General features: G+C 38.2%; 3 protein-coding genes across 3 annotated transcripts; 1 reads left to right on the top strand and 2 right to left on the bottom strand.

Moving 5' to 3' along the window:
* Window positions 1-18,793: 18,793 nt before the first annotated feature.
* Window positions 18,794-23,528, bottom strand: LOC115926452 (gastrin/cholecystokinin type B receptor-like). Its single transcript, XM_030991173.1, has 3 exons — window positions 22,238-23,528; window positions 20,277-20,403; window positions 18,794-19,637 (listed from the first exon to the last, which is right to left on the bottom strand). The coding sequence occupies exons 1-3, from the start codon at window positions 22,859-22,861 to the stop codon at window positions 19,222-19,224; spliced, it is 1,167 nt and encodes a 388-aa protein (XP_030847033.1). The 5' UTR covers window positions 22,862-23,528; the 3' UTR covers window positions 18,794-19,221.
* A 15,017-nt stretch (window positions 23,529-38,545) lies between these two features.
* Window positions 38,546-111,276, bottom strand: LOC590587 (dynein heavy chain 10, axonemal). The gene is made up of 72 exons (XM_030992114.1): window positions 110,926-111,276; window positions 108,886-109,011; window positions 107,766-107,920; window positions 106,643-106,867; window positions 105,225-106,066; window positions 104,522-104,720; window positions 103,671-103,787; window positions 102,635-102,883; window positions 101,840-102,016; window positions 100,398-100,602; window positions 99,575-99,702; window positions 98,998-99,084; window positions 98,418-98,531; window positions 97,749-97,892; window positions 96,571-96,759; window positions 95,833-95,993; window positions 94,972-95,166; window positions 94,396-94,401; window positions 94,065-94,191; window positions 93,109-93,273; window positions 91,778-92,053; window positions 91,149-91,251; window positions 88,843-89,021; window positions 87,615-87,826; window positions 86,794-86,950; window positions 85,879-86,112; window positions 84,817-85,173; window positions 84,024-84,247; window positions 82,997-83,165; window positions 82,293-82,393; window positions 80,965-81,148; window positions 79,830-79,964; window positions 78,536-78,688; window positions 77,535-77,723; window positions 75,852-75,998; window positions 74,822-75,013; window positions 74,208-74,326; window positions 73,693-73,987; window positions 72,484-72,741; window positions 70,874-71,140; window positions 69,833-70,048; window positions 67,131-67,418; window positions 66,411-66,602; window positions 65,868-66,074; window positions 64,792-64,956; window positions 64,265-64,394; window positions 63,093-63,284; window positions 62,149-62,237; window positions 60,842-61,084; window positions 59,656-59,853; window positions 58,884-59,117; window positions 58,169-58,266; window positions 57,497-57,662; window positions 56,555-56,707; window positions 55,918-56,135; window positions 54,797-55,018; window positions 53,811-53,958; window positions 53,212-53,347; window positions 51,964-52,118; window positions 51,230-51,448; window positions 50,725-50,998; window positions 49,345-49,601; window positions 48,461-48,799; window positions 47,962-48,162; window positions 47,128-47,433; window positions 45,992-46,163; window positions 44,776-44,907; window positions 44,156-44,367; window positions 43,575-43,742; window positions 42,532-42,712; window positions 41,090-41,235; window positions 38,546-39,762 (listed from the first exon to the last, which is right to left on the bottom strand). Exons 1-72 carry the CDS (start codon window positions 111,140-111,142, stop codon window positions 39,616-39,618), a joined length of 13,983 nt encoding a protein of 4,660 aa, XP_030847974.1. The 5' UTR covers window positions 111,143-111,276; the 3' UTR covers window positions 38,546-39,615.
* Window positions 111,277-131,406: 20,130 nt separating this feature from the next.
* LOC100889097 (allatostatin-A receptor-like) lies at window positions 131,407-134,454 on the top strand. The gene is made up of 3 exons (XM_011680144.2): window positions 131,407-132,131; window positions 132,649-132,787; window positions 133,816-134,454. The coding sequence occupies exons 1-3, from the start codon at window positions 131,523-131,525 to the stop codon at window positions 134,268-134,270; spliced, it is 1,203 nt and encodes a 400-aa protein (XP_011678446.1). The 5' UTR covers window positions 131,407-131,522; the 3' UTR covers window positions 134,271-134,454.
* The last annotated feature ends 9,725 nt before the right edge of the window (window positions 134,455-144,179 follow it).

Raw genomic sequence — 144,179 nt, 5'->3', positions numbered from 1 at the left:
AACCCCTCAATCCCCCCTCCCCCTATCTAGATTATCATACAGTGTAACAGAAATTTGAAGAATGCTATTTTCATTTCATTTCTCCCACTTCTCTTCCTCCTCACTCTCTCTCTCTCTCTCTCTCTCTCTCTCTCTCTCTCTATCTCTCTATATCCCCCTCCTTCCATCTCTTTTTTTTCTCCCTCTCTCAATAACTTATCACACATTATAAATATCCTGTGAGAACTTCATCGGTGGGATTTTCCTTGATGCTACAAGCTACACGGAAACTATGTGTACATGCTCTTGTTTGCAGCATAATTGAGATAAATGACGACATAATACCATTCTAGTCATGTGTTGGACAAAACTTACCAGTATACACAGAGAATTACGGTACATGTTATACAACACATCTACATGTACTTCATTATGCATGTACCACAAAGCCATTCATTAGGCCAAACTGACAAGCAATTCTTGAAAAACAAAAAAATATCCTGATTGTTGTGTACTACAACACTGTACATCCTGATCTGGGCCTCCTCTTCATGCAAATTTACTGATCCATGGATATGTGCTGCAATTATAAGCACCTCATATCAAGGGGGAAAAATATTTTTATAAAATGTATATCTTACTATGAACATGTATTGGAGATGCCGCAGACCTGGAAAATGTGGAAATTTGCATTTCTAACCTGGGAGATGATACTAAAGTAAAACTGTCACACAAGTAATAGCGACCTGCGTACAAATGTGACACAAAAAGTAGAGGATTTTGATTGAAAGTCTATTCTCTTCAACTATGAAAAAAATAACACAGGAGCCTTAGAAAATAGTAAAAGAGCTCTGGTAAAAATTTAAAAAACATAATTTGAAAGAAATGCTTAAATAAATTTCTGAACCAAGATATCTCTTTTGTACTCCAAATCCAAAATGAGAACTGTGAAAAAAAGTAACGATAACATAAACACTGCTATTCGAATATAAAAATACAAAAACACTATAAACCTAAAGATTTTATTACTGATATAAGGTAAAAGTTCAGTTTTGAGCTCCCCTATAAAAGAAAATACTCTTCCATCTTATTTTTTCTTTATGGTATTATTTACAATACAGATGAAGTTATCTCTACCTCTCTCTCTTTGTCTCTCTCCAGCACAATTGTCCACTCTCCAGAACAATTTTCTATGTAATGATACTCCCTTACAAAAGAACTCTCTCTCTCTCTCTCTCTCTCTCTCTCTCTCTCTCTCTCTAAATGTAACTGTTGATGCCTGCCTCTCTGTCCCTCTTTCTTTCCTCTGGAGAGCCGTACGATTCTCCTCCGTTTCTGCTCAATTCCCTGACTTACGTCACAGCTTCGCTAACAAGGCCGTACCCAGAACCTCCCCCATCACCAATGACGACAAGAGCTCCCGGCCATCAGCGTGTCAATGTTTGGATACGCACAGGCTATATGCAACTTTCGTTTTCATGTTTTCATTTCATCTCTCATGTGCATGTATCCTCTCTCTAGAGCCAAAAGGGCATTACAGTGACTCCATAGGCCTGTCTTCATCAGCTCGAGTTTGCCAAATAACCCGCTATTTTCCGACTTGGGATATTATCCCGAAGCTGGAAATTGCGTCCTCACTAGACTGATATGCTCATCACAAACTAGCACGGACGGGCACAAATTAGCCGCTATTTCCCAAATAGCAGGGTATCTTGGAAACAAGACAAAGATTTCTCGGGATATTTTCTGGACCAAATATCCTGCTAATTGCAACTGTGGGCTGATGAAGACGAAAATTAACTGGTTAATTTGCAATCGGGATAGTTAAAATAGCGGGTTATCTGGCAAACTCGAGCTGACGAAAACAGGCCTCAAGTAACATATACATACTGTACATGTACAAGTCAACGCCCATCTGGCTCTCAGCGGACAGAACATACAGACATGTTGAGTTCCTGTTTGATCTCAACATCCACTCAAGATTCTAACCACGCTGCTAGCATCCGCCGGCGACGACGGCGCTCGGGCTATGGCATCAGTCTGGAGATGCTTTTGACAGACTCTAGAAAAACAAACATTCTTTTTCATTTTACTTTGAATCTCTTGCTCTCATGATGCTCTCCATACCCCGATGTTTATTAAACCAAATTTCAAATGTAGAATATACGATACATGTAGCTCAATACAGTATACATGAACTTGAGCCCTTTGAGGTACAAGTAAGGGAAATTGTAAAAGGTAATGGCAAGATATCTTCTTAGATCTTGTTCTGTTAAGTATTTGTCTGCATATTATCACGAGTCCCAATGACTAAGTAACAAATTTAAATGAATTAAAAATAAAAGCTATCACATATGTATTTGATTCTGAAAACAGTAATAACCATGCCAACTTTTGAGGCATCATTACCTATTATTAGCAAGCTTAAACCCTCATCTGTTAACATTAAACAGGATGTGAACTGTATGACAGTAGACTACTCCCTGTAAATAGGCAATGTGCTGTTTAGCTGACTCCTCCTACAATCAAGAGACTGACACAGTTAGGCTACATGTATGCTAAACGCTTCATACCATCTTAGTGGCCACCTCTCTAATAAAGGCCACCTGTCTACAGCGGCCACTATTTTCAGTTCCCCTTGAGTGGCCTTTATAGACAGGTTTGAGGGTACATAAGATCTTCAATCAGAGTCTGTGCCTGTCAGGCCCTGCATCCTACATGTGTATAATTGTGAGGGTACACCTTTTAAGATGTTGAGCCTGACAGTCTGGGAAAGAGACAAACATCTTTTCAACTCTTGGGACACCTTACGCTACCTTGCCTGCAGGAGAAGTATCAACGGTGTTTATCACCTCTTTGTGAGTCGGCTCCAAACCTTACTAATATATGGGGACTTTCACACTATAGGAATTGGTTATACACATACATTTACATTTTGTACTTGTAGGTTGTATTTAAGATCATGTACAGTGTTCACTATCCATATAGTCCATGGCCGTCCACATGACCATGATTAGTATGGCCATAACTGGTTGCCGGCCCGTCAAAGAATCTCATTCAAAATATTGTTAATCTATAATAATAATACGCTAAGGCTACGCGGGGGGCGCGACGTCTCCGCCGGCCTTTGTATTCTATTGTTTTTTAATGAGATCGCCGACCGAAGTTGGTGCGGCTATCTCCTCCTGAACCCTCCCCTCGGGGTACCCGTGCTTGGTGCCATCGTCCGCGGGAGAGTCTACTCTAGCGAATTGGCTATAGTCCGCCCGAGGTCCTCCTCCGTGTCGACGTCCAGGGCGAAAACAGACGCGACATGCATAATGCAGGATATGCGTGACGACAGAGATACCTCATGGATATTCAACATTGCATCCGTAGACACACGACCGATGACTATCCACTCACATTAAGTTGCGTATTAAATGCTCTATGCAAAGGGCGGGATTACCGAGAGTAAAGCATCTTTCTATAGGATGTGCTTTGTTGTAGCTAGGATGTGCTTTGCATGGATTTGCATGTAGTAGCTGCACAAGAGATACACGGGGCTTCCCGTCGACGTCCAAACTTAGAGACCTATTTCCATCATGATTGCCGCGATTTTTATATAGTTTTCGTGAATGGAGGTATGAAATCAAAGCTTATTTTGTGATTATTACGGCCATGTGTACTCAATTTTGATTATCATTTTCTAAAGGGAAAGTTTTGACAAGAAAACCATTGGACTGACAATTCAGTCGCAAGCTAACTTCAGTCACCACACATCACAGTGCAGTAACTCGAGGAATCTCCAACACCGGCACCGGGCACCGCAGGCGTCCGAGGCCTGCGGCGCCTGTGTTTGAGCTTCGTGGAGTTACGCTGGAGTGTTATGTGTGTGAGTAGAGCTGAGCTGAGCTCGAGTCGAAGAGATTTGACACTTTGAAATTGTTATCTGTTGGTTTGCATCATTATTGCCGCGATTTCAATATAGTTTCGTGAATAGATTTACGAAACCTGAGCTTAGAATTAGTAAAAGTATTACTAATGTCTACGTTTTTAAACGACTGTCTGATTTTCTTGTGAAAATTTTACTTTGAAAAATAATTATCGAAATTTATGGTCAGAAATAATCACAATCTAGGGTCTATTATGTTACAGTTCTTGCATCAAATCAATGCATGAAAACTTAGTTATTGAACTAGAAAAATGTTTTTTTTTTTAAATAGGCAATTATGAAGAAGGAAACCTGAAACCCTGAGTTGAGTGTATATTTGTTTCAAGGGGCCATAAACCCCCAAAAGCTCGGGGGTTACGTTCTTCAAAGTTGAGAGATCAGATCGCAGCGAGTTGAGTGTATATACAATATAGGCGTGGGGTCCACGGGTTTCAAGGGGCCATAAACCCCCGAAAGCTCGGGGGTTTTAGGCGTTTAATTAGGGTCAGATGAGCATATTTTTAATACTTTATTTGTGACACTTGCGGGTCACTAATTGGCGTGGGGTCAATACGTAGAGTTGCGTAGTGTTGCTACCAACTACGCTGGCCTACGTTACTATATGCTGAGGGACAGAAAGGGGTACGCAAGATGAACGAAAACAAGTCAACATGTTTAATTTTTTTCGCGTACTTTCAGCGTAGAAACTTGACGCAGAAAGTACGCCTTTTTACGCAACACTATGCTACCCTACGCCAGATCGTCAAAGCAGTAAAAGCTTTCCACACAGTAAGCAACCATATAAGCAAACCTGTACGCCAGCCTACGCATAACCTACGCAGGGACTTTTTTCCCATTAATACGCAGCCTAATTTCTGCGTAGTCGGTACGCCACACTACGGAACTCTACGCAGTTCCAGTGGCTTAAAGAATAACTACCGGTACAGTTGGATCGTTTTTTTTAAATTTTTTTATATAAGGCCAAATTTAAAAAAACACATGTTTAGCGTCCTGTTTTTTCTGAAAAATGGGAAGGAGGATCGAGGCCCTTTTTTTTTTTTTTTTTTTTTTCTTTCAAATGGCTGCTCCGTACATTTTCCCTGACATTCAGGCTATTTTTCAAGAAGGCAGCCGACAATTTTTTTCTTTTCTTTTTTAAGATCAGAAATACATTTTAGCAGTGCTTTTCATGTTTTTTTTTCTTAAAAAAAAAAAAAAAAAAAAAAAAAAATCAAAAAAAAAAATTCAAAAAAAAAAAAAAAATAGGAGAGGCGGCCCCCAGAAAGGAAGCGGGTGGGGACGCTGTTTTTTTTTTCTATAAAAAAATTTTAAAAAATAAAAAAAATTCAAAAAAATTTCAAAAAAAAAAAAATAGGAGGCGGCCCCCAAAAAGGAAACGGGCGGGGAAGCTGTTTAAAAAAAAAAAAATATAGGAGGTGGCCCCCAAAAAGGAAGCGGGCGGGGACGCTAAACATGTATATTTTTTTAATGGCCTGAATGGCAAATAAAGTTCTTGGTGGTTTTAATTTAGACAGTCTCTATATATCTATTTACACCCCCGCCCCCCTCTAGAATCCCGCGGATTTCCGCGGGTCCTGCTAGTTGTTAATTATAAATCGTTTAGTGGTCAAGCTTACATAAGTTACATAACAGAATTACTTCAACTCAAATACTCTTTTCACACTGGTTTTGCTTAACCCGGTACTTTGCTTAGCCCCGTACTATCCTTAACCCCAGACTTTTTTTTTGGCTTTTCACACACGCTCTTTTTAGTCCCGTATTAGCGCCTATTCCGGAATAAGAATATCCCCGCTGTTCTCACTGCATTTTGTTAACCCCGGATATCGTGTATGTTATGATTGGACATACTTCGCATCTGGCCAATTGCGATACGCTCCATTGCGTAGTACCGGACTATTTTTTGTTTCTGTTCTCATTCATTTGCTTAGCACCGCAATTGCGGGGTTAGCAGGCGTTAGCACCACAATTGCGGAGTTAGCCCTGCTATTTTGCAGGGTTAGTTAACCCCGTATTATAGGTGGGGTTAGCCAACTTTAGCCCACTTTGGTCAAAACCAGTCTGAACAGAAAGTGGAATAGGCTTAACCCCGTACTATAGGTGGGGCGAAGACCCCCCCCCCCCCTTAACCCCACCTATAGTACGGGGTTAAGCAAAATATTGCCAGTGTGAAAACAGTAAAAGTCTAGTCACACAGTCGTAGCCTGCGCAGTTCCACAGATAAATTATTGTTTCAGATTCCCCATGGCAAAACTAAAGTAACTCTCGGGGACCGTGCTTTTGCTATTGCTGCCCCCAAACTATGGAATAGCTTGCTAATAGAAGTACGAAGCACTCCATCTCTCAATGTTTCAAATCCAATTTAAAAACTTATTTGTTCAATTAAGAGATCTTATTTTGTAGAATTTAGTAAAAAGGAGCTCTTAACCAGCGCAGCTGAATATATTTTGTATAAAAGCTGCGGCGCGTTATATTATTATTATTATTATTAACTACAGTTTTTGTAAATGGGAAGCTTTTATAATTAATAGATCAGTGTTATCTCATAGGCCTCGAGTGCTGAGATCAGCACAGTTTTCTGCAGTGAAGTAAACAAATCACCCTTTGGTTGAGTTACACTGTACAACTCAATTCGAGCCAGTTTAGGTGGCACAAAGTTCTTCTAAGCTGCCACAGTATGCACTATGCCATCACAACTATTCATTGCCCTAAGCAACTGGCCCTGAGTGATGGTTGTACACAATGACCATGCATCTAGGGATCTAGAACTTTATGCTCAAGCAGTTGGTTAGGAATTGGCCAGCTCCAACTCACTTCCAAAGTCCAAATTTAGGAACAATGTTTTTCGAAGAAAAGAATTTCTATGACAGTGAATGGACCAGTTTTGGAATCTGCACGCTTTGATTGTTGTGTTATTTACTTTTAAAATGTGTTTGGTAACAATAACAACCTATTCAATGACTATCATTATTCATATGTTGGCAATTAAACTAATGTACACTGTATAGTATACACTATATGATGGATCATGAAATATTAACTTTTATACCTGCCTAAAGAGCTACATGTACATATCATGTACAGTGAACTGTACAGTATCCATCAAAATAAACTACCGGTATACGATAGTAACGCAATAGTGCACCTCGAGTGCCCTTGATGGGCTGAGATAAAGTGCACCTAGTGCACCTATACTGCACTAACTTTTGTAGTGCACTCAAGGTGCACTATTGCGTTACTATTGTATACCGGTAGTTTATTTTGATGGATATTGTAAGTACCTTAGTAGTCCAAGTCATCTTTATTTATCAAAAACATAGATCTCCATGAGACTGTTTGCTGACGACAGTGTCATCTACCGTACAATCTGTGGCCCTGATGACCAGGAAAGACTCCAAGAAGACCTTCAGAAGGTGTTTCAGTGGCCTTTAACATCTCTAAATGTGCTCACCTCTCCATCACCTTGAAGCGCCGGCCATACCTGTTCAACTACTCAGTGAATGAGCAAGTACTCCCACAGAAGAAGACATACAAGTACCTTGGTGTAACAGTTCGAGATGATCTACGCTGGAACACCCACGTCGAAGCACTCCGCTCTAAGGCATCCAGAACCATGGGCATCTTGAGGAGAAATCTCGGCTCCTGCAGCAAGAAAGTGAGGGAAACCGCCTACAAGACCCTAGTTCGGCCTCAACTTGAATACTCCTCATGTGCATGGAATCCACATAAACGGCGTAATACCAACTTGCTGGAAGGAATCCAGAGGCAAGCTGCACGTTTTGTCACCCAAGACTTTAGAAGGACATCGAGCGTCTCAGACATGATTTCTCTACTGGCCTGGAATACTCTTGAACAACGAAGAATCTTTGCCCAGTGTGGAATGTTCTTCAAAATCCACAAGAACATGGTGAACATCCCACTTACACCTGGTATTCACCCAGTCTTGCACCAGAGAGAGCTACGTGGACACACCACACACCCATTTATTTTTCACCAGCTTCCCAGCAGAGTGGACTGCTATAAGTACAGTTTTTTCCCCCGAGTTATTCCCATATGGAACAGACTCCCAGCAGTAGCTGTAACATCTAGCTCGATTGCTGGTTTTCAGACCTCCGCAGTCCCGTCCATCATAGCCATGATGGGCATGCCCACCAGGGCCCTGTAGGGAGGGAAGCCATGAAGCCGACATTAATGTTCTCACCAGATGCACCCTACTTCTTCGTACTCTCCAGTTTACATGTCTTCTTCTGCACAATGTCTGGCTTCTTTTACTTGCACGCATCACGCACTCACACACTACCACTATTACTCCACCCTGGACAGCTGTCAACGTAGCTTTTTGGGTGCAACAAATTCAAGATTCAAGATCTATAGATGTTGTAAATGTAATACAAAATATTTATTTCCAAACTTCAAAACTTCCTTCAGGACTAATAGTTCATTATACAATAACAGGGCTTAAATTAATCCAAGGCCACCAAGGCCATGGATGCCCTCTTGATTGGCCTCAATGCCCCTTTCATTGGCCTTGCAGATTTTTTGTGCCCTTTCCAATTCTTCCTATTTGTGCTGTAATATAGGAATGTGCCCTACAGAAAAGTGGCCTTGCCCTAAAAATATTGAAATTTAAGGCCTACAATAATACGGTATTCCTTTTTGAGTAATTATATTTTATTTTGAAATATTTGCATACAGGTAAGACCTTTTTATGGACAGTTAAGTTTCAATCTAATGTTGAAGAGGATGAATGAAATTAACTATAGATTGTTATGATTTGTCAAACCAAGGATATCATTTATTATGCACAGGAAGTACATTGCCCTTAATTTAGCCATTAGCAGCCCTTGTATTATAACAAATTTTGCAGAGTTCATTGTCTTTTGTTCCTTTTAGGCCATTGGCCTTGACTCCTTCAGGAATGACACCGAAGAGGTAAACAGTTTTGTATGTTATGCATAAATTATTTGTTCAAAACTTCTAATCCCCACTTGTTGGTCATTGTACGTGCTGCAATGCATAGAGAATGGGAAGTTGCTATAAATAGGAATAAAAGAGATCTACAGTACAACTACAAGCAATGACTGGATCCAGGCTCAGTTTAGGGCCATCTTGGTCTCAGACTCGGCAAAAACCGTGGCTTAGTTATTCACGAGAGCTCAATTGATCTCAAATCAAGTGCCTCTTTAAGATCTACCAAATTCAAGTTTATCTGACTGATGGGAATATTTAAAGAATGTATGAAAGAGGTAAATTTGAACTGGAGAAATTCTCTATAGGGTAGCGCGCCCAGTATTCGGTCGATTCCCAGTATTCGGTCAGACAGCCGTTTCAACAGCTGTAACAATTAAAAAAAATAACTTATGAGCCACGAAACTTGCACAAATCAGGCAGCTGAACAACTTTTCTTAACTCTCAAAATTAAATCAGATTTAGGGCCCCGGAAAGATCTCCAACTTAGCTCGAAATTGGTCAGTGTCGCACAACTTTCCGCACTTTCGCGTTCTCTTAGCACATGCGCTAACATGCATAGCCATATGTAGAAGTCCATTGCGAAACAACTACGTGTGCTGTCGCAATGAATTTAGTATGTGTGTGAAGAGAATCACTTCCGTGTTCGCTCCATCGCAGCGAATTTGCAAATGACGCACTTGCCGATGTGCAAGAGGTATTTATACGATACCCTTGCCATGCGGTATCGCTCAGCCAGTATTCGGTCAACGCATTGACATTCAGTGCTTTATCGCGCAATTGTGTGAAAATAGTGCGCAAATACGCTACGCTCCTTTGCAACGGAGATACCACGCACAAATCGCGTGACCGAATTCTAGTCGGCGCGACCGAATTCTGGGCAGAAAAATGCTCCGTCTTCTTTCGGAAGTCTTTTGCTTATCGTTATTCTATATTTTCAGTGACTATAAAATCCTGTTAGAGGAATAAATTTCTTTTCTTTTGATGGGTAGATTGCCCAATGAAAGAGGTAAGAATTCAAAATATTAGTGATTTCCCCTTAAGTGACCGAATACTGGGTACTCTACTATATATGAAATTAATGAATAGCAGTGGTCTGACCTCATGCCTCATGCATAGCGATTAGTATAATATTGCACGCACTTGGAGTGTCGCTATTAGCACTGGCTATTAGTATTAACTCAGCAAACTACCTTTAGTACACCGAGTACACTAAACTTATTACTTTCGTTATTAACCAATTGCCGACGCAAAATCAGCAAATTTTGACAAGACCTATTTGCCTTTCCGGCGGAATTAAAATTGCTAGGCCTAGACCCTTCTAACTCTCATGAACCTGGTGAAACTAAGGTCAGTGTTTTTTGTTTTTGTGAAGTAAATTGCATGTTTGCTAATCTGCTAATGTAATGAATTATTATCAAGAACACATCAACGGTAAGCAAAGCTCAATCATTATGGTAGCACAAATTTTCAGATTATTAATTTCTAGAATCTATCACCAATCCCTTCACTTCAGTTTTACTTTTACTTTTATTAGGGCCTATTGAGTATTGTTTTAACGGTTGTAATTGTATCATTATCATCGAACAGTAACACTAAAGTTTACAACAGTCAACAGTAACACGTAACAATTGACAATCAATTGACTAACATAATAAAGGTTTGTCTGTTATAAACACACTTCGAGGTTGTAGAAAATTGAACAAAGACATCACAAAACCCAGGTACGCACTCATATTTTCATATGACCTAAAATAAACACTAACCTGAACAAGAACAACAAACTCAAAGAAAACAAAAGAAAGAAATGGTTCACTAACCCGAAGTCGTCCGGTACTGTTGCATGGCTGTAAAATCTATTTCATACGACGACAACGCCGGGTCAACGTTCCCCAGTGCTAGTGTTGCCTGTCTGCCGTGTGCTGCTTCTAATTCGACCACCACGGAAGGTTCATAAGCTCGCCATCGTCCGTGGTCGGAGAACCATTCCCACACGACGACATCGTCCTCATCCATCTTGTTTTGATCCTCATTCATTGGGGAGCAATTCGCCGTTCCGCTGGCTGAGCAGTCTGTGAGCGAGGGGCTCCCGCTGCTCTGCGCGCAAGCCGTCATTGCCTGGCTGGTTTGTTTGAACAGCTGGGAGCAAGTCGAGACGGGCTTTGAAAAATAGGTTCAGCGAAATGAATCATCGCGTAAACAAAATAAAACGTAGATGGCGACTTTACAAAAATGATCATGGTACGTGTTGATGAAATTTCTCGGATAAGGAGCAAGTTAGCGACCACATCTACATTGACGTGTATTTCTTCATTTTTTTTAGATGGGGGTGATGGGGGGGGGGGCGTTATGATTCTATCACAACCATGATCAACCTGTTATTTTTCTAAGCTTTTAACTGCATGTTTACATTGTTGTTCTTTATTTTTATTTAGTTACAACTTTAAAGTTATAAAAATGTATTTTTTTAAACGAGCAACAATTTCTACCTAATTGTAGGCCTCCAAAATATATGAAAAATAAAGTAAATGACTTGGGGGTATACACATGATACAATTCTATATTAATTTCCTAACAACACAGATAACCTTCTCAAATTGGAAACATATGAGGGATGGCAAAATGAACGAAACTTAATTCTATGCATTTGAAAGATTAAAGGCCATAAATAAATACGATGAACTGTCATTATTTTTCTTTCTGGCATCAATGCGACGACTTAAAAAAACGCTTGTCACCTGCCTTATTATATTGTGTGACTTGGGATCTTTGTCGGGAATGCCGCAGCTTGTACTATTTTTCCCCCAACAAAAATCAATCCCAATAAATTATGTTAGGCCTCATTATGTAGGCCTATTACCTTTTTCTGCATTGTTCGCCCCAATCATACACCTAGCAGTAAACGGTCTGGGGGCTTGGGGGCGCTAGTGACTCCCCATGCCCCCCCCCCCCCCCCAATAATGTAGTTGTTGACGGTCGAAGTCGAGTGGTTTAAGCACTTGACTGGAAATGCAAAGGTCGTGGGTTTGATCCCAGACACTGCACAAACCATAATCTAGCTGCCACTCCATACCCACTAAATTGGGATCTGATAGGACCAACGAAAGCTCTCTAGAAAAAAACCAATAGTATGTCGCTTGGTGTGATATGATTTAAACACAAATATATTTATCTATATTATTTTCAGTTTTAGGTGCAACTGTGATGGCGACTGAACTGAGTCTAAGAATTCACAAGATGAATTATATCCGCTTCCCTATTTGGGGGAACAACATTTAATAATAGGACCTAAAATTCAAGGTTTTCGCTCAAAGATAATTCTTGACAAAAATCTTGGCTTGCTATGGAAAGAAGAAGAAGAAGAAGAATAGAAAAAAACTTTCATAATGCTGTACAATGAACTGGGTCAATCTTGATTGCATTTTTATTTCATTGATAAGAAATTACCGTGTTTGATCGACTGACCATTTAAACATGCATCTCTTTGTATTTGAAGGTTGGGCAGAAAGCGGATGGACCTACATTTACATCTGCACTTCCAAAATGATGTTGACGCGAACAGTTGAGGGCATCTAAAAGCTTTTCTTTTGAATGTCTATTGTGTGTACGAGCATGGAGTTGTGGTACGAGTGACTGTTAGTGACCTACGTCGATGTAATTATTATTCAGATGGAAAAAAAGGTTCTTCTTTTTGTCACTCTGCTGCACGCTTGTACGTAAGATTTTGACATATCCCTTGCTGTGATATACTATGATATAATTTCGAGTATACTTAATGTATCCACAGTATGCCCAAAGGCAACACGGTATCTGCAGGGCAATAATTGATTAGTTACCTACCTCCATGTAGGACTAATACCGTCGCCTTTGGAGAACGGATTATTTTGTCGCCAGAATGAGCAATTCGCCATATTTGTAATATCTGAAGTTATCATGTTTTTGGTCACAGAAATAAAACCAGAAAAACAAATCGATGCATTCTTAACGTAATTGTCAACAGCTTGGTAGTATATTGCACTATATTCAACAAGGAATATCATGATTTCTCGTAGCCACATTTAACACATTTAATAATATTATGTGCCCCTGAATTAAAGCGACGGTGAGCTATTTTTTCTTCAATTTCCCCCAAACTCGCTCTCTTGCATTTATAGTCTCTCATTAAGCAACATATCAACTTAATGTCCTATTCATTCTCTCATTGTGAGATCGTGCTTAATCAGTTGCAATGCTTCCTCACAAATCCTAAAATGTTCAATCTTACCCAATCACACTCCAGTGCATCGGAAAGTATGGTGCTATAAAGCATGCAGTGTCTTGGATCACCTAAAGAATTCAAGTTCAAGTTCAATTTATTTCTCCACAAATGCAAAACATAGGGAGCTACATAGAATAAAATACATACATACAATACAATAATAGAACATGTACAATATATATAGAACGACTCCAGTTGGAGCAATGTATGTTTTAAAAAGAAACAAATCAGCAAATGTGGAAGGGGTAGTCAAAAATCAAAAATGATTTGTCGAGGACTACCCCCAATAAGAGAAAATGTTGAAGATCATCACCTAATTAATTACAATGTAGGGGTATTTACCAATGCCTATTCTTTTTTCGCTTTGATGTTATACTTTGTAGGTGCCCCTTCCCTCCAGCAAGTGCCCTTTTTTGTTGGTACACCCCCACCTTGAAAGACGCTCCGCCGCCCCTGTTCTTGTATTGTATAGTGCGTTGTCAAGGATTGTAAATCAAATTAAACCAGACGTAACAACGCATGGACTGATTTTATGGGTTCTTGATTAGTGCATTACACGGCGCTCTCGATTGAAACTTTCTTGTAATCATTTCTGTATAACGCACTCGTCACTATGAAATTGTGAGTGGTGAATAAGGTGTGAACTCGACTAATCAAATTATTTTCCTACTCGTTTTTCGTTTTGATTCATAATTATGCTGATTCTTCTACCAATTATGCCGACTTTTACATCAGGAAACACCACTCGCCATCTCATATTTCGTGTATTCCTTATATCGCCATAGTTCATGTATTACCTTTATATTCATATTTTATTGTTTTGTCACGTGAGGGGAGACCAACGTATAATTATGTTAAGCTCTCGGAAAAAGGAATATTAAATCCCTTTTGAATTTCACTTATTTACTTTCTATCGTCATTTCATCTTTATCTATGTACTTCTAAACGTATCTTATAACGAGCAATACCTCGTATTCTCCTTGCTTATGCACAGACAATCTCCTTCTGCAATAAATATATACAGGGTGTATCAATATACAGATTACCCAACTTTGGTAGCTCCTAATTTAAAACTCATAACTAAATTGCTTTCATGGTGAAGAGTAATTTATTTTCTGTCTAATGAAGGCGGAATGATTATTGTAATCATCGTAACGAAGAGAACATCATAAATTTTGCTTGTAACAATCATTTCTTTAAAGGGGCACGTTCCCGCCAGTGTAGTTATCGGAACATGCCATCTGCGTAAGAGCCGTATTCTGTTGGTGTCAATAGGCAGCTATAGCGCCGTCCGCCAGCGCGTACGTATTTTGAGCGCCCTCTGGAATACGGGGAACATGCCCCTTTAAGTTTGAGTTTGAGTTTTCTTCTGCCTATTAGTTAATGTAAATAAAGGAGCAATAATATTTTTTTGGAATGAGATAAAACAGACACAATGGCTTTTGACCTACATTGATGCTTCAACCCAAACTTGGTACAAGAGGATTTTGACAATACTATTTTGAAAAGCCTGTTGTTCAGTCATCCTTGGCAGCACATTATGAAAATGGTATAATTAGACAGGGTATTAGGTCTTCTTTACAATACAATATGCTTCAAGGTCACACAGGTTATAACTTTTTAATTAGAAGCTACCAAAGTTGCGTAAAACTTTTTTTTGAACGCACTGTGAATCATTAAATTAATGATTCACAGTGCGTTCAAAAAAATATATATAATACTATATTTTACATACTATATATGTATATTAAATATACATATATAGTATGTAAAATATAGTATTATATATATTTTTTAATTATCATGATTATGTTGTAATTAATGTATAACTTTTAGAAAAGACCTTGAAGAAAAGGAAAAAAATTAAAAAAACCAAGCCGATACAAGTATTTAACAAATTTATACACAAAAAGCCCAACTGTTTAGTTTTCGAATAACTGCATGTTATTCATTTAGCAAATGGATTGTACGATATCTTGTTGCATTTTTTGTAAAGCGCTCTTGGGTATTATACTTTTAATTTGGTAAAAGATACTCAGTATCATCATGATGAGATATATTTTGTAATGGCCTCTAGTTTGTTTTCTCTCTCCCTGTATCCCCATTTTCTCCCCGTCCTTTTCTGTCTCCGTCTGTAATGCCTGTCTGTCGGCCCCTCTCTTTGTGTATGTATGTCAGTCTCTCTGAGGTCCCTCTCCCCTTCTTGTTTCCCCTCCCCTCACCCCTTCTCTTTCCTCCCTATGCATTCTCTCCCCTCCTCCGCCTCCCCCTTCTCTCTCCCCCTCTCTTCCCTTTTCTCCCCTTTTCACACAGTAAACAAAATATTTCTCTTAACTCGGGAGCATTATTTTCGTTCCATACTGTATGGTATCAGCCAGTGGGAAGAAATAAACACTGGAATAAAAAGAGTTCTAAATTTCTCGTAACTTTCCTTTTCTGCCGTTGACTTGCTACTCCCCTTGGATATACAAAGTAACAATCTTCATGCATTATAGTTACAGCCACTTCCGTTTACATTATCAATCGTTAATGTTTGCTGCGTAAAAATCGTGATAATTGCTTGAGAAAGTATTTAATTATTCATATAATTGACTTGCTCCTGCTCCAGTTGTTACAGTAATTTGCTCATAACGCACGTCACCTGACACTATGTTAGACTCAGCACAATGTAAAATTTAAAGAAAAATTCCTTGCATCATTGCATGACGGAGACGTCATTAAATCATGACTTGAAAGGACCTTTGTTTTCTTTAGAGAAAATGAAATAAAAACAGTCTCTTATTATAAAAGAAGAAAATAAAAAAAATAAAAAAAATAGACATGGCATGCAAGGTAGAGTTTAATAATGCGACCTACGACATTTTCAGGGGCTTATTAAAGGATTTTGTAAAAGGGAAGGGGTTACAATTCCGACAAATTTATGACTAGAACAAAACAATAGTAATCATGTTTTGGGGTGTTAATTTACTGAATTTTAATTACTTAAATTAGAAGCCTCAAATGAGAAGGGGATACAACCACATTTCAACGGTTTTAACGGCACGTTTTCTTCTGTTTAAGAAAGAAGCTCTGGCCAAGAGTGCACCCCACCCCCTGCCAGCGCCAATTCTACCTCTGATGTCTCCTGCCCCGAATACGAATTTGTCAGTTTCTCGACTTAGCGAGCGACAATTTTGACAACTTATAAGAGTGACAATGATTTTGTTGTCATCACAATGTTATAAAACAAGATCCCCACCCTACCCGAATAACTTGTAGTCTGCAAGCACAGACCCTAATTTGACACTTTATCACAAATCATAGGCCTTGAGAGAAGCCTAGACCAACTACCTACTAGTTGTGTCAGGAGCAGCTATAGTACATGGCCTATGGTAGTCTTATAGTGCAGACTTTCTTTTACGGCTGACCAGGGTTTGTGCTTGCAGAATAAATAACTTGGGTAGTAGCTGCCCGATTATGAGGTGGCGGTTGCCCGATTGTTGATAATCTGAACCCCTCAGCCCCATCCTCAATCCTGCGCGTCCCCTTCGTCTATAACCCTAGGGTGATAGATTTGGTGATGGAGTGAACCACGACCTACGTTTCTACGTCCTTCGAATTTTTCTAGAATCATTATCAGATGATACGAGAAGGCCTTCAAGAAAAGATCCAATCGATAAATCGACGACGGAGCTCGAGCCTGGAGATCAAAGAAGACACTGTTCATCCATTATCATCATCTTCACTCCACCGCGCTTTCTTGAAACCCCGCATCAGCATGATCAATGAGAGAGAGAGAGGGAGAGAGAGAGAGAGAGAGAGAGAGAGGTGTATGTGTGTGTGGGAAAGAGAGAGAGAGATAGATAGAAAGAGAGATAGAGGCGAGTTGAGAGAGTTGAGAGAGGAAGAGAGTGTGAGATGGAAAGATATAGAGAGGAGAGTTGAGAGAGAGAGAGAGAGTGTGTGAAGAGGTGACACACACAGAGAGAAAGAGAGATAGAGAGAAGAAGAGGTATGTGTGTGTGTGTGTGTGTGTAAGAGAGAGAGAGAGGAGAGTTGACAGAGAGAAGAGGTGACAGAGGCACAGAGAGAGAGAGAGAGAGAGAGAGAGAAAAAGAGAGAGAGAGAGAGAGAGAGAGAGAGAGAGAGATATTGTGCATCATTCACATATTAGTGGTACACGGGAACAAGCGGCGGAATACAAAAATATTTCACCAGGTCTTTTGATTTGCAACAAATAATGAAAGAATATAACGACAAAGAGAAAATTAGACACGTAAAGTTTCTAAGCAATCGAGAGAAAAAAAATCAATACAAATATAACGTGTCAGGATTGTGGCTTTTAATATTATGATATACGTAGTCACGCACACTCTTATTTCATATTTGTTGTTGCTTGACCATTTCCTTTTCAAAGTTCATTTTATGCAATGAATCTTTATCATGAAGGCCATTAACGAAGACAAGAAAACACATCTTTAAAAAAAAAATTACTTTTGTTGGCGGTGGTTTGACTGTCGTTTTGTGTTGCCAAGATCAGATTTGATTGCTGGAGGCTTGTCATCACGTTCGTGAAGTTTAAAATGATAAAAGTTGTTTTTACCTAGATTCAGCTGAGCACATGTTTAATATGAAGAACATTTTATTCAAGCAAATTCTGGCAAAAGTAGCTTAATGTCCTGCTGATTGCCGTTTTACATTACCGGGAGATGGGTTTGAACCAGTACTACTGTTACTCAGTTAAAGGGCAAGTCCACTCCCAAAATAACTTATTTTCAATAGAAGCAGAAAAATCAGACAAACCAAGCAAAAAAGGTTTGAGCAAAGTCGGATAACTGATAAGAAAGTGATGACTTTTTGAAAAAGTATGTAAAATTATGGAACAATGGAAATCACTACACAAAATTGCCAATTTGGTTATCAGTTTGTGACGTCATTGCCTCACTATTTATCAATTGCTTTGTATATTTTATCCCATTAATTTCCCTTTCTATCCTCAAAAACTTGATTTCCCCAAGCCTTAGCCCAGGTCACATGATTTGTATCATATTGAGTGCATGCCATTTCACAAAATTCTGGATGAACTTTGAAGAACTATACTTTTTTTTCTAAATATTGTATATTTTCCATGATTTAGCTGAAAAAAATACTCATAAGTTTCAATATAATTTCGATGCTGGTGTGAGGAAATAAGATTTCTTGGGGGAAATTGGACATTTATATTATCAATATATATTATTGAAAAATAGACCAGTTCACGGTTAGCACATGGCTGTAATGACCCCGAATATCCACAGATCTTTAAAAACATAAAGAGGTCCCACTTTGTACATTTTGAAGGAATCACTCCTACAGTGATGGAGGTGTTACATTAATAGTCTTTGTTTCCCCCTTTTCAAAGAATACTTCCACCTGTGTATCATGGAGTGCACTGCTTGTGCATGAATGAATAATGATTACATTACTTTCATGAGCACGTATCCAGTATTTCGTCTCCGTGTATTTCACAATTTGTTCTGCTATGACCTCTATCTGCTAATGCTCAGACTGCAACCGTGAACTGGCTTGATAGTAGGGCAATGACGTCACAGTGATTTTCAAGGTTTTTCTTATTAGTTATCCGATTTTACTCAATTTTTTTTTATAGATTGGTTTGTTCGATTTTTCTGCTTCTTTTGAAAGTAAATCATTTTTGGAGTGGACTTGTCCTTTAAAATGATAAAGGTTGTTTTTACCTAGATTCAGCTGAGCACATGTTTATTATCAAGAACATTTATTCTAGCATATTCTGGCAAAACTGATGGCCGTTTCACAATGCCGGGAGACGGGTTTGAACCCGTACTACTATTACTCAGTTAAAATGTTTAGTCTACATTATACAGTACATTTTAACAATATACATTGTTGTTTGAAAAGCTTCTACATGGAATTTTGAAAAAAGAGACAATGTCTCTTGAGCATAATTGTATAGCCCTATTCTTCGTGATAATAATTTCTCATCCATACGGTTATGGACCTTCAAGTTGTTACTTCATAAATTAATATCAATGTCTGGTAATTAAATGAAAATCAGTACAATATTAATCAAATGATTTGGTGTTTCTGTTCAGTTGTCAAATGCTACTCGAGTGCTCCCCATAGTCCCCGTTGTAGGATTGTCCGTGCCTTCTGCAGCTGTACCGGACTCCACTCCTGGATCCACCGCTCGGACACGGTTGGCAAATCGACGAATCGCTCTGTCGCAACCGATTGCCTTCGCGACACCGTGCCTGAAATCTCGGTTCCTGAACACGTAAATGAATGGATTGACGCACGAGTTGCAGACGGCTAGGATCACGGAGAAGTGGTAGTACCAGGAGGTAAAGTCGACGTTGGCACCGAGGTTGAAGGCCAAGAAGATGAACTGGTTTGGAGCCCAGCAGATCATGAACGTGATGACGACGACGAGAAGCATCCGCTGGACGTCCTGAACGATCTTGAGCTGCCAAGCTTCCTTCTGCTTTTTGCGATTGCCTTCGTTACCTATATTATATAATATAAGAAATAATGATGATGATGGTGATAATGATGAAGATGGTAGACGTAATGGTGATGGTGATAATGATGATGGTGACGATAATGATGACGATAATGATTACTATGATAAAAATGATGACGATGATAGTAGTGGTGGTGATTGATTTTTGTGTTAGAGAGAGTTGTCGGCAATGCATATCGATAAAAAAGGCAGTGAGTAATTGAAATTATCACCCAGAATTTTTATCTTTTGACGAAATCTACTTTTACAATCATCTTCTAACTTATAAACCAATTTGTCAATATTTCATTACTTTAGTGTGTGAAGAAAAACAGAATCAAAATCATTTGAACACGATTGCAGAGACTTTTAACAAATCAACTGAAGGCAGTTTCAACAAAGCCTCGTCGTTTCTCTTTTGAAATCTGAGAACACCAACATGATAATACATGCAAAAAGCAATTCACACAAGTCATGACCACTATGGGGTTTACATGATTATAGGTCGTTTACATAGATTAGAAAGAGAAAAGGTCCAAACACTGTGCCTTGGGGAACGCCCGACATTCAAATTGAAATTGTCCTTGAGTGGATTTCTTGGAAGTCTTTGCGATCGTGTTTTGGGGAATCTTCATTTCAAATACCTTGAAACCTATTTCCCTCGAGGAGCTTTGCTTGCTTTTTCAGGGTTTGCACCATCCGGGCGTGGCATACGAGGTTCAATGTGATGGGAATGAAGTAGATCAACGAGAAGATATACACCCCTATCACCTGCGATAGAGAAAAGAGAAAAGAAAGAGAGAGAGAGAGAGAGAGAGAGATGGGTAGAGGTAAAGAGAGATAGAGAGGGGGAGAGGGATCGAAGGGTGTGGGTTTGAGAGAGGGGAGGAGAGAGAGAAAGATGGGAGAGAGGTAGGTAGATAGAGAGAGATGGAATGTAAAGGAGAGATTGGAAGGAGAGAGAAAAATAGTTATATTAGGGGAGGAGAGAGAGAGAGAGAGAGATAGGGAAATAGAGAGAGAGAGAGAGAGATAGGGACATAGAGAGAGAGAGAGAGAGAGAGAGAAGAAGATGAATACAAACAAATACATTATTAATTATACATGTTATAGCTATTGAATAGATCTCTAAAATATCAACAACTTTCTCAATCTAAATTTGATGTAACAGGCGTATTTCGAATCGCATATAGTGCATTGATTTTATAAGTAAAATTATCGGAATAACCGATTTCTGATTGGAGTTTAAATTATTAATAAATAATCTCGTCAATAACTTCGTATTCTCAGACGATTCATTTGAAATATTTGGGTATTGCGTCGCCTCTCAAAATTGAAAGAATAAGTTTTAAATTTTATATTTCGAATTAATCAATTTTGATTCCCGAAATTATATTCACGAGGCGGAGAATAATTTTTGTAGATTCTTTCCTGACATCTCCCATCCCCCAAAAGAAATGGGAAGAAAACTAAAACTCACAAACCCCACAGTATTTTTAAACTTCAGTGCAATTGAGAATCGATGAAGACAAGTGTAATTATTTTTAGTGAGCTTAATATGTATATAGTTGATGATTACTAATCAAAGAATAGATTGATTTCGTTATCTATATAATGACTAATAAATGAGAGTTAATAGGAGAAAGTGTAACTAGATCGCATTGGAAATAAGTCTAATTATTTCAAACTCGTGTGAAGATACTGAATGTACTTGACAGGGAGTCATAACAAGCAATAAAATTGTTTTGCAAGCATTTCTGATACGATTTATTTCAAGTTAATAATAATACCTCAGAGCCTTAGATAGAAATTGATTTTCAGGATAAAAAAAAAATTCTTCAGTGGAATGCAGACAAAATTGAATTCTGCGAAACAAATATCGAGGTATTCGGTCGCTCGAAATTAGTTCAGAAATATATTTACTTCCATTATTCATATCACGGACGAATATAAGGAATATGAGAAATTTCATGGGTCTCAAATATCGTTTCATAACCATATGTGGTCATATGGAGTTATAATTGAATAATGCACTTGGCGAATAATGTTTCTTACCGAGAATTGTTACCCTGTACACCTCTGGTATAATTAGCTGCATACCTGTTACAGTACGATTGTTATATTTCTTGCGAATGTAGAAAGAGCATTGAGAATGCCATTAGTGAATGAAGAGTAACACAATAGTGGAATATAATTATTCCATAAATTCAATTAAGTAGTCGGTCCAGTGTTTCAGTGTTTCGTGACCTGATATTGAAGCGGACTTGGAACCATTCCATAAATAGAAATCGAATTGCAAACAATGTCATTTGAGAGAAAAGAAGAGTTGAGGAGGGGGGGGGGGGGGACAGGAGAGAGGTGATAGTGTGCGTGTGAGAGAGATATAAATAAAGAATAATGGAGTGAAAAAATTAGAAAGTGTAATATAATGTGAGAAGGTGACAGTTTGTGTGCCTGTTGAGTGGGCGGGTGTGTGTATGTTAGCGTGTGTGTGTATGTGGTGTGTGTGTGTGTGTGAGAGAGAGAGAGAGAGAGAGAAAAAAGAGCGAGAGAGAGAGAGAGAGAGAAAGAGAGAGCATTGGCATTATGGTAATATCTAACAAACCTTTTGAAGATACAATGTTGGGTAAGGCAGGAACAGGCATGTCCCATCCTCGTAGTCGTAGACGTAGAAGAAAAACGAGTTCGAGATCGCCCCTACCAGCCAGCATCCGATCATGATGACGATGGAATACTTGAGGGAGAACGTCGTCTTGTACTTGATCGGGTGCACGATGGCGAAGTAGCGCTCGAGAGTAATGGAAACGAGACTGTAGACGGAGGCGAAAATGGAGACCCACATTAAGTACTTGGAGACGTAGAACCGGCACATGAGCTCGCCAGCGAACCCCCGAGGGATAGGCGGCGTGAACGGGAACAGGTGGAATGGTATCACCCAAAATGACGTAATGAAATCGGTCACGGCAAGGTGGATGATGAATTGGCTAGTGCGCGTGCGCAATGACGGGACGCGCAAGAGGACGAAGCAGACAAGCGCGTTGCCGCTCATTCCTATCAGGGCGATAAGGCCGTAGATGGTTCGTGCCAGCGAGCTGTTCTCAATGCGACTCACCGACCACCCTAGGCCATCCACATTCGCGGCAGTGCTTTCTCCATCAGGAGACAGCGTTGTAGTCATGCCGACGGTCTCGTTTTGAAGATGTGACTCCATGAAGTGCGACGCGGCCATTTTCCAACATGCGCGTCCACATTCGATTAAGCAGAGTCGTATGCAATTGTATCGTAGGAAATGTTACATTAATAGTGTTTGGTTTCTACTTCTCCGCAAGTATTCCCATGTCAGTTTTCATTGGGCGTGAAATATCATTAATGCATTCTTTTCTATCTAAAAAAAAACACCGAAAACTATGTTACTGCACCAAACTGTCGAATGCTGCTCCTCGATTTTAATGGAATATGAGAAAACAGGAAATTACCAGTGATAGCCTAATTGCACACGCATAATGTCAAAATGTTCGTTCAAATTCTCGAATGCGAGACACCGAAGTGCATTGTCGAACCAATTTGATTCAGTCTGCAATACCGTCGCACCACTTAAATGAGCTATATTTTTAGATGTTGAGTCCACTTTCTCCTACTTGTTGAAAATAAAATGTGATTCGTTTGAGAGCAATTACCCAACCCGCTATGTACGACAAAGCTCCTTCCAGTTATATGTCTGCACGAAATTGAAAAGGCAAGAAAAAAAAAACGGTGCACGAATCAGTTTTTGTGACGTCTAGCCTTGACGGTGATTCTCTAATGAGACTCCGTTCACGGAAACGGTAGAGTATGATGACTCTCTTTCTTCTGAAGACAATACCTTAGAGATGCGATATGGATCGAAAGTGGCTAACATTTACTGGTTGACCTGCAGAAGTTTAATAAAATATAAGAAAGAGAACGAAAGATTAGCAACATGTTCATACTGTACAGAGAAACGTCGTATAAAGAATCATAGTACATAACAAGACATCGTAAAAGGAATGGAGAAACGTCGTATAAAGAATCATAGTACATTACAAGAAATCGTAAAAGGAATGGAGAAACGTCGTATAAAGAATTATAGTACATTACAAGAAATCGTAAAAGGAATAGAGAAACGTCGTATAAAGAATCATAGTACATTAAAAGACATCGTAAAAGGAATGGAGAAACGTCGTATAAAGAATCATAGTACATTACAAGACATCGTAAAAGGAATGGAGAAACGTCGTATAAAGAACTGATTTTGGAGAGGTCAATTGAGATGACAGCTGGCCAATCACCAGTATGCGCTCACAATAAGCCCCGCCCAGTTATACGATTTTCGTACCAAGTGGGTTCTTGTAGAGCGCTCATGTCTGTCAGATTTGACACTCATCATGATCACCCTGGCTTTAGCATGCATGGCTGCCATTATGCCATTATGGCATTTCAAGGAATTAATTATTGCCAGGTACCCATTTACCTCACTTGGGTGGAGCGTGGCAACTGTAGATTAATGTATTGCCAAAGGAAATCAGTACCGCGGCGGGACTCGAGCCGCGAACCGTGCGATCTACTAGACCACGACACCTCCACATAATAGGTTCAGACTATATAGCGGGAACTTGTTTCTTTATCGAGTTTTTGTTCGAAACGATGCTCAAACAGCAGACGTTTCCTATACGACGTTCCGTTAATACGACGTTTCTTTACACGACGCTTCTTTATACGGCGTTCAGACTAGGAAACATTTTTTTTTTTAAATATATCGTATAGCTGTACGAGACTAGTATATAGCTATAACATGAAATCTTGTAGTCTGAACGAAGGGGTAGAGCGTGTACAGATGGATCAGTAGGTGTTCTTGACCTTCTCGTGGGGTTGATGTTATCAGTGATATTATTGTGATGTTATCTGGGCATGCAGGTTTTCTTTGGGGGCAAATTATGCACAGATATATTATTAGTCAGGATTTGGCCTTCCATTGCAATAAACAGGATCCACGGGAGGATTCTAAAACAGAGAAGGCCAATGATGGAACGTCAATGTACTTTGAAGAATGATAATACGGTGAATCAGAAAGAGAAAGTGAGAGAGAGAGAGAGAGAGAGAGAGGTGTTACAAGAGGGAGAGAGGGGAGAAAGAAGATTAGATGAGAAGGGTGAGAGGGGAAGGAAAGATAGGGAGGGAGTGCGAGAGAGAGAGAGCGAAAGTCTGAGAGAGAGAGAGAGAGAGAGCGCGCGAGAAGGAGAGATAGAGAGAGAGGGAGAGAGAGGGAGAGACAGCGAAAGTCTGAGAGAGAAAGAGAGAGAGAGAGAGAGAGAGAGAGAGAGAGAGATACGTAGAAAGGAAAAAACAGAATGAGAGGGGGAAAGAGAGAGAGAGAGAGAGAGATCTCCCAGGGCCTGAGGAAGAAAGGGAGAGGGAAATGGAATAGGAGAGGAAGATAAATTTCCCTCAACCATGGGAGGAGGGGGAAGGGGGGGGGGGGGTGGTTACCGGTCGGTCTATGCTTTCAATCTAGTTGTTTTGTAGCACCACCTTACGTCACTGATTACAGGCATACACATGTTAATAATATTGTTCGAAGCAATTCAAATGATCTGATTTCGCAAAAATTACCAACATAAATAAAAAGGTAACCAGTCGCACGAACATTTGAAATTGAACATCTGCTAAATTTAGACCGCAATCTTATTACATCTTACACATAAAAGACAACACGAATATGGACGAGAAAATGTTCAGATATTTCTGATATGGAACAGAAATAATATGATTGAAACTAAATTATGAGTGACCTCATTAAATTGATAAATAAATGAATAAATAAATAAATCAGTAGATTAGTAAAGACTAAAGAAAGTGTGTCAGATGAGATACAAGTAATGACAACTATAGCAATGGGTATCTGCCGCCGGTGATTTACTTATTGATTCATTCGAAATATTACAAAACATATCATTAAAGATAAACTTTAGTACTGGTAATGCGATTGCATTGTGAAAGAAAAGGTGTGGAAAGGATCAGAAACAGTTGATAATGTAGCATGTAAGTATTGGTGAGCACTGCAAGGTTCTGGAGTCATCAAAATCATAATAAATTTGACCGAGTCTTGGTAAAGTAACAAGCACTCACATAGAAAGCTATATATGGGACAACACACATGGTGTCGAGGCTAGTACTACCTTGATTTCCTTGTCTTTCTATGCTCATTACTCAGCCAGTATACATTTTCTTCCAAAACTGTTTGGCACATGTCATTTATTTGTAATCTTGAACATTCAGTGTAAGTTTCGTTTGATTCTGTGAGAATTAATTTTTATTTTTTTACCAGTACTGGAGTTTATCTTTAACATACAAAATAACATAAGCCTATTTCCCCGAAATAAACTAGGACTTGTAAATATTAATGTGCCATAGCGAGCTTCATTTTTCATTCTAGAAAACGCTCCGGTGGTCTAGATAATGATTGCATTCTCCGTTGCTATGGTAATCACTTGTACCTCATGAAATGTAAACAATTTAAAATAAAATGAATGGTGTTTATGAAAAGTAATTATTTTTACAGAATGGCATATGTCCTCAAAATTTTCAATTAATTCAATATTATTGCTGCACAGTGCACACACATGGGAAGCTTTTAATTTACAAGAAACGACCTCGTTCGAAGGTTTGCTTCTTAGAAAGATGCACGTAATCCCCCCCCCCCACCTTTTTAAAACTATTTTTAAACATAATTAGGCCTACCTAATTACTCACGAGTTAATATCCCCTCCTCTCTTTTTTTTTTAGATAAACAGGAACTTGCTGAATATCCACCTTTCTATATATAGAGTTACATTCAACATTACCCCTATAATGCAACCCCAAAAAGGAAACAATTATGAACCTCTATGTATAAAATATAAAAACAAACAAAACAAAGCAAAACGAATCAAAACAGACAAACAAAGAGCAAAATACAAGGAAAGGGACTATAGTAAATTCTCCTCATTTAAGCAATTTCAAGAAACCACTTTCAAAGTAGACTTATTTAGGCCTTTTAAGGAGGTGTTTGAACGATGGTGAAATACGTTCATTCCATTTAAAACCGGGAAGAAGAAGAAGAAAATAAGAGGAGGAAGAAGAAGAAGGAGAACAAGGAAAAAGAAGGAGGAGGAAGAAAAAAAGAAGGTGAAGATGAAGAAGAAGAAAATAAAAAAGATGAAAAAGATGATGATGGTGATGAAGAAAAGTCGTTATTCGGAGTCATGTGTACTTATTTTGATAACACATTGGGAGACTGAATAGGATATATATATTTTCTTCATCGATGAGGTTTCGCTACAGAGCGGCATATCTGATATCGATCAGACTGTTATGAAAGTTTGAGTGTATTAACAAAGACTTTCATATTACTCAGAAGATGCGCTACATGCAGGGGCGTACGCAGGGGGGGGGGGGGGGGGGGGTTGGTGGGGGGGTTAAACCCCCCTTTTGGTATTTTTATGTGTGTAAACCCCCCTAAAAAAACCTAACCTCCCCCCTTTGGTTTTTTTCTTTTCGGGAGCAATATATTTTGGGCCCGATTTTAACCCCCCCCCCCCCTTGAAAAAATCCTGCGTACGCCTCTGGTTACATGCATTGTATTCATGTCAGTATTCTTTAATAAAAATGGCGTGGATTTGATTTCAAGTGGAATGAGAAAACTGTGCAAAAAATATAGGCTTTCTATTGTGGTAGCGCCGAGGTAAAGGGAAGGGGGGGGGGAGGGTTTTTTTTAATCTGAAAGTCATATTACCAATATTCAAAACGAAGACTGTGGTATTATTTTAGATTCACGCTTCATTTCAGTATTCTATACAAATTCTTTGGATACGCGGGTATCAAATTTCATGAGACGAGAAATATTCTCTGCTAAATCACAAAATCGATTAGGCCTACCTTCATTTGACAACGTTTTATCAGCTCTTAAAATAATGTTCATATGAAATGAAAACTTGCATAATATCAAACAAAACTTAAAGAGAAATGGTTCCATATAAGAAAAAGTTTTGAGAGTTTTGACAGCGTGACAACATGGAAAGATCACACATTTCATTGTGTATTTTCTAACATGCTATGTTACTATATTGAAATATCCATTCTTTCATTTTTGTTATCTCTCTGCCACGTAATTTTAGGTCTTGATGGTTATGATAATTGTTTAGCCTTACACACTCAATTACGAAAGCTTCCCTAAATGAACAAAATTGAAGTGGCAGCACCAAGGGGACGGCAAGGGGACATTGGCCCTATCGAGCCCTCAACATGCCCCCTCCCCATTTTCAGAATTATGTTTTTTTAGTCGAATGGCAGATCTGCAAAATGTCTTAAAGTTTATCTGTACTAGTTTACAGGAGGGATTAGACTGCCCTGCAATGTCACTTGACCGGTGGTTATCTCATCAACTCAGCTCTCAGTTAACATAAGAAAAAGAGGATCATGGGGGATCAATGGTCACCGATTAGGCATTGTTTGTTATATAGAGGGCGCAAGTAGCTACAGGTAGGACAGTGGGGCTTTAACTAAGCAAACACCGTAGACGAGTTATTGCGCAGTCTTTATATGGAAAACAGAAGATCTCAAATACGTACCGGAAAATATACGTTGAAAACGAAATTTTCAAAAAAATCTGTTATTCCAAAACTAGTAAAGTTTGTTTAATCATAATCTTGTCGATGTTTTTTTGTTTTAATTGATGTGTAAAAAAATATGTTATGGTAGTGAGCACATTTTTTTTTTTTGATCCTCAAAAAAATTTCAATTTGCACCCCCCCCCCTTGAGCGCCAGGGGGGGGGGGGGGCCCAACCCCCCAAAAAGGTAAAAATCACGTGATTTTACATGATTTTTTTCTCAAGGGGGGGGGGGGCCCGGGCCCCCGGGCCCCCCCCCTGGATCCGCCACTGGGGGAAGGGGCTTTGTACACACCCACATCCGCCCATGCATCAATGTCTCTATGTACACGGGATTAACGAAAGCTTGTTATGTTGGGATTATACTGACGTTATATTTTATTCATGTAGTCATATTTTCTCACGAGATAAGAAAAGGCATTTTGTCACGTTTATGAACATGAGATCATTCCTAAGACGATATTCCTTTTTTGATATGATCCAACTCCAATAATTCAAGCAAGATGCAGTAACTTCAAGACAATGACATTTAACGATCTCTTTCGTTAAATATGTAACACCAAATCAAGGTATTGCATGAATATTACAGTTTGATAACATAATATTTGGTATAATGACGTGCATCCCCGGCCCCCCCACTCAGAGGTCGGAATGACCGCATGCGTGTTGCCAAAATGTCCGGTAAAGGGGTACTTTTCGTGCGACAAAGTCCGGCCCGAGATTTGTAAAAAAGGGGTGTATTTGACTTTTCACCCGGAGATTTCTTTAAAAAGGGGGTGTTTTTCTTTTTTTCTCTCATCTCTTTGGACTCCTGAGAAATTATTCCGAATTTAGGAGGGTACATTGAGCATTTTTCCTGATTTAGGGGGGTCTCCAAGGCAGGAAAAGCCCGCAAAAAGCCCGCGAAAGGGGGATTCGGAAATCTTGGCAGTCCTCAGATAGGGGGTGCTTTCAAAAAGAGGGTACGAGTATATGCGTACCCTAAATAACACTGAGTGGGGGGGGGGGGGGGGGATCGGGCGTGCATCTAAAGGAAATTTCCAACCCTAATGACAATTTTTTTTTGAAGAAAATAAAAAGATCGGAGAAGCACATTGGGTAAAGTTGAACGAACTAAAAACTATAAGATATTTAGACACTTTTGAAAGCTGTAATATCTATTCATTTGGGGGGGGGGGGGGTCAAATTGGCCGGATCGATAATGCAAATGAAGTAGCGGACAGCTCTTCCATTTTCATATTCTGACACACACTAATCACTAAGAGGATAATTGTGTTTAGTCGTGGTCTTTTTGTATTAGGAGGATCTATTACAGCATGTTATCCATCAGGACAATATTTCTTTCTTATTACTGTCCCGAGGCAAAGGGCGATAAAGGATGGGGGATGTAAATTATGATGTAGTGCATATGAGTTGGGGTCTTTTGATCTGATAATTTTCTCAAATCCTTTTTTAATTTGCTTCAGAATGATAATAATAATGATTGTAACAGTATGGATTTATATAGCGTTTAATACGGAATACCCTCTCTAATCGCTTTAATAATATATTATGAATATTCCAAGACGGATTATACCCTTTGGCTTTGCAAAGACTTTAGCATCATATCACTGAGAAAAGAAACGTAACAATTGCGAAACACCTCGCGAAAGATCTGATATTGACAAAAACAAAAACACAACAAAACATCATTATCACGGTTGAGCTTGCTGAAAAACAAAAACATAAAAATTATTTATGCACATTTAAAACACATTAATCTTCGAAAGTTACCCTCGCAGCAAAACAAAAATGAGTTCATGATTTTAATTGGACACCATCCTGATAAACAAATAATCTTGGAATCTGATGGACAGAAAAGCAATAAAGATAAATTTCAAGGGACTGGTGCTCCATTAATTTACATTATTTTGTTGAAAAGCCGCTGTCATTTCCATGGTTTAAGTGCCCACGCTTTGCTTGATAAGCCCTGCAGGCAAGATATTATAATGTTAACAAAATAATTCACTTTTGGAAATGTGTGTCGCCTTTGTGTTGCCAGCTTTGTTTGAGCAGTGGTGGTAATGGAATGGAAGCGATTTACGTAATGGCAATGTTGATGATGATGTTGGTAATGATGATAATAATGATGATAATATGAAACCAACACTTCTACTACTTCTACTACTACTATAGTACTACTACTAATACTACTACTGCTACTACTACTACTACTACTACTACTACTACTACTACTACTACTACTACTCATACTAATAATAATGATAATAATACTAACAATAATTTTAATAATAATGCTATGATGGTGATGATGATGATTATACTTGTATAGTATAAATCATCATCATCATCATCGTCGTCGTCATCATTAGTGTATTCTAACAATGACTATAATCCTAACCACTGATAATGACTATTTTAGTACTACTACTACTAGCGGCAGTGCTTGTCAGTTTGCAAGCGCATATAGCATATATTATATACCTCATTTAAGAAATCCAGCCATCTGATTGGTCGAAATTGCATTCATAAACTTTAACTATTCCTGTAAAATTCCCGGTAAAATTCCAAACCCATGTAATAGTTCTAAAATAATAGTTATAAAATTCCAGTTACCATGGTTACCGGGAAAATAGTTCAGTCTTGCTCAAATACCCATAGGTTCACATGTGAAAAACTGGTTTGAGCGATCGAGAATACCGTACGTGTGCGAAGAATTGGTCGGTAATTTCAAACCGAAGGCAAAAATGGCTGAAAAAACTCTCCCAAGATTTCAACTTCTTGATGATGATCAAATGCAAGACTTGCTCCTTGCTTTCATCCCCTTTTTTTCTTTTGTTTCTCATTTTCCTTCTTTTTTCCTTTTCTTTCTTTTCTTTCTTTTCCTTTCTTTCCTCTCCTCCCTCTTTTCCTTTTTTTCTTTCTTTCTTCTCTTTTCTTTCCTTTCTTTTCCTTTCTTTCATTTCTTTCTTTTCCTTTTCTTTTTTCTTTTCTTTCCCTTTCCCTCTCTTTTTCCCTCCCCCTTTTCTCTCTTTTCCCGACAGCAGCGCAATTTTACCGACAATATCCTGACTGGTCGGGGGGGGGGGGTGTCGAACCCCCACCCTCCTTTGGAGACGCCCCTGCCTGTGTGCACCATCTCCACTCTCCCAGGAGTGCATGCACCACAATTTGCACAAATTGCACCATTTATATGCATGCATGCAGGGTAATATAGCAACGACAACCACAATTTGGCTTGCAGCAGTCTCACATGCATAGCCATGATTCTCTCCGCTCTCTGACATCCATTATTCAGGAAGAGATGTTATCTCTATTTTGTTTTGCGGAATATCAAAAATTAATAATTCATGGTACAAGAGATGTTCACTATTTGCATTTTAATACGTTTTTGAGAACATGGCATTTCTTTTTCCTTTACTATCTAAAAAAAGCAGACGAATCAATCAAGTTCTCACCGTATCATGACAAATAGATCTTTGGACAAAGGGGCACAGCTCTTACAAAATTACATCTTTGCTGCGCGCAGTTTCCATTAATTTACCCCCCCCCCCCCCAAAAAAAAAAAAGAAATAAGAAGGCGGCTTTTTTCCCGGCGGTTTACTGCGTCAAATGAACAAGCCTTAATCCAACCCCCTGATCCAACGCAATGCTTTGCACTGTTCATTTGCATTCACTTTTTGTACGATGTCATTCTAATAAGGTGCGTCAAAGACCACTGTCACTGATGCACTTCTACGCCAGACAAAATGACGCGTCCTGTATTAATGGCATTATAAACACGCAATAAACTTTCATTCCGTTTAGCGCAGAAAGTATAGGCATCTGTTCAGATTTGTTTGGCGTAATAAGCCACTTCGGGGATACAAAATGATCCCGAACCCCGGCCTCCCCCCCCCCCCCAAAACCCCCCCCCCGGAAAATGTGAAAAGGTGCAAAAAAATATATAGCATATATACTGACTAAAGAGTGCAGAACACTTTTAGGCTCTGGAGGGCCCGAGAGTGCAGCGTTTTAGACCAATGCAAATGCAAAAATGTTATCGCTCGTTCGCTACGCTCCCTCGCATAATATCCTCCAAATTGTACAGGTCAATATTGTAGAAAATCTGTATCCGTTGTTTACAAGATTAAGAGTTACAGTGGCGTAATGAGCGAAAAGGTTTGGGGGAGCTGACAAAAATAAATCCGCATCAACTCCACTCTAACATGCAGGCCCCGCTGAACGTTTTTCAAAGTGGGGTGTAGGGGCAAAACCCCAGCGCGGGACAAGGAGGCGGGGCCCCAAACAGGCGCACATCCAGGATTTCTTGGGGGGGGGGGGGGCAAATTTGAAGTTGTGCGAGCCAAATATTGGTACGTATTGGTTACCTCTAAAGCAGTGGCGTAATGAGCAAAATCGTTTTTTTTTTTTTTTTTTTTTTTTTTTTGGGGGGGGGGGGGCAGATACAAAATCTGCATCACCACCACTCTTACATGGAGGCCCTGCTGAACGTTTTTCAAAGTGGTTGGGGGAGGCTAAAGTATCAGGTAAATCGTAGCGTGAATTGGCTTGGGGTCTAGGGGAAAGCCCCGGCGGGGTTCAAGGGGCGGAGCCCCTCAAGCTCAGGGCGTATGGGCATTTAATTACGGTCTGATGAGCATACTTTTAGTATACAGTATTTGTGACACTGGCAGGTCACTAATTGGCGTGGGGTCCAGGGGGCGGCTCCCCCAGAAGCTCAGGAGTTTTAGGCATTAAATTACCCGTCAGATGAGCATCCAGGGGCCCGCCTAAGGGCCCTAGGTGGGGTCTAGGGGGCAGAGCCCCCGGAAGCTCAGGGGCTTTAGGCATTTAATTACTGTCAGATGAGCATATTTTAATACCTTATTTGTGACACGGGCAGGTCACTAATTGGCGTGGGGTCAAGGGAGCGGAGCCCCCTGAAGCTCAGGAGTTTTAGGCAATAAATAACGGTCAGATGAGCATCCAGGGGCCCGCCTTAGAGCCCTAGGTGGGGTTCAGGTGGCAGAGCCCCGGGAAGCTCAGGGTTTTTAGGCATTTAATTACGGTCAGAGCCACCAAATTTAACCCTTTAAACCCGGGGCTAGGAACTATGATATTTTTCAGTCTCCCCTCTCCCGCGCGAAGCGCGGGGGCTTTCACACTTCATTAAATTATTCGAGAAAGAAGACGATCCGTTGTACCGTTCGTGACTCTTATTCTTGTTTCGCCCCTCCCGCGCGAAGCGCGGAAGCTACGATGTTTCATTTAATTATTAGAGAAAGAAGACGATTCGTTGTACCGATCTCGACACATAATCCTAGTCTGAATTCAGTTTACCCCCTCCCCCTCCCGCGCGAAGCGCGGAAGCTTTGCCGTGTCATTAGATTATTAAAGTGTTATTGTAAGTGGCCACTATACGGCCCTTTAGTGACTTTAAAAACATATGCTCTTCCTGGCTATTTGAGAATGTGTCAGTTTGCAACAGAAACGGAGAAACGCGCATCTTGTTGAAAATCATGTGATATCAAGAACATTTATACATCACTTGTATGGAATTGAAAAAAAGTCATGGTTCAATTTTATTTGGGGGGCTAGCGCCCCCAAGCCCCCCCACCAGTACGCCAGTGAAGAGTTATAAAAATAAATCAGTGCTACAAAAATGAATATTCCGCTTGCTCTTTTGGGGAGTCTCTTCATGCCTGATTATAAACATATTGTCGCCTAAGAGGAAATGGTGTACATCTTTCTAAATACATTAAGTCAAGGTCCTTCATTTCATGACTAATTAAAATTTACTAAAATGTATCTACTAAATATTTACAACCCTTGGACTGCACATTAATTATCGGCTGAAGTGAAGTGTGAAAAAAAGTATATTGCTTGTTTTTATACTATATAGCTAAGGAGTGTATTTCTTTAATGCAACATAAAGACTTCAAAAACATGTGAGGGGGTAGTCACTTCCGCCCCCTTCGCCACTCTTAATATGCACCCTCGTCCCTCGCATTTCGTCTCCGCCCCCAGTCATGCAAATCGCCACCCCTTAATATGGATGATTTCTACTTCTGCATTTGTTTAGAGTAATCACTGCCATAGCCATGGAGATCGTGCTTCACAATGTAACAGAATCAGGGTAACTATTTTAGTTGATATTCTGGTTGCTAGCTAGCTGACGATGCAAGCAGTAATAGCCAAAAGTTCCAGTTATTTCCCAATCAAAACCGGCATTAACATACTCTTACAAGTGGATCAACATCACTCATTAGCACACTTGTATAACAAAAGAAAATCCTTTGACCCAATATTTGAATCAAGTTCATCTGCATCTGAATTCAGAACGAAATTGAATTAGGTCGGATTGATACAAAAGTATAAAATTCGGAAAAAGAAAATTGATTTGAAAATATCATTTTGGGAAAAGAACTTGAGAATTTATGGAAACATCTGAAAAAGGAAATTCGAAAAAAGGCAAAATATCAGATGAACCGATCTTTGTACAACTCAGGTTGTATTCAAAGATTATGCGATAACAAAAAGGTCAAAGCAACGACAACATCATCAAGAACAGCCCCAACAAAACAAAACAGACCAAAAAAAAGCACCAACCATCTATAAAAAAATAAAAAAAATATGAACAAAAGTCAAAACAAAAACAAAGAAACATGTCCTCACCCTACCTTCCAACTACTCCGACTGAGAACTAATGATGAGACGAATAAAAAGGATATCAACAATCAGATCATACAAGACGCGAAAAGGACAACTACTGATGCAGACGCTTTCCCGATAGAGTGAATGCGACTATGCGAGTGTTGAGAGTGATTGGGGGTAGAGGAAGACAGTCTTTGGTAGAATGCTTAAAAACTGACACCCATATACCTGGTATTTGCGCGTCGCTACTTTGTCGTTCGGTAAAACGGACGCGCGCACCTGCCAAATCGCCCTTTTTTAACGTATGTAATTGGCGCCTGGCTTTTATTAGGTGACATTCACGAGATAGAAGACGACACAAAATGGTGCTATTCAGTGGGGTAACATTTAATGTAAGTGGTTTCAAAAATGCCCTCAAGCACTTTTTGTTGCAAACGTATCAAAATAAGAAGTCCCCGTTTTTCCCCGTATTTGGCAAAACTGGCCATTTTTTTTACATCGAAACTGTGACTTGTAGACCTGTATGATTTGTATCCGTATAATACTAATTCAAATTTATTCCTCTATGCATGGCCACCATTTCTGTCTTTCTCCCTCTCTGTCTCTTTCTCTGTCTCTCTCCGTCTATCTGTCTTCTTCTTCTCTATCTGCTGTTTTCCCTTTTCTGTTTGTCACTTTCTCGTTCTTATTTTCTTTACGTATCATCCTCATCTTGTCATTCTGCTACTGTTTCTGATTTGTTTTTTTGTCTCGTTAATCGTTTGTTTGTATTGTCTGTCATGTTTTTAGAATATAAATGTATAAAGTTTAATTATTATTGTGCGGACCTACACCTAACAAGCATTGATTTCAAGTAGATTCGTTTTTTTCATTTCCTGTAACCAACTCATTTTGCATTACAATGACTACAAAACAATGTCAAAGATTTAGCGGCTCATTCCTGTTATATCATTACGTTTATTATTGTCTGTCATTGTTTATATTATGTGAAAAGAAATGAAAAATAAATTCGCTCTGTATAGAGCGACCACTACTACTAACAACATAATAGTAATAGTTGGCAGCAATTCATTGCTACCTTAACGCACTTTTCATGGGTGAACAAATGGAAATAAACCATAGGAAAAACTAGCCCCAAAACCCCCCAAAACAAAACTCATAACCAAACAAATAAACAAACAACCTTTCTCCATCAAAATAATCTGACAATTAATGCTCACACAAAAACATATCTAATCAAAAGCAGATATTTCAAATTAGTTCACAATTTATTGCAATTCACTTCAACATTAAAACATATTTCAAAGATTAACCTTAAATCGAGATCAAGGAGTATAATTCATTTGGAAATATCTCTCCAATAACAAGCACTTTGGTGTAAAATAGGAACATTTATACATTTTATAAAATATTTGATAAATATACAGTATTCATTTTATTTTGAATACATAGAAATTCTGAAAGAACTGTGAAGGAAGATAAATGTATCAGCTCTGGAGTAAAGGCACAACATTCTCATGATATAAAGCACATCAATACTACTGATATCATTAAAGGGGAAGTCCATCCTGATATTAAGTTGCTTTTAATAAAAAGCAGAAAAATTAGAGGAATAGGCGAGTGAAAGTTTGAGCAAATTCTGATGAAAAATGAGAAATTTTTGAAGTTGCGATTAATCAAACATAAATTGGCAACTCAGTGACGAATTTTGCGAGTTCCCCTTGTTATTTTGTTATTTTCCCTTGAGAATATTGTCAAAACCTTTCCAAAGCAAAAGACCTTAACTTTACTTCAATACTCTGTTATGCATAACTTAATCATGCTTGTTACATATTAAATTCTCATAACACACATCAAACATTTGTCCTTAAAAAATATCAGTCTTTATGTCTGTTTTAGCCATAATGACCATGGCAAAACCAAATTAGTCTGATGGAAAAAAGAGGTAATGTCTGCTTTAATTATTGTAATTATACATAACAAGCAACAAATAAAATGAGTATCAAAGTGCCACCTCAGTGATGAACAAATTCAATGCTAAACCATTCTATAGTACGGCATCATGATGCTTGTATGATTTCCGGTGTGATAAATGTGCAAATGCAGTATTAAATGTCATGCAACGACCAAAGAATACTGGTCATTAAAAAGGACCTCATTTACCCACTACAGACGCATGTAGGAGTATAGCATGTCATTGCTTATGAAATAATGATTTGGACGATTCTGCAATATTCTATGTCAGTATTTCCTGACTTCCCGACACAGGATTACATGGAAATGTACTCCAACTCCTCAAGGAGTGTGTTAAGTGTTATTACCACCTGATAATTACCAGTAACAAAAGCTTACTACCGCCATTTTTATGGCTGTTTTTCCGCCTACTTATAACATCTTAGAAAAACTCATACCCGGTATATCTTTTCTTCTTTAGTTTAAGTAGTCGGTGTATTTCTCCTTTCACAAAGACAGCTAATGCAGAACCGTCCAAACCATTATGTCACCATGAATAATTAATGGGTACGCAAGATGGATGCAGTCATTAAATGGATGGTGCATGTATGCATTTTTATCCTTATTCTATACATTGCCTGCAGAGAGCCAGAAGGGCACTGACCCCTGTCTTTCAACACACAATTAATGTCCTTTTAACACTCAATATATATGTTGTATATCCAGTACTGAAACATTCATATCTAAACTCAAAACTCAATCTTTTCATATCAATAGTAGTAAAGGACAAGTAATGCTGTAAATTTTTTCTTTGTAAGAACTTCATTGTTTTCTATATATGCTTCTGTTCTCTATATATCGTCGCTGTTTTCACGAAGTGACGGTAGTGAAAAAAAATTGCATTCATTTTGCGTTACAATTTTCCTCACTACCGTCACTTCGTGAAAACAAGGACGATATGCTTGTTTACTCATCTTCCTTTTATAATCTTGTTATATTTATATATATTGTTAAGCGCACTGAAATGTCAATAGACATGCAATGCACTATAAAAGAACAATATTATTATATTATTATTAATATATAAAACAGTGAAGGGCAAAGCAAACTCATTAGTATTATTCATAAATCTAATCATGAAATATTCAGTGGGATTGTTTGGCATGTCTGCCGAGAGACACAAGAGTATTATCTCATCATCTTCAACACACAGTTAATGCTTTTCTGGAACTCAAGAGACAATGCATACATAGTTCAGAGAACTTTGAAGTGATACATATTTATAGATTCAAGGAAATATTCAAGGTGATCAAAAAAGTCATAAAAATGGATGGAATATCATCAATGCATATACTATTGAAGTAGTTTTTATACTCAGTCAAGAGGCATTTATAGTGATGAATTACTTGAAAAATAACAAATAATTAAAAAAAACACGTATTTGAACGGATGGAATATTATCAATACATATACTATTGAACTATTTTTTTAAAAACACAATCAAGAAGTATTTATAATGATCAAGCAGTTGAAAAATACCAAATAATTTAGTATTCAAGGCAATCAGAATAAAAACACTTATTTGAACAGATGGAATATTTTCAATGCATAAATGATTGAAGTAGTGATATACACATTGAAGAGGAATTTATAATGATCAAGCAGTTGAAAAATGACAAATAATTTAGTATTCAAGGAAATCAGAATAAAAACACTTATTTGAACGGATGGAATAGAAGTGTATACATTACATAAGTACATGAGAAAAATAAACATGCATAGCAAAATTGTCAATAAGCAACCGTCAAGAAAAAGCATTGGTCAATTTTTTTAAAACCGTTTAAGTATTCAAGGTGAATGGCTTTCACATTCTCATTCGTATGGATGGAATATACATGCATATGAACATATTTTATAAGTATCGCAATCAACATGAATTTATTGTGAAACAAGAACTTGTAAAACTTTTGATATCATGTAAAATTCAAGGTTATTGTTGGATGGATATAACAGTAATCATGGACGGAATATATACATAGATCTATGCAGTAGTATATTACATATGTCATTGGTATACAAGCATATATATATATATATATATATATATATATATATATATACATATTAAAGAAATTTAACATACAAATAAGTTTCATCGGAACAAGTAAGTTTTGATAAGTTACACCTGATAGTGCAGTGCAGATGAACTGCTAATCAATTTTAGTATACTTCAGAGACGGTTGCATAAAGACATATCATTCAAAAGAGAACGTAGCTATAGATGTGAGTACAGAATTTGTGAACATCACAATACCATATGGATATGGCAAATATATGGTTTAGACCCAAAAGTAGTAGCTAGGAATCCCTACATTTACTAATCATGGTTGATAAAAGAGTAAATCATATTGGTAAGATATGTACTTGGCCATCATCTGAATATATGATATAAATGTTAATGCTGTTCTATGCAATCAGTCATTAGTGTTCAGATAGTGGTTTTAATCCTAATCTATATCAAGCCCAAGACACTGTCCTTGCAGGCACTCATTCATTGGTGTTTAGACAGTAGACTTTTAACTCTGATTAAAGTCAAGTACTACACATAAATCTTTTAGGTAATCTTTCATTGGTGTTTAGACAGTAGACTTTTAATTCTAATTGGTGTTGAGTACCACACATAAACCTTGTAGTTAATTTTTAATTGGTGTTTAGACAGTGGTGTTAATCCTAATCAGCGTTAAGCACCAGACACACTCCTTGTAAGACCCAATGTGAAGTGTGTTCAGACGTAGCAAGATCTGCCTCAAACACCAAACCTACACCCATGGCGTTACGACGCTGAGACGTGGTGTATACCGGCGTACGGAATGTATTCTGTTGGAAACGAACAAACACAATGATTGAAGTTAGTCGGAAGTAGGTAAAAATCGTTCTTCACCCTTGTTCTCTTTTTAAAATGATAGCCTGTTCACACAAAAGGAAAGTTATACAAAACACGTAAACAGAAACGTCTTATAAACAATCATCATATAGCGGGAGGGCCTACACATATGGAAAGAGAATCGTATGAAGAAATAATGTATTTTAAAAAAGCAGTCTTGATGTGCCAAGCTGACATGACTGCAGGTCAATCATCAGCTCTTTCATAATAAGGCCTTGCCCAGTCAATATATATTTTTGTTACAATGCAATGTTCATATTATTAGAGGAATCTGATCCTTTATCAAGTTTTCATTCAAAACGACAAAGCTCAATCCACTGTATCGCTATACAATGTTCACACAAGAAAAATGTAATTATCATATAGCTATACAGGGGGTGTTTCACAAAGACTAAGATTGACTTTAAGTTGGACTTAACTTTGACAGGCCGTTCATGCCACTGTTTGCTCTTACTATTTACTGGCATTGGTCTCTGAAGGGACGTATAAAATCGTGGTCACAAATCTACATTTTTTGATAGTTCATTATTGAAGGAAAAGACATTATCTAAAGATCATAATTGAGAGACCAATAGTGAGAGCAACCAGTGGCATGAATGGCCTGTCATAGTCAAGTCCAACTTAAAGTTGATCTCGGTCTTTGTGAAACACCCCCCTGTTTGTATATCTATCTATACGATGGATTTGCTAGTGTGAACTAGGCCGGGTAGGGGATGAACTCACCTGTAGTTTCATCAGTGCTCTTTCACAATAAGGCCTTGCCCAGTTAACATACAGTTTTTGTACAACACGATGTTTGTATTAGGATCTGATTCTTTATCAAGATTTCATTCAAAACAAGGATTACTCCACTGCATCACTATACCATGTTCACACAATAAAAATAGAATTATCATATAGCTACATGTATACAGAGGGGTGTTTCACAAAGACTAAGATCGACTTTAAGTTGGACTTAACTATGGCAGGCCGTTCATGCCACTGTTTGCTCTTACCATTTACTGGCATTGGTCTCTGAAGGGACGTATAAATCATGGTCACAAATCTACATTTTTTAATAGTTCATTATTGAAGGAAAAGACATTATCTAAAGATCATAATTGAGAGACCAATAGTGAGAGCAACCAGTGGCATGAATGGCCTGTCATAGTTAAGTCCAACTTAAAGTCGATCTCAGTCTTTGTGAAACACCCCCCTGTTTGTATATGTATATGATGGATTTTCTAGTGTGAACTAGGCCGAGGAAGGGGATGAACTCACCTGTAGTTTGAGTCTGTGCGCTTCAATAGGGATCACTTTGAGGATGGGCAACTCCTGAATGAGAACCTTAGGGCGTGGCCTCATCAGACACGCCTCATCAACGTCCCAGGCCGCACCCTCCAAGTAGAGTCCAGTCACAAAGCAACCTGTGGTACAGAGATAATACAGATGGATGGAATGCATATCGAGGGGTCAGTGACACAAAGACCCAACTCCATTTTGGCCATTTTGTGAAAAAGTGGTTTATGTGTCACTGAGCACTCAGGCCTTAAGCCTATGTTTCACTAGCAATTGACTTCAATGGGATGTTGGGTGGAGTTAAGTCTTTGTGTTTCCTGGAATGCCCACATTTTTCTGAACATTTTCATATCAAATACTCATTTTGGCAAAATATGGAGTTAAGTCTTTGTGTCACTGAACCATCGATATAGTGTCTAGATTTCATACCTGCCAACCTTTCACAGCGAATATTGAGGAGTTTCTCAAGGAAAAAATAGGATAACAGTCTATTTTGTATACTTTTCACACAGAATATTTCAGCAAAAAGAGAAATCAAGGGTACAAAACAATAGCTTGAAGACCCTCCAAAACATGAATGATTGGCAGCTATGAGATTTGTATTCATTGCCCAAAATCCTACACGATCACTCATGCCCTTGACAAATTTCATGATTCCATTTTACAATGGTTTTGGGATCATTGTATCTGATGCTTTTTAAACAATTTCCACATTTCCACAAATACATGTATGTGTTCAGATTTTCATTCATTACAATTTGTATAAAAAAAAAAAACAATCATCGGCTCGGCAACGCCATCCATATACGGGGGGATGAAAAAGCCCAGACTTTCCTCTTAAAATTGGCAACTGGTATCTTTGATTGATCTTAACCTTACATGTTCATATTTTATTACCATATACATGTTTATATATGATAGGACTTAAGCCATAGGCCCAGGGACCTGTTTATCAGTGATTGATATAAGCTACGGATATTGTGGCACTTGACAAACAGTGAGCAAATTCATTACAGAAAGAAACGTGACAGTTGTAATGTATAAAACAGGGCCAAGTAGTCGATTATATAGCAGTTAGTTACAATAAATGTTAGTTTTTATTCAATCTATAATAACTATAATCTATATTCATAGGTTTCTCAAATTTCTCCCTGTATAACCTACCATTTAAAACAATTCATTTTGACGTCTTTACAAAGACTTGATTATATAATGTCATACTTTGAGTATATTTCATATTATGTTATAATTTTGTCATTTATATGAATTGTGAAACAAATAAACTTGAAAACTTGAAACATCAAGTACTTGATTATCTACTTGCTATCTTTATATTGGCAGTTAGGCACAATAAACATCAACATCAACAGCCCCCCCCCTCCCCCCTCCCCAACCAAGAAAATATGACTTTTCATTGTACTAACCTGAATGTGCCCTCTCCGTGACCTCATCAGGGGTGACGTAGTGAGTCACGGACGTATAGAGGGTCGACTTGTCGAGTGGCCAGCCGTTCTTACGGCACGTGGCTTGAACCAGCGCGGTCAGGTACGACTCTGGGATGTGAAGACCACTGAGCCACATGACCGGTGGTTCAGCTTCATTCACCTGAGAAGTATAGAGGGATAAGATTTAAACATGAGAAACAAATTCTGATGATAGAGTAAAGGACTACATATAGCAATATACATTCCTTAAATATAGCATGATTTTGTCACACTGCAAATCTGCTGAGACAGAGTAGAAATAACCTACATAGTAATTAAAAATTTTATTCAAACAAAAACTTTCTTTGTGATGGCTAAAATGATGTATAAAGGACATTAATCTTCATTATATCAAAAAGTTACTCATCATTCTGCTAACTGTTTGATAAGATACAATGGATAATGCTATAAAGTTAACAAAACCAGAAGAGCAATAAATCATATGCCCAGCTACAGGGCGCAATTGGATGCTCATTTTGAGGAAAAAAAACATTCCCAAATTTGTTACTATCCTTTGACTACATCTCACTATGAATATGACGGACAAAGAAAGCGGACAAAATATACAGTTCCTCAGGTAGATAAAGGAACATCCCTTCACTGCTATTATGTAAAAAGGTGTAGAACAGGTGTCACATGCATATTTACCTGTTCTACATATTTTTACATAATAGCAGTGAAGGGATGTTCCTTTATCTACCTGAGGAACAGTATATTTTGTCCGCTTTCTTTGTCCGTCATGTTCATAGTGTCTAGTACCCCATAAAATTCAGTCCATACTTTGTGAAATCCAATGAAAGTGAAAGCTCATGATGTCCGTCATCACAACAAAAAAGTTTAGAAAAATTAGAGAAAATTTGTATGCACACATTCCTTTTACAATGAAATGAAAGTTCCTAAAGTAATCAACAATTGATGTATAGTGTAATCAGCTACATAATGAGAAAAAGCTAGATTAAAAGGCCTGAAAGTCTCATATTTACCCATGTTGTGTACTGGTTGAAGCGTCGTTGGAAGTGCAGCATCCAGTTTCCGAGCGACTTGAGAGTGTCTGGAGCCAGTTTGATCCAGATCTGAGGGATCTGACCGTTGAAGAGTGCTCGGGCCACGTTGTCAAGCTCGTTACTCATACCAACTTCTCCCTTCAATGCCTGAGGTTGAAGTTTAAAAAGAATATTTTTATTATCTAAATATTAGATTCAATATTAGGCTCTTTTGTTAGTTCCTTTATTAGGTTAGGTGCTTCATTTCTTATCTTATCTTGTGTTCCTTTTTGATGTGTTTTTATGTTAAATATTATATCTTGTTTTCTTAAAGGGTTGGTTTCTTACAAGGTTTGTTTCCTTTTTGGCCACTAGCTTCCTCAATTTTTATAATTAATCTTATGTATTGTCATACATCTGTCTGTTTATATATATTTTTTTTTATCTGTTGATCTCTCAAACTATCAACAAACCAATGCCAGTAAATGATGAGAGAAAGTAGTGGTATGAACGGCCTGCCATAGTTAAGTCCAACTTAAAGTCGATCTTAGTCTTTGCAAAACACTCCCCAGGACACTTACCCTCTGTAACTCTGCCAGCGAGCGAGCCATCCTGGCTATCAACCGGTTGAATCTCTCTAGCTCCTGCAGCAGTACAACGGTCGTAGGCGAGATCTCAAGGCCGTACTTCTTGCGGATCTTGTCCAGGTCAAACTGCTGAGGTAGCTTGGCTTGGATGTCTGATGCTATGCCGGCAATGAAGTCATCACGACTGATCCCTTGGCCAGAGTCACCTATTCAGGAGAATATACCGGTAGCAAGATAATAAATAACGAAAACAACTAACAATCACAGATGATGAGATGATGATGATATATATATATATATATAGTTCTGGTCATTGGTAGCAGTAGCAGTGTTTCTGTAAAGCCATGACTGACATATCATTTTATCAGAAGTTATCATTCCACCCGTTTTTCTCCACCTACTATCTGTTCCTACACCTGCAATATGTCATGAAAAAATAGAGGAAAAATCAATGTTGTTTCTGGTTTTCATGGCGTTTTCCATATTCAATGAAAGCAATGATCACATCAACTTCTTTTAACAGACCAAATGTCAGGAAATACTTCTTTAAGATTCTTCTTTTCCTTCAGTGGCTATAATTTATACAGGTACATGCAAATCAAGTTAATACTGACCTGTCTGAGGCTGAAGTTCAACCAGTTGTGCCCACATATCTCTAGCTGCCTGTGTGTAATAGTTGATCTCAGCATTGGGATGAAGACCGAACACCTCGGGTGTGTTGGCCAGGGGTAGTCCTTCAATCAGTTCTGTACAAAGGCAATCACATAGATATCATTAACATCACTGGCTCAAGAATTAGTTCTTATCATCACTGGTAAAATATGCGAGTTAAAAATATATGACACTGTTAAAGATGTTCATGCGTGGGTATATAGTCGTTCGTGAAGTAGGCAACTTGGCGATAACTTTAACACGGAGAAAGGCAACAATAAACTACGTAAATGAGGGCATTTGCAATTTCTGCTTAAGATCTATTGCCTATAATACCTCAGCAAAGTTTAATGCACTAGCTTTCATATATGTCAAACTTGGTTTCTACAACCCTTAGCTTTGTGATAAAATATATGACACTCTTAACTCGAAGAAAGGCAAAGATAAACTAGGTAAATGAAAGCATTTGCAATTTCTGCTTAAGATCTATTGCCTATAATACCTCAGCAAAGTTTAATGCACTAGCTTTCATATATGTCAAACTTGGTTCCTACAACCCTTAGCTTTCTGATAAAAACACATAACAGATTCTTCTGTTGTATTTGCCTACTTGTACATTGGAAAGCATTAACCCATACCTTGGTGTTAAAGGATATGGATATTTTGTCACATGTTGCCTAGTGACTGGAAGGCACACAATCTCATCGTTTTGGGGCAATTTATAATGAAAAACATTTTAGAAGTCAAAAGAATGCAGCAGAATATAAAATGCTTCTAGATTCACTTCTAAAAATACAATTTTCGCTCTATGTCAACGAACAAGTCAACACCAAACAGGAACAGCATTTACGGCTGTAAATTTGTTCAATTTATATGTCATTGACTGTTGTCATGAACATTTTCTAGAATATATAGGTCAGTTAATATTGTCTGTTGGAAGCCAGGGGAGTACAAATAATACAAATAATAATTCCTCTGGCTCTCAACAGAGAGATTAAATTATATTACACTGTTATGTTATTTATGTTCTTTGTAGTTATTTGTTTATGATATGTTTTGTATTGTTATATGTTATACAAATGTTAGTCGTAAGACAATTTTTCTGTCTTCCTTTTACTTGTGCAGGACAATAATCAATCAATTGAATTCAATTCAATTTACACCTTCTCAAAGACTTACGTGTATAATTATCCTTGGGTCCGTACTCTGGAATGCAGTAGTCTACCGTCTCGTTGTTGTAGAAGTGGAATGGTTGGAATGTATCGAAGATGAAGTCCCCCATGTATTCATCCATGTAGGTGTTCAAGATACGTCTGTCAAAGTTATCAATGGCTCGGCCACCGTACATGACCTACAGGGAGAGATTGATGATTGGTTCTCAGTTATTCACATTTTGTTTGTTATTATGAGCAGATGACATTGTACTGGTCAAACCCATATTTGACAACCTTCCACAGTAAAAATGTAAGAATCTCTGAAGACAAAGTTAGGAATAAATTGTATTTTACATGATTTTATACAGATTTTTTCACAGTATGAGAGATTTTCTTTTCCCTTGTGCACTGTGCACTGTAAAGGCAGAAAATGGGAATTTTTCCTCCAAAGCTGGAATGGTGTGCAGCTATGCAAACCCTGACTTCAGGCCAAGGCTGACTACACCGTATGGATGTGGAAAATGTATGTCAAACTGCTACAAATGTTTGTCAGCTATTTTCAGCAGCTGAATTAATACCTATTATGCATTTGCTTATTTGCGTATTTGTGTAAATTAGCTGGTCACTTCATAATTCAAGAAACCACGTGAATCTAATACATTAAAGAATTGAGGGATATATATAGAAAATCAAATAGCAAACACAAAATAAAGTCTGCTTTATTTACAACAAAGTTCAACATTACATTTTCTTTCGTAACGTGTCATGCTGGCAAATATCAATACTACTAATAATAGTCACATTTGTGAAGCACTTAATACTATGTTTGTAAATGCTTTACATTACAATTATTGCAAATGGGTTAGATATCCATGTGCCCAAAGATTTTTTTTCTTCAGTAGATCAGGGGCCTGTCCTATAAAGAGTTGATATTAATTGCAACTTATTTGCGATTAAGATCAATCGCAATTATGTACAAAAGATATGGGAGACTAAGAACTTGTGATTGATTGGAGGACTTGAGATTGTTTTGGATCAATCGCAACTCTTTATAAGACGGGCCTTGATGTCTGCTGAAAACAGTTGAACTGCCCTCCTTCTGGCTGCCTTTCAACAGACAGCCAGGAAGACATAGTAGTCGATATCCAGCAAATAGCTCACCTCTCCAATCAGGTACTTCAGGCTGTTCCAAGGGATCTTGGTGTCACCTTGCTCAAAGGCTTTGGTCAAGTACGTATTGAGGATCTCCTGGCACACCCGGAAATCCGACTCGTTGAAGTCGTACGGAACGTTCCAGCCGACCTTGCCATACTTGCGTCTCTCCTGGACCACGGCATGGAAGAAGGCTAGGACAAAGACCAGAGGTTTGAAGGATTCGTGAGGGCAGTCCTCCAGGACCTGGGCGGAGATCTTGTGGAAGGTGCTACGTAGGTTGAGCTTGAGACCGTTGGGAGGTTCAGTCACAACCTGTATAGAGAGTGAAATCATGCAAGGTTTATTTCAAATCTTAGAAGAAAGTGTACTAGCATTATGACGATACATGTATGTTTTGCAGTGGCAAAGGACATGTCCTTGTGATACATTTTTCCTTGATTTTAGTTTCTCATTATAATCGGACAAACCAACCACTCATTTGAGAGTTTCTTTACTGTTCAGCCCAAGTATCAGGCTCCTTACCAAATGCCAACAGGAACCAGATGGTTCAAGTATAAAGCTTAAGAAACCATGAATATTCAGTAGTAAAGATTCAGGAGGCGCGATAGCTCAGTTGGTAGGGCAGTGGTCTTGTAATCCGGTGACCCGTGTTCAAAACCGAGGCAATGCGCTAGTGCCCTTTGGCAAGGCATTAATCCTCATTACCAGGTCTCTCAGAGAGGACCTAAAGCCGTCGGTCCTCTGGTTGCTTACTAACAAGCTTTTATGCTTTCTTAGCAGTCAGGTAAAATAACCACCACTAGTAAAGCGGTTAAGTAGAGACGTTTGGTTGAGACTTGCCTTGAAGGATCTCTGGAGGATGCCGATGGGGAAAGCTGGGGTGGGGTCGGTGGTCAGCCAGAGTCTGAAGTCCGGATGAGGCTTGACAATCCTCTCCAGGGCCTTCTCCAGATCACGCAGCCACTTGGCCAACAAGTGACAGTTCTGCAACATGAGCCACTGTCCCCTGGCTATGGCTGTCTCTAGCAGTTGAAGAGCAACCTGCAGAAGGAAGAATGAGAATTAACATCATTGTTACTACAAGGCCTATGGTACATGTAATTACAATGCAAAGGCTGGATTGTAGTGGTACACTAGTAATTCATTTCAGACTAGCTAGGCTCTCAAGGTTTACCTTTGACCTCATGATTCCATAATCTAATCAGTTCATTAGCTCTGCAAGATACATACATGACCCAAGTGTGGCAGTAATCCATCAATCAACGGACAACCAGAAAACATAATTCCTCCAGCTACTTTGTAGCGGAGGCATACAAAACATTTTTTTTAAATATCTCACCTTCTCTTGGCCTTGACCCATAGAGAGGAACTTGAGCTTGTTACCACCGAAGCCAGACCTCTCGGCCAGCTTGGTGAGATCACTGGCCGGATCGGAGCCGGGACTCAGGATGAAGACGATCGGAGACAGCGGTGAACTCTGCTCAAAGATGGCCTCAAAACTGATAACGGGAGGCGTGACGTACTTCTCGCCCATGCAGGACGTGACGAAGTCTGTGATGGCACGGTAGACGCGGTCCACGCGGAAGCAACGCAGGAGAAGGAGGCGTTGGAACATGGTGAGACCGTCTTTGTATTTCATAGGGAAGGCTACCTGCTCTGGTGCGTCTTGGTCGTACCACTGTAGGTGATAAGAAAATATACCAGTTATTTGTAATCATTTACCTAACCTAAAATAAAAGCACTCAAGTTATTCTCAAAGTAAGAAATGAACACATATAACTCTCATTATAACAGGAAATGTATACTTGTACAACCCAAAATTAACATTCAAATGAACAATAAAACAAACTTTGCTAAATCCTGGTGCACACTTCTTTTGAAGTGGTGCAGACTCGGGTAAGAAAAAGATTGAATAAAGTCCATTCATATCGGTTTCTTGCCATGGCGGTTGTCAACAATGACAAAAAGTCACAAAGAATCAGTTTGACAGTATTTCAGAGACGATAGTAATTTAAAAAATAATAATCCTTCTCTGTGTTGTTGTTGTTTTAGTTTTATTGGTGTGTATCATTCATTTATGAATATTTATGCCCAATTCAAGTTGCATCAAACAACATTAAATGGAAGCAGAAAAGAGAAGGGAGAAAAAAAATCTATGCTGTTCAATTTTTCGCATTTTGCAGAGATTCCAGACAGGCTGTCTACTCTTCCAATAGCGCTAACCTCCTTCCAGAATTTCTCATTTTTCTCCAGGTCATCAGGGAGAGTGTGGAAGACATCCGCAAGCTCCATGAGCTTCATGACGTCCTCCCAGCCCTGCTCGGGGATCCACTTGTGAGGGCGCCCCCGACGGTTCTTCTCCAGGGACAGGTTGCCCTTGATGAAGAAGTCCAGCTCCTCCTGGGGCAACTTGTCCTCCGACTGCTCCAGTTTGATGGTCATTTGGAAGGAGAAGAGCAGCTTGTGCTTCTCAAACAAACCTGAGGGAAGAAGCAGCAACATAATTGAGTACGGTTATGCCAATGAAAACACATAATCAGGCTAGCACTCTCTAATATGACACCTTATCATTGGAGACTATTCAATTTTGGTTAAAGGGATCGCTTAACAATGTTAAATCTGAGATGCACGGCCTTACGTGTTATCAGTGTCTGTGATATAGTGTTATATTGAAGCCCTAAAAAAATTGCGCTTCAAAATGATCAAGAAGTGCTTCAAACAGTAAAAACCTTTGAGTGACCGGTTTTACCATACTCACTTTCCCCAATAGACTGCAGTGTTATGAAAACTGTTTGGCAAACACAAAATTTGATTTAGATTATCAATCATAAATATCTTGAATATCAGACAGGCGATCGGCTTGTAAAAGTCATGGGGTTCCTAACTAACCTAAAGGTTTATGAATATCATTGCAGCATGAGCTAAATCAAGGATTTTTTTTTAAAGGATCTAAGACAAATTTACCGGATCCCTTTAACATACATGATACATGTGTTTTTTTAGTGCAGAATTATTTTGGGCGTTAGTGTGGGTTGAACTTGGTACATAGAGAGAGACTCTCATTTTATCATGCCCTCTACTCATCATGTACTGCAACTGAGATTAATGTGTGTCAGCAAACGCATCTGGCATCGTAGTACTTCTGTGTTTCAAAGCAGAATTATGATGACTGCTGCCTCCATCTTTATTCCAACTCCATGGTGACTATTTAAAATTCAGCAATATGATCTCCATGTCCAAGTATAATCTTCACATGAGAAATCTCCTAGCAGTTAATTCTATCCTGACCTTTTCCTTTCAAATGTACAGATAATTGCTCATACTATCTATCACTTCGGTAATTATATCTGTTGCATACTTACTCTACAGTGTATTACTACCACTACCATCATTATCATCCACCATAGCAAACAAATCTCTCTCCCCCCCCCCCCCCCATCTGTGAATATCTTTAAATAAAAACTGAAAGCACATCTTTTCAACTAACTGTAAATCTAAGCATATCAGGAGCTCTTGTAGCGCTTTAGAATAAATACTTAATGTTGGATAGTTTCTGCGCTCTATAAATGTATTATTATTCTTATTATTATCATTATTCCTTACCTGTGCAAGCATAGTTGTAGATGTTATGCGTGAGGGTGTCCATGATGTTGCGGAGTCGTTTCATCAGGATGGAATCGGGTAAACTCTTCTTGAGTGACAGCTGGAAGACTTCCAGGAAGGCAGCCAGCGAGTACTGGTACATGCTGTTAATCAGAGCCATCTCAGAGAGGACAAAGAACAGGATAGCTCCACGTTTGGCGGCCGGTCGGTAGCCATCGCGAAGCTTGTCAATGTCTATGGCCGTGGCGGCAGCCAGTTTCAGCTTTTCTGTCACCTGTTGGAAGATGAAATTGTCGAATCAACTTTCCACATCACATCTTATGATATACAAATATACAATGAAACTTGAGGATCTATTTAAATTTATATACCTCTCTTTAGTATGTTGAATAAATCTAGTCATCTGATTGGTCAAAATTTGAGTTGTAATTTTAGTGATATCAGTGGACTTATACTCATGACAATTTTTGTGAAACGATGTCCAGCAAGACAAAGTAATGCTTACCTCAGAAGCTTTAGACTTTGTCTCCTCCAGAGTAGATACCAGCTCCACGTTGTCCAGCATGTTACCAGTGGAGGTAGCCAGTTCTCTAAGCAGGGAGTCTTCAAGATCCTTCAGGAGTCGTTTGTTATCGCTGGTCTCCTGGATCAGACGTTCTCTCTGCTCCTCCAGCTCCTTACGCTCAAAGCCTACGATGACACTAAGCAGCTGGTCTTCTAGACCCTGTCATAATCAAGAGGATTAGATTGTGAATGAGCAAACCATTACACATACTGCTTAAAGAGAAGGTTGAGTTCTGGTCATGCAATTGCATTGTGAAAGAAACAGTGTGGAATTGATCAGACAAGGTTGATCATCTAGCATATATTGGTGTGTACTGCAAGGTTCTGGAATCATCAAAATGACAAGAATTTGGCCCAGTCTTGATAAAGTTACAAGACTATATACACAGAAAGATGTACATGGGACTACACAAACATGTGGCATAAAAATCTGTCCCGATTTGGTATCTAACAACGTTCCCCCCCCCCCTTTTGGGTAAGAAAATTGGGGAAAACTAGGGAAGAATAGAGAAAATAAGGGAAATTTCAGGAAAATAGGGATAAAATCAGGAAGATAAAAAAGAAAAGAAAAAAATCAGAAAAAAAAAATGAATAATCAGGAAAGCGATTTAAATCGGGCAATTACCAGGCCTTTAAAAATACACCAAAAAAGTAAAAAATATCCATTGTTCTTACTTTGAGTGTGACAGTGTAGTTGATGACCATAGCCTTGCCAAAGACAGATGGTGTGTACTTGGGGTTGGCCAGCTTGGTGTCCAGGTAGAGACGGAAGTTTGGATCGTAATCTACCTCCTTGTCTCCAAGCATGATGAACTCCCTGCCAGCAGCACCTAGGAAAATAGGAGAGGGATCAAATCAGGATCAGGATTAGATTAGGAAACTGATTTGTAATAGATTCAAGAGATACATAATAGCAGATCTTTGACCTCATGACCCTAAAATTTAATCAGTTCATTGACTCTGCAAGATACATACAAGTCCTGAGTTTGACAGTAATCCATCTGTCAGTTCTAATGATAATGTGTTCACAAGCCATTGATTATGATGATTGAATAATGATGAGTTATTCATTAGAATTTGTATTTCTCATATAGACAATAATCTTAAACGTTCTTGTTTGATTTGGCATATAATTAATTGTTCTGTTTCATGTATGAATGTTCTATCTTTAATACTCCTATTGTTCTTTAGTATATAATGCAGATGCTTTTATGTGATTTCATCTATTGCACAAACGTGCCTTGAACATTTGTTATTAAGTGGATATGGCACCTTACAAATCTCATATTACGATTACTTTTACTATTATCTATTACAATGTAACATGTAAAACACATTAAAATTGTAATACAATAGAAGATGCATAACTGAAAGTTTAAAAGCCCATTATAAACAAACATAAGATGAATATCAATGTTCATTGTCTATATGAGAAATACAAATTTTAATGAATAACTTATTATAATCAAAAGATCATAATTAATTCATAAGTATTCTAAACTATTGTTGCCATCCATAGAATCTTGATTCTCATGATCTCTTCAGCCGATTTCTCAACATGAATTTTCAAAAGTTAAATAATACCATAACTTTTGCAAAAACTAGGAAAATGTTTCTGCATTAATGCTTATAGTTCAACTTCTACATACTTGTGTAAGGGTTGTAGTAGGCACAGAGCAGTAAGAGCTACTATAATAATAATAATAATATTGGATTCTTATATAGCGCACGTATCGACCTTGCAAGGTCCTCAAGGCGCTCCAACATTACCCGGCTATGCTAGGCTGCCGATTCGACGCTCACAGCATTTAAGGAATTTCTTCCTACCGGTACCCATTTAACACCTGGGTGGAGAGTGGCAAATGTAGATCAATATCTTGCCAAAGGACATGACCAACGCTCTTAGCTTGGCAAAGCACTCACCTTTGATGTTCTTCTCTAGGACATTGTCAATGACAGGATCGATGTACTCGTCCACGTCTTGGAAGAGGAAAGGGAAGCCGTACTTGATGGCCAGCTCAAGCTGCTTCAAGAAGTCTGGATCATTGAAAGTGCACACCTACAAAACACAAGGCCAATATTGCTGTTACAGTTGATGTCACTCTGAAGGACCACCTCTTAACATGCACAACTTTCTAGGTCTAAATGATTTAACACTAAATTTCAAGCTGAATGTGCATATGTGATATTGATGTATCATCAATAAGCCAGTACATGTATATCTTGTAAAGTTAGGTGATAACATTTCTCTGCTGTAGGTGCTCCAGAAATGCCCATCTTTACATTCAGCTTCCAGGGAGGATTCATTCAGAAATCGGAAAGGTTTCTATTAATTGCATACAGCATAATAGGAATAATCTTTCAAAAAATCAGAGAGGCATTAACATTTGTGTGGGAGGACGTACATGTATCAATTTTTTTCTTCTTCAGGGAGCCTCCCTGAAAATCAGAGAGGGTTAGCATCTCTGGTGCTTTAAGCGTGTGATTTTAGAAAGAGATCGTAGTTGGTCTCTGGGTCGTACCTTGAGATTGTTAGGCTCCTCTTTCTTCTTGATCCAGTTAAGAGCCTGCTGTTGAGGGTCGATACACAGAGGGAAGCGACTGGCTCTGGTGGTCAGGATACCATTCTGAATAGACAGCTCATCTGGAGGCAAGCCTTCCGATCCCCATCTAAGATAGAACGAACATACAAAGTAATATGTTAATGACTTTATTAAGGACCTCAGAGGATCATAGAGACTAATTCAAGTCTTAAATTATTGTGAGCACCATAACTGAAATCACCACAACAACCAAGTTTTGTTTTTTCCAGAGCATGCCTCTTTGTTGGATTTTTAACATTACCATCAACAAGAACAATGAATTATCCTCCTCCTCCTCCTCCTTTTCCTCACCCTTCCTCCTCGTCTTCAAGATCCCCATCATCCGAACATTGTTATAATAAGCATCATAATCATCACTAGGGCTATCATCATCACTGTCATAATCGTCCTCATAACTTTATCATCATCGTCATCATCGTCATTATTATCATCATCATCGTCATCGTTATCGTCTTCGTTATCATCATCATCACCACCACCACCACCACCACCACCACCACCACCACCATCACCATAATCATCATCATCACCATCATCATCATCATCACCATCATCATCATCACCATCATCATCATCATCATCATCACCATCATCATCATCACCATCATCATCATCCCCATCACCACCATCGTCCTCTTCCTCATGATTATATTGACTACCAATCACACCATTCAATATCATCATAATCATCAACATCATACATTCAACTTGTTTATATAGCACAAAATCCAATATTGCTCAATGCGCCTGCCATGAAAAATTAATGCTAACAGACAAGAAACAAAAATAGGAAAAAAACATACATTGATTTCATAATTTCTTGATCATCATCACACTGGTGCAACCACGAATATCCAGTCAATGAAATGGATTCAAAAGCATAGCTTTAATAGTGTAACCCTTACTTGCTGATCTCGACATCATCGGTCAGAAGGTTCTCTATTTTGAAGGGGTCACTGATGGGGATCTCCCTATCGCTGATGTCATCCTGCCAATCATGGTACACCATCTGATCACGGAAGTCCCAGGTGAAGGCACCCACGTAACTCAGGAAGGCGGAGGACACCAGGCAGTCACCGAGGAGACGGATGCGGCGCTGACGCAAGTCCTCCAGATCCTTGGTCCATCTAGAGTAATCAAGAATGATACCTTACTTATTTTAAACTTTCAAATTTAAATACTAAATATCATTAATACTCTGTATTCTGTCCTTGAAGTTCGTGAAGTTTGGTTCCTGAGAAGGATGCTAAGAGCTTCATGGACAGAAAGAGTTTCTAATAATGAGGTATTTGCCATGGCAGGAACAAGACGAAAGCTTCTGAATACATGTAATATAAGAGGTCGACAGCTGAGCTTCTTGGGTCTTGTTATACAAAAGAATAGTTTGGAAAATCTTGCACTGACTGGAAGAATCAAGAAGAGGAGGAGAAGGGGTAGAAGGAGGATTCTGTGGATGAGTAGCTTAAGGAGTGGGATTTCTGAAAGTGGAATTGACCTCGGGGAGAATGAGTTACTTCAAAGAATATGGGACAGAAATTTGTGGCACAGCTCTTCTTTGCCAAAAAAATGTTATGCAATATCGTAAAGTGGGTGGTTCAAAGGGCCTACATCTATGACACCATATTAGCAAATCCTCACAAGATAATTTTTTCCCTCTCTTTCTTAGAAGTTAATCAATAAATACAGAGGAGAGATTATAATGCTGGTTCAAAACCAGGGGAATGTTTCACAAAAACTAAGATCAACTTAAAGTTGGACTTAACTATGGCAGGCCTTTCATGCCACTGTTTGTTCTCACCATTTACTGGCATTGGTCTCTCAAGGGACATACAAATCATGGTCGCTTATGTACAGAATTTACATTTTTTAATTATTCATTATTGAAGGAAAAAATATTATTTAAAGATCATAATGGTGAGAGCAATCGGTGGCATGAATATCCTGCCACAATTCAAGACCAACTTAAGTTGATCTTAGTCTTTGTGAAACACCCCCCTGAAGTGAACAAATTCTCAAAAATGCCCACCTGACATTCTCGGAGCCGAGACCGGAGATGAGTTTATCAGCGGCGATAAGACGTCTCTCCATGATCTCAGCTTCTTCTTGAAGGGTCTTCTTCTCCGACATGGCGTTCTCGTACTTCTGGCCCAGGTCCTTGAGTTCCTGTTCCAAGGAGTTCACCTCGGCATTGATGCGGTCCAAGTCCCTCTTGGCCTGGAAGAATGTCTTCTCCAGTTTGGCCACCTAACAAGGAGGATGGGGGGGGGGGGAAGATTTGATACACAGTTTACTTTTCAATGAAACAGGTCAAATGGTTCAGGGTGTATTCTCTTCAACCCCTTATGTTTTGAGTAGAAAATGCTACCCAATTATGACTTGAACAATGGCTAGAAATATGTCACCGGACGGTGGATCACAAGGTCCGCGGTTCGATTCCTGCTACGGCACTAATGTCATTTGGAAAGACATTAATCTACATTTGCCACACTCGACCCAGGTGAGGTAAATGGGTACCTGGCAGGCATTAATTCCTTGAAATGCTAGAGCGTCATAACGGCAGCCATGCTAAAGCCGGGTTAATACTTTCCAAAGCTCTTTGGAAGCGCATAGAGACGTTATAATGTGATATGCGCTATACAAGAACCAAATATTATTATTATTACCTTTTCTCTTTTGGGTTTGATTTCTCTTGCTACGGAGCAATAACCAAGTACAGCAGTGACAAACTTGAAGAGACCTGCCCCAGCAAAGGAGACGCTCTTCATGTCTTCGTAGGTGGTGTCCAAGTCCTTTAAGAAGTTTCTCACAGTCTTCACCTGTTGAATAGCAATAATGTAAATAAAGTTGAATACATGATATTACATCAAGGTTGCACCTGTCGCACTATATAGAAATAAGGAAACTGAGGGGTCATAAATACCATCATTATCATCAACCACATCGTCATTATCATCATCATCAACATCGTCATCATCACCTTCATCATCATCAACATAAACATCAACATCAACATCAACATCATCATCATCATCATCATCATCATCATCAACTTCATCATCATCATCATCATCATCATCACCACCACCACCATCATCATCATCAACATCATCATCATCATCATCGCCATTCATTCACCATCATCATCATCATCTATTGAAATAAGAAAATGGAGGGGCTCATAAGTACTGGTGGTCAATGTCCTCATCATCTTCTTCCTCCGCCTCCTCCTCCACAACATCATCATGACCCTCAAATAATATATGAGGTGGACATAATAAATGTAAAGATAAGTAAACTAATTTGGAGGGCCCTCGGGAAGAACAGTATCAATATTGATGAGCCTACTGTACCCTGGGAAAACAAGATATTATATTATTATTGTCAGTATCATAATTTACAAAAGGCATCACGACTTTTAGATGATTTAATCACAGAATGTGGAACAACAGGATATGAAATGCTGAAACAGATGGCTCAACGATGAGGTACTTGGAGAGACACTTGATATAGAATTCTGATTGGGTCACTGAACCTGTCATAAACTGACAGGTCACTACTGAGGATCATGACTTCTGTTGGCAGTAAAGGATGAGAGCTAAACGTACCTGTGTCTGTGAGATACCATCTACATCCAGCTCCTGGAGTGACTTGAGGAAGTTGCCCTCGGCCATCATCCCCTTGGCTGATTTCCAGGAGACCTCTCGGATACCACGCAGCACCACGATGCACTCACACACCATCTGTACAGCCTTGGGAGGCTTGGCAAAAGCCCTGTTGATCGAGAAAGGGTGGAGAGCATGGATCATTTCGTAAAATACCTTTGAACGTATAAATCCCACCACACATGGTACAATCCAACTACATTCTGATTTGTGGATACTTTGGTATAGCATTAGATAATAATATTTAAACAAATAACATCATAATGATTAATAGTCATATGAACAAAGAAACAAAATAATTTAGGTATTGGAAGCAAACTTGTAGGAGAAAGCTAAATCGGTTCAGAATCGTGGCAATGTCTGAACAGGGCCCCGTCTTACAAGGAGTTGATATTAATCGCAACTTATTTGCGATCGATATCACTCACAACTAGGTACATAAGGGATATGGGACTGCAAACTTGCGATTGATTACAGGACTTACGATTGATTTGGATCGATCGCAACTCTTTATCAGACGGGGCTCTGGCTCTGGCAAAACTGCCCTACAAAGTGCCTTACAAACAAAAATGAAATAAAGAAACTGAAAAGTTGTTTGTGTAACCATTCTCTTACCTGATTTCTGTAACGGATGATTTATCCAGATCTGACAGAGCTTCTCTAGCCGCTGCTAGAGCAGGCATGGCTTCTGCCAATGATTCCTCAGCATCTTGCTGTAGATGTATAATAACAATAATATAATATTGCGATGCATACATTGTTCATTACTTTTGATTGACTGTGTAATGTAACAATGCTTATCAGTAAGTATTTTGCAGTAAAGTCGGCTTGCGAAAGTGATTGCTTAAATGTGATCTGAATACGAGTTAAAACATTTACTTAACTAGGCCAAATGCTAAGTAAAAGTTTTACTTAAACAAAGTATCCAATTGAGTACCCGCCATGGTTATTTTAAACATGACTTGTTCAGATACATGTAGTACAGATTTATGGTAATTTTAATGGAATGAAGAAGTTTGCTACTTGGCACTCGATAAAAACAGTGGTCAAAGTTTTCACACTTCAATCTGGAGAAATAATGGTATGGTTTTACGAGTACCAGCCAGAATCTGAAAAAATACAGTTGATATCTAAATTATTCATACCCTTATCAAGTTTAGTAATTATCTTAGTATGTGTAAAACTGATTTGTTCCAATTTACGCTTCTAGAAAATGGTACATATTAAAGCTTACATCTAAAAGTATTCAACAAAGACTCCAACTCAACTAGTACACCATCCAACTTACAAGGGGCAAGAATATTTTATCTGTTAACTGTACATGTCGTACCTTTTCTACTTTGATGACTACGCTCTGAACCTCAATTTCTTTTCCCTTGGACACGGCAAATGACTTCTTCTCGGTGGCCTGAGCGGTACGGGTCGTGATCTCCTCCAGAAGAACCTCACAGGCCTCGTTCTTCTCCTTCAGGACTACCTTCTGCACGGCCAGCTTCTCGTTGAGCTCGTTCAGCTGGACGCTGGCCTCGACGAGCTTGGCCATACCGCCCTCTAGACGCTTGCACTGTGGAAGGAGAAAGGTTAAAGGTCATGTATATGATTCATGGAGACATCGGGTCTACTTACCTGGATTTCCTTATCTTTATATGCCCATTACTCAGCCCCTATACATTTTCTACCAAAATCGTTTGGCACATGTCATTTATTTGTTTTGTTGGACTCTTTGAGAATTTATTTTCTATCATTACCAGAACTCAAGCATATCTTTAAAGTGACTCGGTAACATTGCTTCAAATTCTGAAACAAAATCCTGCTGCAATCATAATTTTGATTGCCTGTCTGATTATCAAGATATTTATGATAGGAAATTTCATTTTTGTGAAAACAGTTTTTTTATAACATTACAGTCTATCGGGGAAAATGAGTATGGTAAAACCAGTCACTCAAAGATTTTTTTTTTTTCTTTTAGGGCTTCAATATTCTGCCATATATCATAGCCACTGATAACACGTAAGGCCATGCATCTCAGATTTAACATTGTTAAACGATGCATTTAAAATCCTCCTGGCTCTCAGCAGACAATCACAGAAAAAGAGTGTTACCTGAGAGAGAATGTATTCATCCTTCTCATCCAGCAGCTTGAGGTATGTATTGATGAAGTCCAGGTAGTTCTTGGGCGTCACATAGTTATTCCTACGCAGCTTGAGAGCAAACTGCTTGCTGTAGTCACTCACAGACTGGTGCACAAACACGACATGGTCTACCACGCTGGTACGCTTGTCATCCGGAATGCTCTTCACCTGTACATGAGATGAGAGAAGATTGGTAAGGGGTCTGCTACAAAGAAGTTCAGTGGCTTCGTGAAATGTAGTGTTAGGTAAAGATGCATCCAGAATGCAAAAGGCATGATAGTTGTTGGTGATGCATTTAAAAGTGCGATCCAACGTTAAGAGGTGTATGACAATTTCTATATTGTGATACATACTAGCCCTAGATATCAATATCTAGGTTCGGTCCCTACGCAATGTAATTAAGATTTTCAACAATTTTGCCCTATCATATCCTTGTCCTTTTGTGCTATTACATTTTGCTAGGCTACTCAAAATATAATTATGCATACACAAATGAATGTAAAACATTTTTAAAATTTTGTATTGGAGATTAATTTAGATATTCTACATATAAAGTGTGTTGTAGGGAGGGTTGATTTCAATATTTTTAAATTTTTCCCCCGATGCTAGTACCAGGCTTACAGAACAATATGGCTCCTGTATCATACATGTTGTGCTGACAGAATTACTAAAAAAAGAAGATGATGCAAGAAACAAATCTTTGTAAGCAAGTGACGTCAACTATTGGATATGATAACATTTTCACATGCATTTCCGATGGGTTTCATCTAAAATCATCTCTGGCTCATTTGATACACAGTAGATTTTTGCTTCATATGGAGGTAATGTGGGCTTTGCCAAATTCAAATGTTATCAAGTAAATGAATGAAATATACATATACTGTAAAAGTAGAAATATTTGCGGTACATTAATTTTTCGGATTTCACGCTAAGATCGGCAAGCGCAAATTTTAGAACGCGAAAAAATATAAGCATGACTTCTTATGCATGTTTTGAACAGGATGAATTGTGTTTAAACACAAATTTAAGAACCAGTGAATATGTTTTGGGGTCGCTCAGCGCGAAAAAATTAATCACGTGAAAATAACGGCGTTACAATAACGTTTTATAAGTGCTACGATGTAAACAATCGTAGCGACTCTTTCTTACGACTTACATCTTCATGTCCGAGGAACACGGAGGCCACCGCTTCCAAGGCTTGCTTGGGCCAGGCCATGAACCAATCGATGCTGCAGTTATTGACGAGGCCGGGGAAGTTCCTGCAGCGGGTGCGGAGGGTGTCGCCCACGGGAGACATGGCCAGGACCACATGGAGGTTGTTGATGCTCTTGGTGATGAAGTACTGCCAGATGGCTTCTCGGATGGGTGGGTAGCCCTGTTTGGTGGCTTCGTCTCGCATCTGACCAAATAAAAATGCAGGAACAAGTGCATGGTGGGATTTTTCAGGCATGTCATCAGGGTCCTGTCTTACGAACAGTTGTGATTAAACCCAACTCATTTTCGATTGATATCGATCGCAACTATGCTTATGATAGTTGGTTGCTTATTACAGTTGGCCTCTGCATTTATCTTGATTATTTTTTACTTACCCCCATACTTTCAAGCTTTCAATTATGCATTTTATTTGTGTGTATTAAGTTGTCACTCTTTATGTAAATCAATTATATTATATACATGTACTATCATTGTTATTTGAATGTTTTATATTTGATTTATCAATAAATGCAGAAACATCTGCTAAAAAAGACTAAAAAAAAACAAACTATGCGCATAAGAGATAGGAGACTGCAATCTTGCGATTGATTGGAGGACGTGATTGAATCAGACTTAAAATACCAGTCCCAAATCTCATTATTTGTGCTTGGGGACTGACATTTCACATCACCGGTCAATAAGTGCATTTGTGGATTGAATTTTGGGTAACTCTATGGGCACTGACCACTAGACCAATTCATATCCATGTCAAATGTTCTGTCAAAATACTATACAATCTATATGGTTGTAGCACTTACACTTTCATAAGGCTTACAAAGAATGAAGATGAGATAGAAAGAGGAAAACAGTGGAAAGTGAGTATTAAAGGGAAACACAGTCGACAAAGACTACAGACACAAAGTCACTGCAATATCATTTTAACGACTATCATTCTGTGACTAATATTAAATGAAGCAATTAGCCTGAAGTCGAAAACACATTGGTATCACTTCATCATAAGGCTTACAAAACATTGCCATCATATTCAGCTAAATTTGTCACAAAACATTTTGTTGCAAATTATGAATGACACAATATCAAGTTACCATAAAGGTCACTCACAAATACCATTCTAGGCTAAATTTGCAAGGCTGCATTCCAATGTAAGTCTAACAAAAAAACGCTACATTATCACTTTACCAAAAGAATGTTTCATGTTTCCCAAAGAGATAAATGAAAGAGATAAATCAGTTCTGCATCTTGACTTACCTGTCCCACTATCGCTTCCTTCTCATCATCGGCATAGAGAGCTGGCACCATTCCTGAGGTCAACATGTTGTTGATTAGCTCAAGGAAACCTAGTGGACAAAAGTAATTCTTTTTTATTAGATATTAGGCCTAAAAAAAGAAAAATCTCCCTCTTTATGAATGTTTTAATATTTGTTTTCTCTAAAAAAACAGTAAAAAAAAAATTCTTCAAGATTTTTTGGGTCGGTCGCAAAGGGCAATACCACACCTTTTTTTTTTAGGCCTTATATTAATGTCTCTCTAGCTGTGCCTCTAGGGATAAGGAATTGCATAGCATGTTTGGTTCATCGTAGGTAGATTGAAATAAATATTCTTTTTGGAGAAATGGCAGTGCATGAGCATGGCAACAAACTCTGCTGTTCATGCTGGAATATTATGCAAGTCATTATAGTTAAATAGTCATGACAGTAGACTCGGGAGAAGGTTAGGTCTGATGTTTTGTTCACATTTATACATCACACACATCTCAATCATTACTCATAATGCAGTGAATTCACAATCCACAGCACCATCTAGCGACAACAGTGCCGAGTCCATTTCATGTATTGCATTATGGGAAAAAGTCATCAAAAAAGTCAGGTGTGGCATTATTATATACCCTAGCAGATAAGGGGATTCAATCAGACTTTTTGGTGTTGAAGGTTTGAAAAGCCTATCCGGGGTAAAATTTGGCACCGATTCCAAATTTGCCATACTCATAACACTTTGGTCATTTTTATCATTGTTAATTTGCTGCGCTGGATTGGTTGACCCGGGAGCTAAAAAATTGGCCTGTCGAGGGCTTGCCCGTGGGGGCGCTGTATTAATGGTAAATCCACCCTATTCAACCTTTCTTCACTCCGTTCACTGGTTGTATTTCTACAAAAACATGAAATGGTGAAGGAGGATGACCATCGTGAACCTACCTTCTTGTGCGACATGAGCGTCGGTGAAGAGGAAAGAGACCTTCTTGTTCTCAATGCCCAGTTTGTTGTAGAGGATCTTCAGATCTTCCCTGAAGTTGTTCTCGTCGTAGCCCCTGCTCAGGGTGATCTCAAAGACCTCACAGCCGGCCGTGAAGGAGGCCAGCCTGGTCAAACTCTGCTTACCACTCCCACCTGCGGACAAACAACAAAGGTCAAAGATAGCCATGAAGTTCATCATTTTTATGATTGCTTTTCCCTAAAATTGATACCTGTTTTCTATATCATGTTTTGGTGATTACCAGAGGGGGATGTTGTTTGCAGGCACACACCTTTGTCAGTCATTGAGTGTAACAGTGTCAGAAAAATAACACTACAATAGGCTCTGTTCTATAGCAGCTTGACACAGCCGAAAGCTGGCAGATCTAGGCTCTGCTCAAACCTTTAGGATTTGTGGTAAAGTGTCAAATTAGAGTATGTGCTTGCAGACTAAGGGGGATGTTATGTGTACATCTATATTTTGCAGGTAGTATATGGCTAAGTGGATGGAGCAATACTCTTAAGGCCACTGTACATCTTACGATCCGTCTGGTCTGTGGGAATGAGTTAAATGTAGGGGAGATAATAAGTCACAGCTCTAGTCAGTTTGTGAGTGGCAAACCAGTCAGAGACAAACCACAAAGTTAGTTCTGAGGATTCGTGCAAAATGAGCTCAATCCAACTTCCAGCCAATCAGACAACAGTATTGATATGATTTCATTCTTGCAAATATGGCTCAATTCCTAAGATAGGACTTCGGGATTTATGAAGGTTCCCTGATGCTATTCAAGAGCAAATGACAGAGAGAGAGCATGAAAGAGAGAGAGAGAGAGAGAGAGAGAGAGAGAGAGAGAGATAGTGAGGGGGAGAGAGAGAGATAGTGAGGGGGAGAGAGAGAGAGAGGGGGAAGAAAGAGAGTGAGAGAGAGAGAGATACAGAGAGACAGCGAGAAAGAGAGAGTGAGAAAGATAGTGAGAGGGAGAGAGAGAGAGAGAGAGAGAGGGAAGAGAGGGAAGAAAGAGAGAGACAGAGAGAGGCAGAGAGAAAGAGAGAGTGAGAAAGATAGTGAGAGGGAGAAAGATGGGGATAAAGAGAGAGAGAGAGAGAGAGAGAGAGAGGAGGAAAGTCTAACTTACCGACTCCCACAAGAAGGGCATGACCTTGATCCATCCTGATGACCCTGTGAACCCGGGTCAAATGATCAAGGGCATCGTCAAAGAGAACCAGGTTCATTGGGGTATTACTGTCATTGTACTCTTCAAGAATCTACATTCAATGAGCAAAGAGATACAAGAAAGTGTGATTAATTCTTAGATACCATACGGTTCAGTATGGACGATGTCAAATTTTCATACTGAAATTTCCAATTGAAACATGTTGATGGAAATTTAGAAACTACACTGCAAAAGTGACAAAATTCCAATTATCTTTCATAATACAGCCAAGAAGAATGCAAATCGTCAGCTTAGAACCGGAAAGGCATTTTTTAAGTTTACTGCTATTGTTTGTTTGTTCTGCTCTTGACCAAACTTTATAATATGATGGACCATAATGTGAACAGAAAAAAAAAGAAGTAAAATCAACAACATAACAAACAAACACTCAAACAAACAAATACATAAATAAATAGATACATACATAAATAAGAAAGACAATAGTTTACCTCTTGGAAGAGTGCTTTAGCTGCATCGTAATCCTGTATATCTTCATAGAGCCTGGCTTCTCCTCCATCTAGAGCTGTACGATAGTCGCCATACAGGAGAGGCTCTCGCATGGCGTTCTCATTATGCTCACGGAAATGCTCGTCTATAATATTCTTGATCATAGCCTGATGGAGATTTTAGAAATTTTAGAAGATAATTTTTTTCTTCAAATGGTAATATTTCATATAGAAAAGACTTTGCACCTGTGATGTAGTAATAACAATAATAATAGTGAACATTTACAATGCACCATGTCTGTCAAAATTGACACTCCTGGCACAGTTGTGTGAAAATTGTATAAGTAGGAGGCTCATGCTAAACATTTTCTGTATGCTCACAGAAAAGCTAGTCTAGAATATTTGAAATCATTCCCTGGTGGAAAAATTATAGATATGATGATCAGTTTAGAGGACTAATATTTCAGACGAAATTACTTTAAAAGGAAAAACATGTGCCTCTTGGAGGAATTAATAATGACTTCAGAGAAAAACTTGAAAAATGAATCATAAAAGTTTAAACATGCATTCTTGTTTAGTTTGATGATGTTTTGCCAGGCTCAGCAACTCACCTATTACATGATAAACAGGCCAGGGGAGTGTTTCACAAAGACTAAGATCGACTTTAAGTTGGACTTAACTATGGCAAGCTGTTCATGCCACTGGTTGCTCAAACCATTATGATCTTTAGATACTACATTTCCTTCAATAATGAAGTATCAAAAATATAAATTCTGTAGATATGTAACGATGATTTGTATGTCCTTTGAGAGACCAATGCCAGTAAATGGTGATAGCAAACAGTGGCATGACCAGCCTGCCATAGTTAAGTCGAACTTAAAGTCGATCTTAGTCTTTGTGAAACATCCCCTGGATTTACTGTGAGCTGGTTTTGCTCAAAATATTTCATTACCAGGGCTCAAGATAAGGTTTGACTGCCAGTAGACTTTGCTACTGAAACACATTTGTAATGTTGGCGAGAAATCGCATCATGCATCTCAGACACTGACAATGACGGACATGAAACTGTCAAGACATACCTGCACAAGATCTTTATCGTGTTGGTTGATGAGGCGATCGTGGAACACCCTGAGGCATTCGTTGCGCCACACTCGGATGCAACTCTTGGGGGTGGAGAAACGATCGGGGGTCGTCAGCAGCATGCCTTGACTGACCCTTGACAGGTCACGAAGGTTGAAGATGTAATGGAACTTTGATGGGGTAGGGGGTAGGTCCATTACAATAACCTGGTGTGGAAAGGAGAAAAAGATACAAAATTAATCTGTTTATGGGAAAACAAACCAATATGACTTTTCTGAATCCTTGTTACAAAGACATGATTGTTACATGATTTGAAATTTAAGAAAAAACTGTAAGGAGAACAATGCAGCAGCAAGTCAATAAAAAATAGATAAATCTAAATTTTAAGTCAGATTTCTTGTATTTGATTTTTTTTTTTTTAAATGTTAGATTAGTAAACTTACTGATTTTCTTTCTTTAAAAAAACACTAATATTTGAAGTTTTGAAAAAAAAATTGTAAGGAGAAAAACTCAACAGCGAGCCAATAACAACTTTATTTTACCTTGTAGAGGTCAAGCGTGGCTTGGGTGATCTTGGGGGTCAGTTTCTGGATGCTATCTTCGAAGGGTTGAAAATGGCCGGCCAAGATGGAGGAATAGATGTGATTGAGGGTCTCCTCCGAGGGGAAAGTGATGTTGAAGGAGCAGAAGAGAGAGATGAAACGAGGATCCACCTCATTCCTACCTCCTCCAGCCTGGTGGATAGATGGGAAAGATAAAAAAGATGATGATAGAAGATGAGGAGGGGGCGCGATAGCTCAGTCGGTAGAGTAGTGGTCTCGTAGTGCCCTTTGGTAAGGCATTAATCCTCATTACCAGGTCCGTCCCTCGGAGAGGACCTAAAGCCATCGGCCCTCTGGTTGCTTACTAAAAAGCATTAATGCTTTCTAAGCAGTCAGGTAAAATAAACACCACTGTCTATCGAGACAGCTGAGTCATATTTCCGACAGACAATATAAAAACCAGCTCCTAGAAGAAGAAAAAGTCTGGTTAACTGAGCTACATAAAAGCTGACTATAACTATACTTACTCTGTTTACATTGATGTATATTTCATATGTATTGTAATTTATAGGTTTATTTGTAATTTCTTGTTTTGTTTAAATGTAATTGTTTATCATTATATTTTGTTTGTTATGGCGCTTACAGACTTCGGTGGTAAGCGCTTTATAAGCATTGTTTTTATCATTATTATTATTATTATTAATCATTCATCCTTCTCACCTTGCCCATAGAGGCCAAGAAGCCAATGTCCCTGATGTACTTCAGAATCAGATCCTTCCCTCTGTCGTACATACCCCCCTTCTCCAGCAGCAGCTTCAGCAGAGCGATGGGCTGCTGCGTGCCATACTCGTCCACCTGCGGCATGTTCATATCGTCCATGAAGACGAGGAGGCGTCGGCCGGGCGGCGGCCCGTACGTGTCCTTGGTGCGCTTCTCAACGTTGGCCTCCAGGTTACGCTGGACGTCCATGGAGGTGGTCCGAGACGAGAAGTTGATGGACAGGATCAACTGCGGAGGAGAGGGGTGTGGAGATTGGTAAAGAAGTGTTACTTTCAGAGAGTCTCTGTAGATCAAGAAATACCTACTCAAGTGTCCTTGTCACTTCGTGATAGTTGTTTGTCTGTTGTTGATTCTTTTTCAATGTAATGAAATCTAGCAACATCCATGCATGTAAAAATGGCTAACATTCTTAAATATGTAGGAACCTATTTCTGTCAACAATAAAAAATGATAATATAAAATGTCTTCCGTATTACTTAGCTCTATCACAGTAATATATCAATCACATATGATACCAAATTTTACATTATTTCCATCATCCACTAAATCATCATAACTACATACGTGTAACTGTCTTTTTGAAATACATAATGCCATATGCAACTGCAAAATATAATAAATCACTCTCCTTGAATTAGGTATAGTTAATGGATGTAGAGATATCTGCACAGTAATGGTTATGTTTATACATATGTAAAACTGTAATAATGCATTTTTTAAGTCTCTTATAATAGTCTTTTAATGTCAAGTTTGCTTTACTTTAAAACGAACAAAGTGGAGTATTTTTTCTTTTTGTATTTAATATCAATTCATTTATTCATTCATTTTCTTCTACATGAATATGACAGAATTACTGTAAAATTAGAAATATAGGTGTGGTTTAGATTTCTTTATGATGAAGTTAAAAATGGGAAAAGAATCAATGAAAATGGATATATCTTTGACTAGAACAGTCGTTGTCATTGATTTGAGTAGAGTAGTTGTCAGTTTGAATAGGTACATGAAATAACAGATTCGTGCAAGTATATATATGTATAAACATTTAAATAAACAGAGAAATCTACTACAAAGGAACTACTAGAACGGTTAGATACTACTAGGCTAAAAAGGCTTTATGTAAGCCACATCTAGTGTTTCAAAGAAATTGTAAAGAATAATCTGATAGAGCAACACATAAGTAAGCAGGTATAAACAATGTGAAGCTAACATAAAATAAAATTATGTTCTAATTATGTATAATTTGCATACATGTACATGCTTGCATTTCCTTTGCTTGTTTTAGTTCCCAATATGGTACAATCATTGCATCCTAACATGAAATGATTGTTCTCTCAAACTATCTGGCCCGCATTCACAAGGGAGGTATGTTGACAGTTTCAGACCATGGGTCTGAAACGCGTCAAAACGCGTCATATGACGCACATAAACCTAGGTTTGTTGACAAACCTCCTTTGTGAATTCGGGCCTCTGTGTTTCCAAAAAAAAAAGAAAGAAGGAAGTTGTTTCTAACATGCACAATAGATCCATGTTCACTACCAGCTACAAATAAGATCTAAGTCTAAGTATACCGCCCAGATAACAGTAATTGAACAAGTTCATGGTGCGATCAAGTTATTAATATAGCCTTGATATACAACACTAAACAAAACTGACTTGCATATAAAAAGTACACGTATTACATACTATGCTATCTACATTTGTACATACATTCGTAACTATATAATATATAATATGACAAATAGTTCAATTGATATATATCGAACATGGTTATGAATGCAATGACATTCAATTCAGCAGTGCAGGTACTATATTGCCAGCATTTTCTAATTACTCACTGTCTTCAACTTAAGACGACCATAACTCTCAGTTTGTGGCTCTTTCTACAAAGTAACCAACATCATTTGAAATAAAGAGGAAAGGAAGCCAGAGATGATTAGTAGAAATACAAAGATGATAGAAAGCATCCCTCGTCAAGAAATTTGGAATCCAGAATATAGAAGCAAACCATTTATTCATAAACGAGAGTAAAAGAAGAATTTAGTGTTAGGAATATGACGAGACAAGAAATTATTAGGTTTATTTGTAAACATAATTTCAACGATCTCCATTGTGTGAACAGAGAAAACATCATCAAATAAGTACAGTGGGAAGAGAAATAGGATATATCATGAAATATAAAAAGAATCTTAATGTTACAGACAAAAAATAAAAGTTAGAAGTTGTTACTCCTTTAATAATTGCAGGACTTATTTTTTTCTTTCTAAATAGCATAAAGCATGATTTTTGGAAATAAAATTAGAACATAGTAATCTCTGGCTATACTAGTTGATCTCCTAGTGAATTGAACACACAGTTATAAGCTCTCTTTAAACGAGAAGTAATTGATTAAATTTTATTGTAGAATAAGATCAAGACCAGGGACCCGTTTCACAAAGCCTTTTTTCAATGACAAATGACAAACATCAGTGACAAATCTGCTGATGACCAATCAGAAGCAAGGATTTCAGTAGCTTATAACAAAGACTGTCATTTGTCACTGATGACAAGTTTTGTGAAACAGGGCCCAGGGTTTAAACACAAATAAGAATCCTTCCTATAAAATAGGAATGGTTGGCTGCTACAAGAAAGACTTGTTAACTTACATGGCTGTCCTGGTCCAGATTCCGAAGGAAGTCTTGGATGGTAGCGGTCTTAGAGGTACCGGTGTCACCGACAAACAAGACTGGTTGCTTGACGGACAGCATCTGCTCCAAGACCCAGGTGTTACGCACAGTGTCGACAGTGGGCACAAGGATCTCGTTGAAACGCTTCTCAGGGTCGTGGACGTACTTGGGAACGACTCTGTCCCATGGAATCCACTGTTTGGGGGAAACATGGAGAGAATATATACACGCTGTTAAAACCAACAGTCAATTGACATGTAAATCTCGTTCTTGTTAAGCGAGACTCAACACTATTAATAGGGATCCAGTGCTCACGAGAGTCAAATTTAAAGTCTGGACAGCAAGAATATTGAAGTCTAAAAGAGGGCCCATGAGTATAACCTTTACAGTTTCAATATAGACCCCTGTGAAATAAGTTTGGAGCCCTGTGTAAAGTCCCATGAGGTCAACTGTAAAATTGAGAGCTATGGCAAATGAAACTTCTGAGGGGGCATTCGTCCTATCAAATGCCATTTCAAAGGGACATCTCAGAACTTGGCTTTAGTCATATCAAATCAAAGATCAAACCTAATCATCTTAAACACAATCATGAAATCATTACAATCCTCATAACAAGGTGCATGTGATAATTAAACTCGTGTTTACATGGACAGTTGAACAAAAGGGAAGTAGGTCATAAGAACTCCATGTGGTATTGTCAAGGTCAAACTCCTGTTTCCACTTTGTAAGACTTTTACATTCCTTTATCTTATGCTTCAATGAATAAGAACGGTTGATATGTGCACAACCCTTTTCACTTTTGATATGAAAAACAATGCTTCGGGGATGATACATGAAGGTTCAATGACCTTTTGTGTGACATTTTTTATTAAAACCAAATTGAAACTAAGTATTGACCCATTGTGCAAAGGAGCAAGACGGTTCCTGTATTAAAGCCTAGGGGAATGACAGAACCCAGTAGTCAAAACGTTACAGGCAAACAACTTGTTAGAAAAATGCCAAAAATATTAATTCTCTAACCTTATTCGTCTGCTTGTCAAAGAAGTATTGATAGACTGTCTCCAAAACACCGGGTAACTCTCCCGGTCCTGCGTCCACGCTCTCATCGGAGATACTTGGCATGGAAGCGATGTTCTTGATGTAGCTGTCAAACTTGAGACGCCCGTCCTCCACCAGGGCGGCACCAAGGGACCAGTACAAGGCCTCCAGGAAGTAACATTCCAGGACGTCCGACTCACCCAGTTCCTTGATCAGGAGGGCATCAAGCATCCTGCTCAGTTGGTTCACCTGTAGAAAGAATAATAATAATAATAATAATAATATTTGGTTATTGTATATCACATTATTCAATGTCCAAAGACCTTTGGTAATCATTACCCTAGCTTTAGCTCCGGCAGCCGCAATCAGCACACGGAACATTTCAAGAAATAATCCTACCGCGTACCCATTTACCTCACCTGGGTCGAGTGTGGCAAATGTAGATTAATATCTTGCAAAGGACTTTGCTGCCGCGACGGACCTTGTGATCCACAGTCCGGTTACATATCTACTCGGCCACGACACCTCTACTTGTCAATGATAATGACCCTCTGCTTGACTCAAGAAATAGGATTTTACACTCAGGCAATGTTGTCCAAGGGTAATGGACTGAGATGTATATTTGCTATCGTGTTATTAATCAATAATCTATCAATTCATGGTGATAGACACCGGGACAGACCAGCCAAGAAAAGTGTAAAGGCTGATTATGCTAGATGTCCAGGATCCCTCACAGAAGCGACCTGGGGGGTGTTCCACAAAGATCCCACGTCAAACTTAACTCTAAGTTGGACTTAACATTTATGGAAAGCCGTTAGCATCATTGAAAATATTTTGTAAAAAATTATTTTAAAAGGCATAAATTGTTGAATCTAATCAATCATATTTTCTATTATCTTAGGAAATTTCATGTTCTTGATATGGAATTTATGAAAAGTCTAAAATACTTGAATTTTGCTTTTGAATGTATTTCATTATAAGGCTACAAATGGCTCTCCATAATTTTTAAGTCCGACTTAGAGATAAGTTCAACTTAGGATCTTTGTGAAACACCCCCCAGATCGTCACAAGATAGGGGGAAGATCTGGCTTGAGGTCATGAAGCAGAAGCCATCACACATCTCCCAGATGGTGTGGAAGGCTTAGGTCAAGGTAGGTCAAGGTAGGTCAAGGTTAATCAATAAATTATCTAGTCTTGTTATATATCCAAAGTACTTTGGAAGCCTAAATGGATGTTATATCATGTGATATGCCCAATACCAAAAAAATACCATTACTGTTATCACTACTGCTTAGTACAGCTGGAGAGTGTTTCACAAAGACTAAGATGGACTTTAAGTTGGACTTAACTATGGCAGGCTGTTCATGCCACTGTTTGCTCTCACCATTTACTGGTATTGGTCTCTCAAGGGACGAACAAATCGTGGTCACAAATCAAATCTACATTTTTTGAGAGTTCATTAAGGAAAAATATTATCTAAAGATCATAATTGAGAGACCAACCAGTGGCATGAATGGCCTGCCATAGTTAAGTCCAACTTAAAGTCGATCTTAGTCTATGTGAAACACTCCGCCGGAAGATGCTTGACTTACCATATTGAGAGCAGTGAGAGGAACGATCATCTGCAGCTTATCGCCTTGCTTGCCATCGATGACACCTTCCATTATCATCTCCAGACAGCCGGGGACGTACTTGTCAAACAGCCTCGTCAGGTCTGTCTGCTCAGCCTTGTTGGTGCGACCACCGACCCAGCGCTGCCAGTACGGATGGTAGCCAAGGTTCTTGGGATCCACGTACACCATACCACAGCGGGAGACGGTGGCCGGTGAAGCGTACTGGAGATCCGACACCTGAAGGAGGGGTATCAAAATGGTAAATACAGTCAAACCTGCTTTAGCGACCACCTGTATAGAAAGACCACTTGTCTACAAAGACCCCTTTTTTGTTTCCCTTGAAAATGGTTACTCATTAAAACTGTAATAAAGGAACCTGTACATGAAGACCACCCATTTGTAAAGACCACTTTTCTTGTCTCCCTTGAGTGGTCTTTATAGACAGGTTTCACTGTAGTATGATTTTTGTTAACCCCTTGTCTACAATAGTAAAGTGGGTGGTTTCCTTATTAATCAATAAATAGAGAATACCAACTGGTTCACTCTTAATTCAGTTCCAGTCTTCCAATGCCTCTGTTTCCTTCATTTGCATCACCACTCAAAAACATCTTTATTAATTCTTTCCCATCTTTCTTTAGCTTATGAATCTTAACATTTCTCTTGCATAGCTCCTATGGCCATATCTCATAGCACGAGAAAGATCTGTGATTATGCGCATAATACGAAAGCATTACCCGAAATACCATCTGAAGTACCATGATCATCAGTATTTTGATCGTCAGTATTTTGATCATCATACACTATCATTTGTTTCTAGGCCACCATACATGTTCCTAAGCATCTTGATTATCGAGCATAAAATCAATGTCTGCATTCAATCCTTTTGTACCAAAGCAACGGCATTTGATACATTGTACATAGGAAGAGTGAATGTTAAAACTGTAAAAAGAAATAGATATGGTATGAAAATGCTGGCTTTCAGCTTTAAGGGAGATGTGAGCTTGTCTAGCGGCACGACTTGGTCAGCACTCTGTCTTGGCCTACAAACTGACTCAACCGACCCCAGTTTGAAACTGAGTCACGTCTTTCGGATGGTGACGTTAAAGGTCGGTCCCCAGACGTAAATAATCATATCTGATTGATATGCGTCTGTTAAGACCCAATCACACACACACACACAAGACTAGCCTCGAAGAGCAGAGCGCAGTGCTTCTGAAGACGGATCCTCTCTCCATTAGCCAGGGTCAGAAGCCTGTTGTCGTCCATCACTGAGTTCATGTTCTCCACCCACAGGGCGTCGACGTCACCATCGAAGAGGATGTACTTGCGATCGGTCTTGTCCGTGGGTCTGTTGATCTCTCGGAAGATGTTTGAGAGGAGACCGTCGGTCCAGTCACGGGTGATAGGGTCCAGGATGCCATAGAGCTCGATGACACTCATTGCTTTGGGGTTCATCACAAAGAGCTTGGTATGAATTCCTAGCCTGCAAAGTGAAAGAATAAAGTGATTGGTTTTCTAGTCTCTAGTTTAAAAAAAATAAATTCCATTCATGAGTTTATTACTTCATACATACATCTTGATATAGATTTCTAGTGCATACATGTTATATGGCACAAAGACCACAATACTGGACAGAGATCCTAACAATTAGTTCTGTCAATGAATCCTATCTATGATCCAAATGAATATGAGAACCTACTTACTTGGTCTGAGACTGGCAGAGTGTGTTGATGACCACTGTCTTGCCGCCTCCTGTAGGTCCTACTACCATGGTGGTGTGACGGGTCAACATGGTCTCATACATCTGGACTACCTTATCAACCTAGGTGGTGGATCGGATCAATAGGAGAGAACTTCAAAGATAAGAATGATGCTTAGACAGTTGATGGGTATTCAAGTCTTACATTCCCAGCAGTGCAATTCTGACACAAATATTTTTGTTGACCACTATCAAAGTACATGTTGCATTCACAAAATAGCAATGAAGATACATGGTATTATATGTACTTCTCTTTTTCATTCTCTACTTATCTCATCATCTGTTACGAAAATCATTGGTTCAGACTAAAAAAATAATCCATCTCTTACATTTTCAAATTGATTTTTAAAACTTTGTTGTTGTTTTTTGTTGTTGTAATGGCAATCAGACAAGAACTGACTATAATCACCACCGCCTTTCATTTTAATATCAATTTCCTTCTTTTTCTTTTTCTCTCTTTTAAAAAATATATAATGTGGATGAGGGTATAGCAAATTATAGGCTTCTCTCTTTTTTCTTCTCCCTTTCATAATCCTTTGAACCTTCCTTCTTTCATACCTGGTGTTCTAGGAGAACGTAGTTGTTCTCCTCAAGGGCCTGCTCTACGGCATCGTTGAAGTTGGGATACCTGACACGAGGACAGTCCAGACCAGGGAAGAGATCGGAGATGAGACCCAAGAAGAGAGGCACATCCTCAAAGACAAACTTGGGCAGGTTCATGTCACGGAGTGCTCTCATCAGCACAACATCCTGAGAGCGTAAAAAGAGAGAGAGGAATGAAAGCAGGGTTAAAGGGATTGTAGCTTGGCAAATACTGGTTAACGCCATCTACGTCTTCTATTGGACAACTGCACATAAACGAATGGACTTGATTAACAATAGTCAGCGACTTGATCTCTACATAGTCAGCGCTTGCCAAACAGACCAAAGTTTTCCTCATGCTTCGGTTTCGCATATGTTGCAGGCACGTGATTGCTGGGATTGCGTCGTCCGTAGTTGTATTATACCTGATTGGCCCCCGAGTCAGGCCACGGGAAAGACACATAGTCTCGTCAGGCTAAACACTCCCTTTAACACCCCACAGACTTCATTTGACAATTACTTGAACTTGTTTTCTTCAATGCAACTAGTAAACACGAATCAATGTAAGCAACGACACATCCCGTATTAGGCGGAGTTGGCCTTCACTACCTATTTCAGAAAAAAAATTCAGGAAAATTTTGGATACATATTGCAATATTACAAGGAGTCTACAGCATGCAGGGCTGCTAGAAGTATGCTTCATCCACTATCCCAGTGTTTATAAATTTATGGAAACACTGCTGATAAGAGTTCAAAATGGCAATTGCATTTCTGATGAATGATCCAAGATTTAAACTCGGCATTTCTTACAATTTAAAAGATTTATTTGGAGTATTGAATATTGTTAATTGTATCTTTAGTACAGACATACAGACACATTGTTTTAGAAAAATTATCAGTGTTACGATCACTGCATAAAAAGCTGTGCAGTAGCACCACTGACACATTCAATCAATAAATCGATAAATAGAATAGTGAATAATTATTTTTTTAAAGTCAGGTTTACCTCTGGCAATTCTGCAGAGCCTCTTTTGAGTTCACCAGCCATGACAAGCACAGACTTGAGAGCTCTCAAACCAAAGTCATAATGGTACTGCTTAGACAGCTGCTCCTTGGCTAGTTTGTAGAGCACAGTCATCTTCTTTGCCAGCACCTGTGAGATGAAAGGACAAGAAAAAGAATTGTCTAAACTGCCAAGAACACTTGAAACTATGCCTCAAAATGTTCATACTTCAACAGATGGGGAAATATTGAGGGTTTATCGGAGGAGCCTGTACTTTTCACAGAAGAATGAAGGCAAATACATGTGGTGTATTAACACCACCATCATTATCATCATCATCATATTATCATCATCATCATCATCATCATCATCATCATCATCATCACTCATCATTATCACTCATCATCATCATCATCATCACTCATCATTATCATCATCATCATCATCATCATCATCATCATCATCATATCATCATCATCATCATCATCATCATCATCATCATCATATCACCACCACCACCACCACCACCACCACCACCACCACCACCACCACACACCACCACCACCACCACCACCACCACCACCACCACCACCACCACCACCACCACCACCACCACCACCACCACCACCACCACCACCACCACCACCACCACCACCACCACCACCACCACCACCACCACCACCACCACCACACCACCACCACCACCACCACCACCACCACCACCACCACCACCACCACCACCACCACCACCACCACCACCACCACCACCACCACCACCACCACCACCACCACCACCACCACCACCACCACCACCACCACCACCACCACCACCACCACCACCACCACCACCACCACCACCACCACCACCACCACCATCACCATCATCATCATCATCATCACAAGGCATATATAAATGATTTGCCTACAGGCTATTGGTCAGGGACCTGTTTCACAAAGCCTTTTTTCAATGACAAATGACAAAAATCAGTGACAAATCTGCTGATATTACCAATCAGAAACAAGGATTTCACTAGCTTATAACAAAAAGCGTCATTTTTTACTGATAACAAGTTTTGTGAAATGGGGCCCATAACTAAAATCATGCAAGACTACAAGCATTTACCCTGTAACAAGAAATGAATTTTGGATTATTTCAAATGTGTAACAAGATTACGTAGACTCAACTAAAATCTTCCATATCTACTATATCTGCGTCATTCTGTGATTCTTTATCACTAAGTGGGTAATTAATTAAGTTGTTAATGCCTTATAATCCTCCCAGACGATTTAGATTATCTGATTCTCAATTGCTTGCTGTTCCGAAAACTAAGAGAGGGATCGGTCTTTTGCACACGCTGGACTTCACCTACGGAATCAATTGCCACAACATATTTGTTATATTTCAAGTGTAGATTGCTTTAAACATGCCCTCAAAACTCATTTGTTCAAAGTGGCTTTCCAGTAGATTTAGATTTACTTTCACAATGCTGTTGTTCATTTTTGGGTACTTTTAACTTTTCTTCTCCATGCGCCTCGAACACATTAGTCATGTGGAGTTGGCACATTACAAATACTCTATATTATTATTATAACAGACAATCTCTTCCATGCTTTATATTTTTCCTCTTTTTCCCTTTATGTTTCAAGAAACAGGTCTTGACGTATTAAAGAGAATGGTGAGCTTACCTTTGCGAAGAGGAAACCTTCAGAGAACAACATGATCTCACAGATCTGCTGTAGATCAGGCACGATGACAACCACCGGTCTGAAGAGGGCCTTCACACTCTCAGGAAGCTCGGTACGACCGGCGTACCCAGGGTTCATGGTGATGAAGATACCCATACGGTTGTCCATTGCAATCTCCATGCCCTCAAACTGTACAAAGAAAACAGTTGTGTGTTGTTTTAAGGCCTAGAGAATTTTGCTTTAACAGGGAAAATTGTGGGAAGGAGGAGTAGGGGAAGAGAGAGGATACTTTGGATGGACAGTCTGCAGATATTGTTAAAAGAAAGAGGAGCGAAAGAGCTGGGAGTGGTGCTAATAGAGAAGGCTAGGAGCAGAGGGTTGTGGAACAGCATGATTGCCAAAGTCAATCGATCTGGCACTTAGAGAGAGAGAGAGTTGTAATTCAGTTATCATTACAGGGGAAGGGGGAGATAAGCTGTAATCCAATGTCTATTTTTATTGTATCACTGACAATAATTTACCGGATTAACTTTAGTTTAAAACATTTACCATTTTTATTTATACTCTGTATTTTATCAAACCAAACTACCTGGTCCCCATTACTGGATCAAAATGTTATCTCACATGTTATCTTGCTTTCTAAAACTTTATACTTAATGATTGAAAAAAGAATATATCAGTTTTGCGGTTGTCAATGTTTTTGATACCATATCACAGAAGAATATAAATCATGATTCTTAACTTAAAGCCCCACTGTACTAATTGCAGCTACTTGCTCCCTCTATATAAAAAGAATGCCTAAGCGATGCCCGTTGGTCCCCCATGATCCTCTTTTTCTTATGGTAATTGAGAGCTGAGTTGATGTGATAACCACCTGTCAGTGACCTTGCTGGTCGGTCTAATCCCTCCTGGCCAAACTAGTACAGACAGGCTTTAAGAGACTATTTTAAATACCCCCCCCCCCCCTCCTCTCTGTGTCTCTCTCACTAAATATTTCTTACCTGGAATCTCTTGAGGTTATGGATGAGAGCGTTCCTAATGGTCTGAATCTGAGATGAGATGACAGACAGTACGGAGACGTCGATACGGTTGAACTCGTCAAAGCAACCCCAAGCACCACACTGTGCCAGACCGGAGAAAATCTTGCCAACAGCCTGCAAATAAATAAAAAGTCTTTTCAATTATTCTGGCATTCATATAGGAGTATCAAATTACTGATCTATGATTTGATTCATGCAGGAAAATAACTAGGATAGAAAATGAGAACAAATAAGCAAGGATATGATTTCTTTATCAAAATATCAACACATGACAAAATTAATTGTACACAGCACACAGAAGCTACGTACAAATCTAAGAGCTTTATGAATTTAGACAATTGTATATGCTCTGGAGACTGACAATTGCTTTGAGGGCCAATTTCTAACTCCAGGCCTAAAACAAAGCCAAGATCAAACTTTGCCAGAGAAAATGTCAGATAAACAACAAAACACACTTTCAACAAAACATAGATTTGTGAATTTATAATGACAACACTGAACTATTAAAGACTGACAATTGCTTTTAGGGCCAATTTCTAACTCCAGGCCTAAAACAAAGCCAAGATCAAACTTTGCCAGAGAAAATGTCAGATAAACAACAAAAGACACTTTCAACAAAACATAGATTTGTGACAACACTGAACTATTAAAAATAAAGTTTTCACAGGTCATGATATCCAAACAGAACTAGACTTACATACAGGAAAGAGATTTTAGGAAGGCTTTTAATGTGAGGTCCTCTATCCATTCCATTTTATTTGCATGAAACAAGACCATTGGAACTTGGCTAACATTAAACTGTTCTTCAGTTCTATGGGTCAACTTTGAAATCTATAACTTTGATTTATAAAGCTTGTCTTCAATTGGAGCTGGACACAAGAATATTCTCCATGTTCAAAATGCTAAATATACCTGTCGTCATCAGCTCAAGTTTGCCAAATAACCCGATATTTTCAGACTCAGGATATAATCTCGAAGCTCAAAATTGCGTCTTCACCAGACCAATACGCTCATCACAAACTAGCTCGGACTGGCACAAATTAGCTTGCTATTTCCCAAATAGCAGGATATTTTGAAAACAAGACTTGGGAAATTTTCTCGACCAAATATCCTGCTAATTGCAACTGCAGGCTGATGAAGACACAAATTAACTGGTTAATTTGCGATCAGGATAATTAAAATAGCGGGTTATTTGGCAAACTAGAGCTGATGAAGACAGGCATAATGTGATGACTGGCCTAATGTGATGACTGACCTTGTAATCCATGCCTTCACCACAGTTGGTAACCACACAGAGTAGACCTAGAGCCTTGGCCAGATCCTTGGTGGTCTCTGTCTTGCCTGTACCAGCAGGGCCGGCTGGAGCACCTCCCAGCTGCATGGACAATGCCTATCAACAAGAGAATACATTAAAATATATTGAAAGAATTTTTTTAATAAATACAAACTAAACTTTACTTTGACAAGCAATGCTTTCAGAAAATACACGTGAGCCATGCATGTTCATGCATTAAAACTTAATTTCTAACCTTTCCTAAAAAGCAAAACTTTCCAAGAAATATGGAATAGTGATCCATTCAAAAACAAAAATCAGCTCTAAACATTTCAGTATTATTTATTTCATTTTTTAAGGTTTTTAATCCCAATTTCAAACTACTCTGAAATGTCTCAATGAACTCATTATGCATACATTTTCTTGGCCAATAGCTTTGTACTACAGTGATTTCATAAGAAGGACTGTTTATTCCATATAAGAAGACATGGTTAGTGCGAGAAGGTGAAGGTGAAAAGGACTTCACAAGGCAAGAAGTAATTTTGAAGATTTAATTGAATGGAGTATTATTTAATTGAATGGAGTATTATTGCGCAAAGTGTCATATAGTCGGAAAAGCCTGCTACAGCATTTGTTTTCAACTACCTGTTAACTGTCTTGTTTTATCTTGTCCTGTTATGAATTGTTATGTCATGTCCTGTCTTATCTTATGATGTCAGTTTTCTGTCCTTTGGGATTCGTCTTGTCATTTTGTTCTTTCGTACATTACGATTATTCAAACACTTTAAAATGGTTGATGAAAATATGTTATTATATTATTTTTTTAATTTTACTGTGATTATAAGACACTTTGAAATGATTTATGGAAATAATGTTCATATATATCTTTTTTGGGGAACCTACAAAAAACAAGATATGCTTTCCAGTAGGTTCCTGTTTCATTTTATAATTTTGAACTTATTTTGTCAACTATGTTCTTTATTGTGCAAACAACTGATATGAAATGGATACATTTGAATCAATCAACAACAAAAACTAGAGGATTCCTGAGGACCCTGGTATGCATGGCAGATTTTTTACAGACTGGTACAGAATTACGCAAGTTTAGAGCACCTACCTGTGTGAGGGTGAGATAGATTCTGTCGGTGAGAGGAGTGATAACCAGTCTACCGTTCAGTCCCATGTACTCGTAACCATAGCCGAAGGTTCCTGTGCACTGCCGTACATTGAGCTCGTCTGAATCACGGTCCCAGTAGAACCGTAGCTGACTCTCCCATTCAAACTCCTTGGCGTCTAGGATACTACAAAACAAACAGAAGAGTTTCATGTTCAAGTTTCAAGTTTATTTATTTCCACTTTATCGAAGATAACATAATTGAACAAAATCAACATGGTAATAATTATGACTAAACATACAATATAGAAATATAATGTACATGGTAAATAGTTATAACAAAAGACACAATCATAAGTATGATAAAGACATTGCAGAAAAGGTAAATAAAGTGGGGGATCTACTTAAAAGCAAAACTTGTATTATGTAGGTTCCAGTTAGTAGGTTTGTATATAAATTAGGGTATCTGAATAAACATAAGATAATGTTAATTGACATCTTCCATCAAATAACATGAGCATTATTCTTGGTTATACAGTGAAACCTGTTTATAAAGAGTGCTCAAGGGAGACACGAAAAGTAGTCTTTATAGGCAGGTGGCCTTTTAGTACAGGTTCCTTCAGCACATGTTTCAATGAAACACCATTTTCAAAGGAAACAAAAAATGTGGTCTTTCTATACGCAGGTTAGACTGTACCAACGAGTCTGATGTCAGACATGAACAATACTAAATATGTTTAATTCTCATTGCTGACACGCATCGCTTAAATTCAACCCAACGATATTTCAATGTTTCAACAATTAAACTTTAAACCAACTATTATGTAATCAACTTCTACTAATTTATTATAAAATCCCATTACTCTATATTGACTCACAGCTGTGAGTCTTTCTTTCATCATAGGGTGACCTTTTGACCTGAATCACTCCCTACTATCATAGAAATATTGACTGCCATGAAAGACATTGCTGTTTCTATAGTCTCAAGGGACGTTACATCCTGCTATGACCCGAGGCACGCTGAATTCACAAAAAAATCAACAAAGAATTCTTACCTTATCCTTTTTTTGAGTAAAGAGTAAATCTTCGCTGGAAAGTTGTCTGAATGTTACGATCATTCCGGTATTGCACAAAGAAACTTTTTACACATAAACCAATAGGGATCTCAGCAAAATTTATTTAAGCGGCCCCTTACCCGGGGCAATGGGCATCTTTTAAAAAACTATTGACCAGTAGGCGGGCATGGCTAAAATCACAACTCCAATTTCGACCAATCAGATGACTAGATTTATTCAACATACTAATGAGAGGTATATAAATCAATTTCTTACCTGTCTCTCACAAATCCATCAATGATATCTCTGGCATGTACATCAATGATGAGAACAGAGTTGAACTTGAGCCTTTCATTCTTGGTCAGAGGTGATCGAACCTGGTGGAATACAAAGACAGGCATACATGTTATATAAGAATTGAATTTCATATGGAGTTGCATCTCTTTAAACAACACAGGTACATGTATCTTATCCCATGTAATACTTAGCTTTAGATAAATAGTAACTTTTGCTGGGGTCTATGGAAATTATGTGTTACATAAAAGATCTAATTGCATCAAACAGATTAAATATCCCTTGTGAAAATAGTACTAATAGTGGGTTCTTGTATAGCGCTCAGTCTGTTGAAATTGACACTCCTGGCGTTCCACAATTAATCAAGATAAAATCATGATAGGAACAAAATCAACTGTCATAATTGCAGAAATCATTAAATCATGAACATTTGGGGAGGGGAGGGGGGGGGGGGGGGAAGAATCCTTATTCTTTTTCATGTTTAATGGCAACGTGATATGGAACTCCCAACCTACAACCCATGCCCCAATGGGAAGTTTGCCATTTTCTATTGTAAAGAAATGTAAACAATTTTGTTTTAACGTAATCTATTTCCATGAGAAGGAAATAAAAGGATCAGGTTCTCGATCTGCCCTGGATCTGACTGGACCGGGATATCAAGAAATGTTTTGGATTTGACGAATTACCTGGACTACAAGGTCATCGATCTGTTTGTGCATCTTCTTGGCGTACGTCTTCATGGCGACCTTGTCACCTTGCCTGACCTTCTGGAAGACATCCTCCACCTCCCACGTCCACCAAATCTGATTGGTTGCCAGGACAACCATACCTTGGTAGATGAACATCCACTCAACCCTGTAGAAATAAAGATGGGATTGCCAGTACATTACATTATTAAAGGTACATTACATTATTGCAGATACAGTAGGCGGTGTCACACAGAAAAATCCCTTAAAAAATCCTTTCAAGGGAGAATTTTCTTGCTTCATTAAAGGATTTTTAATGGGATAATTGATGACAGACAGCAATTAAGAGGATAACTAAAATCCAGATTTTTGGCCTCTGTGTGACACCCTATTACATGATTGCAGGTGCATTACATTATTAAAGGTACATTACATTATTGTGGGTACATTACATTATTGAAGGTACATTACATTACTGCAGGTACATTACATTATTGAAGGTACATTACATTATTGTGGGTACATTACCTTATTGAAGGTACATTACATTATTGTGGGTACATTACCTTATTGAAGGTACATTACATTATTGGTGGTACATTACATGATTGATAACTCAACAATAAAGGAGCAGAAAAAAAAGGATAATCACATTTAGACAATAACAGCTGTAGAGATTAAGGAAAAGTCCAGGGCCTATTCAATTCAGTATGGGAATTACGACTATATTTATACGACTATATTTATACTTAGCAATTTGCTTGGTTCAGTAATATGTTGTAACTCGTATTCAGATCACACCCAAGCATTTTACTTCACCACACCAACTTAAAAGCAAAATACTTAGTGAGAAGCATTGCAACTCCACACGGTCAATCCAAAATAATGCACGATTAACACATCGCATTAAATACGCGAATATAACTGTGCGCAGCTCAATGTCTTCATACAAAAATAAAAAAATAATACAAATGTCTCTAAGCGCTTTACAGATATACTTGAAAACCATATGCCTGGCAGTGCTCACCTAGATTTGGTTTCACAGTAAGTAAAGATGGCTTCTTTGGTGATGAGTCGATTGGTTCTTCTCATCTCCTCCAGGACGCAGGTCATCCAATCCTCTACCCTGCCCTCAGCGGTCACCACCTGCCTGTAGTTCATCATCTCCCCTTCCGCAGACACCATCGCTAGGGCGGTCGTCTCCTTGTTGTTGCCCTCTTGGAATTTCAGCGACGCAATGTTGTCGAACATCTGATGATAAAAAATGAGAATGAATTGATGCGGTACCTGTCAATTTGTGCCCCCAAAACCTTTGGAAAGACAGTATAGAAATACCTGAAGGGGTGCTTGAATCAGCCACAACACCCTCTATAAGCCAGTTCATAGTTGCAGTCTGAGCATGAGCAGATAAAGGTCATTGCAGACCAAATTGCAAAATACACGGAGACAAAATACTGGATACGTGCTGATGAAAGTTATGTAATCATTATTCATTTGCACAAGCAGTGCACTCCATGATACACAGGTTGAATTATTCTTTGAAAAGGGGAAACAAAGGCTATTTATGTAGCGCCTCCATTGCTGTTGGAGTAATTATTTCAAAATATACAAAGTGGGACCTCTTCATGTTTTGAAGATCTGTGGATATTCGGGGTCATTTGGGACATGTGCTAACCGTGAACTGGTCTATTGAAACAAAAGTTCACATAGAAATTTATGAAACAATACCTTGAAAACAGGATTTTTCAGATTTTAAAATGTTGCCCCCCCCCCCCCTCTTTAGAAAGTCATGAATTTGATAAGCTTTGCCCGATTCTTACCTTGATCATATGTTCCTGGACACAGGTAGCCTCACTGCTTCCCAGGATGGATAGCAGCTCATCGTCAGAGATGAAGAAGAAACGGGGGAAGGCATTTCTCTTGGAGTCCAGGTAGTCGTTGAGACTCTTCTGGCACTTCTCAAGACCGGTGCTGATCATCTCCAGATCCTGCAGACGGTTTGGGGCGTGGCAGGCATCCTTGATCTTGGGGTTTGCCACTGTATCATGCATGATCTTCTTGAAAGTCTTGTCGATGGCATCAAACTTCTTGGCCTCCTCTGGAAGCTGTGATCTGATGTCACCACCGATGAAGATACTCTCAAGGTACATCCACTTCCGCTGCACCACCAACCAAACCTAGAGGTGACAGAGAGATCAAAACAATCAGTGAAAAGCTTATCTCAATACTACTTGAACCAATACAGCTAAAAGTTTTCAATAAAAAAACTATGATACTAGTATCAACTCTTACAATTTGTTTTTCCTTTCTTCAATACATGTGTCATAGTCGAGTGGTTTAAGCAAAGGTCGCAGTTCTATCCCCGAGGCGTCACTAATGTCCTTTGGCAAGGCATCAATCTACGTTTTCCACTCAATACCCAAGAGATAAATGGGGACCCGGTAGGATGACGAAAGCATTTGAGTTAGTAATTGCCTATGCCCTCACGATGACCATATGGTGTCTGGACCCTTCTGCCTTGCTTAAGACTTTCTGCCTAACCTCGCTACTGAGATACTGTTAATTTTAATAAGCAAGTTTGTAGATACACAATATGCGCATGGGGGTGACAAAGGGCATCTGTACCAAAATTGTAAAACCTACCAAGACAAATACTGTATAAGTGCTCATGAAAGTTATGTCATCTTCATTCATTTAGGTACCTAGGTACAAAGATGAAACACAGGAAGTTCTCAAGTGGGCAAACAAAAGGTATTCATGAAGCACATTCATGACTTTGGCAGTGATTATTCTAGAATGCATAAAGTGGGACTACTCCATTTGTAGAACTAGTAATAGTATGTGGTAACTAGAAACTGGTGTGTTTAACAAGGATAGCTTACCTCCAGGACCTCTCCAATCAGGGACAGACTCTTCTCCCAGCTCTGGACCTGGTTGAGGAAAGGACCGATGAAACGTGAAGCGGACATGCTCTGAAGATTCATGGAGTTGTCGTCCAGTATCTGCATGACCTCGTCCACCGCTCCTACGATGTGACCTCGCTCCTGGGTGCCCTTCATGTACTTGATGACGTTGAACTTCATGCCTTCCCATACCTCGGTCACTTCCTTGATACCCTGTATCATCAAAGCACGATGATGATAATAATCATAATTAGATTCTTATATAGAAATAGCGCATTACAATCAAAACGTCTCTTTGCATTTTACATAGTAGCATAGAATAGAGGTAATTACAATTGGAAATATAGAGATGTTTATTGAGATATAGTATATTACAGATAAATGGGAAATGTATAAAATACAACTAGATAGCTTTACATTCTTAAGGTACAGAGAAAAGTGTTTACTTGTATTTTTCTGCTCAAACATGAATGTTATTCCAATAACCAATATTTCCGGAAGAACTTTAAATCCTAAATGGACTGCTAATAATTAGAATGTTTCTGCTAAAGTATCTTTCCCATAATGTATCTTTAAAATGAGTCCAAAATAATCAATAAAACTAAGGTACAAGTCAAACAGAATCCAACTCCTAATATTTCAGAATATGTGGAACGATACATGAGTCAAACAAAGAACAAACAAACAAAAACAAATAAAAACAAAAACAATTAACAATAAGAGAAATTCCTTATCCAAGAAATAATCTCATTTTACGACCGTATATATCTGCAGTACGTCCTACTTCTTTACAGTCAATATATTCAACGTAACATGTTATTACTATCATCAATATCATCATCATTTCATCATCATCGTTATACTGTAGTTCCATATCAAGAACAGTATACTTGCCTTTTCAATGCTCAACTCTTTAGAAGCACTGGTAACGATGTCAGCAATGACTTCCTTGAAGTTATGAAGCTCCATAGCAAAGAGGTTGTCCAGTGTGAAGGTGTCCGGGTTCATGTCAAAGGACTGTCCAGTCTTGACCATCAACTCCTTCCAATGGCTGAGAGGGAAAACGAGACAGTGTTGTATTAGGTTTAGAAGACCACAGAAGGGCAAGTGCTGTAAATTTGGTGATTTGCTGTCCCATACGTTACCAAATATTGTAGAGCTCTGCATATCTTGACATCAAATTTCATATTGGGTTGGTTAGAAGCTCTAGTAGGGCTATTAACTTAATACAATTATCAGATATATATTAAAATCATAGATGTGGTTTGTGACATACGGGACAATAGCTTGGACTTGCCAAGAAATGTCCTTTGGCGAGACATTAAACTACATCCGCCACTCCATACCCAGGAGAGGAATGAGAACATGGTAATGTTAAAATTCATTGTGAATCGAAATGTCAGAACCATTGAAGTAATTTTTGTTGGCATATAACACTACACACGTATTTCATTGATAAAATATAGCCTGGAGTGAATGTTGGATGACTTAATTTATGCTTGACTCACCGCTCTCTGAGAGCCTCGTTCTTGAGGTCATCAAAGAGTGGGATTGAATCCCTCAACTCCTTCAAAAGACCTCCAAACTAAACCTAACGATAACCCTAACATAAATCTACCTTTACACCATATAGCATCCATAACCCTAACACCTAATTCTTTGAGACATTATAGCCTGGAGCAAATGTTGGATTACTTAATCTATGCTTGACTCACCGCTCTCTGAGAGCCTCGTTCTTGAGGTCCACAAAGAGTGGGATAGAATCCCTGAACTCTTTCATACGGCCTTCCACCATCTGAGCGGTACGGGAGCCCTTGATGTCACGGGGGAGCTTCTTGAGGGTCTTGATGAAGCCCTCGATACCATCCACCAGGTGATTCACGTTCAGGTTGGCCCAAAGAGTCTGAGCCCATTCCTCACGAGCAGCCTAAAACAGAACAACAAATATCATTGTTATCATTGACTCTTCTCCTCAAACAACTATTACTGGGATCCCAGCTTTGTTCCACATACACGTACATGCATTTGATTGAATTGACAACTGTGCCTACTATATAAACTTATTCTTTTGGACCTTGACTATGAGTTGTGGCGTGCGCCTGTAATCCAGCTAACAATGGAAGTTACAAACTGATTCAGTCAAGGAAGCAGGTTTGGAACCGAGTCACGTTTTTCGGATGGCAGGCCTTAAATTTCAGTATTTTTACGGCAAGGCCACTTTTCTGTAGGACACATTCCTATATTACAGCACAAATAGGAAGAATTGGAAAGGGCACCAAAAATTTCCAAGGCCAATGGGAGGGGCATTAAGGCCAATCAAGGGGGCATCCAAGGCCATGGCCTTGGTGGCTTTGGATTAATTTAAGCCCTGGGATGGTGACGTTAAAGGTCGGGTCCCAGACGTCAATAATCATATTTGATTGATACACGTCTGTAAAGACCCAATTAGACACACATACCTTTCTTGGTGTTTAAGTTTGCAATAATATTGTATTATGCATACAGATTTATTACAACTCTATTCCTGCACACACTCAATCACCTTAATCACCTCAATTATTTTGATTAGTTAATTACTTCTCATCTTTATTGTTTAAATCTTCTACGAATAAGTATTGTATGATGTAATCATCGTCATATTACTTTTGTACTTTGATGCTTTTATTATGATGGAATTAATGTCAGTCAATTACCTTGTAAAACTGACAATATTTGCCATCAGCTCGGCATGTCAATGAAACCAAATTAATCCAATTCAATTCAACCTACCTCAATCTGATACCCCCCCCCAAAAAAAAAAAAAAAACTAACTAAAAGTTAAGGAAGTCAGTATTACAAGTATATGAGGAATAACCATTTCAATCATGAAAGTCAAATGATGCTTTCCAAAACCAGTAAAGAAATATTTGAAAGAGAGTAAAATTCTTGAAATTGTTTGCTTACCTTTTGATTTTTGTAGATTTCATAGGTCTTATCCAGACCATTCATTTCCTTCTGGACCTGGACCAGTTCAGGATACATTGTGATAGGCAGATCAAACAGTTTCTCAGCGTTGGCTAACTCCTGTCTGTCTCTCTCATAGTTGGCCATTTCCTTCTTGAATTGCTCCAGCAGTTCAACACCTAGATTCAAGCAACAGGAGGGGAAAGAAATTTGTCATGCAGGCTCTGTTTGACGTTGATACAATTAACAAAACCATATGCATGTTACATAACCCAAAGAAGTGGCTGATATCTTGTCATGCACACTGTCTCTGATGTTGATCTCTTGCAATACAATTAGATGTTGTGCTCCAGAACCATATATCTGTACAGTCAAACCTGTTTTAGTGACCACCTGTATAGAAAGACCACCTGTATACAAAGACCACATTTCTAGTTTCCCTTGAAAATGTTTTTACATTGAAACATGTACTAGAGGCACCTGTACATAAAGACCACCTGTCGACAAAGACCACTTTTTGTGTTTCCCTTGGGTGGTCACTATAGACAGGTTTGACAGTAGTATATAAAATCAAAGGCACTACTGGCACTTCTGCCCTTATCTACAATTTTACATGTAGTTAACCCGTGGACTACTGAATTCTATTATGCCCATAGGCTTAATACAGGTATGACCCGGTTCATATAGGTAAGGGGTTAATCTTCAGTTGTCCAGTAATGAAACAAAACAATTCTCCATAAAATGAAGATATATATTTAGACTGACTATTTGAGAGAAGAAATTAATGAGATCACACAAATTTGGTAGAACTTGAATGTCTAAAAGCTGAGAAACAAGCAAAGCATGGCAAAAGTTCTCATCTGAAAGCCTCCGTGGTCTGATACAAGTTGCAAATACAGTGAATGTAATTTCCATCAAGTCTTTATTTACATTCTGTTGGTTCAAACAGTGCATCTACAGCACAATGAATAATTCAGATTAGCTCCATTTCAGTTCCTCCTGAAATGGAATTCCCTTCAAACAACTTGACATTATCTTTGACATCTTACTGAAACCTTGGGCATTCAGGAATTGATATAATTACAAGTATTTGTTAGGTCTGTCTTCATCAGCTCGAGTTTTCCAAATAACCCCTATTTTAACTTTCATGATCGCAAATTATCTAGCTAATTGGCGTCTTCATCGGCCCGCAGTTGCAATTAGCGGGATATTTGGCCGAGAAAATATCCCAAGAAATCTTGATCTTGTTTCGAAAACATCCCGCTATTTGGGAAATAGTGGGCTATGTGCACGAGCAAGTTTGTGATGAACGTATCAGTCTGGTGTAGACGCAATTTTGAGCTTAGGGATAATATCCTAAGTCTGAAAAAAGCGGGTTATTTGGCAAACTCTAGCTGATGAGGACAGGCCTATTGGTTCTTGAGAGCAAGAACGGCCTAAACTCTTCGTAAGGGTATATGATCATGTATGATCAATGCCCTTCTGCATCTCGACAGATGATACGGCAGTAACTCCGAGAAGCTCCAACACCGGCGCCGCAGGCGTCGGAGCTTCGGGTGGTTTCATTGGTTTCTCATGGGGGCTAGTAAAACAGCCGGTTGGGTGATATTATCGTTAAATCTGCAAAGGGAGTACTTACAATTTTTACATCATACGGTGCACGACTCCTAAGGGCTCAACTCCAAACACTTGAATGTATAATTTGAAGAAGTCTTCGATGGGAAAAAAAGGTTAAATCAGGGTACTACACCAACGATTCTTCCATGTCGCAGCGTTGATTCAAAATAGCGATGAGAAGGTACGCATGCGCGGCAGTGGCGAAGAAAATATGAATATTCATGCTATCGAGCGCCGATCGCTCGAAATCGCTGAATATGCACGAGGTTGAGAAGGGCTCTATTTGTTCGAGTCGTGCATATTCAGCGATTTCGAGCGATCGGCGCTCGATAGCATGAATATTCATATTTTCTTCGCCACTGCCGCGCATGCGTACCTTCTCATCGCTATTTTGAATCTACGCTGCGACATGGAAGAATCGTTGGTGTAGTACCCTGATTTAACCTTTTTTTCCCATCGAAGACTTCTTCAAATTATACATTCAAGTGATTGGAGTTGAGCCCTTAGGAGTCGTGCACCCTATGATGTAAAAATTGTAAGTACTCCCTTTGCAGATTTAACGATAATATCACCCAACCGGCTGTTTTACTAGCCCCCACGAGAAACCAATGAAACCAACCGAAGCTCCGACGCCTGCGGCGCCGCTGTTGGAGCTTCCCGGAGTTAATATGGCAGGAATCAATACTTGCCTTTGTCTAGATCATTGCCTACTGCTCCAGGACCACCCATCTTGAAACGGTCTTGGAAGCTGTTTAGCTCCTTGCTGAAGCCACCTATCTGTACTTGGGTGATCTGTAAGAAAAAGGCAAACAATAAAACATCACTACTTAACAACACCATGACATGGGAGCACAATGGCTCATAGCAAAGAATCATGTTAATGTCATTGTCATTTCAAAAAGTACCTTAGAATTTTCAAATCAAGACAGAGAAATAATCTATTATATTTATAATGGAATACCAATGTCAGAGAGCATCTCCACTGCTGAAATTAACAAGTTGACAACCATTTTTCATATTAATATTAAATAACTCCTCCAAATAAGGCAATAGAATAATTTGTTGTTTGTTTGTTTATTTGTTCTACCCGACTGCTAAGAAGGCATGGGTATGCTTGTATACTTGTAAGTAAGCAACCAGTTTTATGTCCTCTCTGAGGGACTTGGTAATGAGGATCAATGCCTTATCAAAGGGCACGAGCGCATTGACTTGGTTACCAACCCAGGACCTCCTGGTTACAAGACCACTGCCCTACCACTGAGCCATCGCGGCTCCCCTAAGTGATACGGCATGTGGCAGGTAGCTGTTGAATACATACCTCAGTGAACTTCTTCTTGACCACCACTAGGCTCGCATCAACGTGCTTTGACTCCATGGCCAGATCATCCCACATCTGCTTGATATTCAGACAGGTCTCCGTCTCTTCCCCCGTCACGGGTAGGTTGTACATGGCCAGGGTGCGGTAGCGCTCCAGGATGTCTGCGATGCGCATGTCAACGGTCAGAGACATGTCCCGGATGTCCGAGATGACACGCAGCACGAACTTGAGATCCTCAAGCGTGTCTGGAGCTCGCTTCAAATCAGAGGCTAAGCCCTGAACAAACGAAAAGAGAAAAATACATTAGATGTACTGTTTTGGGATTGCATGCTAACTGATAAAACAAGTTATTGAATAGTTACAAGAGACTGTATGTGAATGTAATTTCTCTATGTGATATATTAGCAAAATATGACAAGAGTATGAAAATGACATGAATCAGAACAAATATACTGTATTGCTCTGTTTATTTCTGCTTAAGGGTCAAGGCAAATCATACCGTATTGCTTAGAGTTACAAGTGATATATGTATGTGAATGTAGTTTCTCCATGTGATCTAATTTCAAAAGCAAAATATGACAAGATTATGAAAATGACCCAAATCCGAACAAATATACTGTATTGCTCAGTTAATTTCTTCTTAAGGGTCAAGACAAATTATACCATATTGCAAGGCAGATATCATATAGTACTAGTCCATAAGATCGTGCTATTGATTTTTCATGAAAAGAAGTTTGCTTGAGATTGTGATGCGTGAAGAGCAATGCTCATGTTGACAAGCAATCATCACAAAAAAAATGACATGACAGAAAAACATACACATGGGAAGTATGATAACACAATAAGAATGGACAACCAGTGGCTGATCACAAGAAGGCTTTTACTGCCATTGACAAAACACAACTCTTGAAGTAGTCACCCAAAGAAAATTCACGATGACTGATAATTATGGACAAATTATTTATGGATGGAAAGATTTCTCTTGAAAAACATGAATAATTTGCTCAAAAATCATATAGATATTATGGAAAAGCATAAAATGCTTTGTGGCTAAGTGTGTCTCGCATATGTCGTCACAAATCTCTACGGAGGACCGCTGAAAGCACAAAATCTGGATCTCAAAATTAACATTTCTGAGAGATGACTGCGGGCTCCAAACATATTTTGAAGAGGGAAGTTGTTATATTTGATCAGTAAGACTTCCCCTTGGCAATGATATGAATTTCACATCAATTCATGTCACTTTTGATTCTTTGGGTGACTACTTTAAGGCCTTCTTGCAAGCAGCTAACAATATATAAATTTAAGCAAAGGAGTGAAGAGGAACTAACCGTGAGTTCAGTCTTGAGACCCATCAGATCTTCCTTGACAGCATCTTGCAGGAGCTGGCCGAGGGACTCCACCCACTTGCGGGCGTGGTCTCGGACAGTGTCGGCAAGGAGCTTCATGTGGAGACGGACGCAGTCCTCATCCTTGATCTTGGGCTGGTTCCCGACCTACATGCGATCAAATATGAAACAAAGATGAAAAAGGTTTAAAAAATAGAAACAACTCTGTGATTGTATTGTATTGTAGAGGTGTTGTGGTCCGCGGATCACAAGGTCCAAGGTTCAAGTCCCGCCGCAGCACTTACATGTATGTCCTTTGGCAAGATATTAATCTATATTTGCCTCACTTGACCCAGGTGAAGTAAATGGGTTCCTGGTAGGATTATTCCTTGAAATGCACTGTGCGCTGATTATGGCTGCCGAAGCTAAAGCTAGGGTAATAATTTCCAAAGCTCTTTGGAAGCGCATAGAGACGTTATTTAATGTGATATGCACTATACAAGAACTGAATATTACTATTTGTATGGCTGCATCTCCCGCTCAATGTTTCTAAAGTGCTTCCCATACACATTTCAAGCAAAGTGTTTGAACACCAGTATCTACGTAAAACATTGAATTAATGAAAATAATCTTCAAATATTACAATGATCAATTAAAAACGTGCAAAGAACAAAATTCAGACTCAAATAAGATTGAAGCAATGCAATTGTGTCATGAATTGAAAAACTCAAAGCCTCAATAAATACAAGGAATATAAATTATGAACTATTTTCTACTTACAAATGTTTAAGGCTACATTAATGAGTCACTATGGCTTTTGATTGAGAGATCAGTGCATGAAGTCCAAATTTTGATGGAATTTCAAGGCAACACAATTCCTAGGCAGTTTTGTATCAACCTGGCCGAAATAAATACTTGAAACCCTCATTTTAAATGACTGTATCTGAATATAATAGTACCTCAGTAGCTAGCTTGGAGTAGAACTGTAGCTTGTCATCATACGCCACACAGGTTGGATTCTTGCTAGCAAACTTCTCAAGCATGATGGTCTTATCCAACTTCCACAGGGGTCTGTATCTCTTCCATCTGGGGTAGAAGAAAAAAATTAAAATCGCTTGATATAAATAGCATTCATACAGATCCCATTTAAGGTTCAACAATTTTTCAGACAGTCATATCATTTGAATGTAAACATACATAATTATAACAGGGCTCAACACTAACATGCGCCCGGGACACATGGGTGACCAAAATCTAAGTCCCCGCCCCCCCCCCCATTTTTTTTTGTGCTTAGGGCTCATGTTTACAGGCTCTAAAAACTAATATATAGACCCCTTTCCAAAAAACTAAGTGTGGAGCCCTGTCTTTAATTTAAAGAGTTGATATCAATCGCAGTTCATATCAGTCGCAACTATGTACATAAGAGATAGGAGACTGCAAACGTGCGATTGCTTTGGATCAATTGCAACTGTTCATACGACGGGGCCCAGTTATATACCTAGGAACATTTGAAGACATTAAATCTACATCAGGGTATGACACATTCAGATAGTTAACAATTAATAATGAGGTATCAAAAATAATTCCATGCATAAGTTTATAGTAAGTTAACTTAGCACACAAGTTCACAATGAAATGCTTTGATTACTTTGTTCAAACACTACTGTTCACTCTCCCTTTGTTTGGTATTTAACCTGCATTATATCTTTAGAAAAGTGATATTTATGGCTAAATATAACCTGAATACAGGATATAACCACACAACTCCTAACACAGCAAAATAGTTTGGGGGTATTGGTCCTCTTAAAAAGATTGATAAAAAAAGTGAGGGCAAGCACAGACTCGATCACTGATTTAGAAACTGACCTGTTGAGATATTTGGTGAGGTTGGTCAGTGACTTCTGCATGGACGTTGAGGTGGTCTGGACCAGCTCGATGACCGCAGGGTCTGCTGAGATGTCCGAGAAGAAACTGAAGATGTACGGCTCATCCTCGCCGTCCACGTTCTGTGGCGGAGTCTCGATGCAGGTGCCGTGCATCCAACGCACAAAGTTCTTGGTTCTGTTCACAAGACAAAAAATATTGTAAAAAATAAGTTGGCATTAAAGAGGCAGATATTATGCATCGAGCACACAGTTTTTAATTCTGGTTAGGAGACAAGTGAGGTATGAATTATGAGTTTGTACTAAACCTCCACTAAATCAAAATTTGCCATTGTTCTTCTTTGCCCAAAGAGTATCATATTGTTGTATTCAAGCGCATGAACATATCTGTATTTCAGTCCTAAGTCCTAAATTTAAGAAAAACTGAAAGAAATTTCACAAAATTGTCTTGTAAAAATTCATGACAAACTTGAAAATCATTGTAATCTATGTAGCATCTTATAAGTCTTTTTTACATATTGCTTTGCACATTCAGAAATTAGGAGAAAGTGTCAATATAATAGGCTTGTTTTATATATTATTACTTTTACAATGTACTATGCTGATGTCCTCTTAATAACATCATTATTATTATTAAGTATTTGGCGTCACCTGTGCCTGGGAGGCAAAAAGCGAACTAAATCATTGTAAACCTTTGGTCCCCCTTCCGGTATTACTGATTTAAGGGGTAGTCTGGAAGTACTGTCACGATGCTTTGCATCCACACATACAAAGTTCACTGAGGTTTGCTACAAAAGTACAATAATATCCCAGATAAGTTAAAGTTAAATAGCATATCACTAACCCTTCCACCAGGTCTCTGACACACTGCATGGTGAGCTTGTAGATCTCATTAGCTGCCGGGGCTAGGATGATCTCTGGGGCAGATAGCATGGCTTCTATCTGGAATAGAGGCTTGTTGGTGACCGTGTCTCGGTTGAACTCAGACAGATTCCTGATCACCATCTAATCAAACAAGAAAGAAAAGAACCAAATTTAAATAACATTGATCAGGCAAAAATGCTCTGAGAGCTACATGTATTGGGTTATTAGGATGAAAAATAAATATTATTATTAACGTCTTTTCCAAAAATATAGGTACCAAAATGTACTGGTATATTATGGGAAATGAATACTATTATTATCACTTACATCAACATGTGTACAAACAGTTAGATATTAAATAGTATTTTCTATATCATTTAATTATTTTAAAAACTGTTAAGCTTGAAATATTATTTTACAACACATAAAAAGGTTATCTCAGTTAACAACCCTTCCAAATTTCTCTCCATCATCTATACACACAGTTTTAAAATCGGTACTAAACAGACTACAAGTTAAACGATGAACATCTATTCTGCGAACAATATCAACTTTACGATGGGTTCATACTTAAAAACTGAGGTAATAGATGTCAAATGGACTAGTGAAAGCAACTCGCAATACAAATGAAAAGCTGTCCACCATCCACCAGTTAACACCAGTGATAAGAATGATTTCACTCAACCAATTTCTACAATAATAGCAATCCCTATCTTACCCTTTTGAGAGTCCCGTAGACTCTTCTCTCCCAGAAGGCATAGTATGCATTGAGACGTGGAGACTTTCCAGTGTTAGTATGGACCACTAGACCCTCCATCTTGGTGAGCAGAGGTCCGATGGCTCGGTACTTCCTGGACAGCGTCTCGTACATGTGAAGCCTCTCCCTCTCAATGTGGTCATAGAATTCCTAGTAGCAAAAAAAATATCAGAAAAATAGAACTAGTACTAGAAAGAAATTCTCTCTTGATGTGGTCATAGAATTCCTAGTAGAAAAAAAAAGTCAGAAAAATTGAACTCCTGGTAGAAAGAAATTCTTTGAATAAAAATCCTTCACTCTTGTCACCAGTTATCCACTTTCAGAACTCAACTAAAGGCATACCTATTTTAGATTGCTTACAACTAGTCACTGCTTTTTTGTCTTTCCCAGTTAGAATCATGAACAGACCTTTTTGGTAGAGTTTCAGTTTCATCAGCGCCTTTGATTAGGCAACTAGATATTGGCACTTTATAAATACCTGTATTGGATGGATTGGAATAGAAGTAATAATATTGGGTTCTTTGTTAGTGCTCATGTCTGCTGTGGGTAACAGCATTCCAGTTTTTGTTGAAAGAATTCAGACAAGTAATACAAAACCTTAATGATAAACCTAAGCATTATAGCATGACTCGACTGACATGAGCAGACATCTACAGAGTTCCTATTGTCTTGTTACGCTGTTTAGAGCTTCTACCCGGATGATTGCAAAATGTTTGCATGTAAGAGTGAGTGATCAATTATCAGCTTGAACAACCAAAATATAATATTATGATTTACTCTTATTCAATATAAACATTCCTACTTCCTCTATAAAGCAATGTATGTATGTTGTAAGTCGTTATCACTGTTCATCATCAACATCATCATTATCTTCATAATAATCATCGACACCAGTTTCATCATCATCATCATCATCATCATCATCATCCTCATCATCATCATCTTTATCATCATCATCATCATCATCATCATCATCATCATCATCATCATCATCATCTTAATCTTCATCACAATCACCATCAGTTTCATCATGATTAAATATGAACGCCCATGCCATGAACTCTTAAATGGAAAAGGGCTCAATGTGCAGACTCTGTCTACAATGCAAGGCTAAAGATGTGAGACAGTCATTGACTGACCTTGCAGCTTGGTAGAATATCTTCTTTGACCTGAGGAGGGGGACCTTTGAAGAGTTCAGCTAGCTCCATGGCTCTCAGACGAGCATCGATGTCCTTGGCGTTCTTCTGGATCTGGTTCACCAGGGACTCAAATTTGGAGATTGCCTGCGATTAAAGAAACAAAAACATGCATGAGAGTTATTTGAATGAAGTTAGTTTTGTATCTTTGTTTTAGCTGAAATCTAAGGCCTAAAGCACACTACATGGTCCGACTGATTGTGTTTCTATTTTTAATTTTCTCTGATTGAACTCTCCTTAAATTGACATAAAACATTGACTGCTTTAGGGTCAAAAGTTAAACTACTGCCCTAAGGTAATCTGTGCTGTCCTTTGACGAAGTCTTGGACCAAAGTACAGTCCAGAGATCACCATGGGCTCGTCTACATCCACTGCCTTATCATTGCAACGTAGCAGTGTTATATATCTCCGGTGTAAGAAAGGAATTTGTTCAGAGTAGGACATTGCACACACAGCGTTACTCGCTAAAACATCTTTCATGGAACCGCTTTGACCAATCATGGACCAAATTTTTTCTCTCAAAACATTTCTAATTTAAGCAAATCATATCACAATAAAGGTTTTAATGTGAGTAATATAGATGAGGATAAATGAATAGAAGTGATTTCATACCTGTTCACATCTGGTGTTATAATCAGCGATACCAAGAGAGTTCCAGTTGAGACGTTTGTGTCCTGGTTTGAGAGTACGTCTCAGCTCTCTCAGGTGCTCATCAAGGAGTTGGGTCTACAGCGAGCAAAACAAAAAAAATCAAATATCAAAACAAAACCAACATTAAAAAAAAATCATAGTAATGTTCCTACATTCAAACACAAAATACATGTCATATACAGAAGTAGGTTATATTATGAATAAATTTTTTGTCTTGAAAGTCAAATGATGATTTACAAACATTAGTTCTAAATACTTCATTAACTTCTTGATGGAAACAAAAGAATTTTATCCTGTAGCATCATAAGACAAACTTTAGTTCAATACAATTGATTTTTAGTGAAAACAAATTACAATCATTATACCTCAGATAACAGGTAAAATACATACATGTAGTACCATAGTAAAGGCCCATAAGTGAAAACCGACCGACACGTTTTCAATATTTTATTCATCGACTAGTTGAGAGAGGGGAAGAGGCACCAACAGGGGAGCTGTCTCAATTTTTAAAATCAGAATCCTAAATTGAATGAATAATTACCTCGGCAGAGTCGATGGAAGCTATCACACCATGGTATCTCTGTAGCATGTGATTCAGACCATCTTTCCATCTGAGATACTTGTCTTCCTGTAGAGGTCAAATGTCAAAGGTCAAAATTAAAGATGGTTAGTGATGACAGGTGCTGGACATAATAAAAGCAGATCATCTCTTATTTAGATGGATTACATAGTTACATTATTCAATTGCCTCTTGCAATCTGTTGTAAGTGAGTACAAGGTCCATTGATCCACTGGAACTCCTAAAAGTCGATTACAACTTGGCATTTAAATGTATGAGTGCAACGATTCATAAAACAGTTTCTTAGGTTTATTAATTACTGAATCTAAAAGGTTCTAGTTGTTTTAGTATATATAGTCAAATCTATTTTAGTGTCCACCTGTATAGAAAGACCACCTGTCTACAAGGACCACATTTTTTGTTTCCCTTGAAAATGGTTTCTCATTGAAACATGTACTATAAAAGGCACCTGTACATAAAGACCACCCGCCTATAAAGACGACTTTTCTTGTCTCCCTTGGGTGGTCTTTATAGACAGGTTTCACTGTATATGACTCACCTGTAGGGCTACATTACGAGCAAGCTCAGGGATGGAGAATCCTAGCTGCTCCATGTACTTGGTCTCAGTGATGATCTCTGACAGGTCTGGAGCAAAGTCTACTACATACTTGGTATCCGTACTAAGACCTGAAATGATGCACACAAAAAAAAAAAATAAGGTTATTAGTATTATTATTGGAGGGGAAATGCGAACTGAATCACTGTAACCATTGGGTCTCTCCTCCCTGAATATAATAACTGATTCGGATTGTGCAGGTGGACTACTACACCGAGCATTCCCCCTACTAAAAGTGGAGTGGGTTCGAATTGTGCGTAAGGTGGTGACTCTCCTCTACACAGGGCCTCGATTTAACGTCCTATCTGAGGGACAAAGGTTCTACAATACGCAAAGAATGGGAAAGCATGATGTAACTCAAGTCAATTAAATATTGAGAATTTGCTCAGGACCAACAGAAACATGCATGAAGATAATGTGTCATCTAAGTGGGCAATTCCTTCCACATTTTACATAAATAACACTGCTTTAATAATATTATTGAAATAATTGCATTTTTTTTTTAAACTGAATTTTTGCTATTACATCTGCACATAAAGCATCACATCCAATTTCTTTACAATCAACCATGTCACATGACAATGTACAATGTGGCTGTAACTTCTTTACATCTAATTCAATTTAATTCAATATATATTAAAATATGAATGCCATATGAATAGAAAGCTGAGGAGCTCCCATCCATGTATTGTCTGTTTGTGTAAAACATTCTGGCCAGAATGGTAAAACTTCTCCTTACTTTTTAATATTTGAACTTTGACCTTACCCATTGACCTGTGTGTATCATCACCATCGTCACCCCCTGCGTGTTCATGTGTCTTTCCTGAAGGCATCTGATCCTGGGGTCGGGTCAGGAGGTTACGCTTGAGTAAGCCCGGTAGAATCAACTCAACGTGTTCACGCCACACCTTGTATTTCCTGTCCTCATATTCTTTCATCTGTCTGGCTACACCTAGGTACTTGTTTCTTGCCTACAAGAATCATGTATACCAGTAAACAAATTGATTAAAGGTAATACAAAGTTTTGGCAAATTTTGAAAATTGGGTGGATAGTGATTCTTTACAATTTTGATATATTTGGATGCCCCTGTGGATGTATTATAAGCACTAGAAAATTTAGCCCCTAAAACAATTCTGCTTCAGAGAAAAATAGAATAATTTTTTTTACCGGTGCTCCCCGGCGTAAATTTTGATAAATTTCAAATAGCGCCTCTAGCAGTACAATGGTAGCTGCGACCATGAAAATCTCAGAATATGTAGTTGTGATATACATGACATTTCCAAATGGGAATAGTTAATCGGTCGATTTCAGTCAAGAAACATTGTTTTATAGCTTAATTAATATCTTGACTTTGAGAGGGAGCTATACAACATAAAGAGTTTATTACTTGCAATTTCATAACTTTAGACTCGATTTCAACCGCGACAACGGTCACTGAATATTGTAGGATCGCATATGCTTCCAATATGTTCATTTGAACCAAATTCATGACCCCATACCGAAACTTTGTATTACCTTTAAGCACAGTTGGAAACTGTCCTGAATAAGTGTATGATGTAAAAATACTCTTCCATGTCTACCGTGTCCATGTACAGAAAAATCATCAAAAGGTAAAATAATGAACTCTTGTTTCACCAGATAGATGAGAACTTTTCAAAACGACCAAATTAATTTCCCATTTTTTTCATTTCATGGTATGAGTTGTGTCAGACTTTTTTTTCTCTTCAAAGTATGTTCCCTATCTCTAAAGAGTATTTGATTCTCAAAGGCATTTGTTTTCCTTCAAAATAAAGAGGAAGACTATTTAGTTTTCCGGTGGCTTTAAAAGCTTTTGGGTATTATGAAACAGGTGCACATCGATCCATTTAAATAATAAATGATGAACAATGAACTAAATCTATAAATAAACAGGGGCGATAGTGAGCACTATTCGTCAACCACCCCCCTTGAATAAAATATTTAAAAAAGGATTCAGGGGGAAAGAAAATGGCATCGAACAAAATTCGCCTTTTGAGTAAGAAAATTCGGGAAAAATAAAGAAAAATAAGGGGAAATCTGGAAAATAGAGGGAAAATGGGGGGGGGGGGGGGGGGGGGGGAGAAAAAAAATCTGGATTTTTAAAAATAAAATCAGGAAACCAATTTAAATCGGGTAATTATCAGGCCTAAAATAAAGAAGCAAACATTGAATAACTATAAAACACTTACAGCTTTGCCGTATTCACTGGTGAGCATGTCCTCCATGCTCTGGAACCTGATGATGGTGTGTTTGATCCGATGGAAGAGAGATCGCTCCCAAGCGATAGCTCCGGCTACGGGAGGCTGATTCTTAGACACGGGAGGGTTGTGCTGGTACTGCTTGAACAGGGCTTGTACGGTGTCGACCTGTTTGGAAAATACACCAAATTTAATTGCCAATTGTAGTATTTTATATGCCGTAAGGGCATTAACTCATATATTTTCAAAAAGACTTTTGATACTTCTGGATCTGTACAGACAGTACATTTTATTTTGTAATACTAATTATATCATTCTCTACAGAAGGATCACGGTTTTGTGGTAAAAATAACAACTGGAAATGAAATACATGTACAACTCCTCAACCATGTATGGGAAAATGCCATACAGGAAAATCTAGGATTGTTTGAACTTTGAATGTTTGAATTGATTGTTAAATAATCTACTTTAAAATAATAGAATTATCAACAATTATTAACCCTCATTCTTTCTAATGCTAATACTATTAAATACAATGCATCTCACACAAACATGTTTATATCTATTTCTTCTCTGTGTGTAGTCACCCTTTGCTTCAGATCGGCAAGATCCCTATATATTCAGTGTTTCATTATCAAAGTAAATTAACAAATTTTCTTTTTTTTTAAATAATAATTATTATTAATATTTTTTTCAAAATAATATTTTGTTTAAATAATTTCTTTTTATTATTTATACCCCATATACTTTCTTTCAAAACATAATCATGTAGGGCTATTATCTGACCTCTTTGCCATACTGCAGGAGGATATCATTGAACTTCTTCATCATCTGCGAGTTGATGGCCTCGCGTGAACGGATGTGTCTGAACTTGAGCAGCATGTCAAAAGCGCCCTCTGCCGAGCGTAGCGTCTTGAAGGACTCGTCGATGAAATGCTTAGCCTCGTCTTCTATGGCTGCGACCTCCTTGTTAAACCACTCCATGACCTTACGCCATTGGAGCTGGTGCTTCAGGCTGAAGGGTTCAAAGGTCACCTAGAAAAACAGACAACACAACATTCATTTAACACATACCTAGCATACTGTAAAGACTGTACAAAAAACAATATGTAATCATTGTCTCTACCCCTTCTAACCACATTAAAAGGTGTTTTTTATCCCTCATTATATTTAAATAATAAATGAAAAAATTAGAAAAAGGCAATTAAAATTTTTTCTTTCTGTGATACATGTTATTATATTCATAACGCCCCGACGGTCAATCCATTCAAATCCCTTCTGAAGACATTTATGTTCATCCAATAGTCTGTAATTATATGCTAGTTTATGTCATATAATGTTATTTCCTTACTACAATAAAAGATTGTAATTATTTAACTATCATAATTGTGTTCATAAGCTTATATCATTTATATTATATCTGATTTTGTCAACATTGTATTTCTGTTAATTCATGCATATTTAAATCTTTAGATTATTCATGTAATTTATTGTATAATTGATTGTTGTAAAGCGCATAGAGAATTTATTATTAAGCGCTATATAAAAACGACTTTATTATTATCATTACATTTATTTTCAATTATGGGTACCTTACCAAGTCATATTATGCCATTTTCTTCAGCTATATTTGAGAGAATAACTCTTACAAACTGGAGAATACTTCCCTTCAAGATAGGACTCTTTTCATAAAATAGAAAATAGTGTATCTACACAAAAGAACTATTTGTATGAAAGGCAGTTCTCTATGCCCAATATGAAATGCACTGCTAATGATATTCAACATGGTTGACATTTGATTAACTTTGAAATGACAACTTACATCTTGTATAGGTTCTACAAGGCCATCCACTCTCTTCAGCACATCTTCAATGCGCTGTGGATCACCTGTTACAGACTTCAGCTCAGGTCCAAAGATGTTGTAGAATTCCTCAAGGACCTGAATGAAAAGAATTCAAAAATCACAAAATGCATGTATAAAAATTAAACCAAAGTTCACAAAAATACCTAACACAAATTAGATAGTTTTCATATTAGCTGCATTTGTTCAGAATATATATCCCCCATAACAACATACAAACAATTAAGGAAAATTGAAACTGTGGAACAATGGACTAATTTGCACAAAATCAGAATGGCCGCCATTGAAGCAATGTTTTGCCTGATCTCTGTATCTGAGACTAATAACCCAATTATATAATTACCCAAAACAAATTAAATAATTTTCCACATTACCTGTATTTACGTAAGAAAAAATCAAGGTTGTGGAACAATTTCTAATTTGCATTAATTCAAAATGGCTCCTAGTTTGTCTGTATCGCCCAACTTCAGTCATCCCCAGTCGATCTGTTGACTTCATCTGGTTTCATTTCCCCATCCATTCCTAAACTCTTGCAAGGTAGACTCGCATCTACTAGCAGCTGCTGAACAATTAACCTAAACCGCAGCCACAATATAGGCTTACTAGAGACACAGACACCTTCTCTACAAGCTAGACCACCATGGAGTCATGGGGAAAGAAAAAAAAGGTGAATCAAGAATTTTCTTGATCCACCTTGTTCGTGGTAGTGCTTGAGGGACACATCTCAGAGGGAGTTGCCGTAAACTCTGGCATACCACAAGGATCTGTACTAGGTCCAAGCGAAATAATTATCAGTGAGAGAATCATCGTACCTGTGCAACATCATAGATGTTCTGGCAGATGGTGGCCATGTAGTCCGTCCGTTCAAAGAGCTTCTTGCGGTCAAACTCCCAGCGGGCATCGCGTCCGGAGGCTTCAATCTTGGCCCTGACCTCAAGGTAACACTCCTTCCACATCTCCAAGGTCTTCTTGGCCTCTGCTGTCTTGGCTTTCACTTGCACAGGTGAATCCCTGAAAATATACATATAAATGAGTTATCTTTTTCAAATGATACTTGCACAAAACTGATAATCACTTAATTCTTAGCACCATTTCTTTTCTAGAGGAGCATAGTATACAAGGGAGTGGTAAAAGATTGGTGAAAGAGTGGTTAAGTAAACAGAAAGTGTTTTTTACAAATGTTCTCACAAATTGTGTCTTGATTACTTTGCAACATTACATGAAATTGACTCAAGAAGTATGTTAAGATCAAATTTCTTTCATCGAGCACATGTACATGTACAGCTTTAGGTCAGGACCCTGTCTAATAAAGAGTTATGATTGATCCAAAATGATCTCAAGGCCTTTCAAACAATTGCAAGTTTACAATCGCCTATCTGTCAGGTACAGAGTTGTGATTGACATCTAACTCTAGTTCGGTTGTGATCTCTTTTAGTCAATCACATATATCTTTATAAGATGGAGCCACACGTGAAATGTGTTAAGTTATCAGTTCTAAATGGTTTGGGGTCTTACTTGAATATGGTCCTGATGTTAATGACCTTCTCAACTCTCTCAGCCAGTTCCCAAGCGATTCGTTCCATCAGAGGAATCATACGCTCATCCGTATTGTAATGCCTAGAGATGATCCACACCATACGCAAGGCATTCATCATGGACGGGATGGTGTCCAGGACAATCTGAAACCCTGCACCATGCGTCAGGTTCTTGAAGTGCCTCTCCAGGGTGCTGAGGAAGCGGACATTGTCCTTTGCCTCTACGTAGTACTTGTTGAGCTCCGCCCTGTTGAGATCGAAGCTCTGCAGGATGGCATGGTCACCCATGGCGTCCTTCTTGGCCAGGATGTCCAGCATCTTCTTGACCTTTGGCATCTTAATTTGCTCGCTGAGAGCACTCAACGCTGCGTTCCGTTCTCGCCAGAAGTCAATCTCAGCAAGTGGGCCGTTTCCATGAGGAGTCTTCTTCAACTGAACCTCCACGGCACTTGCAATCTGTTTCGTCCATTCAAGCGTTGCGTTCTCGATCTCATGTATGAGGACGTCGTTCTGGGCCAGTTCGCTCGGGTCTCCGTCGGTGCCGAGCTCCGGAATGTCCAGCCGCACCTCCCCTTCGATCTGCTGGATGGTGCGCTCGATGTGCTTGGCGAACTTCTCCATGTTGATGAGAAAATCGTCCCTCAAGAGAGCGTGCTTCTGGAGTTCAGCCACGTTGACCTCTTCTTGTTCCTCGTCGGAATCATCCGGGTGGATGCCGAGGCTGTCCTTGGAGGAGGACGAGAGGGCAGCTGCTTTCTGCTCTGCTTCGGTTGGAGCATCGCCGTTCTTGTGAGCGCTAAAAGACAGCAGGGGAATGTACACCTGGATGGGAATCAAATGCAAAAAAAAATGTCATTTCATAGTTGGACATAACTTTTCCATCCAAACAGAATGGTGGGTATACAATATGGCTGGGTATACAATAAGGCTATACAATGTATCTCAGGGCCCGTCTTACAAAGAGTTGATATCAATCGCAACTTATTTGCGACTGATATCAATCCCGACTATGTACATTACAGATAGGAGACTGCAAACTAGCGATTGATTGGAGGACTCGCGATTGACTTAGATCAATCGTAAGACATTGTAAGACGGCGCCCAGAACTTGCTATTGCTCTGCAGATGGAATAGAAATTTCGGTCACTTGAATTTACAATATCCTGTAGCAAAGTGGGATGAACTAAGAAAATATATTCTGCAATGCTGAAACAGACCAACACCTGAAGCCTTTCATTTTTAACTACAGTCTCAACAACACAATACAAAATTCATTCACAAAATATGAACATCAAGATCTACTTAGATGTTTCTTTCTGTCAGAATCAATTTTCTCATATATTTTTCCAGGCTAAAATACACTGAATTATAAACAACGTTTTGAATTCTGATTCTTACCTGTGTGATAATCTGTTCCAGCATGACCAAAGAATGACCGTTGAGGATACCGTACTCAAAGAACTTTGGTAGCATGTTTTGTGCTTCATCCATGGTGTTGGGTAGGTCCACCATACCCGGTGTATTGCGGATGAAGTAAATGCAGTCTTCCTCCGCAACCTGCTCCGGTACGTGTCCATGGCACATGTACAGCAGCGTGCGCATGAAGGTCTCTCTGACAATTTTCTGAAGATAGCAGGTAAAACTGTATTAATTTAGCAGGCTTGTTTTAAATCCTAGTAAACATTTTAATTCTGACCTGTTTTCTTTACTCCTAATTTTACCCTGAAAGATATATTTGTCTATGATTGTCAACATAGGAGCACAATACATCACTTTGTCCATTAAAGGCCAAAGGACATTAACTCTAGGTAAAAAAAATGTACCGGGTATATTCATACCTACATGTATCTGATTCTCCACACAAGGTTATGTGATAAAAGTAAAAATAATTTGTAGTAGAAGAAAGGATATTATCCAATGATAACAAACATTCATTTGTAAATTCTAATGAGTTTTTCAAACAAACAGTTTTCCTCTCTAACCTGGGGTTCTATGAGACTGCAACACACGCTCCATGATCAATATTATGTCACTAACAAAATTCCTAACTTTAACAGTTAACCCTCACCCTAAGCCCAACCTAAAATCTAACTGCAACCCTAAAAGTCTTACATCTTCCAAAAACTAAATACCAGAGCAATTGTCAACAGAGCAAATGTCAGGTCACCAATTGGGGTATCAGAGTCTCTCGCTCAAAGATTCCACCATAGACTGTGAGTTTAATGATGAATGATGTTATTGTATTTGTGCATTCCCTTATTATTGATGTACTATTTTTGCAACTATAAGTTATAGGGGGCTGCAATCTACAAGCACAGCTTTTCAGCAGTCCCCTCCATGACCAACCAGTTTTATATGCCTGTTGTACACTGTGGACCAATTACAAATATATTGTTAAGTTTCATTGTTTTACTATGTACAATGCAATCCCTTGTACTTTGTTTATTTGTTGGAACTGGAAATGGAAGTAAACGAAATGGAAATTGTGACAATTAAGGGTACTGTAAGTAAGGCTACATACTGTTGTAGGTTGTTTATCCGGGGATGGAGCATCTAGATCTATATCTTCCACAGGTTCAGGTTCAGGTGGTTTAGGTTCTTCACGGGGTGTCTCTGGTTCTGGCTGAGCGTCTGTCCTTGCCGATTGATTCCTCTTTCCTTTCTTCTTCTTTTTCTCTGTAAAATTACATAGAATTAAAGATAAAGGTGAGTTCTGGTCATGCGATTGCATTGTGAAAGAAACGTTGTGGAATCGATCAGAAAAGGTTGATCATCTAGCATATAAGTATTGGTGTGTACTGCAAGGTTCAGGAATCATCAAAATGATAAGAAATTTGGCCCAGTCAATCAAAGCCATTTTTCAAGGGTCTCTCTATTGAATGATCCTACAAAATTTACAACAAAGATGCAATTAAAGAATCTCCTGAAATTCTCTTTCATCTCCTGTTCAAGCTTGGTATATATTTATATATATATATATATATATATATATATATATATATATATATATATATACAACACTTATTTTACAGAAAAAGATTTACCCTTTATATGGATAGTAAACAGTGCACAGGAACAGTGGCATACTGTGTAAATTATTTTAAAGTGATTCATGTACATGTATATAATAATAATTATATTCGGTTCTTGTATAGCGCATCACATTATAACGTCCAAAGAGATTTGAAAATTATTACCCTAGCTTTAGCTCTGGCAGCTGTTTTCAGCGCGCAGTGCATTTTTAAAGAATAATCCTACCAGGTACCCATTTACCTCACCTTGGTCGAGTGTGGCAAATGTAGATAAATGTCTTGCCAAAGGATATTAGTGCCACGGCAGGACTCAACCCCCGGACCTTGTGATCTACAGTCCAGTGACATATCCACTCGACCAAGACATCTCTGCACGTATTTATCCGATATATATTTATGCTTAACTATCAGTCTTGCCTAGTAGAGAATCACATATAATCCCTTTTCAATGAAAATATATTATTCCCTTGCTTCTCTTGCATCTGGATGTCTGTTGATTTTACAATGGCTCGTTTCTTTTCCACAAGCCGACATCGATATCATCGCAAAGACTAAAAATGCAAACAAGAGTTTTGAGATTCCTGTATTTCCTTTGCAAGGAGAACTTACTCTTTCCCTTCTCTTCCGTGGGTGTTTCGGCCAGTTCTGCAGGAGTGGGCGGAGTCTCTTCGATGGGTGTGGCACCCAACAAGTTATCATCCATGATTTCAAGGAGGCCATCTGTCTCTGAGGGTTCTAGAAATGGAAGATAGAGAATCAAAACACAATCCTGAACCTCTTTCACATTCTATAGCAGGTTTCGGTGGCTTGTCATATAGACTAGTCTAATTTGAATTGAGTTCTGATAATTTTGAGCTTGGGGAAAAAAAGTGAGTCAGAGCTAATGGGGCTGCTGCATAGCTGCAAACTGAGCCCATGTCAACAAAACTGCAAAGAGTCAGTTTTTATTGACAAATTGATAACCGACCCTGGTCGTTCCCTGGGCTTGGCAATGCATGTTTGCAGTAGAAATGAAATTAATTCTAGCACTGAGTGTGCCAGTGGGGGCTGCTAATGTGACCTTTATTTTAATAGAACACTACCACTTTGCTCTCTCGGCGATCTCACTCCAGCAAAGCATAGAGAGTCATGCTAACGCGTATTGACCTTTAGCACTGCATACTTGCTGTGAGGCAGGTATTATTAGACCTATACACAAATATACACACCACATAATATTGCATAGACTGCACACAATAGGACCGATTGGGCTGATTGGCAAATTTGACACTAGGCTTACAATTTGAATTTTTAAATTATTCTTTTTAACATCAGTAAGTTGGAGAAAAAAAAAGCATTTTACTGCTACATCTAGATATCTAGAGTCCATTTACTTAGGTGTCATCCATTGTCACTAAGTACGGATTTTTAGTGAAATCAGTTGAGTTTTGTACAGTGGTGTTTGAAATGTTGAGAATCAAAAGCACAGCTTTTACTAGACCGAATTTTCCGTCTCTTTCGTTCGTTAGCCTCTTATTGGGGTAGGGTCGGCTCTCTCTTTAGAGACGGAAACCGTCTATACACATTCCCTTGATAACGCCACGGCCATTTCAGGTCGTAGCGTTTTGCCCCCAAAATCCCCCAAAATGTCATTTTTTTACCTCGTGCATTTTATATTGTAAATTAGGCCTAGAGTCTAGGCTATAATAAATCAGTTCCACTTACCAACTTGACTGAAATAATCAGTTTAATAGTCCCTTTTTAGGAATTTATGGGTCAAAATCGAAATCCATGTTGAAAAAGATTTTCAAAATGGATTTCGATTTTGACCCATAATTTCCTAAAAAGGGACTATTAAACTGATTATTTCAGTCAAGTTGGTAAGTGGAACTGATTTATTATAGCCTAGGCCTAATCATTTACATGTGGATATGCACGAGGTAAAATGACATTTTGGGGGATTTTGGGGGCAAAACGCTACGACCTGAAATGGCCGTGGCGTTATCAAGGGAATGTGTATAGACGGTTTCCATCTCTAAAGAGAGAGCCGGCCGACCCTACCCCAATAAGATTAAGAGGCTAACGAACGAAAGAGACGGAAAATTCGGTCTAAGCTTTTACTACACAGCCAGGATAGTGACTAGTGATGCTCCTAGAAATCTAGATGTGTGCGTCGCTTCTGATACCTGGAATCTGGATTAGGATAGGAATGTCTTTCTGATCTAGATCTAGTAGACCTAGATCTAGAGGAATCTAGATCTAGACCTGGATTAGATAAATCTGTGTAGAGTGTCTACAGTCTATATGAGAAATCATGGATCAAATGTCACATTCCTAATTATTTGTTAAATCATGTCCACGAACTCTGGACACCCCATATCCATCATACCTAGTATGCTGTCCTTCTTGACTATCCATGACCATGTTGACTGCCCAAATTGTGCGCTCACACGTACACGCCAAGTCAGGCGAGTCAGGCCAGCAGGCGACGTAACTCCAGGGAGCTCCTCCCCCAAACCGCGGGGGAGCTCCCTGGAATTACAGGCGCGGCGACGCAGCTGAGAAGGCTAAATCGGTAGTGTCTACCGACTGTATTCGATGCGTTTTTTCTGTTTCATCAAACAGATCTTGGGATTTTTTGCTCATTTTCCATGTAGCTTGTTAACTTACCGATTTCTATTTCAACCTCTCTTTCCTCTTGTTGAACTCTTTTGTAAAATATGGCAGCTGATTTGCCTTCCTCTGGAGTTTCATTTAGAAATTTGGCAAGGCCCATTTCATATTCGCCGTCATCTCGATTCATCAACTCCTCAAAAACTTCGGGATCAGAAATGTTCAAGGCATGATAGACCTTGTCTCTCAGCCATTCGAAACGAATATCATCCATGGCTTCGGCTGTCCTTCTTTAATTCTCCAAAAAAATTGTTATTATGTCGTTATTTTCAACATATTTTAGCTTACGTTTCGGTCCCGAATTTCACCTCAATTCAAATCACACAACTATCGAATGTATCCTATTCACGCATCTGAGCAGCTGCACACGTTCGCGTAATAATTGATTGATAAAATAGATCTATATATTTTCATGAAAGTTCAGAAAATAATATATCATTAAGATTACTCATAACATTTAGGATATTTCGAATACGATTTCTTGTATTATTTATTTTAGCATTCTGAAGGAAATTTAGATAAAACCGGGATAGTAATATCCTATTCCATTACTATGTATCATTCCGCGTTCAACACGGCCACCTCAAGCGTTCATGACTACAGACAGGAAAGGGTTGCTAGGGAGTAGAAGTTGCAATATTTTGGTTAATTTGAGACAGATACAGGTTTTTAGAATTCATGGTTTGGGAAAACATGGTGTAAAATATTATTTGTTCGTACTATTTGTGTGTGTCTCTGCGTTACCTGCACCACAAAAAGGATATAAAACAAGAGTCACGATTGGTTTGATAATATGCTCAATTTGCCTACCAATGCGAAACACCTGTAACAGATCGAAACGTCGACAGCATAGTCTACATAAACAGGCGCATTAACAAAACAAAAACAATTGTTATGCCTGTATATCACACCGCGCTAGCAGCACTACACAGTAACATTGAGGAAGGGACACAATGTCGATGGGGAGGGGGAGTGGATAATGGATAAGGTCATGTACAAAAATATATACATGTTTATCGTCCCCGCCCGCTTCCTTTTTGGGGGCCGCCTCCTATTTATTTTTTTTGAAATTTTTTTTTAAAGAAAAAAAAACATGAAAACGCTGCTAAAATGGATCTATTTCTGATTTCAAAAAAATAAAAAATTTGTCGGCCGCCATCTTGAAAAATAGCCCGAATGTCAGGGAAAATGTACTGAGCGGCCATTTTGAGCAGCCGTTTTGAAGGGCCTCCTCCTTCCTATTTTTCGAGAAAAAAGGACGCTAAACATTTTTTTTTAAATATTTGGCCTAATAACGGGGATATATAGTGGGCCTAATCCAGACGAGGATACATGTTCCAATTCATTAATTTTACAGATGAGGGGGGGGGGGTGTTGTCTTTCATGCCTACGTCGTTACGAATTGCAAAGTTTCATTAATCATTGCAAAATGAGGAAGGACACAAACATCAAATTTGGCTTTGTGCTGCCATGTACTTTTCCTCTTCGCAATTAGCACTCATGCTGAAGATCGATTTGACAGTGAAGGGTGAAACACGGGAAAAGATATTCAAGAGATATTAATCTGTACGAATAGTTACATGACGTAGAGGGAGGGGGATATGGTGCATAAACAATTGGGACTGCGCGTCTTAAAATGCGTCCAACGATTTTGTTTTGTTAAACAGAGATTTTGTTATCAAAATGGATGTGAATAATATATAGGGCATACAGCTATTTTGTATGCTTGCCGTGTCAAAAATTCATTCGGACTCGTACCCCCTCCCCCTGCCCCTGCAAATTTATGAGGCAAGAAACGTTTGCAAATCGGGTGAAAAATAAGCATTTTAACCAATCGATACGTTTTATGGACCACTGCCTAGTGCAGCTGAGTCTGAAATAAAGTTCTGAATTGAATTGAATTGATATGTTGTTGTTAAAGTCGTGTTGAATCGCTCAACGCCATTGCATAGACAGTCATTCTTGTGAGTCAGGGGCGGCGACTTTTTTTTTGGGGGGGGGGGCGCATTCGAGAAATCATGCGTGTGCTTGTAAGTAAGCAACACGAGAACCGACGGCTGCAAGTCCACTCCGAGGGACTTGGTAATCAATGAGGATTAATATGCCTTACCAAATGGCGCATCGACTTGGTTTCGAACCCGCGACCTCCCGGTTACCAGACCACTGCTCTTCTACTGAGCCATCACGCCTCCAAATTGGTTGTTGAGTGATGACATTCAGACAAGAGGGGTTATATCCGGTATGGGCCCGTCCATTCCAGTTTTTAACTATAAAAAATAAATTAATTGCATAGCGCCCCTTCACTGCATTTGCTCATGTGTCAGTTGTTTCCAAAAACACATTTAGAGAAAGAAGTATGTATTTTATACCATACAATTGAGAACAAATTAAGTAATAATGCAATGTATAGCATGAGTCGTAGTAAAGCCAGCTCTGCATAAACAAAATCAATACTACTTTCAACTTTCAGGCTCCGTACCCTAGAGACGATTCAGGCTGCCCCTCCCCCCCCCCCCCCCCCCTGTTGATCTATCTCGAGATACGCCACTGATTTGGGGAAACAATCTTGATGATCAGAGCTTTGCATACATCGATTTAGACATAGTTGCTTGGGCAGGGGGTTTACAAACTGATCTCTGCGAAAATAAAATAAATGAAATACATAAATGAATAAAATCAATGGGTCTTTAACACGTATATACGCCGGTAAGAAGATCAACTGTATACCTACGTTGTGCTGACAATATAGTGTCTCATGCATTGACCGCTCAAATCAGAGCTGAGCGGAGGTTGCCTTTAAGCGATGCGCCGAACCAGTATACGTGAGTCGACGTGAGTCTATTTGTTTTCTCTTCGTTTCTTCTTCACACAACCGTGGTTTTTCAATCTCGAAGATACTCTTTCTTCAAATATATTTCGTAGACGGTTACCACACGTACGACAGAAAATGCATTGAATGTGGATGAACATAGAGGGGTAAGAAACTTGACAACATTTTAACGTATTTTGACGATTTTGGTACACTCTAAAAACTGAAAACTCTTTCAAAATAGTAGATTGTCACTTTGAACATGCTGGATCCAACACTATAAAGGTTGAATCTAGCAGGTTAAAAGAAACAGTCTGACATTTTGAAAGAGTGGTCACTCCTCGGCCCTTTTAAATTGACATTTAACATTTCAGTTTTTAGAGTCTACTATCAAATGACTTAGGGGATGTTTCTTCCATTTCAGTTTAGCTTGGTGAAGTTGTATATCGTTGAAGTAGAATGTTTTTGTTTTTGTCTTTGGGAATGCATCTTAATAAAATCCACCTTTAAATCGCCTACACGTTCCAAAAAACGATCAATTATGATTCTCGATGTCAAACAAATATAACAGTATTTGAACATGGGGGGTGAGGGGGCCGGATCGTCTTCTTCTGCTTCTTTTTCTTCTTCTCCTTCGGGATTACTGTCCAGCATCCCTAAAATGGGTTAAACTAAATAGATATATAATAGTGTGTAAAATGGACGCACCCCCCCCCCTTTTTTCAGGTCATTGGGTCAAACGTTTGTAGTATATGTCCGTCATAATTGTATAACCTCGTTTTCTACAGCGTATTTTTGCTTATACATGTAAGTTGACGTTACACACCGTTGTGGTTGTTATTCGACGTGCCTTAACTTACACCCCTAAATTCCCTCTTTTTTGGAGTTGTACTATAATGCTGAATTGGTTTGATTCGATTAGTTATCATATCAAACGGACGTTTAAATTGCATGGTCATGTTATTATGACTTTAAAACAAGTTGTAATGCTTTCTAAACACGATCACAACTATTTGCGAATAAGAAGGAAAATATATATGTTTTCGAAAAAAAAATCAACCCAAGGAAATTTCAATAGCTTTGCCTGTCGCTTGTTCAAAATGAATATGGAACATGACAATTAATACGATATCACGTAATCCGTACGTGATTTCCATGGGGAATTGAAATTACCTTTGAGTTGATAGTTCGAAAAAATCACTGCGATCTTATGACTGTTTTCTGAAGAATCGATTAATTCTTGTTGACCTAGTATCATTTTATTACATTATTTTATTCCAGTTTAATCTAGATATGCAGAGTTGGTACATGATTGCTTTACAAGCGTAGCCTACCGTGCGTTGTATTTCGTCCATTTGATTTTTTTTCTATAATTTGATTTTACAATGTCTGACTTCGTTTATACAGTAAAGAAGAGAATATTTGGTTTTTTTCTTCAATTATGACCTGATTAATAGTACACAGCAATGAGGGCATTAGTTAGTGTTGGTAATTTGACTAATGCCCGAACAAAATGATGTGTATTATATGTTTTATAAGATGTTTTATTTGTGTTATATAATGATGTTTTATTTGTGTTATATAATGATGTTTTATTTGTGTTATATAATGATGTTTTATAACATGATTTGACTAATTACCGGTCATAAGTATTTACTAATGACCGGTCATTAGTAAAATTACGTGTTAGACAAATAAATGCCCTGTCACGTGTACGCTCGTATCCAATCATTTCATTAGGATCGCTTCATCATCTTAATTATGAACGTTGACAACCTTTCTTGCCTTCATAAATTCCATGCAGCTAATTTCAAATATCATGCTGTAAGCATAATTATTATGCACAACCCACCTTGAACCTTATGCAGCGAAAGTCTAAGATTTGATGCTTTAACAAAACCTAGTTGTTTTTGTTTACCTCTCGACAAACGGGCACGTCTTTTACCCGCCATAAGCTTAGAAATGTGTAGTGCATTGTATACATCAACTCTCTGAATTCAAAAAAATCTGAAGCCGTGCTTTTCTTTTTCTTGCCGCAATTATAAACTATTGCCATGGATATTAGCAAGCTAGTGAATGTTGAAATAACTTTGACATTCAATTCACTTTCGAGATTTTCAAGGTGGACATGCGATTCGTTTGAGCACGAATATGAATGGCAGCTCAATCAATGTAATTCGTATTCGTGCCCTTTAGTCGCGTTTCCTGGCGACAAAGAACAAATAAATACTTTTAACAAAAATTCATATGCATTTTCATGCATATGACAGATACAGTTGAGTACTGATCACTTGTGTAAAAGGAACTGAAATGATGTACGGCTGATTATGTAGTACATTATTGTTGAACGCTGCATGTAAGGATTTTCAATGACCAAAACGTAATCTTCCTGAACTTCGCTTGCACCACAAAAATTGGTATTACACACACACACTTGGCATGAAACTGGCAAACTTTTCAGCTATTCATCGTCCTATAACTCCTATTTTAACTTTGTGGACTTTTTGAGAGCAATCCTTTTCATAGGGCATTTGTGACAGGGGTCATTTTTTTTAATTTAGTAGTTGTGCAATGGCATGCTCTAAAATTACAATTAATTATCATTATTATTGTTATGAGTTTGTGTATATACACGACTTTGGAGCCCCCCCCCCCCCATCCTTGCACATTATGTTTAACCATATTATTTGTAGTGGAAGGGAGAACGTTGAGTTTTTTTTTTTAGAGTTTCGTACAGGAGGTTATGTGAGACTGTTATCACACATAATTATATATATCACATTCAGTTAACACTGGCATTGCACTGCACCTGTTGACTTGTAACCTTAAACGACCTCACCTCTGAACTTGACCTATGAACTTGCCAAACGAACGTCGAAATGGCATGCCGATGTTATCGTTGTCATGGTACAAGTATGAGTGGGGTACATTATTTTGATACAAAAAATGTACATCGGGGGTGAGCTCGAGCTATATGGAGTAATTAAAAGTTCTTATAATAGAAAAGTGACGAAAACTGAAACTTGAACTCCATTTTGTTCCCACTATAAATGCAACGTTCATATTTTCAGTGCATTTTCTAAACATTAATATTTCGAACGCCATTCTTTATCCGCAAAATATTACGCCCATACCGTACAAAAAGGTACTCTGGGAAATATAAATCCTCTTTTTTCTTTCTCTGTTAAAAAAGACTAGAATCAGGGATGAAAACAACACAACTTTATGTGTTTTTTTTTTGTAAGAATGAGGAAAGCTTTCTTGGTGTCTGTTGAGGGCCAGAATGGCGTTAACTCTGTATCAAAACACACGAGTTAACGCCCTTCTGGCTCTCATTAGAAACCTCAAATAAAAAAATTAATGTAAAAACATGGTTCAAGGACGTGGATGCATGAATACGCATCATGTAGAGCTAGCTGCAAGTAGAAAGTACTCACACTTTAATGTTAAAAGCCTTTTAGAAAAAGAAAGAAGGTGTGGGAGAGGGAGCGAGGAAGACTAAAATAGGGAGAGCGAAAAAGAAACGGAGAGGGAGAAAGAGAGAGAGAGAGAGAGGAGGAGAGAGAGAGTGAGAGAGAGAGAAGGGGGCGGGCAAAGAGACCTTCTTTCATAGTAGTCAATATTTAGTCGAATTTGTCGTGCAGGTTCGAGTAACCGCTCCCTCTCGCTCGAAGAGCATGCAGCGCTATGGGGAGTAGGCGTAGGAGAATTGCATTGAATTGATATAGAAACTATTTCAAATTAACGCCCTTGATCAAGGCATTTTGTATTGTTATTTGTGAGCTAAGAAAATACAAGGAAAAGCTGGAAAAGCATCTGAATGAATAGAACCATTAAGGAACTCAATTACGGGTATTATTGTCACGCGGTGGCGTTGGAATCATATTTCATGGGCGTTTCTCCACGTTTCCCTCACAATATGGCATATTTATTGTCATCCCTTATCTAAATGCAACAGAAGCGATCGAGGAAATCGATTTTTCGGAGACCGACTTGATCATCTTGAGAAACCCGCAGAAAGTTACTAAAGCAAGCGAATATGCTTCCTAGAAATTGGAAATATCATAACATAAGGCTTTAATTAAATAATGCGTATTGTGTGTTTTGTGCGATTTTAAGTATTAGTTGATTATGTATATTTTAATTATTTCGTAAATGAATAATAGAGTATAATAATAATAATGATAACATTAATAAAAATAATGTCAATAATGACGATAATAATAATGATAATATATTTATGTTCGTAATATCTACATAATTCGGATAAATTTGAAATACCATAATTATGTGCAGCTTTCACATAACATGTGGCTCACTTGAATTTTTCATTTTGAGCAATACATAATTTGCTCTTATAAACAATATTCTCCATTTTCTTTTAAGAATGTCAGTTCAACGAAATAAATATTATCAATTAAAAATGTGATTTTTCAATTTGTATCTAAAATATATTGCATGTTTTAATCAATACTGTTACCCTTTTCAGGTTGCACCCATTTTTCGACTGCCTTAACCTTTTTCCTTGTGTTTTATAGTTCTTCCTTTTTTTTCTCCTTTTTTTCTTGTCTTCTTCTAAAAAAAAGAAAAAATTTATGTTTCTATTTCTGCCAGCTTCTCTCGCGATTTCACTTCATAAGTATACGTAATTCCGAATTAACTTTCTTGCATATTGACAAAATGTGGGCTTTAATTTATTGTAAATATTCTTAATTCTGCTGTAAGTTCTACATTACGATTGTCTATCATGTATAGGCTTATTTTGTATAATACCTTCGTTCATTGTGTATATATCGTTTCTATTGATTTTATCTAGGTCTCCGAAGGGCACCTTTTTAACTGAAGAGGCATCCCTGTTTAAATAAAAACTGAAATAAAATAAATACTATGGCGATTTCTACATTCATGACATTTTCTTTGTAAATTGAACAGTCTCAGCTTCGGAGTTGCATGATTGATTTGTTTTACAATAAAAACCAGCCAATTATAATCCACTCGGCGAATTACACGCCTTTGGGGAATTGGCAAAGCGGAAGAGAGAGACAAAAGTAGACGAGAAGTGATGGCAAATTGAGATAGTAAAGAGGAGAGGAGCCTTGCATCGGAAATGGTCTTAATCCACCAGGAATCAATTAAAACCACGATACAATTTTGTTGTCTGATAATAATGATAATGGAAAGTGCTTATATATACCGCATAATATTTCGCAGAATGCTCTATGCGCTTTACATTTTATTTAAAAATAATACATTAACAGCTGTGTACGAAAAAAAAGTATCATCAAAACATTGACAACTTCATTGCTATAGATATATGCACTCGGAAGTTGTAAAAATACTCACATTAAAAAAAAAGCATAACAAAAATGCCGAATATTATTTTGTAACCCTTTTTCTGCAGTGGAAAAGACAATAGTTTGATGATTTTTTGGGGCTGTAGTCTGCCTTAAAACACACATAACTATGGCATCATTAGGTTAAAATCTGCCCAGCATGAGGGAATGATATTTTCAACCAACTTTGTCTTTACCCAACTTAAGTAATCATTGTTCAATTAGGGTCAACACATTGAATAATTATTTAAAAGTGGGCAAAATATTCATCAAGTTGGGGAAAGAAAAATGTTGGGTCATGTAATTACCCTACTATGACATTTTATAAGAGAAATAAGAGAAATGAAAAGGGGGAACAAAAAGGAGAGCAAATAAAAGATTTAAGCAATCAGGATATGACACAAATTGACCTAATTTTATGACAGAATAACATATGGTTATGGAAGTTTTTTACCCTAGATTTCACCACCACCCTGAACAACAAATGAAAACGAAAAAAAAAAGAGGAGAGCAAATAAATTATTTAAGCAACCAGGATATGAAAAAAATGACTTAATTTATGACAAAATGTATGGTTACGAAAGTTATTTACCCTAGAATTCACCACTACCCATGACAACAAGCTCCTAATTTAATTCATCTATGTACGTTCTTACTTTATCTGTTGTTATTGGGGTAATTTTGTATAGTGTAGTTGTCCAGGGATATCTGTCCTGTCTTAATTGTTTTATTGGGTTTTGGGTGTACTGTCGGGGTATAATTTTTGTCCAAAAATAATTGCTTGTCTCGGGTGGTTTGTCCGAGCGGAAATTCTAGGGGAAAGTTGAACAGGGGCGTACTGTCTTGTCCGCGTTGGATGTCTGGTGGATGGAGTGGGTGTGGGTGTGGAGTGGGGGTGGGAGGGGGGGGGGTTCGGTTCGTAGCATTGTCAGATGGAACTTCTTTTTCTTTTCATGAATTAATGTGAATCAATTGTCCTTGTTTTTTTTTTTAATAATTGGAAGTATACACTCAAAAAACTGAGGTGCTAAATGTTGGGTGCTGAGTGAGATTCTGCACTTGAAGTGCCAAAATCAGCACTTGACGGGTTAACTTTAACAAGGAAACCGAAACGTGCTGAATATTTGAGTGCTGAAAACGAGTGCTATAACAATATGCAGCACTTAACATCGAGTGCTGACTGCATAACCTGATCTGATTGGTCGGTTAGTATAATAGCTGTTACCTTGTGAATATTTGTTTTTGAATCAAATTCAGCTAAGAGATTCTTACATTCTTCATTCTCCAGGTCAATACCCAAGGCCTCAAAAGTCTGAATAACTTTGCTCCTTAAACTGTCAACAACATCAGTATTCAAAGCTGTTGCAGCAGATAACACTCTGTTTGTCATAGCATGGGTCATGTTGGTGTTTGATAAAAGAGAACCAATGAAAAATGCAGCTGGTCTCACTATGAACATGACAGACAATGAAAGCGGACAAAATATACAGTTCCTCAGGTAGACAAAGGAACATCCCTTGACTGCTATTATGTAAAATGTGTAAAACAGGTGAATATGCATGTGACACCTGTTCTACACATTTTTACATAATAGCAGTGAAGGGATGTTCCTATGTCTACCTATGGAACTGTATATTTTGTCCGCTTTCATTGTCTGTCATATTCATAGTGTCTTGTACTGTCATTATGCATTGCTCCATCTTGTTCTTGTAGTAGGCCTATCCTATCATCATCATCATCAAATGCATCATCTGCTGCAGGATTATGCACTTCACCAACAGCAACACCCAAATCAGCATCAACTAGACCCTCCATACCCTGTACAGCTTCAGGTTCAGGTTCTTCTTGTGGATGTTGGTTTAATAAATGTTTCCTGTAAGAGTTGAAAGTGGTAAATGACGAAGGACATCCACCTTGACCACATAGGCATATGTTCTGGCTTATTGCAGAACTTTGTCAACATGTGCCTTTACTGCAACAGTGTTTTTTGGTTAAACTGTTAATAAAATACCAACTATATATATAAAGTCATTTATTTGTCTTTTTTTTGTGTGTGAGTGTGACAAAATTGCATAATTTCACTATATATGAAATATAACGCCTGGAGTGCTAAAACATATAACACCAGTAGTGCTAAACATCACAAAACTGTTGTGTTCTGCACCTAAGTTGTGCAGTTTTTTAGCACTACTAGTGCTATTCAGAGTAGATTGTGGGGTTATTTAGCACCACCTGCCCAACATTCATAGCACTTGAAGTGTTTTTTTTAGCACTTTTTAGTGCTTATCTATAGCACTTAAACTAGTGCTGAACTAGCACTTGCACTTGTGCTGAAATAGCACTAGCTGTGCAGTCCCTATGCGAGCACTGAAAAGGTGCTGAATATAGCCCTCCAAGTGCTAAAAATAGCACTACATTTTTTTTAGTGTAGTTGTCCGAGTGGTAGTTGTACTGGGGAGGTTGCCCTTTGACGTATTTAACCAGGGTTATTGTGGTTATATAACATTATGAGATCAAAACCTGTTTGCGCCAAAAGAACAACAAAAAAAGATGGCTTTTTCATCGATCAATATATTCGTAGGGATTAATTGTCGAGGTGGTAGTAGCGCGGAGAAGTCGTCATTAGAGATAGCAGACCTGAGTAAATGCCCGGAGGGTTGTAAAAGAAAGCCCGTTTTCTTTAAAGGAAATTAATCTTTATTATCTTTATATACTAATGCGATTTTTCTTTACATCATTTATAGAGAATTTAATTATTTTCCCATTATAAATAATGAGCATATACATAGTACTATAGAATAGGAAAAGAGAGAGAGAGAGAGAGAGAGAGAGAAGTGAAAACAACGGTGGATTTCCCTGGTCACACCGACGAAATCGACACCAGACGGTCACCAGACCGAAACGAAGATTACATTACCTCAAATGGCTAATCGGTCGGTTTGGAGTCGAAAATAATGAGGATTTATATAGCGCTTATAATAATACGGAATACCGTCTCTAAGCACTTGACATATATTATTACCCCGGTCATCAGATTTATTCACGCACAATGTGCACCATCTCCATACCCTGGGGAGTATTACTACCATAAGTGACCGTCAGGGCATAGGCAATTACCAACACAAATGCTTTCGTCATCCCACCGGGTCCTAATTGCTCTCTGCGGCATTAAGTGGCTACTGTAGATTAATGTTCTGCCAAACGACATAAGTGCCGAGTCAGAGATCGAACCCACGACCTTTGAATTTCAAGTCAAGTGCTTATACCGCTTGACTTCGACTCTACGATGTAGAGTTTTTTAGGCGGCGTGACTGAGATATATATGTGATTAATGTCTCTGTTTACATAATCCCTACAAGAAACACACACGAGCATCTTTAGAGTCGTAATTCAGAATTTTTCATGTGGCGTCTGCTATTTAATTTTCACACCCACGGTGACTCCCAATCTCGAACAAATTCTGCCCATCATAAAGCTTTCATTCTTGCTAAATGCCGAGTGTTATAATCAATCTATTCTGATTTTTCCATGTTGGAAATGGAAATTGATGTACCATAAAGCACGTAGTATTTGACAGCTAACTGGCTGACAGATAAACATTTTTATAGTTACTGAGCGGATAATTATGCATCCCTCTCTCACTGTTCCTTTGCGTTTCTCTCTTTCTCTCTCTCTCTTTCTCACTCTCGATCTCTCTCTCTCTCTCTCTCTTTCTTTTAGATAAACGCTTTTTACGGCACTGAAGGGATATAGGATAAGCAAATAACTATTCATGTCTTTCAACGATCTTTATCTAGCTGTTGTTCTTTCAGATATCATAAAATCGATTTACAATTCATGATATTCTTGATAACGTCCGTTTAATTTTAGTTCAATGAACACATGCAGTATGACTTCCTATGACGTCTTCATGGAGATTTCGTTAGGAAGATGATAACAAAAGAAAAACAGCGACTCGCTGGGAATAATCAGGTATTCTTTGATAAAGATAGGCAACCACATATAGATTCTGGTATCCACTACTTATAGGGGAGAGGTATATTCATTTCAATTTCTCACATCAAATCGAAGGAGTCGAGGGAAAATGTTAATTCACTTCAATCCGCATATTAAAGCCACTCTCCACAAAGATAGGATGCGAAACTCGTTGTAGTTTGCTCCGCATTGTGAGCGTCGATAAATGGCGCCTGGCTGGAATGCTCCACAGGGAGTGGAGAATGTACATACATTTTGTGTGCAGGCAAGCCTGAATCCGGTGACCTGGGTATTATTAATAATATGCAATCATGTATATGTACAGCGCCAGAGATATTGTTGATAAACACAGCGCTACATTGATTCAGAATATTGTTACTATTATCATTATCATTGTTATGATTGTTATTTAAATTATTATTATTATCGTTATTATTATCATCATTATAATTGATTAATATCATTATCACTACCATCGTCATCATCGTTATCATTTTTATAAGAGGAAGACGGACGTGGGAAGGGAATTAAAGGACCCCTCATATTCCTCCCCTATTTGGTGGCCTTTGGTGATTCGGATGCCTTACACCCAATGGCAATGAGACAAGAACACCCCCCCCCCTTCCCCGGCGTGATGCCACTGCCCTCTCAATATTTTGAACCAAGTTAGGCGGATGCTTATCCTAGGGGTACATTGTAGTGGGCTGTACTTCTCATTGGTGATAACGCAAAGCCTTTTGAAACCTTTTGAGAAAAAAAAATCAACTTATGCTAATTTCAATGGCCAATATATTTAAAGTTGCATTCACGTTCAGTGCCTGCATGTTTCGTCGTCTCTTTTTGACTAATTTCCCTAACTTCACCGGCGTCATTGTAACTGACGTGTTATCTCACTCTAAATTTCGGCCATGGTTTTATTTTGAAGAAAAATGCAGCGTTATACAAAATAAAGGAATCAGTAATTGTAGCTACACTATGGCTCGTAAATAAAGGCGCCATTGTACATCCAGCTGCATACACCGATGTATATACAGCGTTTCAATCAGGAACGATCGAACACCGTCCATTCTATTGCTCGGCAGGCTTTCCTATTCGAAAGTGGCTGATATTTCAGTGTTTTTTTTTTAATCGAAATTGTTTTATTACCCTGAATGATATAAAGCAAAATATTATATTCATCAGCATCAGTTTGTAGGGATTCACCAAGTAAAAACAGGAATTACCAGAGATCAGACAGGAATTGGAGATTAAAACACCTTTAATCAGGCGACAACGGCCTCCGAAACAACTATCAGCATTTTTACACTCCCGATCACGATCTTATCAGTATCGGTTGACGATAACAGTCCCTATATTGTCCCCCACCAAAAATACCCTCCGCGGTTTTTTTAATATTATTTTAACGTTTCCAAACTGCTTAGCCAAATCTCGAACGAAACATACACGTGAAGCAACAATATTGCAGTCAAGCGTACAGATAAAACATACGACCACCAGTTCTCTTAATATGCTGTGATCGCTATCGGCTGTTTCTATTTTGAGTCCAGGGTACATCAGTTAATGTTCGCTTGCCTGCGCAAGATACCATCAGTACTAAAAAAAATGTATACTGTAAGAATAACGAACACTGCATACACTAACTTGCACCCCAAATGATAGCTTTTCCCCACAAAACAGAGATGCAATGTACATAATGCTAAACACCAACAAGAAAAAACTTCCAAAACAGAGTACCGTCTCAACCTGCTCAAGCTTATCCATGAACTGCATTTTTTAAAATCAATATAAGTAACATAACACCAGCACAGCTAAGTGTTCTTTTCGTTTGAGTTTTTCTTAAACATGTAACTCTTACACAAATTTGCAATTTAGACATACATGGCTAAAGTGTAGAATATATGACAACTAAACATACCGCATAATAAGTTTCACTCTTATAATTGAGAAAAAGTCGCACTATAAATAGGTTCATTATAGGATGCCGACCGCTTACACAGTATGATCTCTGATGTGACGTCATCAAACATCGCTAGATTTTCTGGTCGTATATTCCAGGTCCTGAGTGGAGCTTTATTTATATCTATGTTGATTGTCCGACAGCCGTTGACCTAAAACTTGTTATCTGTGAGATCCCTGGTTTCCAGTGCTAACTTATTGACCCACTTGTAATTTTCAATGAAAGTCTACTTTAAGGTAACCATCCAAAAGACGTCGAGTAGTCTATTCATGTACGAAAATCAAGAGTGTATTTAAACGTGTAGTATCTCTTTAAGGAATATCAGAAGCTTACATGTTTGATAGAGTATAGCCGAATGGAACCCGTAACAAACAAAACAAAACTATTTTGGGTGATTGGTATTCTGAATTGTTCAAGAGCCCTTATCCGCTGTTTACGCGCACATCAGCCGAATAAGCAATTTCCAGCCAAATGTAATGCATACGTCTTTGTGAAGTGCCTCTTGGGAATCTCGCTCAACGAACCTTTCTTTTCTGAGATTCCCCTATTTTTCCTCTCAGTTTATAAATCAAGCAATATACACTGTAAATTTATTTTGTTTCGTAGATACTTATCAGTATTCGCTGCTTGCATAATCCATGAGTTCCATTATATATTGTGATACTATATGGTTTGTATATGTTATTTTGATTTTGGATATTTGAGTGGAAAAGTTAATAAATCAAATCAAATCGATACGTACGATTCCATTCATCACGAATAAATATACTTCAGTTAATCAGACTGCAAATTGCATATATTACGTTAGGTATTATGTTGGGTAGGACAAGGCTGACAAGCCATAATGTTTGTCCTACGTAGCAACAACTAATGCATGCAATCCGCATTCTAACTATTGATAGCCTACTGTTGAATGAAATAGTGTATATTGAAGAAATTCACAAAGACATATGCATTAAATTTGATTACGTTACGAAAATGGCCTATATTGCTCGCATCCCATACGGTCGGTGTTGAATTCAAAACCCTCATCAGGCTTGATGGTTTTCTGCTCAGATAAGGGGGGGGGGGGGGGGGGTGGGGGTGGGGGGTAAGAGGACACTTTTATTTCTTTTTTTTTGGTCTCGAAATTTGAAAATTTGACATTTTGCTCCGTTGGGGGGGGGGAGTAAGGTCAGCTTTTTTTAGGTCAGCCATGGGAATTTTTTTTTAATAAATAAAAAAAAAAAAAAAAAAAAAAAAAAAAAAAAAAAATCCAAAGGGGGGGGGGGGGGGGGGGTTTAGGGGGGTTGTGGGGGGGGGGGTTTACACATAAAAAAAAATACCCCTCCTGTGTACGCGCCTGGCCCGGAGACATGTCGTATGTGGCATTGTACGATACCTGCATGCGCTTCGCGCGGAGCCCTCCCGCTGATCGGTGAACATTGGTAAAAAAAACGCTCAAAAACGGCACGGCGGCTGCACGGTCACCGCGCCTTCTCGCGCAACCTCTGCACGGAAACTGCAACGGCTCTGTATGATTTCCGTGCGGAGCCTACGTAGACTGCACGGCTACTGCACTGCAATTGCACGATTTCCGCACAATCTCCAAGCAGCCTCTGTGCGGATTAGCCCCGGCCTGCAACCGAGGGCCAATACAAGAAATGGTACGATGCTCGCAGATAATGTAAATACAATCGTCGTAGACTGTAGCCTCCTACGATGCCCCCTCCCCCAAAAAAAAAAAAAAAAAATCGCACGAAAAATCATAAACCAATTTATCATGCGGCACCCGAGAGCAAATGTAATCTAGGCATTAAGGCATCATACAAATATAACATGGCATATAAAATAGAGCAACATAGCGTTAATTACAGGAATGCATGTACGCAGTGTATTTGACTTCATAGGTTATATTAGCGCAGGTAATAGGGTAAACACGGAGGTGCCTCATGTGTATTTGACTTCATAGGTTATATTAGCGCAGATAATAGTGTAAACACGGAGGTGCCTCATGTTTATTTGACTTCATAGGTTTTATTAGCGCAGGTAATAATGTAAACACGGAGGCGCCTTATGTGTATTTGACTTCATAGGTTTTATTAGCGCAGGTAATAATGTAAACACGGAGACGCCTCATGTGTATTTGACTTCATAGGTTTTATTAGCGCAGGTGATAATGTAAACACGGAGACGCCTCATGTGTATTTGACTTCATAGGTTTTATTAGCACAGGTGATACTGTGTACACGAGGACATCTCGTGTGCAAAGGGCCTAGACCTAACTACATCAGGTATTAATTTCCCCACGTATTCGCAAAAAAATATAACAATTATGTTTATAAAAATGTACTTTGACATATACAGTTTGTAATTCAATGATATTAACAAAAGCAACAAAATGAGGAAAGTGACACTATGCATGTATAAGGTAATGAGAAAATAGTATACAAATATACACGGTCTTTAGAGGGTCTGGTTAAAACTATGGGCAACAGTGACTCCAATAGTACTATTGGAGTCACCGAGGCCGATAGTTATAACCAGTAATCAAATTAATGAACTCGAAAAGAAGGCAGGGTATATTTGTGAGGTATCCTGTATCCGCATTTTATTTTAAAGAAAAAAATTACAAAAATTAAAATTAAAATAATTAAAAAAAAAAAATCGTAATATATTTTTGATATATTTATATTTAAAAAAATCACCTCCCAAAAGGTACTCCCAAATAGTACTTTTTCAAGGCAACTTTTAAATGGTTCAAATATTTGGGGTCACGTTGAGAGCTCTTAACCAATCAAAAACCAATACATTTTTGATGCAGGATATAATAATTATTGTATTGATTTACGTTGGATAGATTTTATATGAGTATTGGTACAGTAACTATAAACAATTCAGTGTTATTGTGCAACAAAATAAATTTACTGTTCCAAAAAAGATATCGTTAGTAGTAACAGTGAAATTAAGAAGACTAAGAATGAGTGATTGCCCATTTTATTTACCTGATCCAGGTAGCATGCATATTTAAAAAGCATGGATTTCGAACGTGAAAAAATTAAAAAGCATATCGCCTCTTTAAATAACAGCAAATTTATAATAATATTTTCTCGTACAATGCATTTCACACAATCAGATATGTATCGATAGGGGCAGTGGCGTACGCAGGATTTTTTCAAGAAGGGTGTTTGAAAATTTGGAAATCGCGCCCACAAAAATTTCAGTCAGTGGGGGGGGGGGGGGGGGGGAGGGGAGGGGGGGGGGGGGGTAATGAGCAACATTTTCCCCCTTTTTTCGCCTCTTTAAATAACAGCAAATTTATAATAATATTTTCTCGTACAATGCATTTCACACAATCAGATATGTATCGATAGGGGCAGTGACGTACGCAGGATTTTTTCAAGGAGGGTTTTTGAAAATTTGGAAATCGCGCCCACCAAAATTTCGCTCAGTGGGGGGGGGGGGGGGAGAGGGAGTGAGGGTACTAATTTTTTTCAAAAAAAATACCCCCCCCCCCTGCGTACGCGCCTGGATAGGGGCCTTACTTGATAGTCTCGAATGGGGAATTTCAGACCAAATTTGCTGAAAATTACGACCAAACAAAATCTTACAAGAAAAACATAGAAAAAAAAAAGCCATTAGTTTTCAAAATTTCTGGGAAGTGCCTTTTCATTCATTTTATTTCATTTCATTTCATTTCATTTATTCAACCAGTATAAAATATACATATATCTTGACTTTAAGATTTTTTTATACTATCTAGTACACTTTCAAATCCTCTTGATGCTACCGCATGACTTTGGCAGACAAGGAAAGAAGAGACAAAATTCTCCCACCCATCCTCGAGTCCCCTTGTGTGCCTCTTCCATTAAGCCGTAGCACACTGTAAAGTCTACACTCATCAGGATACGAATTTCGTTGCATACTTGATATAAGCTTTAACTGTGATAAGATCAGCAAATACTCTCAAGAAACCGTCTAGGTGGACACTTTTAGTGCATGTTTGCTTCAAGCATGAATTCATACACGTTTGCAGAACGCAGTTATGTGACTTTGCAACGTCCATAGTCGCATTGATGTTTAAAGGAGAAGTCTAGATATCAAATGTCTTTTAATAGAATCAGAAAATTGAGAGGAACATGTTAGAGAAAGTTTGAGCAAATCCGATTAAAAATAAAAAGTTATAAGTTGTGATTAATCAAACACAAAATTTGCAACTCTGCGACGTATCTTGCGATGTTCCCTCCCATTCGATTGGCACTTAACAAAATCAGAAAAAATGTCCCTCAACAAAACGTTCATTCTGGCATGAATCCTAATTATAATTATTGCAAATATGTTTTCTTTTTATATACAACCCCTGTATGAAATATTTTTCCGTTATCAATAACTAAGAAAATTAAAGTTTATACAATTTATGTACAGAGCAAATTAGAGAGGGCCTCGCAAAATACATCACAATGTTGCCAATTTGTGTTTCACTGATGATAACTTTATTCATAATAAACAAAACAAAAAATCATAATTTGTCTACTTTTAATCGGATATTGCTCAAACTTTCAATAATTTCTTTCTTCCGTTTATCTGCTTTAATTAATATCAGCTAATTATAAGGGTGGACATCTCCTTTAACAGAAGTATTGACACAGAGTATCGACTCTATTTCCTTTTTTTTCTCCTTCTTTTGCAGATGAAAGTGAGAGAGTGTCCACGATTTTTAAGCAAATAGGAGTATATTCACTGGAACGTGGAGGCGAACCGGATTTGACATCGCAGAGCAAAATACCCAAGAGTGGAACCATCTTTTCAATTTGTAAATTGGACGTCGAGATACCTATTAGACTTGTCGGTGGATAAGCCGCAGTGCTTTGTCCGTTACCTAGCAACAGCCACTGTCAGACGTCGACGTGTAACCTGAAACACTGCCTATCAAGAGATTGGATGTATGGAACTGAAACTTAGAACAACTCGAGGTCAGATTAACACGAGAGAAGATGCTCCACCTTCTTCTTTTTAATGAAGCGAAAGAAGTCAAAGTGGAATTCGCTTTTGATAAGAACGCGCATTATGTGAAATTAATGGCGAAATTTTAGCCTTGCGGAAGCTGTTTGTATAAAGCAGAGTGGCCAAAGTCTGATTATTGAAAGGTTTTCCATTGATTCGCTGGTTACCTTGGAGGTATTCAAAGCCTCAGACATGTCTAGCAGATGAAAATATTAGTTAATAGGTATCATTGAATATTTGTGTATTGTACCAGTTTGAGAGCAGGTATCAAGGGGCGATAGAGCCACGTCAATAGATATTGCATTCGGCGGATTGGAAGATAGGTTGTCATTTATTTTCTTAAGAGAATACATGATAGAAAAAATGTAGTCCGAATATTTCCTTGATTTCACATCCGTCGACACAATTTAACCTTCTAAAGTCATGAAACATTCACTTCTTTCTCACTCTCTCTCGCGAAACACCCCTAGCTCGATCTGATTTATCAATACGACAAATTTGTCTTGGTGTAGATGAGAAGTAAATATTTTATGAAACGGAAATCATATCAAGATGAGTTTTTGAAATACGGTACTCGCCAACGGGGTAACAAATATTCAATAACCATTATATAATACTGCGTACATGCATTCCTTTAATTAACGCTTTGTTGCTCTGTTCAGTTTTCATGATATATTAATGTATGATGCCTTACTTACGGAGTGCCTCAAGGATCAGTCACTGACAATAGCGATGTTAGAACCGAGTGGTCCGTTTTCTTATATACGCACAACCCAAATCAACCAATCATCTCCCGGCATTCCGAAGGATTCGTTGTGTAAAAAAACAATTCCACAGACAAATTAACGTGATATTTAATGACCCTACTGATTACAGTCGCGTCCAGTCCATTGTTCAGAGGTAGATGAAATCACAGCTTTGATTTGTTATCACTTATCACCCTTGAGGAGCTGAGGGATTTTCGAAGATAGTAAATTCAAATGCACAGCACAGTCTGATTGAGATGCGGATCTCACTCCTCAGCTTTACGTGCGTCATTATCTTGAACTACGGACAGCTCTCTGCAAATAACACGAATGAAGTTTGCCAAATTTGTCCCTATTTTTTCGAGATGGCATCTGAAACAAGAATGAGCTAACCTTTCGTGATATTGTATTTAGAAATCCGTTTTGAGTCTACAAAACTTCATTGATTAAGTAACGCTCCGAGGTGATGCAAGATCAGAAGCTAAACGCTTCAGTTCCAGATGATGACCCTTTGTAAGCATCATTTTCCAAGCTGGTGTTTGTTTTTAAATATTGATTTTTACTTCTTGTTAACTACTTCATTTGTATTAAATAGGGATTACCATATAATGACGCTCGTTGAAACATTTTAAATGACAGGAAAAAATTTAAGAAATACTATAACAGGATAGTCTTCAGAATTGTGTTTCGGGCTGAGGGAAGTGACTGGATACGCATAACTTGAAATTATAAGTGTGCTTCTAAATGTGCACTGACTGATTGTTTCATACGGGATCAGAATTGCTAGGCCAATGGGGCTGAATCTGTTGGAAAGCCCTTCGTTGCCAAACTCAACAATATCAATGACCACAGACGTCGAAACCGTCGATGACGCCGACGATCAGGGTTGGTCTGTAAGCGGGATCGACAACAGCGCCGTGGTCCGCACGGTCTACGGAGTAATCGGTTTCAGCGGAATGGCTGGAAATGCGCTCGTCTGCTTCGTTCTCATACGCGTTCCTTCGCTTCGTACACGCACGAGCCAGTTCATCATCAACCTCGCCATTGCCGATTTTCTCACCTCATTTTGGCTAATACCCTTTCACATGTTTCCACGTGCACCACCCTTATCGAAGGGACTGTCAGGCGAATTAATGTGTCGCCTTTACATCTCGAAATACATCCTGTGGGTGTCGGCTGTCATGTCCATTTATTTCTTAGTGGCCGTGACTTTGGAACGCTACGTTGCCGTGGTGCATCCATTGAAGTATAAGCGGGTTTTCACAACAAAGTTCACCTTGCTCGTTTCCGCATGTTGCTGGTTGATCGGCATCCTGTCGCCAATATTTTTCTTCTTCATCTACGATGTTCGCGATGGAGTCTGTGTCTTCTTGCCCTACCCAAGCCGGGCTCACCAAATGGTATTTCAATTAGTGTAATTTTAAGTTAGTTCATAGGGGTCTCAAGAGTAAAGAAAACAAAAATAATCTAATTTGATGCATATTCACGATCTTTACTAAGATAAATGGCCAGTCTATGCTACATAAAACACAACGGTCAAATTTGTTTATTTTATCAGACACTTTCAGAGTTTCTTTACTTTTGGTGATGAAAGCCTTCATGCTTATGTAAATTAAGAAAACAAAAATGAATCTACATAAGAGGATAAACACTTTAAAAGTCTATTACAGATTCACGCTGATGCGAGTACCTTAACTGAATCGAATATGCCCCAAAACATAAATTATATAAAACATTGCAAGAGATTTTAGTAAGTCTATGGCTTTTTCGTATGTGACTCAGATTCGCATAATATTGACTATGGCATTCCTGTTGAAGGGGGCGTCTTTAGGAATAATAATGAAACGAGAAAGCTCACAAATTTTATTTGACCTTTATCACAACTTCACAAGTCAACCTTCTCTTTAAATTGCACAGGTTGTTGGGGTGTTTATTTTCACTGTAATCTACGGCATACCCATCGTTATCCTTCTGGTGTGGCATGGTAAGATCATCAGATCTCTGAAACGTCAAGCCAATACCCTGGCCGCCAACATCGCAGAACATGGACCAATTGGTGAGGATAATACCCCTTCCATCTTGAAGACTTTCAAGATACTAACCCAGGGCGATGTCATCCTAGGGGTGGTTATCCGGGTGCAGTTGTCCGGGGGGGTAGTTGGTCTAAGGGATGGTTGTCCTAGGGGGTAGTTGTCTGGGGGTGGTTGTCCGGGGGTAGTTGTCTCGGGGGTAGTCGTCCTAGAGGGTGGTTGCCCTAAGGGTTAGTTGTCCGGATACGGTGTTCGCCACCCACTAAACTGTGGGGGACATGACACTAATAACATGTTAGATAGCCCAAACTTGAGATAAAAAGAGATTGGGGTGGAATAAATGTTACTATTAAATCCTTCCCACTCGATGGCCTTGTTTTGTCTACCCAGTAATATCGCCCCTTCCCGACACGTTAAATGAGTGTTATATTCACAACGCGCGAGATACCACAATATACTATATTAATCAGGGGCGGTGATCCAGGGAAGGGGAGGGCCCATGAGCGAAGCGTTTAGACTAATAACAATGCAAAAATCTTCTCGCTCGGTTACTACGCTCCCTCGCATAATATCCTCCAAAATATACAGGTAAATAGTGGGTAATAGAAATCCCATCCATGTCCTAGCTTCCTACTTACTAAAATTTACCTACTAAATATTAACAAACATTCGGACTGCACACTCGTTACTGGTAAAGGACAAGTGAAGTGTGAACAAAATTATATTGCTTGTTTTTATACTATAGTTTTGCTAAGGAATGTAATTTTTTAATACAACAAAACCTCAAAAACCTTGAGGGGGTGGCCACTTCTGTCAGCTTTGCCCCTCTCTTGCCCCTCATCCCTCGCATTTCGTCTCCCCTTAGGGTCTTGAAAAGAAATCGCTTATACGCTCTGATAATGTCGCCTAACTTTTAAAAGATTTAGATGAAAAATGGACATCAAAGACGCAGCCGAAGGAAGTAATGAATATTATTGTGTTAAATAAAATTTAGTTCGGACTTCCTTGATATATATTTACACTTTGCGCAATTTGTTGTTGTTCTCAATTTCAGAGCGAGCTCAGAGAAATAATAACATTGTCAGACGGAATGAGAGTAACGGTACATCCGTAGGGGTCAATATCGTCAACAACAACAACCGGTGGCATCTTAAGGTAGCCAACGACATGCAGAAGACTTTCTTCGTCGTCATCATGGTCTTCATGGTCTGCTGGGCACCTAACCAATTCCTCTTTCTCTCCTACTCTCTTGGCGCACCTGTCGACTTCACCAAGACCTACTACCACTTCTCCGTCATCTTAGCGGTTTGCAACTCTTGCGTCAATCCCTTTATATACGTCTTCAAGAACAAGCTGTTCCGGCGTGGTATCTTTAAGGCTTTTCGTTGCGGTAATAGTGAGTCGACCGAGGCGTCATTCAGACAGTCGGAGAACAGCGTACAGCCACTGTCCATTTCCGTTAGGCAGCAGAAAAGATCTGATCAGCATACAACAGTATCTGTAACCTGATAATGTGCCTTTTAGCCTGGTGCATACGAGGCGTTATTTCCATTGACTTAATTACAAAACTGAGACTATCACCAAATTTGCAATTTTTACCCTGATGAGACACGTGATGCCATAGCAACAGGGAGCTTTTGCTATGACAGCACTTGTCATTTTTTATTGTTTTTATCCCTCTATCGTGTTTTTCTTTCTATTTGTTATTGATATTTCTTGTTTTCACCTTTCACCTTCTCTTTTTTTTCATCTTTTTTCTATATCTTTATCCTTTCATAATCTTTTCTTTCTATTTTTCTTATGTTATCTTTTTTATTTTCCTATTATTTCATCCTTTTATCTTCTGTTATTGACATTTTTTGTTATCCTTCTATCATTTTCTTCTCTTTTAATTTGTTATTCTTTAATTTCATCATTCTATCATCTTCTCATCTATCTTTCTTTTGTTACTCTTTACTACACTCCTGTCACATCCCCTTTCTACCTTTCTCATGTTATTTGAATTTTTCGTTCTTTCCACTTCTCTACTATCTTTTTTTCCTTACTCTTTATCTTTACATTTTGGGGGGTTATCTTCTCTTTCTGTCTTTCCTTATGTTAATTCCTTATTTTTCCTTCTATCATCAGGAAGGCTTTTAGTACGCTTTCCTTTTCACAACATGGCGAAGCAAAGACCAGTCTCTGATGCGCTCCTGCGTCAGCGATCAACGCGTCAGGTGTAACTAGGATTGTCACATGGATCTAGACTACACACGAGGCTTAAACCTCTGCTGCGCCAATAGGGACTTTTAGATTTGCACGTCGACATAGTGGACTGCTACGTGTGATGTCATTTTAAGGCACTGCCATTGCCTTAAAAGGACGTCACACGTAGCAGCCCACTATGTCGACGTGTAAATCTAAAAGTCCATTCTATCAAGGGCAGTCAGACATACAACGGCGTAGAAGCATGTCATCACCGACGTAGACCATCTAATGTGCACAAACTAATGAGTATAAGAATTATTGTTTTTATACGTTTATATAATTAGGAGCTGTTTAAAACTCTTATTTTCTTGTCACTTGTACATTTTAAAGGTGAAAAGTACAATTAAAAAAAAAAAATCTGTAAGTAGAAGAGTGAAAAATAAGAACATTTTCACATTAATTATTAGTAGTTGTATACTTGTAGTTGCTGTTGTTGTTGTTGTTGGAATGACCACGGGTAGAAGGAATCATGTTCTGATTGCACTATAGATGAGACACCTTTCTTAAGGCTTGCTATCTGTTTCACAAAGTCGAATTTTACATTTCATGTCGGACTGAAACAATTAATAAATAGCTAGAAAAAAATGCAAAATTTTTAATGGCATTCAGCAGTGTCCAAATTTTATTATAAGTTCTAGAAGATGTCGCGAATACGCTAACAAAGGCTTTCAGAAAATGAAAGTCGGATGATTCAATAGCCATGTCGACCACCTTGTCATATGTCCGAACATTTCAATTACATGAACCCGAACATGATAATTTATAATACAATAGTTTAATGAAATTGCCTTAACGTGGTATTTTAGAGAGTTTTCAGGATCGTATTTTATATATTGAATTTAAAAACAGCAATCTCTTGAAACATGTTTTTTCCTATAATCAATCTTTGTGTGTTGCTGTTTTCAGCCTCGACCAATAACAACTGTATTACCAAGTCATCTGTATCACAATACACAAGTTCTATCTCATTCCGTGACCGTATGAACAAGAGTTGTATTTTAGGTTTATCAACTGGTAATAAACCATGATTTAGACACTTTATTTTCTAGCTTTGATTTCATTCTTTAATCTTTTTTTAAATTTCGTTTTGTTTGTGTGCAATTTGTTAAACGATGAAAATACATGAATTTAAACTAAAATAGTGGTACACGATTATTCTGAGATATACACAAATTCGGACAATCGTGAACGCCCCTCAAACACTTTTAGATTGAATGAGCTTATTTATCATCTCCCACAAAAAAAAACATCTAAAATTTGCTGTAAAAAGGTAAAATGTTATGCTTTTGAAAAATAATTTTAAGGGTTTACAACAAAAATATAATAAAAGCCACAAAAGAACTGCAGTATTTCAGTTTGGCGGCAAAACTTGAAATAACATTCTACGGCAACCCCAAGTTTGTGGGGATGAAACAAACCCAAACAAAGCATGTCTTGTTAAAATAAGGTCCTTAAATATTCATGTGCAGTGTTAGAATCACATAACGTGTGTCTGTACCTGCTCGGATGCGATATTGAATAAAATACCAATTTATTGCTTCAATTTCTCTCTGCTGCAGATGTGCGTGATGGCTAAAACCAGACAAATAAACACGATCACATTGATCAATATCCTAATACACGATTTGGTGTATGAGAATAATCATCAGTTTGCGACATTCGTACGTTCAATGAATGTTGGAAATAAAATCAATATCCTTTGGGAAGTGAATGCGATCTTTGGGTGTTTTATATTTTGACATTTCTGCAATTGATCGTCTGGCATGGCAGTACATGAGTTTACATCAAGATGGATTAACGTAACAGCACCACTCAGTTTAGCAGTACTTTGAATCATCATCATTAAACTTTTTTTTTCCTTTTTGAATTAAAAGCATTGTATAACAATCAAAGCTCTCTCATTTTAATGAAGAAGCCCGCCATACATGTTTTCGTCAGTGTTACTTTTATTGAAATTCACAGGCTATGTTGGGAATGAATTCGAATTGTATAAATATGTGAACCGCTCCACGAGGCAGTTTTGAAGGAAATTGCTTGCTGTTTCAATCTGTGTGTGTTTACTGTAGGTATACTAAGAAAAAGTTGATTGTCCACAGATTTCATTAAAAATTAATAATAAAAAAAAAACTAACATAAAATGTTTTGGTTCCACAGTCGCATTTTGTAGTGCTGGCCCAAGAACCATTTGAGGTCTATAATACGGTTAAACTTGTTTCTTTCATACATCACCAGGGAAAGAATAGAGCTACTAATTGCAGACATGCCAGGCATTTCTGATCAGTTTTCATATCGCGTTTGACGTATTTGTCAGACCTATTAAAATGCGTACAGGCACGTATAACACGTCACAAGCAGACAACTTAGAGCGATGGATTATAATGTTTGTTAATGCCTGGCGGTCACATAATTATTGCCGACTCGATCCCTGAAAACCAATCAGTACAGATTCTAATGCAGTTATTTGGCCACTAATAAGACCTTGGTCATTATGATTAGGTTTGTTATTCCATTGTTAAGTCGCGAAAACTCTGCGTCTTAATGACTAGCTATTCAACAGTTTCAGTTTCTGATTCAGTTTTTGATTTAATTTTATGTCGTAATTCATATCATGGAATCGTACATCATATCCCCAAATGTACCACAAATTGTAACATACATCAAATAATATTTAAAAGAGAGAGAGAGAGAGAGAGAGAGTAAGAGAGAAGAAAACATACAGAGAAAGTATATGCTTAAGGTATGTGAAACAAAATGGAGGTGGAATACAGATTACCTTGGATAGAAATATAATGTACTCTCTTTTCCTTTATTAAAGATAAACTTGAGTTCTGGTTTTAAAAAAAAGTTAATTCTCACAGAATCAAACAAAACTTATACTGAACGTTCAAGATTACAAATAAATGTCATTTGCCAAACAATTTCGGTAGAAAATGTATACTGGCTGAGTAATGAGCATATAAAGATAAGGAAATCAAGGTAGGTAGTCCCGACACGATTTGTGTAGTCCCATATACATCTTTCTGTGTACAGTGTTTGTTACTTTACCAAGACTGGGCTGAATTTATTATGATTTTGATGACTCCAGAACCTTACAGTACACACCAATACTTATATGCTAGATGATCAACCTTTTCTGATCCATCCAACACCTTTTCTTTCACAATACAATCGCGTGACCAGAACTCAACATTATCTTGAATCTATATTTTTGTAATCCTCTCGGAGAATAGCTTTTATTTTACACATACACTAGGGAAAATGAGGGTACGAATATGGAATCGTATGCTATAGATGAGTTTTAAACAGCTAAGGGCTACTCTATTCCTTTAATTATATTCTCCTTTTCAAAATTGTTTTAAATATGTTGGTCCTTACACATGTTCTAGCTAGTTAATTCGTGATTTTTAGCTACTGTCATTAGTATTAAGTATCAAAGCCCCTCTAAAGTTTTGGTAGTCTCAATAATTTGATGGCAAAATTTCACTTAAATTATGTCACAATGTGTAAGAGGATGTCATTTAAGAGACATTTTTGCAAGGATTTTCAAAGCAAATGTGTTTGAAGTCGAATATTAATGAAAGAATAAACAAATTAGGTTTTCTGCATACAACAGAAAACCCGAATTATGTTCTTTTATCAATATTTGTCTTCTGACACATTTTTCGAGGGAACTCTTCGGAGAAGTGTGTCTTAAATGACATCCTCTTTCACATTATGATACAATTTAAGTGAAGTTTTGCCATCAAATTGTTGGCGAATTGGGGCTCCCAATATTTAGGCTCTAGGGGCCTTAGAAATTAGCCTTTAGAATGTTTAGAATGTTTGTTTTATATAACTTGAAGAATATATATTAAATTGAATGATATAGGTGCGACAACGTTTCAAACGTCCAACGTTTAAAGTTTCCACTCCACTATACAACACACGGGACAACACAGAGCTACGTGCACATCCACTATTCGCCACACACACGTACACACACCCACGCTCGCGCGCACTTGCACCCACACACACCCACGCACACACAGTATACACGCACACAACACACTTACAAACTCATACACAAAGATCGTTTAAATAAAATTATGTTTTCAAATTTATCTTACGATTTTTTTTTAAAGGCCGCCCTCCTAGTCAAGCATCGCTTATGATTGCGGTCTCTTGCACTTTTTCCACAGATACTTCGGATAATACTTTAAATCTATAACAATATGTAATAGAAATATTAAGTTTCGTTATTATATGTATATATGTACAACAAAAAAAATCATTTTGACATGAAGTTATTATTGTTAGTATATTTTGTATTATACCTTACGTTTTTATGTTCTTTGATATTCAGTTATTATATTTGGAAAAATGCAGAAATAAAAAATCAAATCAAATATTGCAGTATTACTGTAAATGTATTATGATTGTAACTGCCTTTTTAAAGTCTACTGATATTGTTTGTTTAATCTCATGTTGATCATACCATATAATGCGATGAACCGTGCAGAAATTAGTAAATAAATAAATTAATAACATAATACACCTAATCAGTCACGTACCCAGTATGTTTACAAACTCAGAAACGGTCTGTTTAGGGATTTAATATTCAAAAGTCCCTGCACCGTTGATATTCGAAGGTGGTGCTGCAGTTAGGTCTTACATTATTTTTATAATAAAAATGATAACGATGATGATAATAATAAGAAGGATAACAATTATGATAACAATACAAATAATAATAGAAACAATCAAAATAATGAGAAAATACTGCTACTACTACTACTAATACTACTACTTCTACTACTACTACTACTACTACTTCTACTACTACTACTACTACTACTACTACTTCTACTACTACTACTTCTTCTACTACTACTACTACTACTACTACTACTACTACTACTACTACTACTATTATTATTAGTACTTCTGATAATAATGACGATAAGCCATTTTTGTATAGCTCATAATACATCATTCCAAATCGCATAGGAAGAAAAAATAAAGAAAGCAAGAAAAAAAAAACATGTTACTGAGTTGCTAGCATATGTTTCACATGTGGAATAAGTCAGTTTTAAGGGCATACCTAAACTTATATTATTTTCCTTAGATAAAACCATGACAATTGAACTTAACAATGCTCTCAGAGTGTTATAACGGCCCTTGGGTAGGTTAATACCATTCAGCTCATTGTGTTTTTATTTGGAAATTACATACAAGCGAAAAACGGTATACTGCAAGTCGAGCAATCTTTGGTAGATTGCTTTTTGACTTGAAATCTTTGGCAAATTCTTTTAAATTAAGATTTATCAGCACACATTGGAATTCAATTTGCAATATTAACGCCGAAATGTGACATCTGTCCTCGCCATATACCATTCCATCAATTCCCTTCTTTCCGTTATGATTCATCCGGCTTCTCGAGGCGATTCTTCTGTCGATTGGTTCTTTCAATGTACATGTTTCACTCTGCATTCTGTAGCTATTACAGTCGAAAGGTGTTTTGCTGGCCTACGGCCGTTGCATTACAAGTTTGAAGTCACGACGAAAGTCACCATCGCTGTCGTAGTCGTCTGCCGGATCATAACCCTCTCAGCGGCATCGTTCTATCTCTATATCTATCTCGTCATCTGCGGCATCGTTGATGGGCTAGGTGTTTACATTCCTCTCCCGACCCTTCTTCTTCATAAGGTAAGTTAATCGAGTTCCTTTTATTGATTTCTATACCTTTGTGAGCAAGAGTTCCATTCTCTGTAATAAAAATCAATCAATAAAATAATCACGATAGCGATAGCATCATTTTAAATGTGATAAAGTGAGTTTGAGGTAATTAACCTCAACAAAATCAATTTTCGAATACATGCGAAGCCTTGAACTAGGCCCCAACATGCGCCAAAGGTCAAAGAATGTTGCGACTGTGCATTAAATTAAAATCAAAGATTTAATTTTACTCTATGCTTTAATAAGAAACACTCTACGTCTTGTGTATACAAATAAAAAGTTTGAGGGGGCCTGGCTGGAATATTAGATTGTGCACACGTTGTGTGCGGGCAAGCACTGAATCCAATGACCGGGGTAATAGTATATTTGTAAAGCGCTTAGAGACATTTTGTATTAAGCGCTATATAAAAATTAAACATTATTATTATTATTATTCATGTATACCAATAGGCCACCAGACCGATGTTTTCAAATGTTTTGCGGTACCAAAGCCCCCTAGACCGAAAATACAAAGAAATACACAAGGGAAGATGGATAAATGTCGGTCTCGTGGATTGTCGGTCTCATTGGCGTTAAGTCTAATGAACCAGGGGCGGCGATATCGTGGGGGAACGGGGGGATCGTCCCCCCTGAAAATTTGAAAAAGTGCAAAAACAAATGAGTGAATAGCAAATACTGACTAAAGACTGCAACAAACGTTTAGGCTCTGGAGGGCCCAAAGAGTGCAGCGTTTAGAAAAATAAAAATGCAAAAATCTTCACGCTCCCTCACAAACTATTCTTCAAGGTTAACAATTAAATATTGTAAAACAAAAGTGAAGTGCTCCCCTGTCCCTCTCATTCCCCCACCGCCGGTGATGAAAAGAAATCGCCGCCCCTGTAATAAACCATCAAGAAATTTATCAGCAGGCCTCCCGATCGACATTGTCGGTTTAATGGACTAGCTGTTACAGTAGCTAAATTTGATAAATGGGAGACAGATTTTCAAATTATAAAGAGGAGTAATTATAAACATGATATGATGACAAATATTAAGGAGCGGTGTGCAATAATTTTACCAAAAAAAAAATAGCCAGTCAGTTGAAGTCAATTGAAAATCACATTAACATAAATTCGAAATTAAAATGTCATTAGAAATTAAAGGTTAAGTTACAGTTGTCTATGCAATATGAACATAGAAATACATTCATAAGGTAGGTAAGAATGAGTCAAGTGTTTTTTGTTTTGGTAGTTCATGCTAAAACTGGTAAATTATTCCATAATAAATGACTGTCGTAGCGTAATGAATGCTTTTGATGCTTAGTGTGGCATTCGGGGATTACAAGATCACGTCTAAGAGATTGTCTTGTATTCTAATTACGGACTTCACTTAAAGATAAACTTGAGTTCTGGTAATGCGATTGCATTGTGAATAAAAAAGGTGTGGAATGGATCAGAAAAGTTGATCACATAGCATGTAAGTAATGGTGTGTAATGTAAGGTTCTGGAGTCATCAGAATCATCATAAATTTGGCAGAGTCTTGGTAAAGTAACAATCACTTACGCAGAAAGATGTGTATGGGACAACACACATGGTGTCGGGGCTAGTACTACCCTGATTTCCTCATCTTTCTATGCTCATTACTCAGCCAGTATACATTTTCTTCCAAAATCGTTTGGCACATGACATTTATTGTAATCTTGAACATTCAGTGTAAGTTTCTTTGGATTCTGTGAGAATTCATTTTCTTTTTTTTTTACCAGAACTCAAGTTTATCTTTAATTCATGAAAGAAATTGGAATAACAATCAGCGGATAAACCATGAAAAGATTCAAGGATTAACACACATCGATAATATAAAGCGCAGTTACAGATTCATAAATCCACTGAAATCGATTCAGTGAATGATGGAGGTGATAGTTACAGTAAAAACTAAAAGCAAGCAAAGAAAGAAAAGAACAGAAAGACAAAACACGTGCCCGGAGTAGAAGCGAACCCGTTCCCTTTTTCATCGGCAAATACTCCCGCTTTATCTCTCACTTATTTTAGTTATTATTATTTGTGTGATTGAGTTTGTACGTTGTTTCTATTTCATTTACACATGCATTCATCCCTCCCTTTACAGCGCAATCTATTCACAATGACAATTAAATCCTTGTTTATCATGAGAAAAACTAATTTAAAAAAATCAATATACAAACAGGCGTTTAGGGAAGATCTTTAAGAGTGGTGGATATCTAATATTTCTTACAGGGAAATAGGGACTGAAGAGAAATATTAAATTTATTTGTCATGCTTATTTGCGACTAACCAAGCGAGCTGGCAGAGCGGTATCAATGGTTACAATTTATCGTCCAATCGTCAATTGTTATTCTTTTAAAATTGATTTTCTTTTCTGAAAAGAAAGCTGTAAAGATGCGAGACTTCTCGTCTCAATCGTATATTTCATGTTGACGTATTTGCTGTTCTGGCAGAGGGATAGCAATAGTTACCATTTATCGTCTAAACGTCGATTGTTATTCTTGTAAAATTAATTTTTATTTCTGAAGAGAAAGCTGTAAAGATGCGAGAATGCTAGTCTCAATCGTATATTTCATGTTGACGTATTTGCTGTTCTCTCTGCTAAAGGCATGGAAGGAAATCGAGAGCATTCACAATCGGGCAGCACGCTTATTTTATTAATAGTTTTTTTGCTGGGCGTAGGGTACATGCATCCCCTTTGATAACATAAACACGCCATTTGGCTTCTTTTTTTCTCATCAATTTAATCTCTGCTGTAATGTTCACGAATTAATCACAAAATCTATCTCTTCTTACCTTGCTGAAATTATGTTTTTTCATTACTTACCAACCCGTAATAATTTCTACAGATAGTTAGTATAATACTCTAAATTCATAATAATATATTATAGACATATTAAGTTCGTTATTTTATGTATATATATATATACGTGTATATATATATATATATATATATATATATATATATATATATATATATATATAATGCATTTGAATGAAGCCTTCTATCCTCCTCCCTCTCCTCTCTCTCGACACAGGTCATGACACCGGCTGTGTCATAGATCAGTAACATCCGTGTCACAGGTCAGTAATCCACACTTGACCGCTCATCCCTTATTACACGTTCATATATATCACATCAACTGAATAAACACACCGACAGCTCAACACAAGCAAGGTATTACACTTTGAAATTGCATTATCATTTCTAAGTTTATTCCGAAAGTATTTCTCGTACTAATTTTTGCTATGTTCATGATGCTTGACTATGATTGAGTGACATTAAGTTTGTATGCCATGTACATTCGTTCATACAATTTATTTTTGTTTGTATGTGTTTGCACTTCAGAACCTGAAGACTTCACTTAAAGATAAACTTGAGTTCTGGTAATGCGATTGCATTGTGAATAAAAAAGGTGTGGAATGGATCAGAAAAGTTGATCATATAGCATGTAA

The sequence above is a fragment of the Strongylocentrotus purpuratus genome, unplaced genomic scaffold (assembly GCF_000002235.5).
Source record: "Strongylocentrotus purpuratus isolate Spur 01 unplaced genomic scaffold, Spur_5.0 spur5_scaffold_2, whole genome shotgun sequence".
NCBI classification, from domain to species: Eukaryota; Metazoa; Echinodermata; class Echinoidea; order Camarodonta; family Strongylocentrotidae; genus Strongylocentrotus; species Strongylocentrotus purpuratus.
Note: the sequence above shows the minus strand (reverse complement) of the source record. Positions and strands in the feature narration are given on the sequence as shown.

Bases quoted from the DNA above. Each gene is read 5' to 3' on its own strand.
- LOC100889097 (XM_011680144.2), top strand. From the start codon at position 131,523: ATGGGGCTGAATCTGTTGGAAAGCCCTTCGTTGCCAAACTCAACAATA. The intron at 132,132-132,648 runs GTATTTCAATTA...TAAATTGCACAG, and splicing joins CAAGCCGGGCTCACCAAATG to GTTGTTGGGGTGTTTATTTT. The intron at 132,788-133,815 runs GTGAGGATAATA...TCTCAATTTCAG, and splicing joins CGCAGAACATGGACCAATTG to AGCGAGCTCAGAGAAATAAT.
- LOC590587 (XM_030992114.1), bottom strand. From the start codon at position 111,142: ATGGATGATATTCGTTTCGAATGGCTGAGAGACAAGGTCTATCATGCC. The intron at 99,085-99,574 runs GTGAGTCATATA...TGACCTCTACAG, and splicing joins CTCGTAATGTAGCCCTACAG to GAAGACAAGTATCTCAGATG. The intron at 39,763-41,089 runs GTGAGTTCATCC...CGTTTCCAACAG, and splicing joins CGCACAGACTCAAACTACAG to AATACATTCCGTACGCCGGT.
- LOC115926452 (XM_030991173.1), bottom strand. From the start codon at position 22,861: ATGGCCGCGTCGCACTTCATGGAGTCACATCTTCAAAACGAGACCGTC. The intron at 20,404-22,237 runs GTTTGTTAGATA...TCTCTATCGCAG, and splicing joins CAACATTGTATCTTCAAAAG to GTGATAGGGGTGTATATCTT. The intron at 19,638-20,276 runs GTATTTGAAATG...TATATAATATAG, and splicing joins CGAGGGAAATAGGTTTCAAG to GTAACGAAGGCAATCGCAAA.